The sequence below is a fragment of the Syngnathoides biaculeatus genome, chromosome 5, assembly GCF_019802595.1.
Source record: "Syngnathoides biaculeatus isolate LvHL_M chromosome 5, ASM1980259v1, whole genome shotgun sequence".
In the NCBI taxonomy this organism is placed as follows: Eukaryota; Metazoa; Chordata; class Actinopteri; order Syngnathiformes; family Syngnathidae; genus Syngnathoides; species Syngnathoides biaculeatus.
In genome coordinates, this window is record NC_084644.1 from 13,087,931 (window position 1) to 13,208,729 (window position 120,799).

At 41.3% G+C, this 120,799-nt stretch overlaps 8 protein-coding genes and 1 long non-coding RNA gene across 24 annotated transcripts in view; 5 read left to right on the forward strand and 4 right to left on the reverse strand.

The window, feature by feature from the left end:
• The window catches only part of LOC133501109 (NADH dehydrogenase [ubiquinone] flavoprotein 1, mitochondrial-like), a 7,436-nt gene extending 5,555 nt beyond the window's left edge, over positions 1 to 1,881 (forward strand). For both annotated transcript variants that reach the window (XM_061820567.1, XM_061820566.1), the window contains exons 10-11: positions 974 to 1,119; positions 1,199 to 1,881. In XM_061820567.1, the coding sequence (XP_061676551.1) occupies positions 974 to 1,119; positions 1,199 to 1,294 (242 nt within the window). In that variant the 3' untranslated portion in view covers positions 1,295 to 1,881. The remainder of the gene's footprint in view (positions 1 to 973; positions 1,120 to 1,198) is intronic.
• Positions 1,882 to 1,885: 4 nt separating this feature from the next.
• On the reverse strand, positions 1,886 to 9,493 carry khdc4 (KH domain containing 4, pre-mRNA splicing factor). Of its 6 annotated transcripts, none has more exons than XM_061820562.1 (14): positions 9,325 to 9,492; positions 8,905 to 9,085; positions 8,359 to 8,487; positions 7,900 to 7,979; positions 7,752 to 7,804; positions 7,482 to 7,660; positions 6,794 to 7,005; positions 6,540 to 6,600; positions 6,407 to 6,467; positions 5,153 to 5,484; positions 4,747 to 4,893; positions 4,252 to 4,361; positions 3,085 to 3,167; positions 1,886 to 2,463 (listed from the first exon to the last, which is right to left on the reverse strand). In XM_061820562.1, the coding sequence occupies exons 1-14, from the start codon at positions 9,351 to 9,353 to the stop codon at positions 2,246 to 2,248; spliced, it is 1,875 nt and encodes a 624-aa protein (XP_061676546.1). In that variant the 5' UTR covers positions 9,354 to 9,492; the 3' UTR covers positions 1,886 to 2,245. The 6 variants fall into 6 exon arrangements, 4 of the variants coding, with proteins under 4 accessions (XP_061676546.1, XP_061676545.1, XP_061676548.1 ...); XM_061820561.1 differs by having other exon boundaries at positions 3,085 to 3,170; positions 9,325 to 9,491; XR_009795101.1 differs by having other exon boundaries at positions 2,401 to 2,463; positions 4,252 to 4,333; positions 9,325 to 9,493.
• A 5,529-nt stretch (positions 9,494 to 15,022) lies between these two features.
• Positions 15,023 to 50,827, forward strand: kcnj14 (potassium inwardly rectifying channel subfamily J member 14). 5 transcript variants are annotated; one of them, XM_061821079.1, is made up of 6 exons: positions 39,239 to 39,327; positions 39,988 to 40,182; positions 44,769 to 44,847; positions 45,295 to 48,082; positions 50,149 to 50,466; positions 50,576 to 50,827. In XM_061821079.1, the coding sequence occupies exons 4-6, from the start codon at positions 47,060 to 47,062 to the stop codon at positions 50,798 to 50,800; spliced, it is 1,566 nt and encodes a 521-aa protein (XP_061677063.1). In that variant the 5' UTR covers positions 39,239 to 39,327; positions 39,988 to 40,182; positions 44,769 to 44,847; positions 45,295 to 47,059; the 3' UTR covers positions 50,801 to 50,827. The 5 variants fall into 5 exon arrangements, with proteins under 5 accessions (XP_061677065.1, XP_061677063.1, XP_061677064.1 ...); XM_061821080.1 differs by lacking the exon at positions 39,239 to 39,327 and having other exon boundaries at positions 39,793 to 40,182; positions 45,295 to 46,119; positions 46,454 to 48,082; XM_061821081.1 differs by lacking the exons at positions 39,239 to 39,327; positions 39,988 to 40,182 and adding an exon at positions 15,023 to 15,049.
• Positions 19,934 to 23,205, reverse strand: uts2r3 (urotensin-2 receptor 3). The gene is made up of 2 exons (XM_061821084.1): positions 23,010 to 23,205; positions 19,934 to 21,803 (listed from the first exon to the last, which is right to left on the reverse strand). The coding sequence occupies exon 2, from the start codon at positions 21,729 to 21,731 to the stop codon at positions 20,595 to 20,597; it is 1,137 nt and encodes a 378-aa protein (XP_061677068.1). The 5' UTR covers positions 21,732 to 21,803; positions 23,010 to 23,205; the 3' UTR covers positions 19,934 to 20,594.
• Positions 50,828 to 55,134: 4,307 nt separating the features above from the next.
• Positions 55,135 to 104,395, forward strand: myh14 (myosin, heavy chain 14, non-muscle). Of its 4 annotated transcripts, none has more exons than XM_061821078.1 (44): positions 55,135 to 55,455; positions 63,988 to 64,168; positions 67,305 to 67,511; positions 69,147 to 69,303; positions 71,284 to 71,311; positions 73,238 to 73,352; positions 73,964 to 73,975; positions 76,685 to 76,777; positions 76,854 to 76,917; positions 77,797 to 77,895; positions 78,274 to 78,417; positions 78,494 to 78,708; positions 78,932 to 79,084; positions 79,744 to 79,917; positions 80,131 to 80,304; positions 80,387 to 80,501; positions 82,531 to 82,739; positions 83,749 to 83,870; positions 83,985 to 84,054; positions 84,654 to 84,814; positions 85,578 to 85,686; positions 86,698 to 86,829; positions 86,926 to 87,132; positions 87,259 to 87,396; positions 87,472 to 87,595; positions 88,515 to 88,686; positions 88,770 to 88,982; positions 89,347 to 89,491; positions 90,783 to 90,989; positions 91,079 to 91,183; positions 91,291 to 91,443; positions 93,443 to 93,691; positions 93,768 to 93,881; positions 95,194 to 95,292; positions 95,362 to 95,574; positions 96,458 to 96,619; positions 96,693 to 96,821; positions 97,996 to 98,084; positions 98,166 to 98,289; positions 98,428 to 98,636; positions 98,876 to 98,984; positions 100,178 to 100,350; positions 100,510 to 100,537; positions 101,797 to 101,935. In XM_061821078.1, exons 2-43 carry the CDS (start codon positions 64,001 to 64,003, stop codon positions 100,535 to 100,537), a joined length of 5,883 nt encoding a protein of 1,960 aa, XP_061677062.1. In that variant the 5' UTR covers positions 55,135 to 55,455; positions 63,988 to 64,000; the 3' UTR covers positions 101,797 to 101,935. The 4 variants fall into 4 exon arrangements, with proteins under 4 accessions (XP_061677062.1, XP_061677060.1, XP_061677058.1 ...); XM_061821074.1 differs by having other exon boundaries at positions 55,136 to 55,455; positions 100,510 to 100,533; positions 101,797 to 104,395; XM_061821076.1 differs by lacking the exon at positions 100,510 to 100,537 and having other exon boundaries at positions 101,797 to 104,395.
• LOC133501369 (uncharacterized) lies at positions 86,672 to 87,325 on the reverse strand. The gene is made up of 3 exons (XR_009795164.1): positions 87,192 to 87,325; positions 86,891 to 87,062; positions 86,672 to 86,808 (listed from the first exon to the last, which is right to left on the reverse strand). It is a non-coding gene; the product is annotated as an uncharacterized LOC133501369 (long non-coding RNA).
• Positions 104,396 to 105,984: 1,589 nt separating the features above from the next.
• Positions 105,985 to 111,541, reverse strand: LOC133501464 (uncharacterized). 2 transcript variants are annotated; one of them, XM_061821251.1, is made up of 4 exons: positions 111,266 to 111,541; positions 109,952 to 110,136; positions 108,505 to 108,694; positions 105,985 to 107,682 (listed from the first exon to the last, which is right to left on the reverse strand). In XM_061821251.1, exons 3-4 carry the CDS (start codon positions 108,690 to 108,692, stop codon positions 106,983 to 106,985), a joined length of 888 nt encoding a protein of 295 aa, XP_061677235.1. In that variant the 5' UTR covers positions 108,693 to 108,694; positions 109,952 to 110,136; positions 111,266 to 111,541; the 3' UTR covers positions 105,985 to 106,982. The 2 variants fall into 2 exon arrangements, with proteins under 2 accessions (XP_061677235.1, XP_061677236.1); XM_061821252.1 differs by lacking the exon at positions 111,266 to 111,541 and adding an exon at positions 111,098 to 111,231.
• Positions 111,224 to 114,343, forward strand: si:ch211-120k19.1 (uncharacterized protein LOC563199 homolog). Of its 2 annotated transcripts, none has more exons than XM_061821253.1 (6): positions 111,224 to 111,329; positions 112,192 to 112,246; positions 112,364 to 112,700; positions 113,514 to 113,584; positions 113,656 to 113,685; positions 113,850 to 114,343. In XM_061821253.1, exons 3-6 carry the CDS (start codon positions 112,373 to 112,375, stop codon positions 114,036 to 114,038), a joined length of 618 nt encoding a protein of 205 aa, XP_061677237.1. In that variant the 5' UTR covers positions 111,224 to 111,329; positions 112,192 to 112,246; positions 112,364 to 112,372; the 3' UTR covers positions 114,039 to 114,343. The 2 variants fall into 2 exon arrangements, with proteins under 2 accessions (XP_061677237.1, XP_061677238.1); XM_061821254.1 differs by having other exon boundaries at positions 113,822 to 114,081.
• Positions 114,344 to 114,691: 348 nt separating this feature from the next.
• Positions 114,692 to 120,106, forward strand: rpl18 (ribosomal protein L18). The gene is made up of 7 exons (XM_061821059.1): positions 114,692 to 114,796; positions 115,339 to 115,425; positions 115,945 to 116,052; positions 117,952 to 118,050; positions 118,320 to 118,443; positions 119,503 to 119,572; positions 119,970 to 120,106. Exons 1-7 carry the CDS (start codon positions 114,707 to 114,709, stop codon positions 120,043 to 120,045), a joined length of 654 nt encoding a protein of 217 aa, XP_061677043.1. The 5' UTR covers positions 114,692 to 114,706; the 3' UTR covers positions 120,046 to 120,106.
• Positions 120,107 to 120,799: the final 693 nt, after the last annotated feature.

Consider the following 120,799-nt stretch of genomic DNA (forward strand, 5'->3'; position numbering starts at 1 on the left):
TGCTGTATGCCACAGCTCACACTCAGATGCTCACACGGAGACAAACAGGCCAACTGTGACGTCACTCACTAGGCACACACCCGCATTAATTACACATTACATTACACTTTCAAATTTATTGATAAGGGGCCGGCAGGACGGTGGATCAGCTGGTAAAGCGTTACCCTCAAAGTTCTGAGGTCCCGGGTTCAATCCCAGCCCCACGTTTGTGGAGTTTGCATGTTCTCCCCGTGCCTGCGTGGATCTCCTCACAGGCACTCCAGTTTCCTCCCACATCCCCAAAACATGCAACACTAATTGGACACTCTAAATTGCCCCTAGGTGTGATTGTGAGTGCGACTGTTTGTCTCTATGTGCCCTGCGATTGGCTGGCAACCGTTTCAGGCTGTACCCCGCTTCCTGCCCGTTGACAGCTGGGATAGGCTCCAGCACTCCCCACGACCCTTGTGAGGATAAGCGGCGAAGAAAATGGATGGATGGGTGATAAATGACCCAGAAAACTGATGAATGGATGATTCGGATGATTTGTTTTTTGTTAGCTATCGTCTTTTATTCGCTGAAAATTAACCTATTTGCCGCTTTTGTACTTGGGCCAAAGCTACGTATTACTTTGATGGCCTTGTGGCCAAGGAACTGCCGGTATGGTGAAGTTGATTTTGTCAGGACAAAGCCTTGTCTAATTGTGAAAAACCGCTCTGTCGCCATCTTGTGTCATCTGTAGGTAATTACAAAGCCTTTTTGGTGTTGATGCCAATTGCGGCTATATCACTTTTGCCACCAAAACATAATAAAACAGCATCTTAAAAACATGAAAGAAAAGGGGAACACTTTGAAATTTCTCTATCATAAATACCATTCATATACCATCTTGAAATTAAAAACAAATAGTCTCCATATAAAAATAGAATTATTAGCCATTGAATTTATCTAACAAGTGTATTTCCTTTTTTGATTTTTGTGAGTTGCTCCTCAGGGGTGGACTGGATGAACACAATGATGTGGAGATTTGTAAGAGGGGAGGCAGCAATTTCTGAGATCGACATGATCTGGGAGCTGAGCAAGCAGATAGAGGGACATACCATCTGCGCTCTGGGGGACGGAGCGGCTTGGCCCGTGCAGGTGAGCTCAGTCACGTCACACGAAAAAAGTGAAGCAAGGTGAGGAAGGAAAGGTGGCATCCGCGTTTCATCTTCCGCAGGGGCTGATACGACACTTCCGTCGAGACTTGGAGGCTCGCATCGCTCAGTATAACAGCAGAAACACTCCAAGGCAGACAGACATTGAGATGATCTGAAATCAAATACGGCGATCCCTTGTTTACGGAAGCTTAGTTTCGTTCATGTCTTTAATTTTTGTCTAGTTTATGGAAGGAAAGTCAAACTCAAAATTGGCACACTTGCAAGAAGCTGTTTTAGGCCACAACTCGTTAAGTTATATGAAGACTTAACTAATTTATAATCTCATCCCAAAAATGTGACGCTGCCCGCGAGAGGGTACTTGGGTTTTCATAGACACCGAATTATGGCTTCAGATTAAAACACTTAAATATTTTGATACACTGAAGAGATATAATGTGTGAAAATCATGATGTCCCAAAAATGGGATGCTGCCCACGAATGGGTTAAATTCATTACAGTGCGGAAAATTGATTTGATATAGCAAACCTAATCACAACACAAATGAAAATTTTGATACAAAAATTGACCACATCAATCCTGTATAGATTGATGCTTGCTTTGTTATTTATGACAAATTAGACCTGGAACCATTGTAAAAGCATCACTTTCCAACAGTTTAATTTTGAATAAATCAATCTTTTTCCATCCAATACAAAAAAAAAAGGAAATATGGTTTAATTAAAAAGGAACACAAAGAAAGCCACCAATGCAATTTATGCTGCTTTATTATCAAAAAAAGCAACACTGAAATAACATTTTACAACACATTAGGCCAATACAATCTTTACATAAGAAAAAAGGGCTAAGAAAGGACTATGGATTCAATTCAAGATGCTCATCAGTTTATTTTGTTTTCACAAAGACAATATATTCAGATAATCACTTTTTTTTTCCTTCCATAAATCAACCTGCCATTCCTAATGTGACAACTTAAACATCCACCACATTGCAGTGTCAGTCCTAAAAATGTTCATCTTTACTGTACAGATGTGCAGAAGACACAAATATGCTTACTTGAGATTAAAACCAAAGGTACGAGTCATCTGCGCCGAACTGGTGTGAAACTTTCAGGGTGCCATCCAAAAGGGCATAGACTGCTGTGGCTGCTTTTTAGCCCGAGGGGGCGGCGGGGGCGGGCAGCGGTACCCCTGTATCCAGTCTAAGGAGGTAGAAGGGGAGCCCCCGGGGTTACCTGAGGCTTTGGCGCTCGGGTGGTCTTCCTCTTCGTCGGACGAGTCGCCGGCGTACGCTACCAAGCCCGTTTTTAGCCTTTTGCCTGGAGGCTCTGTTAGAAGGAAAGGGGCAGGACACACATTTGGGAGGGGGGAGGGAGAGAAAGACAAGAAAAAAACAGCAGCAGCACCAACAACAAAAAAACATGGCAGCATTCAACTCAACACAATCCAAATTGGAAGAAACAGATTAGATCGGCGGAGGATGGGAGGGCCATCCCAGAGCCACCAATGGTTGGTGGGGGGGCGTCGAATGAAGCAGCAGGACGGCGTCACGTGACAAGTCGCCATCGACCCCCACCCCCGCCCCCCAGGGACGACATGGAAGAGAGGAAAAACAGAGGAAAAAAAAGAGAAAACACAAAAACAGGAGAGACTCTCGTTAGTGAGGGAGGCCCACGCCGCATTCTGATGATGATGTCAGAACGGGACGAGACACTGGATAAAAGGTTCCACTTCAACTATTAGGAGGTTTTGGGTTTTTTTTTTTTTTTTTTTTTAATTCAGGGCGGACGAATCCTGGAAGGGTCATCAAAAGCATCAAGTCTTTGCCTCAGCGGATCCACTGGAGATATTTTAGTTTAAGTCTACGTAGATTCCTGGGTGGGCAAATTCCACTTTTCCTGATGGTGGATTTGGACACGGGATTTGTCAGTGTGCCGTAATGGACTTACCCACAAGGGCTTGCGGTGGTCTTCTCTCCTCCATCTTGGGTCTCACGCCATTTACAGGTAACAGTGGGGGAGGCATTAGCTGCCTACTGAAGAAGAGAAACACACACAAAAAATAAAATAAAACAGTACATTTGTCAAGTACAGTTCAGTTGTATTTCACTTTAAAATTACACTTTTACAATTACAATTGAATATTTTGAAACCGTTTTTAAATATTTAACTCCATTGCAAAACATTTTAATGGAATCAATATTGAATTACAGTTTTGTATTTTCCTGTATTCAAGCCAAGCGTTGTGTTTATTGTTCGTGAAGAAATTTTTCAAGCGGTATTTAGCGTAAAATGTTTGAGAACCAGAGGCCAACCTTAGTTGTTGGTAACGTTACAAAGAAGAAATTGCACCATTGTTAAAAGTGTGAATGTAATATGAGTAAAGGGAGAACAAAATAATAATAATGAAAAAAAAGGTGTTAAAATACGATTTCATATTTTAGTACAGATTTGATGATACATTAATATGAACGGAACATGTAATGTTAAACAATGGCGATTAAGGGTATTTGTGTTGTAACAAAAGTGGTAATTGTTTAATACGATAACAAAAATAAAAATTAGGGTAACAATTAAAACGAGAGAAATGAAAGCTATTTAGAATGTTAAATTGTACGGTACAAAATCTGTATCTATATCATCACACTAGTCGCATAATTGCCCAATTCATTTTTAACTTAGTGTCACAATATCAATTAAAATGCCAATGTGTGTTGGTAAAGCTTTCATTTTTATTTACGTCTGTATAGCTTGTCACTTATTCAGGTCCTGGTAATCCGAATAGGTTCCATCAAGGCAACTGAACGTTTTTTTGGTTAGACAAAATTTGTTGCATGTTTTGAAGTGACGAAACAAATGAATTAGGGCAATAATGTAGTAAAAGCGTACATTACAGCAGTCCCCCTTTAAACATACACATCTTTGGTGTGAAATGTTTAGTTTAAAAAGTGTTTACAGAACTTTCAATGTGATTACAGTGAGTGTGAGCTATTTCAAGACTTGAACTACAAAACAGAGTATAAAAAAAAATAGAAGCTAATATCTGTACGATTATCTGAAAGAATGATCAAGTATGGCAAGAGCGTAAGAAATGATTTTCAGCAGAGCTCTACGTACCCGTCCCTCTCACACGGCAGGTCGGAGGAACTCGACGTTGGTGGTCCTGCAGTCTCGGGGCTGCCAGCGGAGTAGCCTGCACCTAAATTAGTCATATGAATGGGTCCATGCTATGAGCAGAAAGACACACAGGTGCCGTTAGCAGACGTCCTCGACTTGACTCTACTGGCCACAGTATCAAGTGTCACTTTTTTTCCCCCTCTCGTTATTATCCCTTACCACGTGGTACCAACATTTTCCCACGATTTAAGACACTTTCAGCCCATCAGAGAATTTTTATACATATTTTCTGTTCTTCATGTAATGTAACATGCCATGTTTTTTTAAACCAACATGCATGTAGACGTAAACACTGAGCAAACCTAAGTACTTCTAATTGTTCCTACAGAACAAAGAAAATATATTCTTGTCAGTATTGTTTAATGTTCTCTTTGACTGCCATGTTTATGCTAAGGTTCAAAAAAAGAAAAAACAATAATTCTACATATTACTCACTTGATAGCCAAGGAGACCACTGTCACACTCGTCGGGCACTTCCTCTGTGAAGCGTCTTTTCTGCGCCGGATTGGCCGACATGGATGGTGGAAGCGGAGCTTTGGGCGGCGCCACAGTCGAAGGAACATAGGACATGGGGGGAATAGTCTGCTCAGAGAGAAGAAACACACACACTTGAACAACTTTGGCCACAAACACAAGTCGGTTTCAGTATTCTTGTATATTTGTTCGACCCTTTGGTTTTACATCGTATGTATGATTTGGCTTCGGAATGATTTTCGAGTATTTTAATAGTAACTCCATGCATTTTCTATACCACTTATTCTCATTAACTAAGGCGGCAAACACTTTTTCACACCACTGTATACACACACGCACGCACGCACACGACCTAGCAAATGTGTACCTGGACCACAGAAGCTGGAACAGGAGGAAGGACGGGTGCCGGAAGAGGTGCCGGAACAGGTGTTGGAAGAGGAGCAGTAACAGGAGGCGCTGGACAAAGAGGAGGAGCCAGATTCGGAGGCGGCGGAGGTGGCACGGGAGTAGGTGGGAACTGAGGCAGGGGAACTTTGGGCGGCGCAGGGGGGAGCATGGGAGGGGGCACAGAGAAGGCCATCGGTGGGGGCTGATGCTGAGGCGGGGGCACTGGCATGGGGTAGCCTGGCTGGAAGTCGGCAGGAGGGTAGTATGTGGGTTGCGGGGGCATCCCGTTCACCACTGGGGGTGGGGCAAAGCCTGGAAGGAGAAGAGATTGTCAGAACGTCAGGCTTACTCCAATTTAAATGCGAGGGGCTGTAACTGATGATTTTTTTTATTTTGCATTTTTTTTAATTTCCGTAATTAACGGCCTACAGGGCGCACCTGGTTATAAGCCTGAGTACACAGGGAGTTTAACGCTAGCGTTAGCGCAGCACTAACTTTAATCACCACATAAACCACAGGGTTGAAATCGTGTAAAAAAAAGTTGCAGCTTGTAGGCCGGAAATTACAGTATTTTTTGAATAATAGAAACAGATTTTTAAAAAATTCTATGCCTGTATTGAAAGACTATTTTAAATCGATAGTTCAGAAAATGCACCCTCAAATTGATTAGGATTATGTTTCTGGTTTGGTCCGGAATTTGAGAAAACGGCCAAAATTTGTTTTCCAAAATAAACCAGATATTTGCAAACATCTTATTTTGACCAAACAGAGACTATCAGTCTGTTTTCAAGGTAGACTACAGACATCAGAGAATATTCACTGTTGAGGATCTGAAATTCCGAGGATTTAGAGAACTTCAAGTTAAACAGGGTCTCCAAACAATGAACCGAATATTAAAATAGACGTCGCTAAATTGTCGCTGTACTTCTGATGTAAAACAGCAGTACCTTGACTTACGAGCGCACCAACTTAAGAGGTTTTCTGGCTTACAAGCCACCACGTGATCGGTTACAGTTATCATTCCATTTCCCTCTCACTCCCGTGTGGTCGTATCCCAAAAAACAGAGGCCACAGTAAAAGTAATACATACTTGAAGTTAATGGACACTTAGTTTTGAGTGAGGTTATATAAAATGGGTTTGGGAACTCTTGAGTTTTGAATTGTATCACTTTGGGGGAATTCTACTATGGACATTAAAATGAAGACATCCTTGAATCCCATTTTGTACATGTACCTTGCTGTGATGGCATCACGGAATTCATTTGAGTGAGAAAGCGAGAATACTCTGCGTGGACCTACAGAGAGAAGACAAATTCTCATTGTGCTGATGATGATGACATACAAAGCTGGATGACGGCGGGACTTACAGTCTGAAGCAAGTTTTGACACAATGTTTTTGCTGCTGCGAGACCTTCTGGTTTGGGATGGCTGGAGGGGGACATTGGAAACATGGTAGGCTATAACTACTTGACACCATGACAAACAGAACAGGAATGTGTTACAAATCTTTCACGTATATCCCACACCCTAATTACTGTACATTGTGGTTTGACATTTGTAAATTTTCATAGTCAAACTATGAACTATGTTAAAGGTGGTTCATCATTTGGAGAAAACTCACCTGATGTAGATGTACATGGGCTCAAAGGCCTCTCTACCAGACGTAGGCTCCAGACACCCTGAGCCTTTTCCTCTGAGGAAGACTTTGGCTCCAGTCTCAGCCTGGATGTGCTGGAGGTACGAGCAGCCGGGACCCTCCACCCGCTCTTTGACCACAAAGCCCGGGATGGCGTGCTCCAGGCCCACGAAGATCTTATCTTGAACGTAGTGCATCTGTGAAAATATTCCACAAAGACGATTACAACAACCACTTGTAAAAGCCAATCTTCTTAATACGGTAAGTGAAATCCATTTACATTAGAAACTCAAAATTTATTTTTAAAAAAAAAAAAAAAAAAAAAACATCGGCAAAAATATGACATTATCATCAGCAAATGTCAGCCAAGTAAGCACCTAAAACCTGTGACTCTCAAACTGTTGTACACTGGCTTCCTCTGATGGTATACAAAAAAGAACCCAAAACATTTAAACCTGAAATACAAATAAAGTTATTAAAATGAAACTTGTAGCTATTCATACAGCCAGTTTAGAAAAAAAAAAAAACATAATTGTTATTTTTTTAGTTCTACAGTACTTTATTTTGCAGTGTAAACTTGCATGATGGTTTGAAATACTAAAATGTCACAAAAGCAAAACTAGACTTTGGAGCTTCTTAATGTGTGTTTTACATCTAAAGATGGCCATCTTACTCCTGACTGGAAGTGAGGTTTGTGATGCATCATCGGTGGCAGAGACGATGGAGGTGCTTGCTGATAAACAGTCACTGTGGGCACGCTGGCAGAGGAAAAGGATGAGGACACTGACGACGAGGCGGTGGCTGCTTTCACAACCCCGTTGGTGATGATTTCCTTGATCTTGTTTACAGCCCCTGAAAGGGCAATGAAACGGACCCATCGAAATCGTGAGTCGCTAACAAAAAAAGAAAATGAAAGTCATTACAAGCATGACAGAGTACTGACGGTCCACAAGCTCCCGCGTCTGTCCTTGAACGTGCAGATAAAGAGGACGATCCCTGAGAGGAAAAAGCACAGAGGTTGTGTTAAGCCATAAAAAAAACAAGTACATGAATCATGAGCAACAAAACGGCTCGAGAGAGAAAAGAATCACCCCGGCGCCGCTTTGCCTTTCTCCTCTGCAGTCATGTAGCGTCCTCTGGTGGACACAGCAGCACTGCTCACTTTACTGATCTAGTCACGAAACAAGATCATCACGACTCAAAACCGAGGCACTGACTTACATCTAAAACATAAAGTCACGAAATTGCATCAATTTATTCCCAAGCCTGGTCCCTTCATTTTGTAGGGTTAACTTCAAGCACTGTATCCTTCAGATTTATTTTTTTTAATTTTATTTATAATCAGATTTTAGCTTCTGTTGCCATGTAAATCTAATTGGCCCCTGTGCTCGCAGATTTGACTGAAAATATATCAAAACAATCTTCTTTTCCTTTGGGCTTGTCCCGTTAGGGGTCGGCACAGCGCGTCATCTCAGATGAATGCATATTTGACAGTAAGATTTCAAATTTGGTCTCACAGGGCCAGAGTGCTGCCCCTCATTCGTACTGACCTCATCCTGCGTCTGTCCTCGCGTCAAGAGATTCCGGCACGTGATCGGAACGTCATTGATCTCTACCTCCGCCACCACCAGGTCGTCTTTCGCCTTGGTTGGCACCTGAGGCTTCCCAATACCCATAGCCTGCGAGGAAGGGGGAGTACAGTGATACGGCAAAGATTAGTTTGTGTAAAATCCTGTTAACATCCTAATTTTGACATCGGCGTATCATGCAAATTAGAGCCAATTTCAGACAGCATTAAAAGCTGGATCAAAATTTAGTATTTGGAAAATAATAAAGCTCAGTCTGAATGATAGTTATGAAATGCTCAAGTAAAAATAAAGGTGCAATTAAAATGTCTTGTTTTGATTTCAGATAATCAGTCCCCTTTCATGAAAGACTACAGTAATCAGAATATTTACATAGTTGAGAGGCTTATATTTTGTGGATTTGGAAAGTTTTAATTCAAACAAGGTCTCTAAACGATGAAGCGATGGTTAAAATGTCTAATAATTTGATAACACGTGTAAATGTGTGTCTTTTGCAGTACTGCCGTTTACCTTCTCAGTGGGCCCCGAAGTGCCTATCTGCGAGGGCTTGAGTTTGCCTTTGGACACCAGCATGGCATTAATCTTGGCAGCCACGGCGGCGGCGGCGTCCAGAGCCCCGGTGGGTGCAGCCTCAGCCTCCCCCGGACCCCCGGAGCTGGGACCCGGCTGGTCCCACTTACTAACGCGGCGGCTGGGAAGACAGCAAATGATAAGTACTCGTGAATCGTCAGTGTGTGGATATTATTTGACCTTATTGCCACGAGCATAGTGTTAAATGTGGCTTAAAGAGACGTATGCGTGTGTTCGTTAAAATGTGGCTAACTACAAAGAGCTAATAGGCAACCAGTCCTCCATGATTATATAAACTAGCCAAGTTATGGATGAATGTACAGCGGACGAAGTGTTATTCTCACACGAAGGCTGACTCACCCGCCGTTTTGACTTCCACCAAATGACATATATGTCCTGAAAAGTTCGTCTTTCGCTTTGTGAAAACACACGCCAGTAACCACTTTGCCTATATTTAGCCCACGTATGACACTAGCTTACGCGGCTAAGCTAATCGAATAGCCACTTCCGTCTCCGGTCAGTGGTTTGTTTCAAAGAGTCGCCGTTAGAGAGCGCCAATTGCAAGCTTGTCGTTTTCTGAAATGGTTGCGATGACCCGTTTGAACTTTTGGAGACCCCCCTTGTTCAGCTTGTACGTCACTGATCTAGGTAAATCACCAAAGATGTTCTAAATTAATAATAACTTTTAGACCAATTAAAACAAAAATTGGACAAATGGACCTGAGTCAGGCAGCACGGTCACTCAGCTGGAAAGCGTTGGCCTCACAGTTCTGAGGACCTGGGTTCAATCCCAGCTCACCTTGTGTGGCGTTTGCATGTTCTCCCCATGTCTGTGTGGGTTTTTTCCCGGCACTCTGGTTTCCTCCCACATCCCCAAAACATGCAGCATTAATTGGACACACTAAATTGCCCCTAGGTGTGATTTGTGAGTACGGCTGTTTGTCATGATGTGCCCTGCGACTGGCTGGCAACCAGTCCAGGGTGTACCCTGCCTCCTGCCCGTGGACAGCTCGGATTGGCTCCAGCACTCCCCGCGGCCCCTGTGAGGATAAGCGGCTAAGAAAATGGTTGGATGGATGGATGGATGGATGGATGGACTTGAGTCACTAATAGCGTAGTAGTACACACGGCTGACTTTGATGCGGGCAGTGGCGGATCAATTCCCGCTCAGTGATGGTGTCCATATGTGCCCGGCGACAGGATCCAACACTCCCGTGACCCTTGTGGGGATAAGCGGCTTGGAAAAGGGATGGATGGATAGACACGATGATCTCTGTTTTTTCTGGACAATAGTTTGTAGGCACAGAGACTTTTGAGGCATGTAATGGTCCTTTTCGCCTGTAAGTGTCACTAGAATTTTAATCGTGAGCTGCTCAGGAGTGTTCAAGCCTCAACTTTTAGTCTTTTGTGCGCACTATAGTGAGTTTTCTTCACCCAACCCCAAAATGACTTTAATAACTGTCATTTCGGTAGCTGGTAATGTTAATTTTGTGTTATCTAGTAAATGCCAGAGGCATATGTTGTAAACTCTCATGGAATAAAATTATGTACCTTTGGAGAGACTTTGGAGCGTTTCCCTCCATGCTCACCCATCGCGTTCACATGAGTGAAGTGTCAAAAGGTCAGAGTTCAGGGGGGAACCCTGACGCCTGAATTGGCTCAGACCCTTGTTTACTTGCAAGAAAAGGAAGAGGCTGAAACCCGGGGAGGAGATGGCAGAGGAGAGCAGACGTGTCATATTTACTGTCTTTGCTAGTAAGAGCCCAAGTGTGAACCGTAATACGTATGTCGGTTGATGTAACCTCCGGCCTCTCAGGCGCACAAGCCCAGGCCCCGCCTGATCCCGGCCGCTGACACTGACATGCGAAGTCACCGGACGTGATTGAGAGAAGGGTGCCTCACCTCAGAGTTGCATTGAGTAGGACAAAGAAACACTGTGAGCAGCTGTGGGTTCTGAGTTTGCTGTCAAACCGACAATTACAAGAAGGTCAAGCACGACACATTTGAAAACGCAAGACATTTTCTCATACAAAATGAGGGAAGTGGAAATGAGCTTTTCCAAGGATCGTAATACATTTTAATGTTACAAATTGGTATAGGGTGATGCATTGAATTAAAAGGTTAATTCATTCCTTAGCCACACGTGTATCTCAAATCTATTCTCACCATTGAAATGAAATGTCATTAATCCATTACAGTCCCACAAAAACACTCCCAACAATTTTTTTGTCTAATAACAAATACCATAGAATGTAAGTAATCACCAATACGAAGAATAACAGCCGTACATAGCACGCAAAGAAGAGTTTAACAACCAAGTGACTCATTGTGTGTCTATATGGTGGTGCTCCATTGGTGTTCAAATAGAGCTAAGAACATTGCAACATAGGTGCTGACTTTGTTCACCTGTTCATGGAATTTTGCATTGATATTCGTGTCATAAATAATGTGGTGAGTTAAGTGTCATATCTCAATGAAACCCTGTACTGTATATCAAGTCTTCTTTTTGTGCAATCTTGTAACATCTTAAAGCCAAATAACATTGAAGTGGGTTGTGTCATGAGCAAGGCTTGGGGGCAACTCGTCGGGGCGTGGCCGGGCCGCTGCTCTGGGCAGTGTCATCTCTGACACCTGTCACCGGTCACAGCTGTTTCGCAAGAGGCACTGTGATTAGATAAGGTATTTAACTTGACGTTTTGTCACTAACATTTGCCAGTTCGTTGCTTTGTGTTAGTGGTATGCTTCACCGCATCTCGGGTCACTCCGATACGTAGCTTCATAGTCATTGAACCCTGTTTCTCGTTTTTTGGATCCTGCTTCCTTGGACTGTGTAAATGTGCATCTCTTTCGTTAAGAATAAAATCCACTGAACATTATGCCTTTGCCTGGGAGTCCTGCATTTGGGTCCGCCTCCGGACTGCTGGGATGTTACAGATTGAGGCATTTCATTGTGTGGCAGATGGGAAATTATACACACTTTAGGAGGGTATCAATGGCAGATTTTGCTGGTTTTGCCTTTACACTGTATTTTTCTTCTCTTTTCATTGTCCTCTGTTAACATGCCACAAAATGCCGCAAAAAGCCAAAGAAATATCATTTAGTGTTCACTGAACAGAGCTCTTGTGAGGCACGCTGCTTGTCGACTTGCCAGACACAGGAATATTTTTCCAAAATATTTTGTTAAAATTCCCAATTTTCAGGGGCTTTCAAATCTAGAGGTTTCACGGTAGCCAGTGTGTTTCATATTTAGGATTTGTTCGAACATAAATCGAACCTTTTTTTTATGTGATGTTATGCATAAAGCCATAATAATGTGGAAGCGTATATGCAGGAAACGTGGAAGGCGAAAGAGGGAAAACATATGGAGGGATTGAATGTTTGCAAGCAGAGGAGTGAGTGCTGCGGGAATTTTTTCGTTATATGTCTGCAGAGAATGGGAGCCTCTTACACACCTCACAGCGGGATCTTGGCCGTGGCCGAGTCCTCGTCTCGTCTGCCCAGCGGGGTGCTTTCCTGAGCGGGCTGCCCAGGGGAGGGGCACCTGCGAGCAGGCACGATCACTGGTCAAGAGGAGGGCCCGGCAGGCGGGGTGAAAGGGGCGCTGGGATGGAAAAGATACTTGGTGGTTCCAGGAAACGGACATCTGTTGCATGTATGAAATCCTCAGGTAGACCGGAGCGACGTTCCCACTCGCAGCATTTTGTCCTCACATCTTCCTGGCGAGGAGGTAATGACGCCAGCTTCTATCTCGTGATGAAATCAGAGGCTTCTGTTGTCCTGCAGAACAAGAGTTATGATTGGAGCGGACCGGCTGGTGCTGGCCACTACCAACACACGCAAAGTTTATAGATAGGCCGGCCTGCCAACTGACACAATATTTTCCATCCATTTGGTTGGGTTGGGCAAACAGTGCGTGGTTGAAGTTTATCAAACACTCAGTCATCCCAGCAGTCTCAAGGGAGGATTTTATAATTTGATATGTTGAGTTTTTATAACACGCACATACGTGTTGACAACAACGACATGCCGCCGATTGTCATGGAGGCACATCCTCCATCTTCGCACAAGCAGCATCCTGATACGTATGTTAAAAAAGACTAACAAGTAGAAGCATTCAAAAAAGTACAAAAGTTAAAAAAAAAAATTCTGTCAATTATATTACAACACCCATTTTGATAACTTGGGATGACAGCCAAAAAAAATACTTTCCCTCTTTTATCAACTAACATGTATCGTGATTGCACAGAGAAGAAGAATAAAATATCACGATGCAGTACAAGTCATATGTTTAAGAGCGAGCTAGCACTGGCTTGACTATTATGCTACCTAAACGTGTTCCCATAGCCTCGTAATTAGTGAACTAAGTTAACTTCTTCTTCTTGTCTTTCGGCTTGTCCTATTATGGGTTGCCACAGCGTCTCATCTTTTCCCATCTAAGCCTATCTGTGCATCCTCCTCTCTAACACCCACTGTCCTCACGTCCTCCCTCACAACATCCATCAACCTTCTCTTTGGTCTTCCTCTCGTTCTTTTGCCTGGCAGCTCCATCCTCAGCACCCTTCTACCAATATACTCACTCTCTCGCCTCTGAACATGTCCAAACCTTATGCTCTCTCTAACCTTGTCTCCAAAACATCCAACCTTGGCTTGTCCCTCTCATGAGCTCATTTCTAATCCTATCCCACATGTTCAGTCCAAGCGAGAACCACAGCATCTTCATCTACTTCAAGTTCTGCTTCCTGTTATTTCTTCAGTGCCACCATCTCTAATCCGTACATCATGGCCGGCCTCACCATTGTTTTATAAACTTTGCCCTTCATCCTAGCGGATACTCTTCTGTCACATAGAACAACAGACACTTTCCGCCAACTGTTCCACCCCGCTTGCACCCGTTTCTTCACTTCCTTACCAATGAGCGTTCATCAAAGTGAGCTAAGTTAACCCTAACCCTAAATTAGCTCATAATAACAAATGAAACATTTTACCTTGATGTGTACAGAGAGTGTATGCATGTTCCCATAGCTTAACTAACATAGTGAGCTAAGTAACAAATTTGATAGAATTTGATAATCAGTACGGAGTGCTGGTGCCTGTCTCATCAGGCAGGAGGCAGGGTACCCCCTGAACTGTGTACCAGCCAATCGGAGGACACATAGAGACGGAGGAAACCGGAGTGCCCGGAGAAAACCTACGCGGGCATGGGGAGAACATGCAAACTCCACACAGGCGGGGCCGGGATTTGAACCTCATTCCTCAGAACTGTGAGGCCAACACTCCACAGCTGTTCCACCGTGCCACCATGGTTGAATGTGTTTAAACAAATTACGTTTGGTAACTCACAGCAATAGTGGGAATTTTTTTTCTCCACATATCCTGTTCTGTGTTACAGTATTTGTTATTGAACCACAAACAACATGGCGCAATTGTCGGGGGGGGGGGGGGTCATTACCCTGGCAACTGGAGCTAAATTATAATAACGCAAAGAGCGGAAGCAGGCGAGAAATAAAGGAGGGGCTCTTAACTCTGATCACACCATTCATTGACTGCACTTGTTCATTTTGGCAAGAGAGACTTTCCACACTTTGCTTTTTAGTCACAGGAACATATGAAATTATAAGTGGAGCTATTTTTGAAAAATATATACAGTACCGTATTGGTACAGATTGGCGCCAGCAGGCTGGATCTCACTTCATGCCTTATAATGGGATTTTTCTTGTGAAAAATCATGAGCTACAACATGGCATTTTAGATATGGTGTTACGTCCGCAACGTTATGATGCAAGTTTGCATTGGATTCCAAATTCTAATTACAGCAGAAGTAGTTACCGACTGATACCGATTTTAGGATAGTTCGGTGGTGCAAATTCACTTCCCTGACTCTCATATGAGGGCTTTCACAAAAAGCTGGCGCTTTGTCGACAATACATTCCTTTTCAATGGACAAATGTGCTGAGATAGCCGCAGTTTTGTGCAAAAGCCGCATGGATATTCCATTAAGTCCCCAACAGGAGCACCCCCTGTGGTTGGAGCGTACACAGCTGCGGATAATAAGTGCAGTGGGAGCGTCGCGCGGCAAGATAGCCAGGTAAATGAAAACACATGCACAAAAAGATCTTAGCACTGTAGACGTATCAAGAAATACTCCCGTTCCTACGCTTTTCGAGTGCCTCTCTCCAGGCTTTTCTGTGGGTTTCCTGACTTTCCGATTTCCACCGCGAATGTGCTTACAAGCGCAGCGGCCCAAGCGGCAAGTCTGCCCCCTCCCCTCGTCCCAGTAGCCCCATTCTGTAACGTTCAATTTAATCAAATCACCAAAAAGAAAGTAGGGTAAAAGTGGATATTATGTTGTTGAATGTCATATTATAGTCAATAGAGCTTAATGGTTTTATTGTCTGGTGTGTGTGAGGAAAGGAAAAACACAATGACCCAGATACAGTATGTCACAAGAGAATGAATTGTGACATTGAAATGCTGATGAAATCCAAACGGCAAATAAATCACCAGCCTTGCTTCTGTTTAGTTGCAAACCGAGATATAATATCCAATTTAACTTTGTCTCATATTAGCTATGCACAAAACGGATGACCATCTGCGGACCCATATATTAGACAATGTCATTAAAATCAATTAGTTGATTAATTGTGGGCGGCACGGTGGATTAGCTGGTAAAGCATTGACCTCACAGATCTGAGGACCCGGGATCGATCCCGGCCCCGTCTCTGTGGAGTTTGCATGTTCTCCCCGTGCCTGCGTGGGTTTTCTCGAGGCACTCCGGTTTCCTCCCACATCCCAAAAACATGCTACATTAATTGGATACTCTAAATTGCCCCTAGGTGTGATTGTGAGTGCGGCTGTTTGTCTCGATATGCCCTGCGATTGGCTGGCAACCAGTTTAGGGTGTACACCGCCTCCTGCCCGTTGACAGCTGGGATAGGCTTCTGCACTCTTTGTGACCCTTGTGAGGATAGGTGGCAAAGAAAATGAATGGATGGATGATTAACTGTGAGGAATTGATTGTTGATCAATCATCATGACATGGGTTAGGTAAGCTGTTCTGGTCAGGACCACTTTTGTTTTTTAAATGAATCAGATCATTCTTAGATGAGTTTAAAAAAAAAAAAAAGATTAAACCGGACTGTAAAAATATCCCAAATATTTTATTTTAATTGAAAAATAAGAATGTAAAAATATGTGCAGTTGAAATTAAAATGTAAAGGTTCCAGAATATGAAGAATGTTGATTTTACTCATATTAATGAGTCAATGACCTAATTACAGTATTTAATTAGATAAATAAATAAAAATAATGAAATCATTTAAATTAACCAATTTACTGTAAAAAAATAAATCATTGCAACAAATATTACAGGGATTTGATCATGTGTTGTAAATGCTTGGTGGACTGGCATGAGCGACACTATCTGTTAGATAGATTTATTTTGTGTGGATAAATACGCATTCATTGATAGAATTCACATGTGCTTAATGAGGAAATTTGACCTTTTAATAACTTGTATACAAACCGCTTGGTCTCTGCGCTGTGGAGTCTGCAGCTCGACATGAGGCCTTTTGCGAACCCGCCAAGGAACTGTTTCAAATTGTGAAAAAATGCATTATGTCTGCTTTATATTGCCCAAATTTCCCTTTATGTGGGTAGATTATCAATCAATTTAAGTGCGCATTTTAATATTTTGATTTATTTAGTGGGGATCGCACATTACATGCTTCTCGGAAATATTTTAGACGATCTTCAAAGTAATCACAGCTGATCTGAACGTGACTTGAGTTTGAAAAAAAAAAAAAAGAAACTTTATGGTTTAAGGTTACTTAATATTAGCTTTTGGCTACCACACTATTAAATGTAGACATTTATGGCTTTCATTAGGAATTATGAAGTCTAGAGAAGAAAATAACTGGTCTTGCACTAAATGTCTCTACCAGACTTTAAAGCACTGTCCAACTGTCAGTCATAAAATTGGGCCATGCGGGCACTTTTCAAACACCCACCATGCCTCTGACCAAAGCACCATCCTCCTCTTAGGTTTTTTTTTTTTTGTCCCTTCATCCCATCCTTACTGCGCTCTCTCATAGAACAATATTTGCCCGTGTGCGTCAATGAGCAGCGGGGTTTGCGCCACACTACAGTGCACTCTTTGAGGTAGGCATACATAGAGCTGGTTGCTACAGGGAGATACAGAAACACCAGCCAGCGAATATACACAAGAACAGGGAAGAGCTGACGAACTCGCTGACATGCTGACACATAAACACAAACATCACTCAGATTTTTTTTACAAAATATAGCCAGGTGGCACCGTTTTAAGTATCACTGCCTTCCAAATTCTTTCCCTGCAGAATCCATCCAGCTCCCATCCGTTTGGCATCCATCCATCCATTCATCCATTCCTTTTCTACTGCTTATCCCCCTGGAAAATTATTTCAAAAGTACATCTTGTTCTCAGTTTCACAATAATTTTGTGATCATGTTCATTAAAAAAGCTCTCAACACCTCATGCAGAAAAAATTGGAAACGTGGTTGGATCTAGACAATTGTGGCATTTACGGTCATTGTCCTTTTAGCAATTCTTCCTAGAGGGGGGACACATGTCATACTCGAGGCCCACAACTCAGATTTCACCCTCCACATTTTTGTAGCCTGTGAAAGCTTCCCTCAAATTTCGCTTCCAAACTGTTCAAAAATAACCATAACAAATGATAACCAAATTCACAGATAATTACCGTAGTTTCCGGCCTATAAGCCACGACTTTTATCATACGCTTTCAACCCTGAGGCTTATGTGGTGATGCGGCTAATTTGTGCATTTTTTTTCTAACGGTCGCAAGGGGGCACTTCAGCGGAAAAGGTAAGCGTGAGACCTGGTGGAATATATGTGCCGAGGAAGTAACTTTTACCAGTCCGGCACTGTTAGCGCTGCGCTAGCGTGTTACTACCGTGTCTCAGGGAGTTTTAGCAGTATGTTTTTTTTTTTAAAACCGGCCCTGTTAGCATGGCGGCGCTAGCGCGGCGGTGTTAGTGTTATACTCTCCATGTACCGTCTTTCTTTGTACATATCTCGTGTTTCAATGTTGGTTTCATTGTGGGCACTTACACGGCCGCGGCCTATGTATGTACCAAACGATCTTTCCTTTACAAATGTACTGGGTGAGGCTTATAACCAGGTGCGCTCTGTAGGCCGGGAATTACGGGAGGTCATATTATCACTGGCGGGTGGAATCCTCGTATCTCCCACAACACTACTTTTGAGGGTGGAAAACAGCTCCATTTTGCTTGAATTTCTGAACAGTGCATGATTTAAGATGCTATTACGTTTTACATTGCTATCATTCACCAGAATAAATACAAGGCCTCACCATTGTAATGTTCAAACACTTATTTAATTCATTAAAAGCCGTGCTTTTCTTTTTCCTTTCTGTCATTCCTCTTTAAAACCTTGCTCTGTCCGTCTGAAATTATCAATAAATATGCATTCATAATATAACGAACCACAGTGACAGTAAAAAAAACAAATGAAAAAATTCCGCTGTACAGTAAAACTCTACCTGCATAAAAGGAATAAAGATTCTCCATTCTACTTGAACTAACTGCTGACAGAAAAACGGGGGAAACGGTTAAAAATGGCCAATTTATTATGAATGACATCTGTTACATAATCTTCATACTCTATTTCAAACGTCTAAGGGCCATTAGTGATGTAATAAAAAGAAAAAAAGATGAGCTGACCAGACCATTCACCAACTGTGTAATAAGTGGAAATTCATCTGAACACAAACTTACCTAACACAATGAACCATCACAGTTATACATATATTTTTTAGCAAAACAGACATACTCAAATCTATTTTCTTTTCTTATTCTTTTTTTTGTTTGTTGAAAAAAGCAAACAGACTCCATTATTTAAGCCACATAATGCCTGCCACATTGCTCCCGTGTCATTAATATGAAGTGGAGCGGTATCACACTTCTCAGACAGTTGAAGTATCCAAGAAAGTTCCTAGATTTAATAGCCTTTATATTAATAATCTGTTAGTTTAATAATTTGTACAAGTTGCATACCTTGTGGGAATTCAGAATTGATGATTAACATTGAGTTGGGTAAAAATATGAAGTTGACTATATTTGCATATGTGGGGTATCTGCCCGACAGCAAAGATACGAATCCAGAACATACTTGAAACCAAGATACTTTTAATAAATTATCCTAGATTACATTTTAACTAGGCAAAAAGATGCTGAAAATATCTTTTACAGAAATTTTGTAGATATTCAACTGCAGTTTCAGATATCCAAAATTCACAAGCAGATGTCAGCAACTGAATTTTAGACATCTATCATGAGAAACCCATGGATGGCAAGAGACGTAATTTGTCCAAGGCAAAAAGATGTCGCACATATTCACACAATTCAGTTTTCGTGAGTAAAAACAGACAACCGATATCTTTATTTGTCATTCCAATTAGACAACTATGTTCCTGATATCTGGTGTGAAAAAATACAACTATTTAAAATTGAACAAAGACAATTCAGAGAGACTTTATTCATTTCTATGGTAATGGTAACTCCGCTTGCCAGACATTTATCTTTACATTAGAGGCTGAGGCAATCATAGTCAATATGTCACACATAATGAATATTGGTTCAGTATTGGCTTCTAAACTACTAGAATGCTTTTTGGATAAACCACTTGTATTTAAAGTCGGTGCATGTAATGTCGTGTCCAGTGGTGTTTGTTTTACTACAATAACAGATCAAATTCATTCATTCATCGTCCACTGAAGATGCTGAGGCCTATCCGAACTATCTTCGCACCAAAGATGGGGTACACCCTGAACTGATCGTAACGGATCAAATGACTCGGTGAACTGCAGAAAGCATAGTCTTTATTTGAAACTCTATATTGAGCATTAATATAAACATCAGTCAGTGACAGAATCGAAGCCATGCAGCAGCATTTGCATGTTCAAATCTAGCAATATAAAGTATATTTTAAGTTTAAGAAAAGCAAACAAAAGACTCACTAAAACTGAATTCACAATTCCTCCAAAAAATCCCAGAGATAGAGACCAGTCAACAACTGAAAATTTCTTCCAAAGAAAAAAATACTGGCATTTTTTTTTTCTCAGAAAACGAGCAGAAGTGCATTAATATTTTACTGGAAATGTTTGTGCATGCAAAGTCTTCCTTCTGTAAAGGAACAATCAGAGAAAATGCCATTCTTACGGACATTATTTGGTTCATTTAACTACAATAATCTTAATAATAATAATCTTAACCACTTACCTACAGTGATGCATTTTTACAATATTTTTACCCAGCAGCAGACAAACCCACGAGTTATGCAATACATAGTCATTTGTCATGTCGTTGTTTTTGCACTACTTGAAAAAAAAATGAAAAAAAAATAATTATAGACTGATTAATTGTGAACCATATAGGAAAGTCTTTTACAAAGTGCTGTGATTTGTTTGGTGCAGTTAACAAGCTGAATCATTGGTCTTTGGTGTCTGTTGAAAATAATTAAATAATTTACAGTACCTTTTTTCGTAAGTGTCTATGTGAGAAAACCCATTTCGGAAGGGTCACGTTATTGTGTCAGGTGATACAACGAAAGGTTACTGCAGCGGACTGCTCTTGCGGCAGAGTTGATTCGCTGATGTCAGCGTCTGGCGGTTGGGTCTTCGCTTCCCAGTCAGCAGCGTGTAGAAGAAGGGATTCACACAAGAGTTTCCGTAGGTCAGCCCTGTAAGGATCCGGTTCACCGTCACTTGGGTGCCCACCGGTACAGTCCTCAGCATGTCGGGCTTGTATAAAGGCAAGAGCTGCCAGATCCAGAAAGGGAGGAAGCAAGCCCAAAAGGCCAGGACGATGCCCAAGATGAGGAGTAGGACTTTGGGTTTGGGAGCACGGGCAGGGCAAGCAGTACTCGTGCCCGTACCCCACGGGGCCCGGGTCTGAGACACCCAGTAAAGTCGGCCAAGAGTAGCATAGAGCGCTCCGATAGCCAGGCCTGGACCGAGAATGCTTGTGCAGAAGAGCACGCTCAGATAAGCTTTGGAGCTCTGTTCGTCCCACGCGGGTACACACAGCTGACCCTCCTGGTTTTCCCCATCCTCCAGGTGCAGGGTGATCATCATGGGCAAGCTCAATGCCACCGCCAGCCCCCAAGCCAAGCTCACTCGCAGAAGGCCCGACGAGTTGGTGGAGGAGGTGTGCAGGGGGTGCGCCACGGCGCGGTAGCGGTCCAGACTCATAGCGGTGAGGGTGAAGATGGAGGCATGCATGGTGAGGAGGTCCAGGCTCAAGAGGAGGCGGCAGCCCAGCTCGCCAAAGGCCCAGTTGGAGGCCAGACTGTCGTAGACGATGAAGGGGGCGGTGAACAGGTAAAGCAGGTCGGCTAGAGCCAGGCTCAGGACCTGGAGGTGAAGAGAGGATGAGGAGGAAGAGGAGGAGAGCGGGGAGGAGGAGGGGGAGAGCGAGGAAGAATTGGAAAGGCAGGAGGGTGCAGGTACTCTCATTAAGCAGCATGTTAGTCCGACTCCGCTTCTCCTCCTGCTCCTCCTGCGCCTCAGAAGGAGCCCCAGAGTGTACAGGTTGCCGATGATGCCCAGGAGGGAAAGCAGGGAGAGGAAGGAGCAGAACACAGCAGTGGATGCAAGGCTGGGCGATGGCGATGTGGAGGGAGGTGTGGAAGGGAGAGAAAAGTTTGGAATGATGGGGGAAGGTGGAGGCAAGGAGCGCGACGGGTCCATTTATGAAATTGTTAACTTGTTAGAATCTCGGGAGGAATAGTGCAGGCGGGTGAATGTTATTGAAAGTTGAAGCTGTTTTTGGCAATAGATGCAAATCAGCAGAGACAGATTCAAGGTGATGAAGACACAAATGCATAGCTGTTATTTTCTCGACATTCTGGAGATTTTCATTTGTTTCACAAGAAAAAGAGCAAAAGCATCAGAACGCGTTCAGTGTGACGGAAGGTGATATATGCGTACTTCGTGTGTGAACCTGAAAATTGTCATGTAAACATGCACTAAAAATGAAAACGTCAGCGAAACGTAGATGGTTTATGCGGTATAGCGCAAACCATCCGCGGTTGGCACAGCCTTCCCAGTTTTATGGATTCCCTGGGAGTTAGGCGGAGCGGTCCTGATTTTCATAAATAATTGCATTTTCAGAGTAGGGGGTTCCAATTGAGGCTGTAAATCCAGACAGAAACATTTAAAATTCCTGCCCGTTCTTCAGGTTATCTGTTGGACACCAACAAGATGAAGTGGGACAATTTAGACACCTTAAGCCATCTCGTTCATTGTTCTTTTTCTTTGTGATGTTGTTTGATACTGTGTGCGGTGACATTTATCTCCCCTTGTGCAGTAAAATCAGATGAAATTGACACTTTGGAATTTTACATTTTTAAATCGCGATATGAATTTTGACTTGCTCTGACAGCCGGGCCGTTGAGTTAAAGATTCACGGGAGGCATTCGCGGCAACATCAAAGTATTCGTGGGGTGCCTGATCCCCCGTGCGACACATGGAGACCCGGGCAGCACCAGGGTTAAGAGCCGCTGTTGAACTGTAGAGGAGCAGCCGGTCCCCCCGCTGTGCCGCGTGCCGACACGTTTACCAGGTCGCTTTGAATAGCATCGCTGGCATTAATAATCAGGTTTTCCTGACACAATCCTCGTTGCGACAGATTTCCAAGACTGACGTCTGCTGCAATGTATTCACTTCGATTAGTTTGCTTTAAAGTAGAACTGCGTTTTTTTTTTAATCTGAAGATTGAGATAGAAAACCAAACCGTCACTGAAATGGGACTAGCTTTAGTTGCTAACTAACTCTAGACAAAAATTCGATTTATGGCTTGCAAAAACAAAATAATAGCTTAAACGAGATAGAACCTAATAAATATGTATACGTCGGAAGCTCTCGTCATATATACAGTAGAACAATGTGGTTTGTGTGAACCTAAAGTCTGAATAAAGACCTATTCATACACATCATTTTTATGAAATTTATTTTCCTTAATCTCACCTCAAAGAAGGTGCCGTAGAAACGATATTCCACCAATTCGTCTTGTCAGAAAGTTGACTTTCCATTTTTGAATCCTTCCTGTGTATTGATAAGAGGTCTTAAAATGTCCAGAATTTGTATTTGAGTAGAAAAATAAAAGCTTCAGCCAGATGACGAGATCTAGGGACATTCGACTTCCAAACTTTGCGACGCAAACTCTTCTGTCTTGTCCTGTTTTGCCTGGTGCAGCTCCCTCTCCTCAGCACAGGCTTTGATGTCTCCAACCCCCCGTGCGTGTGTGTACACGCGCATGTGCGAGTGTTGGAGGGAAAAGGGGGTGGGATGCTGAGTTGACAGGCTTATCCTACACAATGATGAATATTCATATAAAGTTATGTGGTCCTAAACTGGATCCAGGTGGTCCTAGCTGTGTGAATTTGAATTCAGAGACAGTTGTATATCCATGGTAATTCAAAATTTCTCACTTCAACGATTAACGTTGTGTTTTGGTATTACCAATCCCTTGAAAAAGACAAAATGTCTTAGATTGCAAACCCCTTTTCATCTAAAAGTAATATTTGAGCTGCTTCAATTCAAGCTGGTTTGAGTCATGACAGGCTTATGACAGTTTTATATTACGCTCACACATTAGTCGCTGTTTTGAAAACGTGCACGTTCTGCGGGAACGTCAGCGAGTTTGGTCATGTTTTGATGGTTTTCTAATGGTTTTGAAACCTTTGAGCTGGGTGTAAATCACACTTCGGACCCCTTGCAAAGAGCTGAAAAAAGATGACTATAAATGGTATCATAATATTGTGTTTTGGCAAATCATCAGTTGAAGTCTTTGACGGCTATATTAGGTCTTTAAAAGTTCCCAATGTGTATGATACTTCAAATAAAAAGGTTTCTAATACATTTTGATGCATTGTCTATAGATAAATATACTAGTTAAATATTTGTACAGGAACTTGAACTTGTTCCATGATGAAGCTTGTAATTCAATTTAACTTTATGTCAAATCAGTTTCCCCCATTGAAATGAATTAAAATGCCATTAATCCATTCCAGACTTTAAAAAAACAGTATGGGGTTTGGTGTTTTTATTAAATAATATATTGTTACTGGTCGGCACGGTGCCTCAGCTGGAAAGGGTTGGCCTCACACTTTTGAGGTACAGGGTATGATCACATATTCGCTTGTGTGGAGTTTACATGTTCTCCCTGTGTCTGCGTGCGTTTTCCCTGGGCACTCTGGTTTCCTCCCACATCCCAAAAATATGCAACGTTAATTGGACACTCTAAATTGCCTCGAGGTGTGATTGTGAGTGCGGCTGTTTCTCTCTATGTGCTCTACGATTGGCCTGCAACCAGTTCAGGGTGCAGCCCGCCTCCTGCCTCTTGACAGCTGGGATCGGCTCCAACACTCCCGCGACCCTCGTGAGGATAAGCGGCTAAGAAAATAGCTGGATAGATGGATATTATTGCTGCATAAATACATCAAGGGTTTCAACACTTGTGTTGGATGTGTGCTTAAGGTCTCCGTGTCAGCTTCTGGATGTAAGTTGTGACCTGCAGCAGTTCCTCGTGAGAGTCCTCATGTTGTATTTGTGTGTCTGACTGTTTATCTCACCCACAAAACGGCATCGGCAACTGTGGTTTACCTTTCCCAAATGTGATGACATTATCCTAGTTTGATTGTTTTTTTTTTCTCAGTTTATTATAGTGGCGATGGATCGGAAGGTTGCTCATAACTCAAATGTTGGCCTGCAACACAAATAAAAAAAAAACAGCTTGTAACTAAAAAAAACTTGTAAGGAGGGACACACTTGCATGCCTATAGAGCTCATACACGTGACATCACCATTTTCACGGCACCATATTGCCGGTTATAAAGAGCTACTCGACATTTTGGGAGACATTGAACCGGAGGAGAATATTTACAATACACAAGACCTGTTGCGCTGTTGGTTGTCACAACAGATGAGACAGATATTCAAACAGATCATTCTACAGAATACCAGCTGAAAAGACCAGAAAATACGATGGATGGTGCGCAACCAAAATACACACACGTCTGTGTAGCGATCGCTTTATTTCAGGTAGGAATTATTCTTCTCCATTTCAAATTATCAAGAAATATTTATCATACCAGGTTGGCTCATTTGTGTATTAAAAAAACAGTCTGTCGAAGAGGGTAACGGAGGTTAAGTGTGGCCGCAATCGCTTCCGTGTACGTTCCGTGGAGATGACTCCGTCCTCTTTTTTTCTTTCAATCATAGTTAATGAATGCCTGTTTGTGTAAAACCATGGGTCATTTATTTAAATCTTGGTATTTGTATTGAATACTAGCTGAAAAGATCGATGGATTCCGGCAAAGGTCAATGTGTGGTCGAACACGCTTCCGCGTTCACGAGCCGTCAACCCGTCACTATGTAGGATTTATTCTTGATTGAGAACAGATCCAGCAACTAAGTATTTGTATGCGTCCAGACTTTTATACGCTTTCAAACCTTTCTGTGTAAATCTCGACGACTTACTCACCAGATACATGTGTATTTCTAGTTTTCCAAGACAAGCGGAAGCCTCCAATTTCTTAGCGAAAACATTGACTTCGGCATTAAATATGGGTCCACTATGCAGAGTTTATTTAATTTTTCCACGTACCTTTGTTTATTTTCACCTTCTAAATGTCTAACGGTATCGGACAAGCTTCTGGGCGTCGTGCTATAAGACGTATTTTTGTGTCGTCTCCAACCGACTTAGCATGGAACAATGCTTTGCTAGACCAGCAATATGGCAAGGTAAACAAAAGTCACGTGATTTTATGACGTAGGTGCACGAGCTCTATGTATAAGTAGAGTTTAAAAATGTTTTTGGATCATCCATTGCATTATTTTCTTTCCCAATCTGTCCCAGAACAGATTGTGTTGGACCTCAGTGGTTCGACTATAATATTTTGCAAATAACTCCCCAATTCCTGATGACATTGAATTTTTTAAGGGTAACCAGAAGTAACTTCACTGTAACTACGTCCTACAAGGTTGAACTTGATTAGCACCAAAGCCACTCCATCACTTTTCCTCCATCCCTTTGTTTGTTAAGATGCAGTCTCATATTAAAGCTGCCCATCTTAATCATTTCAATTTATTGAAGATGTGGCTTTTTCTTGGCTGTTCTGCCTGATGTCTCTTCATCGCCCCACAGATGTTGAGACTCCACTGGTGTGTTGTGTCTACCATTTCGTGATTATTGGATAGTCTGAGAGACATCTGCTTCTGAACTAAACTACGCATCTACCCGTTGGCGATTACCCCGTACTGCTGTAGTGTGGATTTAGACTGACAGTTCTCAGGAGAAAAGATCAGCAGAGATGAGATATTTTCTCGCAATTTGGGAACCGTTATCACATCGAGAAATGCTGACACTCCAGTTACACCAGCAGTTTAAGTTTTGTTTTTTTTAATTGCCTCTGCAATAAATTAACTTATTTGTAATCTCTTTTATTTGGGTTAGGGTTAGGTCGGGTTACATATCTACGCCAATTCCTTTTGGCATCTCTGTTGTCAATTGTCCAGTGGTTATTTTGTAGAGGTTTGTGGTTTGTAAAAATTCAAGATCATCACTAGAGATTCAGCAATTAATGGACAAGTAATTGATGATCAAATTAATCAATAGTTATTACTAAAAATCTAGCCATTATTTAGAGATCTTGTTTAACTTAAAGTTGTCAAAACCCTTGGAATTTCAGCCTCTTAACACGAAATATTAATTATTATATATATATATATATATATATATATAGGGGGGGTTAGAAAATATATATATACTGTATATATATATATTTTTTTTTTCAAATATATTTTTTACTCTGGAAAAGAGTTTATAAAGCTTTGCCTGTTTTTTGACATTATTGACCAAACTAGTAACTGAATCATATTTTTGTTTGGGCATTTTCTGGACTGTCAGTTTTAAATAATGTCCCATTTTTTTTGTTATAGGGGGACAGTATTAAAAAAAAGAAATTTTATACAGTAATTAATCTCTCCAAAAATATTCATCAGATATATCATTTGTCAAATAATTGGTAGTTACAGCCCGAATAATACTTATGTTGTGAGGGCTACAACTTCGTGTTAGCGCTACACTGGAAAGGTGGGGGGGAGAAAATTAAGAGAAAGTACATAGTTGGTATAAAATTATGTAATATTAGTGAAAAAAAGTTAGTTTTTTTAACTTTAGTTACAGGACTATGCTAGCTAATGACAGGAAGTGGCCACTATAGCCTGATCATCTTAGCTGCCTGGGCCTACAAAATTAGCATTGTTCATTGACCAAACGCTTCCTGTATTTGTCAACCTGCTTACTGATCCTTTTATTTTCTCGTCGAAATCAACCATTTCATCTCTTTGAGCTGACTCTGCTACTAAATGAATATGAATGAGTAAATAGCTTATAAATTTATTTGTACATACATACAAATCATCATCATCATCACATTTTGCTTGCACAGAATGAGTGAAAAAAATGAAATATTGAAATATGACATGATGAATAAATGAGAATCTCTACAAGATATAATTTGTTACCGCGTCTTAATTAACTTTGTCATTCATCTTACTCCGGGTTGTCTTGGTGATAGGTTTAGTGTGCATGATGTTAACATCTCTTGATGATGAGCGTTTGATAAATTGTGCTACCTTATTGTGTACGTGTCTGTCCTTCTTTACACGATGTCATGTCAGTAGAACTTCAATGTGTTTTTCCGTTGTTTGCGCTCTCAATTGTTATATATACACTCTGTGTGGAGTTAGCATGTTCTCCCCATGTCTGGGTGGGTTTTTTCCGGGTACTCTGGTTTCCTCCCACATCCCAAAAACACACATTCATTGGAGACTCTACATTGCTGCAAGGTATGATATTGAGTGCGACTGTTGTCTGTCTCCATGTGCCCTGCGATTGGAACTGGCAACCACTTCAGGGTGTACCCCGCCTCCTGCCCGATGGTAGATGGGATAGGCTCCAGCACTCCTGTGACGCTCGTGAGGATAAGATGCTTAGAAAATAGATTGATGGATTACATGAAGTTTGTGTTGCCGGATGGCTGGCTCCCCACGGCACGCATGAACTGGACAGGATCTGTCCATGAGTTCTGGGCCACCCCCAATCCGTCCCTGGCATTCATCGGTGAATAAAATCCACTCTCTGCAGAGCATCAATCTGACCAAACCTGGAAAACAGGTTAGCGAACTTTCTGTGTACGCTGCACTGACAAGCATAACTACGGGATGATCACATAATGGTTTGATGTCAAACTTGCCAAAATTCTATTTTCTCTATATGTCTTCGAACAAGAGTAGACACGGTGGAAGAGGGGAGCCGGCATCAAATTCAACTCAAGGCTCTAGATACACCAGCAGCTTCAAATACCACCTTGCCATTCATCAGTGGTTTTTTAACAGCTGCTTTCTTAATACGATGGATTTGCCTGACAGGAACTTTCCTTAATGTGCCTTTATTGGAACGAACCCATTGCTCTCTGAGTCACAGGCAAGGCATTAACTATTTCTTGTTTTTCATCACGACAAAAATTACTCTTTTCCCCCTTTTTGCAGAGAAACAATGGGTAATGTCATCCTAAATCATTGTCCTTCAATTCAACTGACCCAGGGTACTAATTACCAAACGTGTTTCAAATTTATATCCATAGACAATCCATCCATCCATTATCTTAGCCGCTTATCCTCACAAGGGTCGCAAAGCCTATCCCAGCTGTCAACAGGCAGGAAGCGGGGTACACCCTGAACTGGTCAAGCATAATTTCAAGTACAGAAGACATGATTTTTGTGTGTCTCCTGAAGATTATATTGAGAAATTATCCTGTGGTGTGGTGTGTGATGAGTAATATTTTCCCTCCCCAATCATGACTGAATCATGAAAAAAAAATACAGTCGGTGATTCACATCCACACAGCAGGTGATTGACCCTCTTGCACATAACCAATTTGCGACAACGGAAAAACTGCGACTCCTGGTGTTGTTTTCGGGGAAAAAAAATGTTTTGAGGGACCACATATATTGCATTGGATTTATTTATTTATTTCTCTAATTTAACCACAAGCAACAAGGGAGAAGTGAATTGCTTGGGGCACTGTCACTGTATTTCTTTTAATACGAAAAAGGATTGCTTTGCTTTTTAGTCACAGATACAAATGAAACTATAAATACAGTTTAAGTAAACCACAATATAACCGTAATATCGCTGCAAAATCTGGCTATGACACATCTGGTTTTGGGGAGGAGACTCGGGATTGTCGCAGACAATGTTACGTGTGCGGTGTGATGCGTCATCTTGAGTGCAGCACTTGCGTATAAGAAGCGAGAAGTAATCACATGCTGATTTTATACTTGTCGTAATCGCTAAGTTGGTATGTGTGTACGTTCATTGACGAGAGACAGTATATCATATAAAGTAGGGGTGGCCCGACATTTTTACCCCAAGATCTACTTTTCAAGCAGCCAGTCTCTCGAGAGCTACCGACAGGGTGTGGGGGAAGATGATGATGATGCTCCCAAACTGTTTTAAGGTTAATGTTATGTTGCCTCCTGTATTTAAAATACAGAATTATTATTTTTTTTGTGTGTGCACTGTATCGTCTGTGCTTTCATCCTGGATCAGGCTGTGTAAGGTGGAATTTTAAAATTACACACCATCTCATCCTGCACTTTCTACTTTGGCTTGAGACCACACCTTTCCCACTGGGAAAAGAGAAAATCTCGTCCAGTTTAACCACTTTTGCTTCAATTATTCACACATTCCGACAGTCATAGCATGTTAAAACAAAAGCATTTCTTTTTTAACTTTCTCCATTAATATAAAAAATAAACATAAGCAGCATGTCTAGCTCGTCTTTGCTCTATATTGCCCAGACTGTGTTGCTAACTAAAGCAGCGGTGGTGGACGCCCTCATTATAAAACACATTGATGGGCTATATAAGTACTGTAACATTTGTAATTATGAGTGTAGGTCTTTAAGTGTGTGTGTGTGTGTGTGTGTGTGTGTGTGTGGTGTGTGTGTGTGTGTGTGTGTGTGTAGGGGGTGGTGGTAAGGTAAACTAGGAAAAAGAGAGTGTGACGGAGCAGCAGTCGTTGTTAGAGAAAGTTCCGTGTGCTCCCTAAAAGTAACCAGTGGCTTCTTCTTTTCATTTTTTACAGTACGTATGTGAATTGTGCCATTGGATGTAACAACCAGTCATCCCACACTCATTGAATCACATTGCAAAATCCCACAAACTGAATAGCTGTATGTTATACTTTCAATTTGCATTGGATTTTTTTTTTTTTTGCGCGCAACGCAGAATATATGCGGAGAGACTCCATCACTGGTGGACAATTGCGCACGCGCAATTTAGAGGGAACATTGGCTCATGTCTTTTTTTTTTTTTTTTTTTAGGACGCTGTCCCGGGATCGATGCATTGAGCACCTCTGATCCAAAGAAACATTTTTTTTGTAAAAGGTGATGTTAAATAAGAGTAACTGATGATGTAGTGGTACACACACCTGCCTTTGTTGTGGGCAGCGTGGCATTGATTCCTGCTCAGTGATGGTATCAATATCTGCCCTGCGACTGACTGGTGACCTGTCCAGGGTGCAGTCCATCTTTCACCTAAAGCTAGCTTGGATAAGCCCCAGCTTTCCCGTGACCCTTGTGAGGATAAGCGACTTGCATAATGGATGGATGGATGATGTTAAATAGTGATATGGCCATTTGTATAGTAAAAAAATTACAAATTTTATGACAAAATTAAATCAATATCATTAAAGTGTACAGAAATTGGGATCTAGCTCCCAAAAAGTCGAGAGCAATGGACGCCTAAAAATGCCGAAAAATGCCACCTTGGAAAGCGGCACATGAAGGTCCTTGTCTTCAACATGATTCCTTGGCACCGTGATGCCACAAGATGGGACCAAAGCATTACTTTTAATGTTTTCCAGCGAAGCTTTCCCCAAAATTATGCAAATTTGTGAATCTGTGAGAATCATATGGCAAATATGTGGGGGCAATTCAAAACGTTCTCAGAATAACAAAAATTTCAAGGTTTATATAACATGAATCCTGTGTTATAGTCTTCTAGGAATTTTTGTAAATTTGGGATTGTGGTTTGAGAGACGAGGCATCACAATCCTGACACCTTCAACAGAAAAAGGTCCATGAGCTGTTATGGCAAATTGGTTCAGACAAGCCACTCTTCGTGGGTAGTTCTGTGTGTTTTCTTTTCATGTATTTGGCACACAAGTGAAATGAAAGACTCTCGCCGGAGTCTGCGGAAAAGGTAGACTTACATCCAATCCAAGCGAGTTTTCGTATCACCGCTGTCATTTTACAGCTAATGTATGTACAGTACTTAAACGCTGACCCAAGCTTGAGTTCAAACACACTCGCACGAAGGATTGATATGAGATATGATATTTAATTTATGGAAGAAATTACCTTTTTAAGTCCGATGTCATTATACTCTGTAACATGTGATTGAAGGGTTTGGAATCGTGGGCAAAGCATGTGAGCCAGCCCAAAAACACATAAATGCGTATTTGATTTTTTTTCTTTGTTTCATACATTACGGCCCTCTGACAACTGCATAAAAACTGAAATGGAAAGGAAAAAGGTTTAAAAGTTAGCTCTAATAAGAGGCTTGACTTGTCACCGGATAAACGGGCCTTTCTGGAGTTCTCAAGCGTAGCTCACAGTTGCATGTTATCCGCCCAGTTGTTTTTGGCCCAGCACAGACAGAGCCCACCGCCGTGCTTTGCCAACTCCAAGAGGCCAGATGATTTAGTTGTGACGAGCCAGTAAAATGTGCGTGCGAAGTGAGCTCCTCGTAGGTTGGCTACTTCTTACATGTGCGGGCATGAGCAAGATGGACAGACACAGGCAGTAAAGCGTAGAGGGGATGGGTGGAAGGTGGGGGGGTGGACATACCTATCCCCACAGGGTGTGAGGAATTTGAAAAAAATACCTGCCACCCGCATGACAAAACTGGGGGGGGGCATTGAGATATGAGACGCCAGGGATTCCATCATGCATGCTGACGCAGATGGATATAGCTTATTGAAGTGAAATATAGACAATAAACTAATAAAGGCGCTCCCCTTGGTTTCATACTGACTAAAATGTGAGAAATTAACATAGGGTCTGCTGGGTTTTCCCTTAAAAATATTTCATAAAGCATATATATATATATATATATATATATATATATATAAGGGGCAGTGGATCAGCTGGAGAGTGTTGGCCTCACAGTTTGTGTGGGTTTTCTCCGGGGCACTTTGGTTTCCTCCCACATCCCAAAAACATGCAACTTTAATTGGACACTCTAAATTGGCCAAAGGTGTGATTGTGAGTGCAGCTGTTTGTCTTGATGTGCCCTGTGATTGACTAGCAACCAGTTCAGGGTGTACCCCGCTTCCTGCCCATTGACAGCTGCGATAGGCTCCAGCACTCCCTGGGACCTTTGTGAAGATAAGCGGCTAAGAAAATGAATAGATGGATGGATAAATTCAGGGACGTGGGAGTCAGCACCTTGTGAATGAATGTGAAAGGAAGTATTGTTGAAGTGATTAATCTCAACTGAGAAGATTTTGTATGTTGGAGAGGAGTATTTTTGTAAATCAGAAGATCTCTAAGAAGAAGAATGTTAGAAAACAAGTTTGAAAGTATATTAAAGTGTTTTGTCATTGTAGTTTCTTGTAAATTTACAGTTGAAACTATTAACATGAACAATTATTAACATTTTAAGTGGTTGTCGATTACTCTTTTTTTTTTAAAAAGTTTTTTTTAATCTATTCATGCCAGGGTCTCTCTCAGGGGAGGGGGGTGTTAATAGATATTTCTTATTAATCATGTGGTGTCCCTCTCAGCTCAAGTTTGACTCCCCAAATATAGTTATGTGCCCTGTAAAGGGTTACTTTGAGAACTACTGTTTTTTTTTTACCAGGGCTAGCAACCTATATCCTACCAACTACATGTAGTCCATAAGGACATTTCAGGGTTGTAATATATAATAATGCTCTTTTGTTCAATTGTTGCATCTTACTTTGTATAAGTACTTTAGAAAAACTCAAATGCCCCATGACAAGAAATCTGAATTCCATCTCTGCTTTACAGTTGTATTAACATAGCATAGAAACATAAAAGCAGCACAAAATGAAAATGCTTGACCGACGCACTATTTGTCACGGCACATCCATCTCAGCCCACCCCGACACATTATATAATTGCATTTACCTGAGCTATGGGTTTGTTCTGGTGCTTTGACCCAGTCTCCATGCATTTTCGCGTGTTAATTATTATGCATCACTCTTAAATGTGAAAAATTATAGTGTGGTTATACGTTCACTTCACACTTGCTACTGCAGAAGGTGAAGTACAATTCTCAAGCCCACAAGTGCACTTCAGTATGAATCAAATGGAGGAATTCTTCATTACATTTACTGTATGTGTAAATTTCTTTATACACACACACACACACACACACACACACACACACACATATATATATATATATATTATATATATATATATATATATATATATATATATATATACATTTTTTAAGGCAGTGCAGTTTATCTGGTATGTTTACTATTTAGTTCACCTATAACATCCATTTTTTGCAACCTGAATGATGATATAGTATAATATACATTATATTATTTGGTCTGTTGTTGAGTTTGTAGCCGTGTAATTATACAGTCAATGTTGATATATTCAGCACATCAGGTTTTCGGTTAAAGCACTTAATTTATTTGTTTCTAAGTTATGCAAGTAAAAAGCAACATTGTAGTTACTCAACATTTTACTCAAAATTCCCTTATTTCCTCAAATATTTATTTCCTGTGCATGATATCATTATTGGGCATAATTTCTGAGTTTATTTCTTTACTTATTTATTTATTTGAACGGTCACAATGTCTATACAAAATTCCATTGTGCTTGATAAAACTGCATTTTTCTTTCAGTCTCTTACAAAGTTGAATCGAGGCAACTGGAGTCTTCTGGTTAAGTGAATTTGTTGTGCTTTTTCCTACATTATGAATTTTTTTTTTAGCAATTCTGCTATTAGCCAAACAAAATGGAACTCTCCAAATAGATGTCTCCTTTTTTCCAACTGGGCGGAAAAACAACAACAACATTCATCCAGGCATTATCTGTGCCGTGTATCCTCACAAGGGTCGCGGGAATGCTGGAACCTATCCTAGCTATCTTCGAACAGGAGGCGGGGTACATCCTGAACTGGTCGCCAGCTAATCGCAGGGCACATAGAAACAACTTCAATTTTATAGCAATTCTAAAAAATGTTTTTGTACAATAATGGCCTCCTTGCTGGTTGTTGCCACTCCCATTATGTATAATGTGAGGACTAATTTGGAATCTGATTGGTTAAAGAAACACTCCCATTATTAGTAGTTCAATTTCATTGGACAGCACTACTGATTGTGAAGTTCTTGGTAGATTTGATTGACATGGCAACAGATACATGGTCAAATCTGATTGGACAAAGTTCTTACATTCACATGTACTGAAAATAGTGCAGCCAGAGAGAAAATAAACAAGAGGGTAGACTGTTTAGTCATGGCACAAATATTAGAATATCGGTTGTAAATGTAGGTCAGTGCTTCTGATAGCATTTAGGCCTTTTTGCATATAATTCTAAAATATAGTACAGTATAGCGCTCCTATACAGACATTGTTCCATATGACAGTATTTCCAAGAGTATCTTGAGAAATCGTGAGAGCAATTGTTCCCTCAGATTTACTAGTGCCTCCGGGAGTCCACAAAATATCCAGCGTGTAAAAACAGAGCAGAGCCCGAGACCACACTCACGCCCCCTTAAAAAAACTCCCTTTATTTTTGAGTGTACCTTAGTGTATTTATGCAGCCCACCCAGATGAACGGGCTGTAATGTGTCCAACCAGCGGGGGGGTTCCAACAGGACGAACGCCCCCAACGCGTAAACATGAACGGCTCCCTAACATCTTCCTGGCTGTCCTTGCCTCGCGCGCTCATTTAATTAATTTGCTTGGGAATTTCTCTGCAAACGCTGACAAACGACCGTCCTCACTTGATTAAATGGGCGGACATTTTCTCGTGACAAACGGTCGTTGGATCAGACTGATTCACAACTCGTGATGAGTTATTGATCCCCTCGGGCTGTCCCGTTATGGTTGACCATCAAATTTTCCCAATCCTTTTCCGTTACTAAGTCAGGAGTGCATTGTCGCTGTCTTTCCTCCGAAACAATTTCATTAGTATTTACAATGTGAATTTCTGTATTTGACTGAATTTTCTTGTTAATAGCTACTGTAACATTTAGAAGTGATTTGTAATGTATGTTACTCATAGCCACTTTCATTGTATTTTCCTCTACTGTACGTGCCTCGACTTATTAGTTTCACTTGTTCCGTGACCACATTCAAAACTCACACTTGTATCTCAAATAAACATTTGCTATTGAAATGAATACAAATGACATTAATCGGATCTAGCATCAAAACATTTGAGGGTTTTTTGGGGGAAAAAAATAGCATTTCATATTATTGTACTTTATAAAACTATACAGTACAACTTAACTGAATTTAATGTAAAGAATTTTACAGTTTGTCCATCATGATAATTCAATAGACACTGTGCAGCAAGAGCAATTTGACAAGTGTACTGTACTACCCATTCATTATTTGGGTGTGTTGTTACATTGCATGATAGCTTAGCATTTCGTTCCTGTCCGTCTCTTGTCTTGTCCTCCGCCTGTCTTTCATGAACTGTGATGATAATGATACTTGACGGAAAGTGTCATTTATTGGCTGTCATGGAGGCAATGATTAGCGTCTTACTGTGCTGACAACGGAGCTGAGGCGGATGTTTGTTTCCGCAACTCTGCATCATATTTAGCTGCGTTAACTTTAGCTCGGAGGTCGCTGTGGCAGCACTAAGTTGCATGCAACAAGGTTTCCACTCCTGAACAGCAGAAGGTAGCGAGGTTGGGGTAAATTTGGGACAATTCGTTTTGGCTAGTGGCCCCTAGCATGTTGCTGGAAAACGCACGCGGGTCCAACAGTCCATTGTGACATGGCACATGACCAGAGAGAGCCAATCACAAGCCTTTACTTGAGAAGGAGGAAGCGATAAAGGGGAAAAAAAACGAGCTTTTGGAGTTATCAAATGTCACAAAAATTGTAATCATGGAAATCTATAATTACACATTTTTCCAGTATTATAATGCATTACAATTACATACATTTTTAATTAAATTACGTGAGCTCATGAGATATACAATAAACACCAGTAGTTCCTCCCCAACACGGCCTGTAATAACATGTACGTGAACCTGAAGCAGCCTCAGAACTTTTCACGTAGCTTTTAGCAATTTGATTTAATCAGTACCCAAGATGTAGCTCTCATTTTCAATCTCATTTTCAAAAAGGTTGGCGAGTACAAGCTCACTCCCTCTTGTGTAATATTGCTTAATTGTTGATTTGGGTTAGTTGAATCATTCAATGATGCCAAATAAAGATCAATAATCTGTTGATAAATAGTAATTAAGGAAAAGCATTATGCTAAAAGCTTCAGTGCAAATGTTTTTATCCAATTGTTTGATTAATTGAATTGGAATAACTGTTGGAACAATCAATCCTAAAATTATTCAGTAGTGAGAGGATTATTGCAGAGACAGTTTTGTTGTTGCGCATTCGAAAAGAAATACTTTAGTAAATGTGTTGTTAAATGGGCTTAGATTTTAAAAAAGGTTTAATAAAGGCCACTTTCACTTCGTTTGGATACATTTCATTGTAATTTGCTTTTTCTTTTTATTGCAGGTATAAAAATAAATTAAAATCAAAATTTATTTTTGAAATCTACAAATTTTAAGGCTGTATTGCCAACACTTCTAGTGATTTTTGTTAATTGCGTCGTCTGCATGTGTTGACGCTGCTTGTGTTCAAATGCAAGTTCTTTAAAGGTTAATTACAACCTTGACATTGATGCTGTATTGTGTGTTAAAACTAATCTGGCGGATGTTTCTCATCCAAAGTTCATGTTCATTCCTTCCATTTTCTGAGCCGCTTATCCTCACGAGGGTCGCGGAAGTGCTTTAGTTTCTCCCAGCTATCTTCAGACAGGAGGCAGGGTACACCCTGAACTGGTTGCCAGCCAATTGTAGTATATTAATACGCTACTGTATACACAACTTGTGTATCTCTTTGTTTTATGTTAAGTTTTAAATGGCTTATATCTCAAAAAACCCATGAATTGAGTCACTTGTAACTCAAATTGCCGTCATATTTTCTCAGTGTCAACAACAGTAAATGTAGAATGTAAGACAATCATCTGGGAATGAATAACTGGAATCCCGTTCACCGGTGCCAAAGGTTTTCGACTCTTTACAATACAAGGACAGTGGTTATATAAGTGATTATCGCCACAGTAAATTATGGCCCTGCTTTTTTCCAAATGGCCTTATCTTCTCTGATTTATGTTTTGGACCACTGGAACGGTGTAAATTGCATTGTTTTTTTTTTTTTTCAATACAGAAAGATGGTTTGCGATACGATATGAGTAAATAAAATTTTAAGCTTAGTGACGGAACAAATTAAACAAGTATGCCTGGTGCTACTGTTGAGGAGCAACTGGTTGTGTTGAGTGTGTGAAAAAATGTAAAAAGAGGCAAATTAAGAAGGTTGTAAAATAACTAACAGTTGGTATTAATTTTCACAAATCCACATGTTGCAAGCTACTTTTCCCCCAAGTTATGGCAATAAAAAGTTTCCATCAAGTCAACCATGTATTGTTTCAGGTCCGTGTAGGTTTAAAACACCCCGAGGTGTGAAGTTGTACGTCAAGGCTATCGACACAGCTGCTGATTTCAAATGGGGCTTGTAATCAGCTGCAAAAACCAGGTGTATAGTCTGCTGCTCCAATGGGCTAATTGTCTACTGGGGATCAAAAGTTGTTCTTCCACTGACATGAGGCTTCTTGCTCTGGGACAAAAATTGTTTGAACCTGCCCACTGGTGGCTCGACTAGGTTATTGCATCCAAAAATAATAATGGCGTCATCATGCATGCAGTGAATCACTGATGCAGACTGCCAACACAAAGGTCTCTTCCATGTCTATCCTTACAAATGCGGTCAAAACCTAAGTTTACGTCAGCGTTCCCATTGACTGCTGTGCATCAAATGGATCATTTTATAGCCACAGTATGGAAGTAACCCGTGTATGACTTGAACAGTGGAAATGTTGGCTCAGTGGCGAGCGCTTTAGCTTTGAGAACCGCCGGTGGTTTCATGCCTCATTAGCAGTCGTACGATACAAATGGAAAGTTCTTTCCTAAATGAACACATTTCTCATTGTTTTAGGTCACAGTGTTTTACACACCCAAATGAGGCTCATTAAACCACAAAGTAGACTTATTACGGAGCAACTTCTCAAGTCTGTTCAGGATTCTGGACATGTACAGGCTGATTGAAAAGTAATCTACTTTTGAATACTTCTAATTTATTTGTGGACTATTTTTTTTTTTATAATAAATGAAGATGAGAAGAACGTGCATGCATGGAGTTTTAAGTTTTTTCAGTTTCTCAAGCCACCTGGGAAGCGCATTAACTGATTTCACAAAGAACCCTTGTGGGATGGAAAGCAAAACTTCTCGTATTCACCCTTCAAGTTCATCCAAAGTCGTTGGTTTGGTAGAACGGACTTTCCACGTATCATGGAACATACAGTACACAATAAAATTGGGAAAAATACTACAGCATAGGAAGAAATCAGAAGTATTTTAAGTAGGGAACTACTTTTCAATCACCCTGTAGATAGATACTATAGTGAATTTCTTTCAGCTTATCCCGAGAGGGCTCACCACATATTTGTTTCCATCCATCTATTTTCTATACCACTTATCCCAGCTGTCATTGGACAAGCGGCGGGGTACACCCTGACCTGGTAGGCAGGCAATCGTAGCGTAAATAGAAACAAATAGCCCTTTGCTCTCGCTTAGAAATGTTTTTTAAAGTGTTAGTGCAGTGGTTCTCAAAAAATATCACACCAAGTACAACTTTAATGATTAAGATGAATATACAGTAGTGTACTAAGCTCAAGTGTTCACAATGAAACACTACACTTTAATATAGGGAGTTAAAAAAAAAACATGTGTTTAGTTATTAAGCATCGTTTGAATTTATGTTTTTCACCACTCTTGGGAGTTTGTATGGAAGACTTTTGGAAGCGCTGCCCTAAAAGCTACCAAGCATGGATGCATCCAGTCAGCGTGCAGTCAGCCTTATCCTTCTGGTAAATTTCACGTCATCATCGCCACCAGCATGCGCTCTTACGTGACTCCTCCCGCTGTGGCTACCAGCCTCTAAACCACACCCCCACTGTTTTCCACAGCTCAATCGCACACACACACGCACATTTACGTAATCTAAAATGATACTCTGCCGTGTGTCATATAATCTGCATTGATTGACTTTGTCATCCGCCACAATGAGTTGCATAAAACGCTTTACATTTTTCAAAACGTCGTGCGAGTGACGTACGGCGGCACGTGCTTGTTGCAAGCAGCTGTTTCGCTCCTTGAGCCGTCTGACGCTTATTTCCACATAGGACACATGTTGGCACCACTGCGACGTCTTGACTGAGATTAAATCAGATTAAGAACAAAATGCAAGCAGTTCTGCTCTGTTCTTCTCTGTCTCCCTCGCTCTGGCTCTCCCATACACATGTGCAGTCAGAACTGACAATTAAAATAATCTTTGCAGATATTAACATACTGAGGAAACATGGAAGAAGTTAAATTTGGCCCATTCACCAAATGCAACAAAAAGCAAACAATTCTTTCGTAGTATAAAAATATCTTGGAATGTTAAAATATGCACTTAACATGCAATAGTTTTTATAGTCTTATTACTGACTTCCTCTGCATACAAGATCATATACTATTTGAATTAGGAATGTGTGGCAAGGTCAGTGGCAGCGGCGCGTGCACTCGCCGGGGGCCAGAGCGCCTGGGAGCACGCACGCGAGTGCACGACGACAGCGGACGCGAGCACGCAGCTCAGGCGAGCTCCTGCAGATCATCACCTTTCTCCAAACACTTTCAAATTGGCCAAAAGTACCACAGGAGCTCGGGAAAGGAGACAATCGGTGAGTGAAAGTTCTTTGTCGCTTAAAACGTCGTCAAAATCTACATGAAATTGCACTATTGAGGCATTAGTGATGGTTACTGATACATTAAGATTGTTCATTGGTTAGTCAGCATGCTGTGACGAGAAAATATTTTTTAAATGTAAGGAGTAGGTTTATCCGCAGTTTACTGAAAACAGTACCAGACTGTTCACTTTGACCAACAAGGTTTTTCATTGTTTCATAGTGAAGTTGCTTGTAACATTGAGAAAAAATTAATTCAAGTCTCGTCACCATTTGTCACATTTGTATTCCACTCCTATTGTCCTTTTTTAGCTGGGCAATAAAAGTCGCCAGGTGCTCTTTTTTGAAAAATAATTATGAAAGGGATCTGTAAAGTCACTAAGTCTGGAACACTGAGTTTTCTTTTTTAACCCATTAAATTTTTTTGAATAAGGCAATTTTTTGCCTTATCGAGACAAGTCTTATAACAGGCCACAATCAAGGAAATACCACTTCTTTTTTGTTTATGGTTAAGTGATAACTTGAGGCAGCCATGCTGGGTAAGGAAGGGAAAGGGAAATAACTCCATGCTAACTTTGACCGATGAGTTATCCTCTCCTGATACCAAATTATGGCTTCAGATTAAAACACTTAATTATTTTGATATTCTGAAGGATATGTATAATGCGTGAAAATCATGATGTCCCAAAAAAGGGACGCTGCCCACGAATGGGTTCTCTCTGTTCGCAGTCTTTGCACGTATGCAAAGATGGGCATTCAATGACTAGTACAGTGAAAATATATTTTTTCTTCAACAAGAAAATTCAGCGATAAACTTGAATCAGTTGAAAAATCAATTAATCTTCTAGCTCTACTGTAAGAGTATATTTGATTTTTGAAGTTTCACTTTACCCCCTGATGTAATAAAATGAGCAGTGCTGATTGTATCTTGTCATGTTCCAAATATTTTTCTTAACTGGAGGCCTGCAATATTCTGAGCTCTCACTCAGATTAACATTTGATCATCGTCACACGATGACCTCGGTCTTTGCACGCGCCCCACGGAAGAAAGAAGCGGAGGAGTTTCAATTAGACGGAATGAGATTGGCTGCCAAGAGAATGACACACATATGCTTGTTGTCGCCCATGAAATTAGGATGTGTGTGCATGTAGTGTTTAGCGCTCACATTGTTTCACCCAATAAAACATTCCTTCTCCTCTATCACAAAATGTTGCTGGGGAATGGAACAGCAGTTGCACTTGCTGTTATCGATCAAACTGGCGTAGAACAAAGTGACACTAAATTGTCAGAATGAGATATTTGTTTTAAAGTTTATATCTTCATGAATATTATGTTATCCAGATATCCTTTGTAAAGTTATTTCAAATTCTACGCAAGGGCTACAAAGCAAGCAGCCCTGAGTAAAGAGAGCTATGTCATGACAGTGTTCTCATCTGTGTCCTGGTTTCTAACTACCACCAATCAATAGCAAAGTATCGACGTGCACATATTTGTACCGTGGTGGGTGGGTTTGGTTTGACGTTGTTACATTGGGAGAACATTATTGATGCGGGTACACCTACTAAAAGCATGAAACTTAATACAAGGTGGAAAAAAGAGTGCCAGAAACAGAAAAAAATGCTGTAAACGTAATCACAGAATGAATGTAGCATATTCAGTAGCTCACTACAATTTTATCAATCCCCTGCATCTGTAATAAATCCATCAAAATAATGACAGCTCATCGGGGGGATTTGAAGGCACAAGAAGAAGTCAAGGAGATCATTTATAGTAAGAGAGGAGGCTTACTGGCATTGAAAATTATTACACTGATATGGCATAAAGCTACACAGAGACAATGAAGAATAATTGCTATGGGGAATACTTGCTGGCATATCCCGATTTTCGTGCAAGCGCAAGATTCACTGCAAGTTTTTGCCAATTTGGCAGCCCATTATGCGGCAAACTCGGTGTTATAGCACACACAGGATGTGTTTGAGTGGTGTGACAATTTGGTGGCGAAAAGTCAAGTCAAGTCTAAATTTACACCTGCTTAGACCATGTCTGCATAGTGGCACGAGGTCTGCCGCTGGTCTAACACGATTTTGGTGAATTTGATCAGGGCACAGGCAGTCAGATATTGATAACACTAACCCCAACCCTAAGTCACCAGCAGTTATTACCAGGTCATTCTGCATTTAAAAAGACCATAAAGTGGCTTTCTAACATGGACTTAGTATAAAACGGCCAGTTTCATTTGGAAAAAAAAAATACCTTGGTTTTAAGAATCACTGATTGTGTAGTGGTACACATCCCTGCCATTGGTGCGGGCAGCGTGGGATCAATTCCCACTCAGTGATGGTGTTGATATCTCCAGCGTTCCTGCAACCCTTCTGAGGATAAGCGGCTTGGATAATGACATGACACCTTGGTTTTGACATACGAATGTCCTAAAGGGCCCCTCTGACAGCTATTTCACTTTACGTCTGTTTACAGGTACAAAGCTGGGTATTTTTGTATCCGCTAACCATAAGACCCCCCCCCTCCCCCCCATCGCTCTGATCAGTTGCCTCTGTGTAGTAGACCCATACAGAGCACAAGTTTATGTGCACGCAATACAAAATAAACACCCTCAAGAAGTCAATATTTTTCCTAAATGCTTTGACGCTAATTTTTACTGCTCAAACTATAAAACAACACAGAATAGGCTGAGAAAGGGATTTAGATAGTAAAATACCATTTATTTACAGATGTACAACTAAGAAATACACCGTGAGCAACACTAATCCACCACACAGCTCAACTTGAACATCAGTGTGTCTTTTATTTGATGGCGTTCGTAATTCACTTCATGAACTGCATAATATTTTTTCTCAATCAAACACACTTTCTACAACATTACTGCAACGTGTTCATAGTTTATCCTCATTCATATACAGTACATACTCAGTTTGAGTGTCAGGCGTTTAAACCTATTTGAGGTCCAAGATGGCATTTCTCTCCCTCATAATTGACATGCCCAGCTAAGATTCACCCCCTAATCTTTGTTTTCTACTCAAAAGCTACTGTATGGTGATGTCAAATCCAAAGCAATATAATACTGGCATCTACAGGGATCTGCTTGTCATTACAGCGGTTTGAAAACCTGAATTTCTCAGAAAATACACTTCCACACCTATCCATCCATCCATTTTCTTTCCTGCTTATCCTCACGAGGGTCGCAGGGAGTGCTGGACCTTATCTCAGCAGTCAACGGGCAGGAGGCGGGGTACACCTTGAACTGGTTGCCAGCCAATTGCAGGGCACATCGAGACAAACAGCTGCACTCACAATCTAACCTAGGGGCAATTTAGAGTGTCCAATTAATGTTGGACGTTTTTGGGATGTGGGCAGAAACCCACAAAGGGACGGGGAGAACATGAAAAGCCTCCACAGGTGGGTCCGGGATTGAATCTGGGACCGCAGAACTGTGAGGCCAACGGTTTCCAGCTGATCCACCGTGCCGCCTTTTCCACACCTCCCTGTTGTAATATATACTTGACGAATACAGTCGGTGGCAGTAAACAGTTGGATTCCAGTTGACGACATAAATGCCCATGGCAGTGAACGAGTAATTAAGGACTTGCATGCAAGGATACAGTTTAAAAGCAATCTGAGGGCTGGTCCAAAAAGTGTTTGTCTATTTCTCATTAGGCAAGGTCATACAGTATGTACACATGACCAGGTATTTATTTGCCTCATGCAACTGACACCATCCCAGCCACAGAAATCTTACTTTGTCTCAAAGCAAAGTGATAATCCAATATCCAGACAAAGGTTTGCTTTTTTATCCCTTGCACTAAAACAACATACATTAAGAAACAACAATGAATTCTATTATAATGTACGACACCTTAACTGTTGAATTTCCCTTGTGGGATCCGTCAGTCTCGCTCACACTAGAAAGAAATGTTTGCTCTGGACTGTTGTCACACCTCTCAGCCTTCATCAGTCACTTATTAGAGTGCGAATTGATATTCGTTCAGTGGCGGGTGCCACGAGTGACCCCAGGACGTTCCTTCACGAGCCACTTTACCTCATTAAGATAAAGCAACACATGGCCGATTACAACAAACAACTCTTGCACTTCCATAATCACCTCCTCCAGCTCACTGTCATCGATCACCCGGCGACACTCTTGCGATTCGGTAATGGAAATAGCAGACCAGTGGCGGGCTCAAGTGCAGTGCGGTGCAGCCTTCAAGGTCAGAACTCTCTGATTTGAGTCTTTGGTAGAGAAACTGAGTTATAAGTAAGCCTCATTCATTTATGGCTGCACTACCCTTATAAAAAAAATTATAAAAAAGGTAGATAAGTAGAGGTAGGCCGCCTACTACACTTTGAGAATCACTGGTTTCGATCTGTGGCTTTCTATTCAAAGACCTCAAAAGAAAACCTGTTTTACATACTGAAATAAATTATTTTTCTTTATATACTGGAACCTCAAGATATGCATGATTGCATTGTACATATTCAGATATACACCTTTAATACACATCTGAGTAGTGTAAATGTAGTGTACAATGAATGATGATTTATTATTTTTTTTTTATTATTCTCCCAGGCTCACCGACAGTAACGGACATCTGTGGGATGTAGCGCTGACCATAAAAAAAACCCAACCTCAAATCTCTGCATTCATGGTAGGAGTCTGATCATCTGTTTTTTCAATGATCACGGACTATAAATATGTTGTGGAGTTGTTCAAGGAAAATCTATATTGCGGTCGCCCATCTCGGTAGTCTGCACTTTACAACCGTATTCTATCCAAATCGTGAGTCACATGTCCATTTGGATCTAAGTTTTACTGGAACTCGTGTGTTTTACCAAGCTAGAAAAGGTATGATGGAATGCAATGTTGCCAACTCTTCCCCTCGCTGCAGAGAGCCCGATTACAGCAAATGCCAAGCTCCTTTTTGCAAATTTCTTTCGATTTATATACCATACTGCAGCCGAGCTACTATTATTTTCTATCTACAAATTTTCTATTGACACCTACCTTCAAATTGCTTTTTCTTCAACAGGATAATGCACTACGGGTTACTGTCAATAATCAACATTTTATGTTTCTTGTTTTTTTTTTTTTGAAGGTCTGGCATTGTGTAAGACGAGCGCATCCTTGAGTAAAGCAAGAGAAAAAAGGCGAGCTTCAACAACCCAGAAAAGGGGGAAAAATGCAAATCCAGCGTTCTTTTTTACTTTGATTTTTTTTGTTGTTGTTTTGTTTTGTCTGAAGCAACCGGGCACTCAATTCTTTTATTGAATATGTGTCAGAAGGGAAAGTCAACACACCGACGGAGATGAATCCATATGTCACCTCTCATTTCAGGAGGGATCTTTTTCCCCATTTTTATTTGTTGTAGAACGATGCAGGGAATACAGTACGTGGATGCACCTGTATATGTACAATAATATCAGTAGCTTCTATTAAGGTGTTCAATGTAAGTGTTTGGTTTCATCCAAAGGATTTCATAGTTTTTAAACTTATCAGGACTCGGGAGAGTGATGAGGAAATCACTAAACAAGGTAAATGCTAACTGTACATGTTTTAATTGTCAGATGTTTTAATAATTCCATGTGATTGATGCTTATTTTGAAGTGTTTCCTCATGTACTTAATTTTGCCAGAAATTCTGGTTTTCTGAGCTCAGACTGAACTTCTCAAAGCCACTGACATTTTCTCTGTCACCTGCCCTAAGACACAAAACTCTAACACCATCTTCTTGACTTGACCCCAGAAAACCTGAAGAAGATATCTCAGGTGACCTGTGGACTTACCTTTTTGCATTGCATAAATCTTCCAACGAACATGATTCATGTAGATATTCAAGTACAAAGTAATGAGTTGCTGTTGTTTTTTTCCCCCCTTTTGTATCTGATCAGGCTTCTCGCCATTGACGCTGAGGTTTAATTGAGGTATGTCTAGTTGGGTATCGACACGTTACATGTGATTTCTTGTAATAATCTTCAGTGAATTCACGATGGCAGTCGGGCAGATATCGAGACATTTGAAGACAAAATGGGAAGTTGTTAAAGCTGTAACATGATTGCTAAAGAAGAGATGGCTATCCAACTTCTTTTACTTGGCCCCTTTATGTGACATTGATCTTGACTTCTATAAATAGCTGCCAGTCTTGACAGAACTTAAATGAGCTGAAATTGATTTGTTTGTTGATTTTGTAACATGAGTTGAGTATGTAATGTCTTCAATGTGCTGTTTTTTTTTTTCTTTTGGCATAGCAATACCAAGGGATTATGAATCTGAAGAACTTTCTCGTAAGAACCAGCATGTTTTTTTGGAATTTCTTTTCATTTGCATGTTATCATATCTCCCCCAGTATTTGTCTATTTCCAGAGTTTGCACCGATGTCCAACATGTTCGGATGTATGCATAGCCGCTGTCAAATGCTGCCTAAGATTCCCTTCCGGTTTATTTCTTTAAACTGAGCAATTCCTGCATGTTTTTTCATGCCTGTCGAGGTCAGCCTTTCCTTTCCTCGCACATCAGTCCTTACCTCCAGAATTACGCCGAGTTACCATTACTGTCATTGTTTTGAAGTTTACTTCAATTTCTGGACACGGTTCTTTCAAGAGCACACCTAAGGTTGTACTTTATGAAACCGGTTTTGCCGTGTGATTTGACCATGAAAGGACTTTTCTTGCAAACAACATGGAAAGGACACCCGCAGCATGCAACTGACCCATGACTTTGAAGGGAATTCTCCTATTACCGTTGGACACTATGGATTGTGATTATTTTTTTATTTTAGGATGCACTAAAGACTGACACCATTGTTACTCTATCGCACGACTTGATTGTGTCACGTTGTACAAAAGTGATACTTGAGAGAGCCTGATGGGCGCAGCACGTGTGAAACGGCGCTTCAGTGCTGTGGTGGATGGGCCAGTAGAGGAGGAGGAGGTCATGAGGCTGGCACAGAGTGCAGCAGACACAGCTAAGGCAGGAGGTAGCCCAACTGGTTCCGGAACCCCGAGCAGCCCCTCCCCGACCCACGCCGTCAATGGCATCGCCCTACCTCTCCACAGCGATGCACGGAGGCAGAGTAGCACAGGAGAGTCAGCGGGAGGAGAAGGCGGGGAGAGAATGGGGGCAATGTGCTCAGACCTGAGGAGGGGAAGAGGATGTAGTGAAGGAGGAAGAGGGGAAGGCCGGTCCACCTCAGACCGGGATTCCCTTTCTTCCCTCTCCACTACGCACCGCTGGCGCACCAAGCGTGCAGGCCGCCGGCCCCGAAGGCGCTTTGTGGGCAAGGACGGACGCTGCAACGTTACCTTTGTCAACATGAGCGAAAGGGGCCAGCGGTATCTCAGTGACCTCTTCACCACCTGCGTAGACATCCGTTGGCGCTGGATGCTGGTCATCTTCATGCTCTCCTTTCTTCTGTCCTGGCTGCTCTTTGGATTTGTCTTCTGGCTCATTGCTTCTGCTCACGGGGACCTCTCCATTCGCCTCCTCCCCATCACTGGCCCCTCAAGCGACAGGGAGGAGGCGGGGACGGCGGGGGCGGCGGCGGAGGAGCCGTGCTTCCTCCAAGTGAACAGCTTCATGGCAGCCTTTCTCTTCTCCTTGGAGACGCAGACGTCCATCGGTTACGGATTCCGAAGCGTGACCGAACAATGTCCCCTGGCGGTGGCGGCGGTCGTTTTGCAGTGCATCGTGGGCTGCATTATTGACGCCTTCATCATCGGGGCCGTCATGGCTAAGATCGCCAAGCCCAAGAAGCGCAACGAAACTCTGGTCTTCTCGGAAACAGCCGTAGTGGCCCTCAGGGACGGAAAACTCTGCATGATGTGGAGAGTTGGAAACTTGCGGAAAAGTCACCTGGTGGAGGCGCATGTCCGAGCACAGGTGTTAAAGGTAAGTGAGAGGAGAGCAATAGTGACTGAACAGTGAAGCGCTGCTGTTTACTGGGGAGTGGGACAGTGCCCTGCTCCAAAAACAATAATAATGACTCCCCCCCCCATAAAAAAAAACAAAAAACAAAAGGTGTGTCGATGCCACAAGAAGGCCACAGTGCAGTTTAAACTTCTTGGGTAGTTATTGGGTTGAGTTGACTTAAGAGAGAGGCCCATAAAACACAAACATCTAGCATGTATGCAAACATAAATCCATGTTACATAAAAAGAAAAATCTGTGAATTTCCTTTATTTTTCATTGAGAACCTATCCATTATTTTCTGAAAAACTTGGCTATTCTGTTTTGGGTTTTTTTTTGTCCAGACCAAATCAATAAAAGTATGGCTTTCCTGGAATCTTCTGACATCTGGAGGACAAGAAACTACAGTATGTTGAAGTGAGAAGTGAGTTGAAACACTTCATCTAGTGCTTTGTCACAATCTTGTGACATCTTTAGGCAATTCTAATCTTTCCCAGGGCCGCCTCACTCGAGGAGTTTTGCTGTTCACTGCAGGCCTTGGTCTCTTTCCACTGTAAACAGCATGTTACACTGAAATGTGAATTGGAAGGAAAATGAAGATAAATTCTGTACATGTATTTATCAACTGAAAGCATGGTGGGGTAGTGGTTAGTGTATCTGCCTTATCATCACTAGGTCCTGGTTATGAATTCTATCCTGTAGGTAGTTGACAGGTTATGAATGTGAATTGTCTTTTTTTTCCCTTACATGTCAGCTGGGATAAACTCCAGTTCATCCTCATCCAATGAGGTCAAAATATAGAAAATGGACAAATGGATGGATGTTTTATACATCGTCTACTGGAATGTTAATCATTGTTAGCTGTCTTCTATGGATAGATGATAAATCATTTTTAATACTGCTTAGGATACTCATTTACAACATGTAGCAAGACTCCCCACTTGTTTGATTCATCTAAGGGACTTGCTGCTGTTCTGGTTAGCAACTGTAAACCTGAGTGTAGCAGTTAATGCTAATTCTCTGAGTGGGGGCAACAGTGTATATTTGGTGAAATCATTACAGTTGCAACCCCTTTTTGGGTGTGGGGAATGGAATGTCAGTACACACACAACCAATTACAGGGATGGTCACTACTTTAGGATATAAGAAATTAGTATTTTATCAATTTGTCTCAATCAAATTATAAGTATGTATTGAGAAAAAAACAACCAAGGGTACTTCAGCAACCGACAGAAAAGTTCAGCACAGTTTCAATACATGACTTGGTGCCGTGAGTGATTGCAAGAGATAAATGTGAGGAACAAACAGAGTGCTGGGACCATCTGGCCTGTGGTCTGGAGTTAATGAGAGCTTGTTTGATTCCCCCTCTGGGGGTTAGAAAGATTTATCATGGATTAACTTGCCCACTATTCCTTCCCAATTGTCCTCTGTCAACTCTTTTTTTTTTTTTTTGTCTGTTTGACTCTTTAAGCATTTTTATATTCAAACCAAGCCACGGATTCCTTTTAAAACATTTAAACCTGACTTAACGCAATGTCAGAAGTGTTGTATGCCAGTGGGGGTCCCTCCGCAGAAACTGTGAAGCGAGTAAATGTCATCGCTCAAAGAGAAAAGGGCAGATGGGATTAGGTTTTGGAGGATCAAAGAAATACAATTGTAAATACTGTGAGTGGATATGATTTAGGAGCGAGAGTTCAGTGATGAGGCTTCACAGTATTTGATTATTGCAAATAATAGTGACATGATTGCAAATGTTGGCACAGTAGAAAAGTGGCTAGCATTTTCGCCTCAAAGGGGTTTGAATCCGGTCTTCCAGTGTGAACTTAGCATGTTGAACCTATGCTTGTGTGGATTTCTCCCGGGACTCCATATGCATACTAGTTTGACTAAGAGTCAAAAAGATGTCGTGTGTATAAAATTTGACACACCCCAGGAAAAAAAAAGATTGATTGCTGTTCAAATGTTTATCTTTAACTTCACCAGTTACTATTTTAATCCGTTTTTGATGTAATACCCTTTGTTTTCCTCTATTCCCACCTTCGCAACAGTCCCGGGTGACACCAGAAGGAGAGTTCCTCCCACTGGACAACTTGGACATCAATGTGGGTTTTGACACCGGCACCGACCGGATATTCTTAGTCTCGCCCGTCACAATCGTCCACGAGATCAACGACGAGTCGCCTTTCTTCGAGATGGACCGCAAGACCCTGGAAAACGACACGGAACTGGAAGTGGTGGTGATATTAGAGGGCATGGTAGAGGCCACAGCGATGACCACGCAATGCCGCAGCTCCTATCTGGCTACGGAAATCCAGTGGGGATATCGTTTTGAACCTGTGCTCTTTGAGAAGAACGACTTCTATGAGGTAAGGAAATGTAGTGCCCGATACTCAGCCAATGCCTGTCTAAGGTCCAGATAGACAAAAATAAATGGCCCACATCTCTAAGCCATGTTGTTTTTATTAATTTTTCCAGGTGGACTACTCATACTTCCACCGGACATACGAAATCCCAAACACACCTTTGTGCAGCGCTAAAGAGCTCGCAGAACTTAAATACTTCAAGAGCTCATGCTCATCATTCTGCTATGAGAACGAAGTCGCTCTGCAGCTCATTTCTCCTGAGGAAGCGCCTGACCCGGACCCCAAGTGCCCTGTCGCGTCAAACAGGACACTGTCAGACGACCTCCACTTCAGTTGAGAAACTGATTGGAAGGGAAGGCGAGAAAAAAGCTTTGGAACGGTTCTACACTGACCTTGTTGTGTGATTGGGCCTGGCAATCTTTCAAAATCATTGAAAACTTTATAGTCTGCTAAGTCCCAAACTGGCCCATCACTACCGCAGCACAACAACAGCACCTCACCGTGGCCGTGACGTGCAACTTCACTTCCAGTCGACCACCTCTTTGGAACTTGTAGGCAAGCAATGGTAGTGAATCTTCACAGGTACAGCGCAGGAATGTATCTCAGTATTATGCTGAATTATCATCGTTATTTATATGGTAAGTATGGACAGTGTACTGTGTATTTTGGGAAGGTTGTTTGTGGTTAGAAGATATCAATTACATGGAGAAAACTCGATGAACGAGCAGCCGTTTCGAGCTTTTCCATGTAATTACTGTTTTTTGATTTTGTTTTGTACAATATGCAGAAACGTGACATGATCGTGACATTTGCTTTGTTCTTCATTCTTTCAGCATAATGTACAGTGAAGCCCCGTTTATCTTAGAGTGTGTGTGTGTGTTGTGTGTGTGTGTGTGTGTGTGTGTGTGTGTGTGTGTTTGGGGGGGGTAAAAACGTTTACCACTTTCACATATGCATTAAACACATTTAAATGTACTAAAATGCAGGCATATGTATTAGAACACATTTTTAAAAAGTACTACACTTACCTCCTTCTCAATGTCGCCGTCTAGAAACGAGACTATCATATAACATCACTTTGAGGAAATGAGGACTCAACACACAAACCTTCGAGCTGGTTGTCACTTGTAGTTAGTTTTGAAACTGATTTGTAAAAGAGACTTAGACATTGTATATTTAAACGCCAAAATTTTGAACCAAACACTCTTAATTTTGTGTAAGCTTAGCCTGCTAGCTTATTGCTATCATATAATGTGAATCACCACGGATGGATTCTTGGAAAGTGGCATAGATGTGATGGTAACCCTTAAAATGTGACTGGATTATTGACTGACTAACATAAGCTAAGCAGCAACACGTACATACAATGCATACAACATTGTAATACATTAATACATATATTGGCTCTTCTTAATTTTGCTGCATGTTGTGCTGCTGTAGAATGCGATACTGCAGCAAAGGTGTACCAGTCTAAAATCAGACTTGCCTGTATATTGGAAAAACCCTTTAATTAAAAAAAAGAAAATTGGTTAAAAACCCACAATGTCACGGGGGTTCACTGTATATTTATCTTTTGTTCCTTGTGTATAAAAGCACAATTTTAGTTTTGGGTGGTGAGGGGTATTAACCCTGAAAGTGTCTTGGTTTGTACGGAGGCCTGAAGTATATTCTCCAATTTTGGAGAGGTTGTTAAGTGGACTTGTCCTGATATTTTGACTTGCTTAGAGCACCTTTGAACTGATGTACAAAACCAAATACTATGTGTAAACAAATACATCCACGTTAATCCATCCAACTTATTCATCACTACTTTTAGTTAAATGAAACTCCTCCACTCAGTTCAACATAGTTCCTAGGCATGAAGATGCTGCAAGATGGGGTCAAAGCAATACTTATATGCAGTGGTGCCTTGACATACGATCTTATTTGCTCAGTAACTACGCTCGTAACTCAAACACCCCGGATCACAAGTCTTCTCTCCACATTGAAATCAATTTAAATGGCATTCATTCAACTGAAAAGGAGAACAGTCCTTGTAATGTTTTATGATAAGAAAAAAATTACACTTTATAATCACATAAACAGTAATAACAAAATAAAATAACAGTACAGTGTAATGAATTTAACAGTTTGTGTTTTATGGTTAATTCATGTGCCGCTCCATCTGGTGTGCTGTCTTAAACTACCACAAGGGTGCAGTATAATCCAAACATGAGGATAACCATACGTGAATGAGTGGCCAGCACATCTGCCTCACAGTTTTAAGGCCCAGGGTTCAAATCAGGCCTCCGCTGTGCAGTGCTGATACCTGCATGAGTTTTCTCAGTGCACTCTGGTTTCCTTCGGCATTCCCAAAATATGGATGGTTGATCCAAAGACTAAATTGTCCATAGTTGTTGTTGCATGGTTGTTTGTTTCTATGTGCCCTGTGATCGGCTGGCGACCAGTTCAGGGTGTACCCCACCTCGTGCCCAGTCAGCTATCTCAAGGCACCACTGTATTGTACAGAAAATGGGTGGTTTTTAGTGAAGAAAAAAAATCTACATCAAAGTGTACTGTTTGAGGGGCAACACTGTATTTGTACTACAATAACTGTACTATCTTATTGAATTGTTATAAGTGTCACTTTTTGGGGTTTTACCTGTTAATTGCACAACCTCTGTTATTTTTCTTCTCACTTAAGGAATGCATGAGAGATTAACATGAAGGTCTTGCCTCTGTCCTAACGTGGCTGCGATTATGAAGGTTTTGTAACCTACGTGCTTGAATGTTGTCAATTGTTCTGTCTTCCCGTATACGTACATCCACCCTCAAGTTCTATTTATAGGCTGTGCGGTGGCCCAATTTTCACTATCATAAAATGTAACTCGAACTTAAGAGCACCATCACTTTAGCACTTTTTTCCCCCACAACATTGCAGAAAAATACTGTCCTTTTCTGTTTTTAAATCATGTCACCTCTTCCAGCATAACTTTATGTATTTGAATCAGGGGTGGGCAAAGTCTTTAGCTCAAGTGCTCCACTAGATTTTTTTCCGCGTGTCTGGAGTTTGCATGTTCTCTCCGTGCCTGCGTGAGTTTCCTTCGGGCACTCCGGTTTCCTCCCACATCCAAAAAATATGCAACATTAAGTGGACACTCTAAATTGCCCCTAGGTGTGATTGTGAGTGCGGCTGTTTGTCTCTATGTGCCCTGCGATTGGCTGGCAACCAGTTCAGGGTGCAGTTGGGTGAGGCTCCAGCACTCCCCGCAACTCGTGAGGATAAGTGGCAAAGAAAATGGATGGTTGAATGGATGTTTTAATGTTAAGGGCCAGATGGATGAATAAAGGAGAGCATAATTTGGCCACCCCTGATTCAGACTATTTTATTCCTAAAACTTGCATATTTGCTAATTTGTACTATATGTTGAAAATGTATTTTCATATTGCATTTAGAGATTTCTTGTGACATGCAGTAGTTCCAAATGAAAGTGACTGAGAAAAAAAATAAACCAAGTTTGAGTAGATGTCCCAAGTGACATATGAAATGGATTGATTGTACCTTGATTTATGTAGCTTAACGTGATAAAACGATATTCAACTACAGGTTTCTTACCTAGTTGTCTGTAACTAAAATTAAATTGCTCACTGTCTTTACTTGAGTCAAAATAAAGTCAGTCCTTTAAGCAAAAGTACAGACTCTGAAATGTACTTAAGTACAAAAGTGTTTTGAAAACACGTCTTCCAATGAAGTTGGGATGTGTAAAACGTGATTAAAGACAGAAGACAATTTCCTCATCCTCTTCTACCGATATTGAATTGAATGGACTACAGAAAAATGTTATATTTAATGTTAAAACTGATGAGTTTTTTCCCCCCCACATATCCATTTTCAGCGAGACAGGCTGGACTCTTTTACCTGTAGTCTTTCCATCCAGCCTCTTATAAACTATTTACGATATCCAACACGATTTATCCTCTTCACCCTAACTTCCACTGGATTCATACAGATTTTTTTCTTCAGGAAAAAAAAAAGATACAAATAAACATGTAGGGGAATACTTGCAACCAAAGTTTTTGTCATGATTTTAGTTCAAGTCCATTGTAGTCACTCATAATTTTGCCGGAGAAAAGTATCTTGGCGAGTATGTGCCTATTAAACGAAAATTCTGAAGTTTTGACACGGTGGGGAGTAGAAAGGACATATATCTGTGTTCAAAGTCAAAATTCGTCACAAAAGTAAATACTTGCGTCAGGTACAGATATCTGAATCCAGTAAAAATAACGACTACTCAGTTCTCATGGGGGTAAGTCACTACACCAAGTGATTCGACTTCAAGTCTGCACTGGGTGGCTGAGCTTACTCGCGTGTGCCCGGAGTCAGATCTCGCGCATTTGAATCCGCGTTCAGCGGTCACTAAACCGATCCCGGATCAGTGTCGCCTTCTCCGCAGCGGCGTCGTTGCAAACAAAGGGCGCGCAAATCTCCGTACTGTTGCGCGAGGCTGACGCACAGGCACCTGCTGCGGCTCTCCGACTGGCCGCCTCGCACGTCGACTCGCGCTTTAGCACCGCCCCGCGCCTGTCATCATTGGTCAGCGGCGTCACGGCTTTGACGCCATTCGTCACCGCTTCCGTGTCGTGCCAGTCAAGGGGCGGACGGCTGTTGCCGAGCCTTTAGGGTGGGTTCGCGGCGCCCTTTGTTGCTTCCCATTGGTGCGTGACCGCGACTGGGCCCGAATATTCGCTCCTGATTGGAGTTCGGACAGGAAGCGCGGCTCCGGGGTTGAAGCTAAACCCCGTGCCCTGACTCCTCTCTCACTCTCTGCCCACTTTATTCCCAAGCAGGATTTGTGTGTGCGGTGAATGTGCGGCTGCACTTGGGCTCGAACGGTGGGATGATACAAGACTCCTCTGCGGTAGGCTACACACCTATCAGAGAGCAAAATAGCCGGTCGACACCCTCAAGGCGCTCCTCCGCACACATTTAACCACTGGGAGCGGAACGTGAAGGTAAGAGCTTTGGAATTGGAGGGTAATTGAAATAAAAAAAAGAAGGAGCCGGCGTGAGAGCCCTTGAACCCCTCCTATTTTTGCGTTGTAGCCGGCTAACGCTAGTTGAGTCTCCCGGGTGGCGTAAGAATGAACGTTGATGGTGCGGCGTTCACGGGGCTTTTTTACCTTTGTTAAAAGACGTGCCTCGAAATGGCTTTTTACAAAGGGAAAAGCCGCCCGGCCGACTATGACCATTTTATTACGCATTGCAACCGTTGTGACCGGTAGCTAATTTGGTGTGCTGTTCACGTTTCACAGCGAAGGGTGGTTAAAAAAAAAAAATAAAAGTGTTTGATATTCTGTCAAATTTGGCTTTCACATGTCAGTAACAAAAGGGCCGTGATCCTTGGTCGTCCTTGTGATCGATCACTGAGGTGTGGTTTTGAGTGGGGGGTCATTTTCAAGGGTCTCCTATCACCGCCGCAAAGGTGTGGTGTCTGTCATTATAATATAATAGCTTCATTAAAACACTTGCCTTGCTCATAAAAAAATGTCTCATCATGCACCGTAAAGCCAGGAGGAGAAAGGCGTGTCCGGCAGCAATCTTTTACTAATTAAAATGTAATTTCCCCCCAGATGGGATGGAGAAAGTGTCTGTCTGTCTGGCAGGCTGTCTGTCTTTATAAAATGAAAAAAAAAAAAAATAAGATTTAGACCCCCAAATTAAATAGATAAAAATGGTTTAGTCTTTTCTTCCCAAAGTAATTTGAATGTGCCAAGTGTCAGCCAAGCACAAGATATGTGGTACTTTTCAGAACATACAATATACTACAAAGACCGTAGACCACTGTTACTTCCTTTCTGTTCTGTCAATTTATTGTACTCCTTTCTGACAATGGTATCTTCCTGTCTCCCCCCCCCCTCGTCCTTCATTCCTTCCTCTCACGTTCAGAGAGAGGATTTGAACCCACAACCTATAACTTTAAGGCAGATCTGCTAACCAGTCTCAATTTCCAATGCATTCCATCATTGATTCTTTTCACTTTTCCTCTTTCCATTTGTTTCTTCCCACGTCTGTCTGTCTGTCCCTACGTCCGTCCCTCCCTCCTTGTCTGTTTGTCTGGCTGTTAAAAAACAACAAAAAAAATGTGGCCCCCTTCCCTAATGGATGACCTCAGTTTAGGTTTTTGTTGAGCTACAGCATTCAGGATGTTGCTATGGAGTGCAGCTGTTTGCTTCTGTGTGTGCGTGTGTGTGTGTGCAGGAACAGGACTAACAAGATGGAATTGTGTACAAATGAGTCCACATCTCCCACGCTTGCGTGGCTCACAAGAGGTTGCACATATCACAAAGGATTTATGATGACAGCTTTATGGAAATGGCAGCATTCCATCACATGATTTTCACATTGTTTGGGACTTCTGAGGAGTCTAATAGGGTCACAAAATTGACCGGGGCTGATTATTACCATGACTCAGCCAGTAGTTTCGCTGCTGTCATCCATTCCAAAAACATTGTACTTTTGAATATATACGCCGCAGAGTCAATAACAACAAAGCGGTAATATATATACAAAAAAAAATAAATAAAAATTGGATATTGTACGTTGCATGTCAGTTGAGTTCATCTCATTATATTTTAATGTAGAGCTGGTGATTTTTGCACAGCAGGTGTTTTTTTTTTAATAAGTGTGAAACAGCAGGTATTTGTTTTTAGTAATTGTAGTGCATGCTTGAAGATGTTAAATTAAGATAAAGAGTTGTAGAAGTAAGTGCCAAAGTTAATTAACATATTATTTTCATACAGTGGAAAGAATATATGCCTGGGAGTATTGCTATATTTCCTGTCATCACAATCATATTTGTGTGATTCTTAGTTATTTGAAGGTGAATCCTTCCCAAATGTAGAATGGAAATTATTAATCACAGGCCAATAAGCTTTTCCATTGAGTGTTGGCATTAAGGTGCAGGTGTTTATAAATTATAAAATGAATCTCGTATTTAAATAGACAATGTGTGTATTTTTTGTTGCTGTGTGCTTTGTTTTACAGTTAACTCCAACTGAGGTGTCAATAAGTAGTTGAAATGACTCTCAGGGAGAGCAGAATAGCATACATCAAATGCTTGCTGCAAGAATATAGGTGTGGTAAGGGCGCTTTTACAAGGGAGGAACTTGCATACATGGTATGCGCCCTTTCGCGACATTACTCATTTCTCGTCTATGATAATGTTTTTACAATTGTGAGATGCCATCATCAAAATCACAATTGCATTTCAAATAATCGGCTCGCCGTACTTCATTGTCCCAAAGAAAAACTTGCAGACAGGGTCGAAATAGAGATTAGAAGCAGTTCATCCATCCATCCATCCATCCATTTTCTTAGCCGCTTATCCTCACAAGGGTCGCAGGGTGTGCTGGAACCTATCCCAGGTTTCAACGGCCAGGAGGCAGGGTACACCCTGAACTGATTGCCAGCCAATCGCAGGGCACATCAAGACAAACAGCCGCACTCACAATCACACCCAGGGGCAATTTAGAGTGTCCAATTAATGTTGAATGTTTTTGGGATATGGGAGGAAACCGGAGTGGCCAGAGAAAACCCATGCAGTCACGGGGAGAACATGGAAACGCCACACAGGGAGGGCTGGGATTGAACCCGAGTCCTCAGAACTGTGAGGCCAACACTTTCCAGCTCCACTGTGGCGCCCAGAAGCAGTTCATATTTTGTAAAAAAAAACAAAAAACAGTTTCAGGAGAGGTAAACCACCTGGATATCAAAACTTTATGTGGGAATTCATAGGGTTGAACAGAAATAAATCAGGAATGTACAAAACTGAAGGTTTGCTCTTACCATGGAGCTGTAGATGGTAAACATATTTTAGTATAAACCTGACTTAAAATAACCAAATTCCATGTGAGCACTGTGGTAACTTCAGTGCCCCAATTTAAGACAAGATTTTCAAGTTCTGAATTTAAAACGAGCTTCAGATACGCCATCGCTCAACTTGTTGTTGCGAATAGGTTTACCGGTTTCAAGGTATGCCAGGGTTTTAAAAAAGTGAGTTTAAAATCTTTTTGTCAGTCGTATGATTTTTTTTTATTTTAGTATTTCTACATGAGCAAAGTGACACGACATAGTTGGTGGGAGCAGTCGACGAGCCCTGCAAATTTACTCCCACTTGAAAATGACAGCGCTTTTGGTAATCATTCATGTACTTACTGCTTGGATAATTGAAGGATATGGTGAAGGTGCTTGCAAAAAAATTGCTGCTTCAGGAGGCAGCAGTTCAAGTACGGCACCGCAAAAATGATGAAGCTATTCAACGCAGCATTAATTTAGAATGATAATGCTGTCTTTAAATGGACTTTTGAAACCAGCTTGTGCATCTACAGTCAGTGAAAAAAACTCAGCTATATTACTTCATAGAGCAGAGAAGTAGCAAAATCTTCTGAGAAACATTTCTACTTATGTATTTCACTTTCATTTTATTTACAAAACTTTGATCATTTTCTTTTATGTTTAAGTTGGTGAGGGATAAAATAGATTGCTTTACCGGGAAAAAAAACGTTATTTACCCAAATATATAAAAACAGCACATTTTAGAGCTGTAGATGACACGCTGTGGCAACCCCGAGCGGGACAACCCGAAATAAAGAAAGAATAGCAATAACATGATACAGTACTGTCAACCTGCAATATTTTTCTTAAAATTTCATCACACAGTCAGAAGCTCGATACCAGCCCATGGCTAGTTCCGACTTTCAGCTTGTCCCATCAGGGTCCCCAAAGCGAAGCACTTGCATGAGTTGCTTGGCACAGTTTTTATGTCGGAAAAAAAATAGGGGCTGAAACTCAAATCTGACTGCTCCACAAAAGGCAAGCAGCATGTACCGCTGTATGATCAATACATGTCACTTGAGTAGAATGAAAGAAAATTGAAGCAAATATGGTACTGTAATCCATCCTTCCCTTGTTTTTTTTTTCTGACGACAAACGGTTCAATAAAGTACATCAATCTCACAGACCAACAATCATCCAATGATGGAGGTGGGCAGTGGGAGGTTGGGGAGTGGCTGATGGACACTCCAGAAGTTATTTGCCTAAGGCTCATTAACACATTAGTTAAATATTCATACATATATGGCTTGTGACTGGTTCAGATTATAGTCAACCTTTCACCCGAAGTCAATTGGAAAAGGCTCCGGCGACCCTAACCAGGATAAGCGGTCTTGAAAATGGATAGATGCATGGAGAGAGATTTTAAAACTGCTTTTATGCCATAGCACATATGTCAACTTATAAAAATATGTCTTTGTGGCGATAGGCTCCAGCCCTCCCACGACCCTTGTGAGGATAATCAGCTAAGAAAATGGATGGATGGATTTAAAAATAAAAACACCGGTTATTTCACTGCCACTGACAGACTTGCTGCCTGGGTGGTGGTAGCTCTATTGTTTATTCCACACCCAGTCTTATTGTAACAGGTATGGTAGTGGGAGGGTTATAAACACTGCCTCGTCATCAACAAACATTGCAGGAAAAAAAGAAGCTTGAGTAAGACGCAGGACACGCACGTCAGGAATCAGGCCGGATGGCATACCTGCCGTGGCTCAGGAACATGTTCCCAGAGACGGTTCTCTGTCTCTCACACACACATAGACAACAATGTCTAGGGCGGCTCCATAGTCTGCATGCATTTTGTTTTTATCAGCATTCACGGATAATTAGCGAAAAGAATGCATTTTCATAGAAGCTTGCTGTATAAATGTAGGACTTGGTCCACATAACAGATAACAGTAGTGTGTGTGTTTCTTTCGGCTTGTCCCTTTCAGGGTCACCACAGCATGTCATCTCAGATGAACACATATATATGTTTGGCACAATTTTTACGCCGGATGCCCTTCCTGACACAACCCTTCTCAGGGAGTGGAGGCCCCAGTGGGATACGAACCCACAACCCCTGGTTTACCAAACCAGTGCGCTAACCACTGAGCTACGGGGCCTCTAACAGATAGCAGTAGCTTGCTGTTATTTAAATATGACTGGATTTTGGAGTACCCTACACTACTTCATGATGTAATTTATTCGAAAGTCTCATGACTGTGCACAAAACATGTCATCATACTTAATGAGTCAAGTAACTCAATTATCACAGGAGTCAGTGTTCATTTATGCACAATCAGTGAAGTAGCTTACTTTAAAATAACTTGGCACGTCAACAAGTATCTTGTGCGGTGGAACTAGCAAAAGAAAACACGTTTTTGCTTGGGTCAAACTTATTGTGTTACGTTAAGTTAGGCGACTAGCGAGCTTGAATTACAAGACGTCACGTAAATTACGTTTTTGAGACGTGAGCAAAAAGTGACATACAAGGTCTAGCAGCCTTGGTAGCAGACTTAACAACAGGCAGCAGATTACCTAGTCGTGCATGAACAATTATTCAAAACAGATATATCAAAAAGAGGCCAAGTGCTTGCATCACACCATTTATTGCCACTCCGAGTTGTAGTTTACTGTAAAACTAAACAAAACAATGTACATCATCTTGTGCAAGCATATATTCATTATCTACAAAATACATCTAATATTACTAGTGCTCAGACTCGCACCCTAAGTCCCTATTCGCTATTTTTATTGACAGTAACAAATGACGAGCGAATCATGATTGAATTGTTACTACTTGTAGTATTCTGAAATCATGGTAAAAAAAAACTTCCTATTGAACTGGTAAGAGAGTATAATGACTTGTTTTGACTGCTACACTTTAGCTGTTATTTTTTCGTACAGAAAGGTTTTTCTTCTCACTTTAAAATGCCTTACTTTAACCAGAATCCCTCACCAAACGTTGGCATTTCCATTCATTTCAATGGGGAAAGATCATTTGAGATGAGATCATTTCGTCACATGCATTTTATTGGATAGCGACCAAATGATCATTAAGATACAATTAAAAAGCAGTTTTTGAAAGATAATTTTTTTTGTTATAGTTAGCTCAAAAAAAACGAACATTTTTTTGTCATGTTTCAACTAAAAACACTACATTTTCAGTGGTAGCCTAACTTAACATTTTTTTTTGCAATCCAAGGAAAAAAAAAGATTGTGATACTTGTTGTCACAAATCAAGGTACAATGGTACGTGGTCCTTACTGAACAGTGAGCAATTTACTGTATAACCTTAGGCAAGCAAACAAAAGCCATGAATTGATTATCTACATGTAATGTAGGTATTGTAAATGTGTGACATAGTGTATCATACAAAATTCATGAAATAATAATAATAATGCAAATTATACTGTATTAATGACGCACATCGTTGACCAAGTGGTGAATGGTCATTTGGGTCGTATAAATGGTACAGTAGCCAGCCCACATAAAACCTCGCCAGTTATTGAGGCCGCATTGGGAAGTTTTCGAGTGACTGGTTCTCACCGAACGACGACGTTGTCAGAACACGTCTCAAATCCTCCCATTGTATCGCCACACTCTTCATCTTTTACAGAATACCAACCCGGATTACTTTCTGCTTTTTGCGGAGCAAGCCTGCTCGTAAGAGAAAAGATGAAGTCCATTTTTATTTGCTTTGCCTTGCGTCTCTGCTATCCCACATTTTCCTTTTATCGACTGGCTGTCCCTTCCCCTCCTCCTCAACTGTCATGTCAGTTCACTCAACCCTTCCTCCATCCATGTCTTTGCCTTGATTTCTGTCTTCCAATTAGGCCGTCGCTGGTTTTTCCTTACTATATTGCATGTGGCACGAATACTTCTTGCCTACTACTGCCCTTCTTTATGGCTGGTTTAACACTACACAGCTCGAGTGACACAATTGTCCCAATGTTATTTGTCTTCCAAGTGGCGTGTTTCGTAATGTTACCTTAAAAAAATATATCTGCTGTTGCTTGGTCAGGCGGCACGGTGGATCAGGTGGAAAGCATTGGCCTCACAGTTCTGAGGTCCCGGGTTCGATCCCAGACCCGCCTGTGTGGTGTTTGCATGCTCTCCCCGTGCCTGCGTCGGTTTTCTCCGGGCACTCCGGTTTCCTCCCACATCCCAAAAACATGCAACATTAATTGGGCATTCTAAATTGCCCCTAGGTGTGATTATGAGTGTGGCTGTTTGTCTCCATGTGCCCTGTTATTGGCTGGCAACCACTTCAGGATGTACCCCCCTCCTGCTTGTTGACAGCTGGGATATGCTCCAGCACTCCCGCGACCCTCGGATAAGCGGCTAAGAAGATAGATTGATAGATATTGCTGGATCAGTACTGTGCCATAAGAGATACGTTTTTCCGATAATTAATGATAATGATATTCTATACCACCCCAGTGGTAAATACAAGACAGCACACTGATCTCACGGTTAACAGATCTACCTCACAGCTGTGAAGTTCAGGCTCTGAACCTCATGTGTGAAGTTTACATGTTCTCACTGTGATCTCCAGCTTCCTCCCACATTCCCAAAAGATGCATGTTCGATTCATCTACGACTATAAATTTCTAATAGCAATGAATGCATATGAATACAGGTATTTGTTTGTCTCTGTGCCAAGTGATTGGCTGGTCACCAGTCCACAGTATATGGTGCCTAAAGTTTGCTGAAATATTTGCCAGGTCATATGTGAACCTAATGAGGACAAGTGTTTTGGAAACTGCATAATTAGCAACAAGTAAAAATATTTTCAGATGGTCAGGAGGAAAGAGTCAGCCCAGGCCAGCTCAACAATTTGATACTTAAAAATGTAAATTGTTTTTGTTGTTTTTATAGTTGTCACAACCCAATGTTGACACTTGTTTTCACATATTGTGGTGGGAAGCTCTTTGTTTCAAGTGTTCAGTCAGTTTAAACTCAACAATATAAGAATGACATGTTCATAGGCGGCGGCACGGTGGCTCGGCTGGTAAAGCGTTGGCCTCACAGTTCTGAGGTCCCGGGTTCAATCCGGACCCGCCTGCGTGGGTTTCCTCTGGGCACTCCGGTTTCCTCCCACATCCCAAAAACATGCTACATTAATTGGACACTTTAAATTGCCCCTAGGTGTGATTGTGAGTGCGGCTGTTTGTCTCCATGTGCCCCGCGATTGGCTGGCAACCAGTTCAGGGTGTACCCCGCCTCCTGCCCGTTGACAGCTGGGACAGGCTCCAGCAGTCCCCGTGACCCTCGTGAGGATAAGCGGCGAAGAAAATGGATGGATGGATGTTCAAAGGCTGAATAAAAGCGTTATTGTCACTAAAGGAGATTTGGTTCAGTACTTTGTGTTTGTACTTCAAATACAGTCAACATCACTCATTTGAATTTTTTGGTTTTGTAATTCCAAATCATATACAATGGGCTGGTGACCAACCCAAGGTGAACTGTCTCGCTCATCCAAAGCAATCTAAGAGCAAGGAAATTCAGATTCTCAGATTTCTGAGAATAAATTAACGCAATTTCGTGGGAAAAATATCAGAATTTAGGTTGTAAAAGTAGGTCAAACGCTTCTGATGGCCCTGACCCCTCACCACTGGCTATTGTAATCGTCTCAATTTTTTTTCACTGTCCACTTCCTCTCACAGTGCCAGCAGTATCATGTCCAGGCCAATAGGAGGCGGTGCGAACGATGTCACGCGCTTCCTCACTTCGGGGGTGGTTCCAAATTCCCCCACCACCAACGCGCCCATGTTCTCTGCCGCCAGCCAGGCCGACTGGGCGGCCAAACGCCTGGTATGGGTGCCATCAGAGAAACATGGCTTTGAGGTGAGTGGCTGTTAGGAAAAAAAAAAAGAGGTTTTTTTTTTTTTTTTTTTTTTGCTATTGTTACTAATTGGTCTGGAAATAATTAATTTATGTAGCAATCTCTGTATGGCAATGACAATTGAATGCTTTTCTATTAGATCGTTGGATGATACGATAAACCAGTTTATCCATCTATTGGCACTCATACAATAGAATAAATAATGGACCAATGTGTTTACATCAGTTTTGTGTTCATTTACACAGGCCCAGATATCACACTAAGTCCAATTTGTGAGTAAATTCAGACAATAATATCATTTCACAATATGTTGGTCCATTGTAAAAAAAACAATTTTGGAGATTGGTAAATACAGTATGAGTCACTCACATTTGATGCACGCCTTCCCGCCCGCACGCCACCGCAATCGCAAATCTGCACAGTAGAGCACGAAAAATCACGTGCGTAAAATTTGCTACAAGTTGAAACTAAATCTTTTGCTTGAAAGTAAATATTTTGGGGGGAATCTGGGCACCCCTGAGTTACATTGAAAACATTTCTGGGATATAACACAGGTAGTGTTCCGGTAATAACTATAATAAGTATGAGATTGTGATTTACTTTGAGTTAATCTAAATTCTAAAGTTAGACTACCCTGTCCATATATCTAAATGCGGACGGTCATTTTCCCACGTGGTACTGCGTTATCTTGAAGTTGAAAACTTCTCCCCTCTCCATGCTTTAGGAAGCTATAGATCATCTACTGCTAGCTTTCATCAATGTATTAACAATAGATAGTGCCATAAATTACGCGAAATTATAACAATGCATCATGATTAAATGAAACATATATGAATATTTAGTTTTGAAATTGAATGTCTATCGACCTCTTTAAAAATGTCTGTCTGTCTGTGCAGGTTCAATAAATTATGATTATGGTATTAGGGAACAACTACATAATCAGGTATAACAACTCAGTAAGTTATTTTAAGGTCACAGCCGCAACTTTATATCTGCGGGCATGACTGACCACACCTGTACATTTTTGAAATGTGAGTGACTGCAGTGTAATCAATGAAAATCAGATACATATTTGACAACTGTAAAAAATGTTACCAAGAATATTTTTTTATCAAATTTCCATGAAAGCAGTCGGTACTGCAATTTGCATAATAATGAGTAATTCGTCTCGTGTGCCAACTCTCGCCTGAAGTCAGCTGAGATCGGCTCCAGCACACCTGCAACCATAGTGAGGATAAGCGGTCCGCAAAACGTGTGGCTAGATGGATAGGTGTGAAAAAGGCGGCGGAATGGTTTTGTTGAGTGGCAGTGGGCACAGTACTGAGGGTGTACTTGCCTGTTTTTATGTAGTAAATGAATAAGTCGTCATCGATGTGCAGTTTTCATGTTTGGCTCGCATATTTTGTCATCTGTAGTTCCATCAATTAAAAATGCCAGCTTGTCACATTCCAGGTGCCAACCAAATGAATCTTTATTCTCTGGTGAGGTATTATCCCTGTGCATGCACTTTTAGGGTGGGGCACATCGAAGAAGTGGGACTGAGGCGCGAAGTGTCTGTATGCGTCTTGTGCCTATTGTCCTTTTTACAACTGTATAATAAAGGACATGGCCTGGAGGAGTAATTAGATCACCAGGTTTTTGCTGTAATATAAATTAGTTCCACTTTAGTTAAAGTTGTCACATTATTAGTGATTGGTGATATTTGCAGGATGCAACATCAATTTGATATGCTCCCTGTTTTCAGCCAAACTTGTTTCATAGTAAACTATGAATAGAACAATGGTCTCCCTTCACATTCCCAACAGCACAGGCGCTGACTTCATTTTACAGTCACGACAATAATGGCACTGATGAACAAATGCACACACTCACATTTTTGATTGTACTTTCATATTCTCAGCATGTAGTTCCTCGGGGTGAAGAATGTATGATACAGTGCGACATACCAAGAGAGAACCTTTTCTTGCATATCTGTCACATCTGTTATTACAATTTACGCCAACGATGAATTTGATGTTGGACTACGCGGTAATAGAGCTTACACAACCGAAGAATAATTTGCTGTATGAAAATCCTATGTTGTAATTATGTATGTATGATGCTTTTCCAAGAAACTTACCAGACGCATATGCCTACATGAAAGAATTTGCCTTCCAGTCAGTAGAGATTACAGAAAGTACATCGTGCGGGAACCACGTTGAAAAAAAATACATATATAATCTTTTTAATAAAGGTTGCAAGAATAAAGTTGTTACAAAAATGTCATAGTGTTAAGAATAACGTGGTCATGGGGTAAAAAAAATTTCTTTTTAACATTTGGGACAGAAGGGATTTGATGAAGCCAGAATGAAACTTAGTGTTAAAAAGAACGACGCTGAGTTGAGTTGTAGTAATACAAGAATGAGATCCTAATACAAGAAAAACTTAATGCTATGTTAGGAAAATAATATGGTGTTACCAGAAAAAACGTGGGAATGCTAAGTGAAGAAGGTAGTAATGTTTTGATTATTTTCATGTTACAAATAAAATATTTTCAATTTGACGACAAGAAAATGAGAATGTTACGAGAGCAATTTTTTTGTGTTGCAAGAATAGTCACAATACATCGAAGATTATTTAATGTTTAAAAAGTTAATCATGTTACAAGAAGAATAGTCTGAATTTTATGAGAAAATGTATTATTTGAGATGCATTTTTTTATTTTTAATGTAGAAAAAAGTGGTAGCAATAGAAGTTTATTAATAAACAAATTTTATGAAAAGTACAGGAAACAGTCATAATGTTCTGGGAATGAAGTTGTAATTTTATCACAAAAAATGTCAGAATACCACATTAATAAAGTGAGAGTTTACAAGAATAAATGTGTGATACTACATGGAAGAAAAGGATAATGTTACAAAAGATGAGCTAAAGATTCATTATGTTGTAACATAGGGATAACATTACACAAATGTTCATTTTATCAGAAAAGAATTGTTTCTAAAAACAAAAGTCCTAATGCCATGAAGAAATGTGATAATAATATTCATGATTATTTTGTTTGATAGTAAAATCATGATTAGAGCATATCTGTTTTGAAGTGGGTGGCTTTGCTTTGAAGAAAAATTCTCAACTTGCTTTTGGTCTCCCTTTGGACAGTCGGCCAGCATCAAGCAAGAGCGCGGTGACGAGGTGGAGGTTGAGCTCAGTGACACCCAGAAGCTTCTGACGCTGTCCAGGGAGGAAGTGCAACGGATGAACCCACCGCGCTTCAGCAAAGTGGAGGACATGGCCGACCTTACTTGCCTCAATGAAGCCTCGGTGCTACACAACCTGAGGGAGAGATACTACTCAGGCTTGATCTATGTGAGTGCACCCAAAACCCATTACAAAGCTTACAGTGCTGTAAAAATGATTCCTGTATTTTTTGCAGATCACACACACAGGTTTCAAATCACCAAACCAAATTTACATCACCCGGAGACAACCCGAGGAAATATAAAATGCAGTTTACAAATGACAATTCAATTTATCAAGGTACAAAAAAAAATTTCTGACCCTTTGTGGGAATGCAATTGCCCCGTGAACCTAATAATGTGTTGTACCACCCTTGGCAGCAATAGCTGAAATCAGGCATTTTATGATTTGAAACCTTTGTGTGTGATAGATGTGCAAAAAAACTGACATCAAGAGGGGCCCAAATACATTTTCACAGCACTGTATGCACTCCAGGAACAAATGTAAGTTTTGTAAAACCTTTTATTTAACCAATGTGGGATCTAGCTAGGACATTCTTTATTCCCAGGGTCTACATTGTGCTTGGATGGTTTTTTTTATAATTAAAATGTTTTAGTTTATCAAAGAAAATCAGTCACAATATTATGAGAAAAGGATCATAAGGTTTTGGGACCACAGCAACTGGGATGGATCTTAAATACGATTGAAATGCAGGGAAATCTGCAGTAACCCTTAAAAAGATTGTTCTTGTTCGAAAACCCTCAATTTTTGTTGAATTCAAACGATTGTGCAAGAATGAGTCGGCCAAAATTTACCCACAGAGACTCATTGAGATTCAAGACTCATTGCAAGTTATTAAAAAACATTTGATATTCAATGATCCATCCAGTTATTATGTTTTTGGGCACCTTTATTTTTTCCACATAGGGCCAAGTAACTTTGAATAGTACCCCCCAACGCCTAACTTAATTTTCAGTTCAGTTGGCTTATATTTGTGTTCCATTACATTTGTTTCATAATCTCAAACATTTTTTCTGGTCTCACAACTGAACAAACGTTCCAACATACATGTTCTAAAAGCCTCCAGTAAGCTGTTGTGCCATATTTCCTTGTGTAATCACTTCATGTAGGTGTAAAGGAAACACTAATAATGTGCAAAAATGTATATTGTCAACACAAGAGTGTAGAAAGAAGTTTATTGGCATCTGAAGTGTAGGTGATATGGGATGATCCTTTCTGATATGTCAAATATTGAACAGTGCAAATCAATGTAATGGGCCCTGCAGGAAGAAAGAACTGTCAAGTACCGTATAGGCAATTAGTTTAGCTGCCTCCATGCATCAACAGAATGAATGACGGCTGAGTGAGTCCTCCTTGACTGTCAAGCTAAAAAGATGTAGATCAATTGTGGGATGCATCCAGTCTCAAGTGATCGATTGAGTGTTTTAATGAAAGATGCTAGGCCCATGTGGGTGCTAAATTCCAACCTACGTAATCATTTTGTGAATGCTGCTGACCTGTCTTATTGTATTGTCTCCACAAATAGCACCGCTGCTATTGCACTCCGGTCGTTTCCACTGAAGCAATTCATGCATATTTTTTTTCGGTATTTCTGCCAGTTCTGCCTCAAGTATCGGCATCAATAACTAATTTATACATAATGTGAAAAATGTCACTCACCCAAACTCAAGTCATACCTGGCTTCTTAAAGGCAGATGCTATGTCCCGCAAGATAGCTATGTTTCCATGTTTCCTTTATTGCAGACATATTCAGGCCTCTTCTGCGTGGTGGTGAACCCTTACAAGAACCTGCCCATCTACACAGAGTCCATAGTTGAGATGTATCGGGGAAAAAAGCGACACGAGATGCCTCCGCACATTTATGCCATATCTGAGGCGGCCTATCGAAGCATGCTGCAAGGTACTTTGCGCTCCTGTCTTTAAGCGTTAACCAAACATCTACTGTCAGCTTGGCTCGTTGGAATGTGGGGCTGAATCTCGTGTGTGATCTTTGGTCATGTAGCCGCACCGCGAGCGCTTTTCCAAGGTGTGGTATTCCTGTCACTTATCATTGTTGTCTAAAGTGGACATAAATTAGTTGATTGATTGTATTTTTCAGAAAGAAAGCACCAAGGAGGGGCATATCTATGCTAGGCACATTACTACTCTATTAAGTCAGTGATTCCTTTGTAATTGGAAAAATTTTGAAATGGCAAAATTACACTCTACTTAACAGATGTAAAGAGACTTGAAATAAAAATGTACATACACTGAAATGTATGAAACATTTCAAGCAACAGATACTTCACCACAAACAGTGTATCAACACATGTAGACAAACAATATAACAATACTGAGACAAATTTTCTTTATCCTCTGTGAAAAATCACCAATATTACTGCACTTTACTGTGTCACTTAACATAGTTGTAAAACCTTTCTTTGTCGAGCTGAATGCCTACATTAACACTGTGACCCCCTCCCCCCGCACCCCCTTGACAAAGTCATGCACATCGGATCACAAGGAACCACAATTAATCAATCAGAATGCACAAACTGTTTTAATTCTTTATATTCTATTTAATTTTGATATAGCTAAGTTATTATGAAGTACAATATCTACACTCCTATTTACCAATAAAAAACATTATAAAAATGTTGCTATTTTGCGGGACTGGAATGGATTAATTGCTTTTCCATTCATTTCAATAGGGAAAGATGATTTGAGATACAAATGTTTTGATTCTCGGGCATATTAATGGAACTAATTTCACTCATATCTCAAGGAACCACTGTACTGTTGTATTTATTCATATTGGAGATTTTTTTTAAACGCCAGAATCTTGTGGCTTTAAAGTTCCTCCATGTCACTGCTGACCATGTTTTTTTTTCACCCATTACAAGTCCCCAAGATTTCAATCAATCAACTTTGAGTTTTACTCTATTTACCAGTACATCTTTTCTACTTTTTAAGTTTGAAAAAAGCAACAAGTCTATTTTGACAGATGAGTGGAAAGTACAGATGTTCTTCATAGTAGGAGGTAAATCTGAAAAGTCCTCCAAAGAAAAAATACCCAAGTAAAGGACAGGTACCTGAAAAATATACTTAAAAACATTCTTCTTTGTTACTTCCCTTCCTTGGAAATCAGGTAAGAAAGTATTTTAATCCTTCACTCCCAGTCGTCAATGTGAATATGGATATTTGAATGCGACAGCCATCAATTGCGGTAAATTAGTGAAAGCAGGTGGATTGAGCAATATCTCTACCCCAGGGTGTCTTCCCGAGATAACAGAATGGGGCAGATCAGATTCTGGGTCTGTGTTAGCCACCACCCTCAGGGTTGGCTGCAGGCATGTTGCTGCGGCAACAGAACCAGTAGGACCAGTATGAAGTCTTCCCGCTGGAACACGTGAGAAATGTTTTAAAAAGTGGTTACAAGTAGCCCAGCTCCCCAAGAAACTAAATCTCCAACTGAGAAAGTGAGCCCAGGACCTCTTTTGTGGCTCTAATTAAGCATGCACAGGCTAGGATGCATGGTGACAGAGGTAAGTGAGCCCAGGACCTCTTTTGTGGCCCTAATTAAGCATGCACAGGCTAGAACGCATGGTGACAGAGGTAAGCGGCACAACACTTGGCCGGGATGAATCACTTCGCACTTCTATAATGCACGTAGTCCATCAATCATGAGGTGTGAAGCTGGAGAGGAGGTGACAATTTGGCATCATGTCATGAGTCAGATGTAGCCGATTTGGATCTTGAGTGGTAACCTTGCCTTAATTTGTTGCGTGACCAAACTCGTAAGTCATTCAACTCATACTATATGTCAAATAAGACGGGTAGATGACTAAATGGGTCTCACATTTTTAAAACTTTTTTTTTTTTTTTTTTTGTCTTCGCACAGACCGGGAAGATCAGTCAATCCTATGCACGTGAGTAGTCTACAGCTGCTGCATTTGATTTGCCTTGAGGAAACTCAGGTGTGCATCCATGTCAGGCATTAGTTATGGTGCATATATGGTTTTCAAGTAAATGTGATTTTTCCCCAAAAAATTATTCTATTGGACAATTTTCATTTTGCAGTATTTGAAACATGGATGCTCACACCTGTCAACCTCTCAATATCCATCCATTTTCTACATCCTTTGTTGAGCCAGTGTAACAGTTTGAGCGCTCCCCCGTGCTGAAAAGTCCCCTTGTGATTAATGCGCATGCGTTACTAACAGAGGAACTCTGGGTACGTAGTAGACGGTCACTCGGAACCGCTCTCATAGTTCCCCTTCTTCAACATAGAGCGAGCTAACATACATACATATCCTAACCGTAACCCTAACCTAACCTGAAAACAAAGTATACGCATATCTGTACGTTCGCTGTGTTCGTCTTTCTGAGACGTCCATAGCGAACATGAACACTCGGCGACAAGTTGTCGAATGGCACACGTTGAAGGATAGATGCGGATGTTTCAGACTGGGTGGAAGTTTACAAAATATACACGCATGCTCATTAATCACAAGAAGATTTTTCAGCATCGGGAGCGCTCAGACCATCACACCGGGTGAGCTTACCGATGTATGATAATAATTAATATGTCCCGATTTGAGCACTTGACTTTTCAACTCCTAGGTATGGTTGAAAAAGATTCATTTATTAATTTAAATTTTCTTAGTTTTCAAAGCAACAACAAAATTCTAGGGTACAAATAGAACATCAATGTGACTCTGCGTCTGCAGCCAGCCACAGTCCTCCTTGGGGTGGGTGGCACCTCCCGAAAAACATCACTCCCTAGAGCTTGTTTGGAGGGAGAAGGAAATAGCCAAAAGCTTTTCACATTTGAAAGACAACACAAAGTGAGATGTGGAAACATTTTGCTTGCACTCCAGATAGTCACGGCGAGCTGAAAACAAATAAAAAAGTCAGCAAAGCCTGAAGGAGTAATATACAGTGGGGCCAAACAGCCCACTCAAAGGCATCACGAAAAGAGCTGAGTTACTATGACACATCTAAACAACTTGTCTTCAAATAGTGATAGTAATTCTATGAAATATGAATAATTTTTCTAAATGTGTTTGAATGGGAATTACAGTATTTTGTGATCAGCTAATTGGTGTCCCACTGACTGGTTGTAATTAATGTTTGTAAATGAGGACTGCGCCACTATACAGCTAGGCGTATTAGTCCATCATACATTTAATTAAGGCACAAACGTTTCCGAAACAATGTACCGTATTTTCTCCACTATAACGCGCACCTAAGAGTCTTTAATTTTCTCAAAAGCTGGCAGTGCGCCTTATAATCAGGTGCGCTTTATATATGGAGTAATATTGAGACTTTAGCGCAGCCCATCTAATGGATGCATAACATAACCCCAGACTCTCCTTCACAGTCTATTCTATGCACCTTATAATGCGGTGCGCCTTATATATGAAAAAAGTTTTAAAATAGGTCAGTCATTGAAGGTGCGCCTTATAACACTGTGCGTCTTATAGTCTGGAATATACGGTACTGTAAATGCAGTGTCACTATGTAACAAATCACGATATGCGTGTGTTTGTGTGTGTGTGTAAGAAATGAAATTTTATACATATATATTTTTTTTAATGCAAAGTCAAGTTATTCAATGCAGGCTTAAACAAATTTGAAAGATAGGGGGGAAATGGATACAACGATATAGTCTGCTCATGGTCATTGTGAATCTGTAAATTAGTTTTTTAAGAGTCTTAAATTTGGCCTCTTATTGCACCCTTTGACTATGTGATTAAATTTTCCCCCTGTAAAAATCTTTCCATTTGTTGAATGTAAAGTGGTGTTGAAAGATTGGGCTACATTCTCTCGTAATTGTTGCTAATATGTTTCAGCGGCGAGTCCGGCGCGGGCAAAACGGAAAACACAAAGAAAGTCATTCAGTATCTGGCTCATGTCGCTTCTTCTCACAAGGGTGCTACTCCGAATAGGAACAAAGAAGCTTTACAGGTATGTTGCAGGTTTGTGTACTATTTCAGTGATGATGGATGCCTCTGCTAAAAAAAATACTGGTGGCTCATGCTATGCAATATGATAATGCTTACAAATGCGTTTCTTTTCTCTCGTTCTGAAATATGAGCATATGCTATTCACTCTTAAGCATTCTCTTCACCAACCTGTCATGACTGGAAAGTGGCAGATTGGATTATATCTCTGTGTGTTGAGACTCCGTTACCTACTCCTGCTTTTTTTCTGCATCTTCTTTCATGCTCAATTTTCCCCTTCTCCTCTTTTCCTACTCTCTCTCTCGCTGCATGCTCAGATGGACGGCTCTCGCTCCTTAACCAGGGGCACCACTTTGGTTAATAAGGTGAGTAAGTTGCTTCCTTTGCACTGTCACGCCCTGTGCTTTTTCGACCTTCTTCCAACAAAGCTGCCAACAGTTATTCTCACGACGCAACAGTGACTCATTCCTGTCGTGTTTGCATGTAACAGCCAAAGTCTTCAGTTTTTCTTTCATATAATTTCTCTTGTCTTTTTTTTTTGTCCCATCTGTTTGTCCCATCTATGTGTTCACCTGCCTAACCCCCATCACGCCACTTTTCTGCACAATTCATCAGATTATGCAATATGTGAGTATCCATACATTTTGGAGGGGTTGTTTGGGAGGGTGGTGGCATGGCACATTGTACTTAGATTAATGTAAAATGGTTGTACTGCTTATGTAACTGTAATAACTGCATACCTAAAGGTAAGTATAGGAGACTGGCTTTAAGGGGGGTACACGACACACGTTTGGAAACAAGATTGTGATTGCAAATGCTTCTCCCTGTCATATTTTATTCTGGTGAAAGACTTGTGAGACACATTATACAAACACTCAACACAACCGGTTGCTCTTCTATGTGTGGCAACAACATGACCTCCAGAGAGTTTCATAATTTGTTATCTTTCCATTTCACATCACAATCCTGGCCCTACAGAACTCGGTGTTGAGCACACACACAAGGATTTGGCAGCAGAAATGTTGAGCTGGTTTCCACGGAATGCTACTTGAGCATTTATTCGGTATTCTTGTTATCCAGCTTTGTACTCTCTTTGTCCCTGCAAGTGAGCACACTTTTAGAATGACTTTGTCTTATTCATGTTTTTTCCCACTCCTGTATGATATTTCTTCACTCTTGTAAGACACATTTTGCATGCTAGCTGGACAACTACATCTTATTATTAATGTGAGGCAAAACTGGAAAAGTTGACATTGTGTGCTACAAGTACTAACAGTAAAGAGCTAGATGTGAACTAGAATAATTTTGTCACTTCTAGTACTAGTAGCATGCAGGTGTTAACACAGTTTTACTTCATTTATAATGTGGAGTTGTCCGACTAGTTTGCCAAGTGAGGACAAAGAGCGCACTCGTACATGAACCTTAATTTGAATATCAAGGGTACTAAATAAGTGCTTCAAATAGCTTTCCATAAACAAATCACTCTTAACTAGGCTTTACATGATCAGGGTTTTTGGGGCCGATCACTGATCAGCGAGTTTAAAAAAAAAAAAAAACAATCACCAATCCGATCACAAGATGGATGTGTTATTTATATGTCCTATTGATTTACTGTATATACCTTAATTTCCGGCCTACAAGCCACGACTTTTTTCACACGCTTTCTACCCTGCGGTTTATGCAGTGATGTGGCGCTACCGTTAGCGCACCTGGTCATTATCGTCGGTACAGAGAAAGACTTTAACGCTACCGCCACGCTAATGCTAGCGTTAAACTCTTTCTGTGTACCGAGGCCTGTAACCAAGTGCATTCTGTAGGCCGAGAATTAGGGAACATGTTTACCTAATTGCTAAAAAAAAAATAGATATTTACAATAAATAATGTCTTTGTTCATCTATTTATGCCAGTGAGGCATAGTGACAGAACAAAGTAATGGTCTTCTATTAGGTGGCAGTAAGTACATACAGTAGTTAATGTGTACTTTTTATGACATTTTTGTTTGTTGGTGTGCCATGAGATTTTTCAACTGTGAAGTATGTGCCTTGGCTCCAAAAAAGTTGGAATTCGCTGCTGTGGTCAATATCATGTGTTCAACTGGACGTCAGCATGTTTACAACACAACCACGAGCATTAGCACTAGCTTGCTAGGCTACATAATAATTTGTTACCTGCTTGCGTGCCGTATCGCATTAAGTACGCTGTAGAACGTTGGCCTGGGATTCAAATCCCGGTCCTGTCTGTGGAGTTTGCGTGTTCTCCCCATGCCTGTGTGGGTTTTCTTCAGGCTCTTCAGTTTCCTCCCACACAGACATGCATTAATTGGAGACTCTAAATTGCCCCTAGGTGTGACTGTGAGTGCAACTGTTGTTTGTCTCTCATGTGCCCTGCGATTGGCTGGCAACCAGTTCAGGCTGTACCCTGCATCCTGCCCGATGACACCAGGGATTGCCTGCAGCACTCCCGCGACCCTTGTGAGGCTAGGCGGCTCAGAAAATGGTCAGATGGATGGATGATAACTGAGTTGCAGCAGTCTGATTTCATGTCAATGAAAATCCAAGAAAAATATTAAATTTAATGGTCCTATCATTGACCTGTAAGGTCACCCTGAATCACAAAATCTTAAAGCTTTTTTCCCAAAACAACAAACAATGGATTATGAACTCATAATCTCCTTGGCAGAGGTAAGAAATATACTGACTGATTATACAGTAAGTGAAATGCAGCATGGCTGTTTATGTACTGTACAGGCTTAAAATGGCTTTTTGCTTTTTGTCGCGTGTGCATTTTAGTGTTATTATCAAGATGACTAACACGGCCGGATGGCTGATGGCGCTGCGATAAGCTTTCCTACGCGGGGACTTGTGCTCGTTGTTTTTGCATCGTCACTTGCTGCTACACTAGCACTGCAAAATATCTATACGGTATATACAGTTTAGTGATGTATTGCAGCAGCCTAGACTGAGCCAATATGAGCTGAAGCTGCTTCTGTTTGCCCTCCAACAGTGGTTCTCAACTCCCTCCCAAGCCAATCTATCCAGTCGTTGCCTCATGAAAGCCCACTGTTCTGACAAGTGTTGAGAACCATTGTTTTGTGTGTTGAGTGTGTGTGTGCGCGCGCGCTGTGGCGGAGGCTTTTTTTGGCCATCCTTTGTGTCATTGCTCTTGAAAGATGACTTTTAGATATTTTTAAACCCTTAGATCCATTGTTACTCCAGAAAATAATGGGGATGTATTCTTCCCAGTTGTATGATGTGTGAAGTAAATCTGTGTGTGTGTGTGTGTGTGTGTGTGTGTGTGTGTGTGTGTGTGTGTGTGTGTGTGTGTGTGTGCGTCCAGGGTGAGCTGGAGAGACAGCTGCTGCAAGCCAACCCCATACTGGAGGCCTTCGGCAATGCAAAAACTACCAAGAATGACAATTCCTCAAGATTTGTAAGCACTTAAAAAAGACAAGAGTTTTATAGTCATTGATCTGAGTTTCTTTTTTCTAAACCTTTTCTTTCCTCAGGGTAAATTCATCCGAATTAATTTTGATGTGGCGGGGTACATCGTCGGTGCCAACATTGAGACCTGTATCCTTTTCACATGAGAGCAGTTGGGAGGCTTACGATAAGTGCATTACTACCTTGATTTATGAGTCCCCTAATTTATGGGTTTTCCCAGTTACGAGCCATTCCTTTCTAGATTAGCAAAATTTGGATTAGAAGTGAGTTTCAGATATGCTTTCGCTTGAATGAAATGAAAAAAAAAAGATTGACTAAGGCTGTGGTTCTTAGCTGCTGTCACCTTTGGACCCATATTTTCCTATTGTTGCAAAGGTATGACCTACTTTAAGAGTCATAAAAAGTCTTTCTTGCTTTAAAAAAAGCAAATATATATATATATATATATATATATATATATATATATATATATATATATATATATATATATATATTGTTTTTTTACTTTATAAGGCTATTTGAAATGAGGATCCTGTACCTCAAAAAGCATAATAGAATATTGGTAGCTATGAGGTCTGCCAACCAGAGGTTCAGCTCTACTGTATTAATATTTATACAGAATTAATTATTGTATACAGTGAGCCCCCACATACTCACGGTTTGACACAAGCCCTTCTGATATTTTTATGCTTTTTTTTTTCAAATTAAAAAAAAAGTTATTTTTTTTCTTTTTGTTAGGTGAGTCAACCCTGAAAACATTTATTTGGGATTTATCTCTGCTTGTTCAAGATTTTTGGGGGGTTTACAATCCAATTATGATGGGCATCAATACTCGGCGGGTCCTTATCTCCCCCCCACGGTACCCATAAGTCAAGGTTGAGGCTGATTTACGGTTCTGATTTCCTTTCTGGTTTTGGGGCTTTGTGTAAAAGAGGCTATATTCGTCACTTCTTCCTTCCCTGCTTACATGATATCAGCGTGTGAATATCCTTGACTCATAAACTCAAGACCTCCTGGAAAAGTCCCGGGCCACCCGTCAGGCCAAAGATGAGAGGACATTCCACATCTTTTACCAGATGTTGCATGGAGCTTCTGAAGCAACTAAATGTGGGGGCAAGCTCTACTATTTCTATTGTGATGAAAAAAAAACATAAAAGTAAAGATATTCTGGTGTTAGTAATGTTTCGGACTCAATGTTGAGCCCTGTATTTGGTACCTATGCCTTCAGTCTCATAGATAATATATTTTAAATTACATCAGACAGCTGATTCTAAAGCTCGTGTGGTGATTATATTGACATGGCAACAGAGGCTGAAATCTATATCTAATGTTCACATGTACTAGAAGCAATCCAGGAAAGAAAAACACGACAAATCCAATTTCATGGAACACATTTAACAATTTATGTTGTAAATGTTGTGCAATGCTTCTGACTCACCACTGGTTCAACTTACTATATCTCAACCCGTTTTTTTTCGTCCACAGCGGATCTACTTTTGGGAACGGCCGACGAATACCGCTTTCTCAGTGGGGGTACCATAACAGTTCCTGGTCAGAGTGATGCAGAGAACTTCACCCAGACGATGGACTCCATGGCCATAATGGGCTTCAACCCAGATGAGCTGATGTGTAAGTTGAGCTTTATGCAAGTCGTTTATCTGCTTTGAATGAGCTTGTCTGAACTTTGGTTCATTCTTCTTCTCAGCCATGCTGAGGGTGATCTCCGCTGTGCTCCAGTTTGGGAACATTTCTTTTACAAAGGAGAAGAACCACGATCAGGCATCCATGCCCGACAACACGGCGGCTCAGAAACTGTGCCACCTGCTGGGCATCAATGTGCTGGAGTTTACCCGTGCCATCCTCACTCCGAGAATCAAAGTTGGTCGGGAGTACGTGCAGAAGGCCCAAACAAAAGAACAGGTAAGACGACAGTTCACCAAGACATCTTCTTCCTGGTGGTGAAAAGTAAAATATTCGCTGATGGCTAAAAATTGTGATTCTGCTTTGCATAATAGCTGTTAGTGAGTACACTTGTGCTTGTTCTTTTACAAACATTCTGAATTGGCCTCTACAGACTTTAGAAAGGCTAAATTGAGCACATTTTGAATATCCCCACCCCATTCTTGTTTTTTTTCCCCTCCAGGCTGACTTTGCCGTGGAGGCCCTGGCCAAGGCCACATACGAGCGCCTGTTCAGGTGGCTAGTGCACAGGATCAACAGAGCTCTGGACCGTAGACAGAGGCAAGGAGCCTCTTTCATCGGCATCCTAGACATCGCTGGATTCGAGATCTTCCAGGTGGGTTTTTATGTACTGCAGGGGATATTAAATTATACACAACAGGTCCAGTTTAGGATCTTTACATTGTCTTTTATAAAGTTTGTATACTGTACAGTGATGTTTTTCTTTATTAAAAACACATCCCACAAAAATGCTTTTGGAGGGACTGGAACAGATTAGTACCATTTCAATTAATTTCAATGGGGGACATTGATTTGAAATCTGTAACATACAATTACAAACTTCATCACAGAACACTTTAAACCAACAACAACAATTTATACCTGACTCAAGTAAGAATCATTGTATATTGGTGTTAATTTTTGGAATTCCGGTGTGGTGAAAAAACAAGAAATAGTGTATTATAAGCTTCCTATGGTTGCCTCAATTACAAACATCCACTCGCTCCACCCAAAAGCTGGGCTAAGTGAACCATATGATTGGCTCACTCTTATCACAAGGAAGAACTTCGAATGCATTACTGGATTGGTCTGCTCTGTTTGTGCTCTGTGCGTATAAACACTACCGGAATGATCAGAAAAGCTGCTCAGGTTGAGATAAGTCCTCCAAAGGCTGCGTCATTTAAGTACAAGTACTTTTATCTCAATGGCGGTTGCGTAAATGGAAGGTTATATTTTGTCTTTAAAGGATCCCATGACACTTTGTCTCCTCTGCAGCTTAACTCCTTTGAGCAGCTGTGCATCAACTACACCAACGAGAAGCTGCAGCAGCTCTTCAACCACACCATGTTCATCCTGGAGCAGGAGGAGTACCAGCGGGAGGGCATCGAGTGGAACTTCATCGACTTTGGCCTCGACTTGCAGCCGTGCATTGATCTCATTGAAAGGCCGGTATGTACACCTTGATGGGAACAAACGGGATCCATTGCATTGATTCAGATGTTGGATATAAGGTGTTGTATTCATCTTTCCATAATTTAAAACCGTTCCTAGGTCTGTGCAGGGTCTTCAGAAATACAGTTACTTGCATACAAGTCACTAAAAAGTAAATTTTCCACATCATGCCCCCTTGAACATAATTTGGGGTGGTCTTGTCTTGGCTAGGCTAACCCACCTGGTGTGTTGGCCCTGCTGGACGAAGAGTGCTGGTTCCCTCGAGCTACAGACCAATCATTTGTTGAAAAGCTGACGAGTCAGCAAGGCAGCCATCCCAAATTCTTCAAATCCAAGCAACCGCGTGGCGAGGCCGACTTTTCCATTATCCACTATGCTGGCAAGGTGTCCATCAACATCAAAAAAGAAAAGGTCACAACGACGGAACTGCGTCTTAGCTCTTTTTTTCTTGATTATGCACCATCAGGTTGACTACAAGGCCAATGACTGGTTGGTGAAGAACATGGATCCCCTGAACGACAACGTGGCATCTCTTCTTCACCAGTCGTCCGACCATTTTGTCTCTGAGCTGTGGAAGGAGGGTGAGATCAATGCCCTCATGTCTTTTTCATGCATTCACCCTGTGTTAATAAACAATAATATATGTATCCTTTTCTCCTCAAAGCCCTCAGATATAACCAGCAGAGCTAAATTAACTATTTTCTCAGGTTTTTTTTGTCATGAACCATACGTTCAACTGTCCTCCTCTTTTCTGCTGTGTTGATGCAATATCTTTCCGGATTCTTTATTCACCCCTTGTTTGGACTTCTCTTTCCTTCTTTGCTTTCCTGCATCCCTCCTCAGATATTCAAACTCTACCTCGTGTCTACTTCTTTGACTCCTATACCACACTGCAGGCAAATGGCTCCGACAGTAGGTTTCTCTGCACCACTGTTTGTGTCCTGCATGAACCCCTCCCCTCTACTCATGTTGTTTCTGTCTGCCCTTGTCTCGTTCTTGTGTCAGTAGTGTATTAGAGCTGCTTTTAGCTGACGTGCCTATGTGATGTACCGTTTACCATAATTAAGGAAGCAACTCAGCTCCATTTTGTGTGAGGATAGCAGCATGCTAGTCGTCACTGTACACATCAAACCAACATTCGGGATCATGCCTAATGAAGCTGCAGTTACAACACAGACCAGAGAAAACGTCATTGTGATCCTGAATGAGATGCAAAATATTGGCGTGCTAACATTTAAACTATATGCTAATCTCAGCCATTATGTTTTTCTTCATTTGGCACCATTGTTTAAAACCAGTAATGTGTAGAAAACGAGCATCTTTTTCAGTCAGATCACATCTACAAATAGTACTGGCTGTAAAGCAATATTTCTGCATCTCCATATTTACTGTATTTCTTCAAATGGTGGCCCCCACTGTATTATACACCAATGTATTTCATCTACAAAAGCCTCTCTAAAATATATACCTCCTACACATCAGGAAAAACGTTCATTGACTGCATTGCGAAAATGGTCAACTGCTGAAGCCATTTGATTGCTGTTGCTAACCAAAACCACAGCACCTACGAAAGCAGAAGAATTCATGTGCAAATGAGTTCCCTATGATGATTTTAAGTTTTGTGACAGTAGTGCTGTCCTGTTTGTCAATGTATATGCTTTTCATAGTCATATTTATAATGGGTTAAAGTCCTCTTACATTTCACAGTAATTGTAATCCAGTAATTCCTTGCATGAGACGAGAGTCCTGCAGCAAATAGCGAAAAACCTAGAGTAGTTGACGTCCTCCCAAAAAAATTTATAGAATTTTCCTGTATTAATAGTTGACACTGGAAACATCCCAAAAGCTAGGATCCCAAAACAGTTGGCTGTAAAAAAACAAAAAAGAAGAATTTTTAATCTGAATTTGAAAACACTCACACTCGGAGCTGGCGTCACCTCTGTTAGCAACTCATTCCAGTCCATTGTCACTTTGAATTCTGGCTACTGACCCCTGAGATTGCCTCATAGTCAGCACTGTAAATGAAAAATTATTTTCAATTGTGTTACCTGGTTAAATTACAAAGCTGTTGAATATTATCTCAAACTCATAACAGTTTTACCCTTATAAATAAATTGCTTACAGATGGTTTGATTTCAGGGGAAAATAAAGCATTCCAATTACACATGTACATGCCCATGCTCGGATGCATCTCCTTAACTTCCACTAACAACCCAGGCTAAACTTACTCCTCCCCCAACATACAAAGGTTGTCAGTCAAGATATACAGTATCTCATCAGCATACATCCATGACATCAATTACTGTACAGTACTACTATTGTATTTAAAGAGGGCTTTGGCCTCATATTGTGGCATCTTTGAGCATTTCAGGGGGAAAAAAAGCACAAAATACGCAATTTAATTTTTTCAGTGCATACTATGGGATATGTTCCATCGGAAAAACATGAATAGGTTCATTTGCGAAGTTCGAATACACTATTCCCTGGCCACTATTTGTGGGAAATGCTGTGTCTGTACATTTAATAACACACTTTTTAGAGTGCTTGGTAACAGGTTATAAATCATCGTCAGCATGAAAAATGTCTTAAGTCTTCTCTCTTTCCATCCAGTGGACCGCATTATATGTCTGGACCAGGTCTCGTCATCGGGTGAGAACAGCGGGACTCTAGCGTTCGGCTCATCGGGACTGAAGACCAAGAAGGGAATGTTCAGGACCGTGGGCCAGCTCTACAAAGAGTCTCTGTCTAAGCTGATGGCCACGTTGAGGAACACCAATCCCAATTTTCTACGCTGCATCATTCCCAACCACGAGAAGAGGGTGAGACAGCACAAAAATTATAACATCTAGTATCCCCTCACCCAAAGAAAAAAAAAAAAAAACTTATAGCAGCCTCTTGCAAAGGATCGATGTTTGTCAATCTGATACAGCCATTCATGTACCGCTTATCCTCACTGTAGCCTGTCCCAGCTATTTTCAGGCTAGATCCTGAACCGCTCCCCAGCCAATCACGGGGCACAGATAAACAAAACTTAGATTCACACATACAGGCAATTTAGAGTCTTCATTTAATCTTCCGCGCATGTTTTTTGGATGTGTGAGTAAACCGGAGTACCTGGTGAAAACCTTTGCAGGCACAAGGACAACATGTGAACTGCACACATGGGGGGGCCAGGATTTGAACCGTGGTCTTTGGAACTGTGAGGCAGATGTGCTAACCAGTCGTCTGCCGTGTGACCATTATAATTCGTACACTAGTAAAAAAAAATGGTAAATAAGGGTGTCGTGATCCATGCATTACAGAGAGTGTTACAAATTGCAGTGATTAAAAAAAGAGAAGGTTTCAATTTTTTATTATTGGAGTCATGAAACAGTTCTATCACCAACAAAAAAACAATTTTGTTATGATTGATCAATTAATCTTTTAATGCATTAATTCAAATCTTACTATACTAAATAAAATACAAGAGTGGCATACTGAAATAAAAAAAAAAAACATTATTTTGGTTTATATAAATTACATTCCATTTTCATTTTAAGAAATCCCAGTTTTTATATTATGATTTACAGTTCAATCTTACATTGCTAAAAAATGAACTTTGTCAGTAGCAAAGCTATGAAAAAAATAACAGAATTTTGTCATCAATCCATTGATGATTTTTTTTTTTACAATGAAACATTATTGATTGATTCCTCAACAACATTCCGATTGCTGATCCTCCACTTCATTTTTAAATCTGCCATTCACAGGTGTTAAACTATTTTACCGAAACATACAATGAAAACATTGAACTTATATTTTCTTACCGGCTTCTCTTGTCCTTTTTAGGCTGGCAAACTTGAACCGCAATTAGTTTTGGACCAGCTGAGATGCAACGGGGTCCTGGAAGGCATCCGTATCTGCCGACAAGGCTTCCCGAATCGCATTCCGTTCCAGGAGTTCAGACAGAGGTAAGTGTGGTCATATTAGTTGTTAATACAGTATTTGTATATCAGCAACTTGTCTCTCATACACATGCAGCTTACATCTGCTTAACCACACACTAACTCAAATGTATCCTGTAGGTATGAGATTCTGACTCCTAATGCTATTCCTCGCACCTTCATGGACGGAAAACAGGCGTCAGAACTCATGGTAGGTAGTAGTTTTTCCACCAGTAGTGGGTGTTTTTTTGTGCTATCCAGACCTTCAACTCTTTTTTTAATCCACATTTTAACCCATTCATGGGCAGGGTGGTAATTTTTTGCCTTATTGAGATAAAGGTCTCCTAACAGGCCACGATCAAGGAAATAACACTTCTTTTTCATTTATGGTTAAATTATATGATAATTTTACTAGTTTATAATCTCAACCCAAAAATCTTATGCTGCCCGCAAGAGGGTACTTGGGTTTTCTTAGTAGAGCGTCCCAAAAAGCAGAATCAGATTAAAACACTTAAATATTTTGATATACTGAATGATGTAATGCGTGAAAATCATGATCAATCAATCAATACGATACAAAATTTCATTGAAACATCCCACCCCACATGCATGTACATCAGATGGAGCAGTTTGGAATTTATTTATCAAAAGAGATGGTGAAACAAACAAAAAAAATCTACATCCTACTCACCTGAGATGCTTTTTATTAAATGTACTAATGTAAGCAGATCCCTTTTATGATTCATGTGTACCAGATACATACTGTCAGTATTCCAGATGGTGATTTTAACTTCTATTTTTCCTGCTCAGATCAAAGCTTTGGACCTCGATCCCAATCTTTTCCGTGTGGGTCAAAGCAAAGTATTCTTCAGAGCCGGCGTGCTGGCTCACCTGGAGGAGGAGCGAGACTTAAAGATCACCGACACCATCATTCGCTTCCAGAGTGCGGCTAGGGGTTACCTCGCACGCAAGTAAGGAAAAACATCAATGGTTTCATCACAGGTCACGTAATAGTCGTGGTGAGACCGCATACATGTACAGTTTAATTGCTAGGGGTGGAACGGTATGCCACTAATTATGGTTTGGAGCGTACCTTGGTTTTATGATGATTCTTCATTCGGGTCACAGAAACAGTATTGAAACAAAATGGTAAACAATGCTTTGCAACGGTGCACGTTGCTCAATTTTACTCCCCTTATTGCTTGATTTCCAACTGACTGGTGACTGTTGGCTTATTAGACAAAGGATTAGCCTGACAGTTCAAGTTGAAAAATATTATAAAGGAGAACTGTGACGTACAAAGCCGACGGGAATATTTGAACTTCTTGACAATCCTCATCAGTGACGTGGGAAGCAGATAATCCTGGACAGGAATTTGGCGTATGGCCTTTGGAATGCTACGAATGACATGAATAATGGAGTAAGGGGGATAATTAGGAACCATCAAACAGGAAAATTCAGTTCATTCACATTGCCAGTAATCTGGAAGAATATTTGAACGAGCATGTCACTCCATTTCTGAGCGAGCATTGAGTTCATTTATGAAGAATAAGTCATCCTAACTCAAATCTAAAAATATTCAGCGTTCATTTTATATTTGAAATTTTTGTTAAATCTAAACACGACTATTTTATGTGTGTGTGGGAGGGGGGTGGGGGTGCTAAAACTTTTATTTTACAATCTTTATCTGCTTGTTGCCAAATGTGTTGACGTGTAATTTTGCTCTCCTCTCAGAGCATTTACAAAGAAACAGCAGCAGCTAAGCGCTCTCAGGGTGATGCAGAGGAACTGTCATGCTTACCTCATACTCAAGAACTGGCAGTGGTGGCGGCTTTTCACAAAGGTACAAATAATGGATAGTTTTTAATCTCTATAGTTATCACTAAATTTTGAGCACCTTGACGGTAGCTTTGATGCAGCACTCCCTTAGTTACTGTTTGTTTCATAGTTTTTTCATTGTTTTTGTGTGTGTGTGTGCTGGGGGTGGGGGGTTTCGTTTGTTTTTTACATTTATGGCCTGGAAGTGATTCCTGTAATTATAACTTACTATTGTTTTGCAAAGGTTATTGATAGATGAAGACAACTTCTGACTTGGTTAAAAATTTGGTTTACTTTGACACCGTTGGTTGGAAGGAACTCCAAAAAAAACTGCTGACAGCAATACGAGCACTTGCTCTAGTTTAATGAAAAAAATACATTGTCTTTACAAGGATAGTCATAATTTTTAAAGACTTCACTAAGATCCCAGATGTCACTCACAAGCCCACACCCCTTAAAGGCAGACATCCAATTCAGTACATTAATATTATAGCATGTGCAGTAATTATACTATAGAATATTGGTCTCTTTTAATTATCTTTTTATACAATTACATACTAAATTTTACATTTAAAAATTAAAATGTAAAAATTAAAAGTTATAAATAATAAATTAAAATCAAAACTACTAATAATTATCAAGAAATAATTATAAAATTAAAAACTAAATTTGGGGGGAATAGAGGAAAATTTGGGAAAAAAAATATGTACAATGTGCATTTGTTGGAAAAAACAATTTGGAAAAGGGTTTTACATACAAGTAACTAGATCATATAACAAATTAATTACACACGTCAAAAAATAAGGATTTTCTACTTATTACTATAAGTTGCCAGTATAGATAGAGGAGCAAAAATACAGAATTTGTAGAAAATAAACAATAATTGTCTGACCATTTAAGTGAAATTGGATAATTTCCCATGGGACACTAAATGTTACACAACACACTCATCTGCTGTGGCACATAAAAGTCCCAAGTCGGTCCTAAAAGTTCATGAAGTTGAAAATGAACCTGACTCTTGATGTGTACTTGGCAGGTGAAGCCGCTGCTACAGGTGACCCGGCAAGATGAGGAGATCCAAATCAGAGAGTCAGAGTTGGTGAAGGTCAAAGAAAGACTTACCCGAATGGAGCAGGAATTCACCGACCTGGACAAGAAACACATTCAGGTGAGTAAACCTCAACTTGATTGTTGTCTTTGATCACAGCCTCCTCACAAACATCACTCACTCAGGTCACTATCTCCCCTCTTCTTCATCTACTAGCTGGTAGAAGAGAAGGCAGTGTTGGCTGACCAACTGCAAGCCGAAGCAGAGCTCTTTGCAGAAGCCGAAGAGATGCGGTCCAGACTGGCCAGTCGCAAGCAGGAGCTAGAAGATGTGCTCACTGAGCTGGAGAGCCGCTTGGAGGAGGAGGAAGAGAGGGGGGTGCAGATGAGCAATGAGAAGAAGAAAATGCAGCAGAATATTCAGGTGTGAAAGGCCAAAAAATTGCAACACATTTTCAATTCATTGTAGGCCGAAGACGTTACAATGTATTCTTCTGAGTGCGTCTTGAATTAAAAACAGGGGTTACTGGGGCTCTTTTTCTCCTTCTAGGACCTGGAGGAGCAGCTAGAAGAGGAAGAAGGTGCCAGACAGCGCCTTCTGCTAGAGAAGGTTTCCTTGGAGACAAAAGTCAAAAGTCTAGAGAGTGACCTCCTAGGTGCAGGGGAGCAGAGAGATCGCCTTGGCAAGGTTGGCGTTGTATGGAAAGCTTGCTGTCCGTTCAAACATTTGTGCCGATCCTGTCGATTGTGTGGTGTTGTGCAGGAGAAGAAGCTTCTGGAGGAGCGTCTGAGCGAGGTGACAGACCACCTTACCGAAGAGGAGGAGAAGAGCAAAAGCTTGAACAAACTAAAGAACAAACAGGAAGCCATTATCGCCGACCTTGAAGGTGAAACTTGTGTACATGTGTTATGTAGAGCAGTGAGTGGTCCCCTAGCTTTTTTCCGCCATGGATCGTTTCTGCAAGTCCACCAACAATTGGTCGATGTATGAGGGGTGGGGTAGTGGAGGGAATGGAGTTTCCCGTTTGGAAGATAATTGTGTGTGAGGGGAGGCGGGGGCGGGGGCGTCATGCGTCATCTCCCCGACGACATGTCATCGGGTGGGGTAGGGGTTGCCACTTCTCCCACTCTGCAAGGAAAAGAAAACATTTTTGTTTGTTTGGATCAATGATGTCCTATCTATCTATCTATCTATCTATCTATCTATCTATCTATCTATCTATCTATCTATCTATCTATCTATCTATCTATCTATCTATCTATCTATCTATCTATATCTATCTATCTATCTATCTATCTATCTATCTATCTATCTATCGCTGTCTCTTTCTGTCTCTGTCCATCAATTAATAACTGGGGCCTTTAGTTTCATGAGTAGTGCAAGTCAGTGTAGTGCTTGGCTGAGTTCTGCGAGGATGATAAAAGAAAGATGGCCTCCTATACAGGGATGCCCTTGTTCTCGACCACAATCCGTTCCAGAAAATGGTTTGAAAAGTGAATTGTTCAAAACCCGAATCAATGTTTCCTATTACAATGTATGGAAAAATGATGTGTTAAAAATTGGGCTTTTTAAAGCATTTTTTTGTTTTTCCTGATAATAAACTTCATAGTATACTTTAAATACTTTATATAATAAAATAATTTAATAAATGTAGTTATTTTTTGCTTAAATGTATGCTTTAGTAGTAGAGTACTCTAGGCTGGGAGTGCATTGGTGTATCTATAGCAAAGCCCATGTATTATCTGACATGCAATTCCAGCTGTCTTTTATTAGAATGCCGTGTGATGTGCATCTGTATGGTTCAGATCGTCTGAAGCGTGAGGAGCAAGGGCGTTTGGAGCAGGAGAAGTGGAAGAGGAAGATGGAGACCGAGGCAATCGAGGCGCAAGAGCAGTTGTCTGACCTGGGTCTCGTATCTGGCGAGCTTAAGGGGAGTCTGTCCCAGAAGGAAAAAGAAATAACAACTCTGCAGAATCGGTGAGGAACAATAAAAATACGGCAATGGAGAAAAAAAATGCCAAAGTAGATTCTCAGTCACTTGATGACTTTCTGTGGGAAAGGTTGGAGGAGGAGAGTACACGGCGTACAGAAGCTCAGAGGTCGCTGAGGGAGGCCATGTCGCAAGTGTCTGAGCTCAAAGAGGAAGTGGAGAACGAGCGAGGCATGCGAGAGAGGGCGGAGAAGCAGAGGCGAGACCTTGGGGAGGAGCTAGAGGCTTTGAGGACGGAGCTGGAGGACACCCTTGACACCACCGCTGCACAGCAGGAGCTCAGGTGATGTGCAACAGAGCAATAACAGAACAGCAGACCCCAGTGACTTAAGAGGACGATAAAATGCAACTAAATCACTCAACTGCGCGGGAGCCTGCTAATTTAAGGCTCTCTTAAAATATTGTGCTAAATCCAAAATTGAAAAATCAAGACAGTGTGCAAAGGGGATCGATATTGCTAACGCTATGTGTTCAAATGGAGGCTTTGCTTAGATGGGTGAAAAAGTCAAGAATGATTATTACTAGGTCAGAATGAGATAAGACTGAAGATCAGAAAAGATCTATGATGTTTATCATATCAGTCATCAGGTTTGCTAAGAAGAGGCACATATACAAACATAAATGGAAACCTTTTGCTCTTTGTGCAGGTCTCGTCGGGAGGCTGAGGTAAACGACCTCCAGCGTTGCATTGAAGATGAGACACGTCGACACGAAGTCCAGTTGTCGGAGCTAAGAGTCAAGCACAGCGCTGCCATAGACAACCTTCAAGAGCAGCTGGACAACAGCAAGAGGGTAGGAAAAAGAAACAGCCCATGAGATGCATGCATATACAGTGAGCCCCAGTTTATCGTGGGGAAGTCCAGACCCATCTGCTGTATAGAAACCATGTCTTTTTTTTTTCACCTCAGACATTCTTTAAAGATATTTAAACTTAGTAAAACACACATCTTAAGTCGTCCTTAGTGTCCTTAGTGTCTGTAATCACTTTCATTACACACTGAGGGAACAAAGATTTTCTGATATATGAGACAAAGGGTTTGGTTCAAGATGTTGATATGACACTCACCAGTTCTATAAAACAAGATATAATAGAGAATTAAACAGAAAGCTGGTGGAAAGACTAAACAAGACACCAAAATAATTGTGTGGTACAGTAAACTTGTTGCATATGTCTGGCTGGAATTGTGTTATCGCAAAGATTAGACAACTTTAAATAGCAGGGAAATTAGCATGTGTTTGTTGAGAAAAATACTGAAATATGTGATAACGCTAGATAGCTACACAAGCACAGACATCAGAAACCCTAAATGAATGAGTACACCACTGGCACTTTAAGAAACTTTGAGAAAATGTACCCATAAATGTAATCATAAATAAATAAAAAATAAAGTGCATTAGTATAATAAATAATTTGGGGGAAATTGCATCATTTCAGTAGCAGTAGTGAAAGGATATTCAAAAAGTCCATGCAAGAGAAGACATTGGGTTGCAAATGCATCCACATTCCAAATTTGATCCGATTAATACATTAAAATAACATATTGAAGCCAAAGTTAATTAAAAAATCACAAAGTAATGATTATATTGTGAAATTGAACATTATATTGTGAAATTGAATGACATACAAAATTATTTTTTCATAATATATTGCAATAAAGGTCCCCCGGTATTATTATTGACGTAATTTAAATTATTCGGAATGTAAATTTCTACAACTTGGCAGTTCTCATAGTATTTTCTTTCTGGGTTTCGCCTTTTGGCCAATAATTTTCATTTCAGCACATTACTAAAAAAATACTCATATTCTCTGTGCTCTGTGGTAACAACCATTTTGACTGGTTTAGTTGAGACCTTCTCAGCCTCTTCTTGCTCTTCTTCTATTACAAAGTATGTCTTCCAGGAGACCTCAGTGCTGCCTGCCATGTTGCAGAACAACTTGGGACTACACTAAAGACACATTTGGCCATGCCTGTAACATGTAAAATTGTTGCCTGAAAATGATACATTGAAAGCTAGAAAAACGAACCACCATAAAGCAGAGGCTCAATCTACACACAATGTTGACATCATTGTTGTCGTTTAGGCGCGTCAATCTTTAGAGAAGACCAGATTGGTCCTTGAGGAAGAGAAGCAGAGCTTGAGCATGGAGCTGAAGAGCCTCCAGGCTAGCCGTACAGAAAGCGACCGAGGACGTAAAAGGGCTGAAAATCAGCTGCAGGAGGTCACTGTCCGCCTCAGTCAGGCCGAACAAGAGAAAGAGGAGAGAGAGGAGCGAGTGCAGAAGCTGCAGGTGGGAAAAGACGGAGCTTTCATTCAAGTCACCTCTGTACAATACTTAGTGGGACATCAAATATTTTAATTCCTTCTGTCTTCTTCCAGAATGAAATAGAGTCTCTTTCCAGCAATTTGTCCTCCTTTGACAGCAAATCCCTACGCCTATCTAAAGAAGTGAGTAGTCTCGAGAGCCAGCTACGTGACTTGCAGGTAAGATACACATTTTTACTGGAGGACATATTATTTCCCCCCCCCCCACACCACCCCACCCTACACACACACAAAACCTACCCAATCTTTTCAAATCCACCCTCCAGGAATCCCTACAAGAGGAGACCCGTCAGAAGTTGGCTTTAGCCGCCAGGGTTCGAGCGCTGGAAGATGAGAGGAATGGGTTGATGGAGAGGCTGGAGGAAGAAGAAGAGAAATCCAGGGAGTTGACCCGGCAGATCCAGACTCACAGTCAGCAGGTAGGCCACGCCCACCAGACACTTGGACCCGTTAGCTCAGATCTAAACTGATCCTCAGGCATCAAATTGGGCTCTTGAAGCAGTTTTCCTGCTATGGACACAAACAACCAAACAACCATTTACACTCACATTCTCACCTACGGGCAATTTCGAGTCTTCACTTAACCTACGCTGCATGTTTTGGGGATCTGGCGGGAAATCAGAGTACCTGGAGAAAACGCACACGAGGATGAGAGAACATGCAAACTCCACACAGGTAGGGCTGGGATTTGAACCCCCGGTCCTTAGAACTGTGAGCCAATAACCATTTGGTCACCGGGCCACTGTTCTTTGACCGATGAGTAAAATTTGTTGTGTGACCAAACTTGTAACTTGACTTACTTGTGTTTTAAATGAATTTTCTCTTTTGAAATGAATTGCAATGCAATTGACCCCCATTTTTAAGTGTTAAATAAAAAATAAAAAAGCACCGTATTTTGATGATTATAGCTTACAGCTAATAAAACACCAAAATTAATCTCAAGAAATCTAAAAAAAATCAATATTTTAATAGATGCTGTAAATGAGGTAGGAATTGGGCTTCTGATTCTGCACCCCGCCCCCCTGTATGTAATAATTCATTAATAATAATACAATACAATACAATAATACAAATTTCACATTTTGTATTAAACTTTTGTATGATATTTAAATTCACAAAGATGCTCATATTTTCTTCTGTGAACTAGGGGTTGAGACGATTTGGTGACGAGTCAATTAGTGAACTAAGCAACAAGTCAACTTTAATATTCTGCATCGACATTTACCGCTTGAAGTCCGTGAATCCTTAATCACGTTGTTTTTGCTTCTTGTCTTCTAATCGACCAAGTTGCAGTGGAGTTTGGACTCGCTCGTCTGCTGTCACTGAGCTATAATGCTCTTTGGAACAGCACAGACTCCGACCAGCATGGCAGTGAAGTCTCCATATGTCTATGCTGGTCAAACACTATGATAATAAAAGACCTGTGGATTAGAATAGCTCTCAATTTACCAGTCGATCTACATCCCTACCCTCACCTGTGAGCATGAGCTGTGGGTCGTGACCGAAAGAACAAGATCCCGCATACGAGCAGCCGAAATGAGTTTCCTCCGCAGGGTGTCCGGGTTCTCCCTTAGAGATAGGGTGAGAAGCTCGGTCATCCGGGAGGGGCTCAGTGTCGAGCCGCTACTCCTCCGCATTGAGAGGTGTCAGATGAGGTGGCTGGGGCATCTGATTCGGATGCCTCTCGGACGCCTCCCTGGTGAGGTGTTCCGGGCATGTCCCACTGGAAAGAGACCCCGAGGACGACCCAGGACTCGCTGGAGAGACTATGTGTCTCGGCTGGCTTGGGAAGACCTCGGGATCCCTCCAGAAGAGTTGGAAGAAGTGGCTGGGGAAAGAGAATTCTGGGTATCCCTGCTCAAACTACTTCCTCTGCGACCCAGCCTGGAAAAGCGGTAGATAATGGTTGGTTGGTTGGTTGGTTGGATGGATGGATGGATGGATGGATGGATGGATACAATAGTTGGTTGGATGGATGGATGGATGGATGATGGATGGATGGATGGATGGATTACAATAGTTGGTTGGATGGATGGATGGATGGATGGATGGATGGATGGATGGATGGATGGATGGATGGATGGATGGATGGATGGATGGATGGATGGATGGATGGATGGATGGATGGATTACAATAGCGGTTAGTCTTACTAGCATCTGCTCTTCCAACGTCATCAAATAATTCACGTTGACTCTTTTATACACGTTATACGCAAACTCTTTTGTCGTCATTCAAACACTTGTTGATACACTTTGTCAGTTTTAACAATTTGCGACTGTACAGTTCTGTGAAAAAATTACTTTACCGTGACCTTAGAAAAACATCTAATGACCCTGATTAGATTCTTATAATTGATTCAATTAGATAGTTCGTTTTTAATTTCTGACACTTGCACTTCCTTTGCTGTGACTAAAAAGCTGGCGGACATGCGCAAGCAGTCGGAGGAGGTGAACACGGCGGTGGAGACAGGCGAGGAGGCCCGCAGGAAGCTGCAGAGAGAGCTTGACGCTACTGTCCAGAGGGAGAAACAGCGGGAGGAGGAGAAGGAGCGTGTGGAGAGGCAGCGGGAGCGCCTCAGAGAGGAGATTGAAGACATGACTCTGGCCCTGCAGCGAGAGAGGCAAAACTGCACGGCTCTTGAAAAGAGACAAAAGAAGTTTGACCAGGTCAGAGCAGACTCCCGAAATACCCACACAGATGCCATTCTAGATCCAGTACTGAACTTTCCCTCCTTCCCCTCAGTGTTTGGCTGAGGAGAAGGCAGTGAGCACTCGTCTGGCTGAGGAGAAGGACCGAGCGGAAGCTGACAGTCGAGAGAAAGAGACGCGCTATCTTGCCTTGTCCAGAGCTCTACAGGTACTTTTATTATGTCTGGTATGAATAGCTCAAATAAGGTTATTACATAGCATATCAATTATGTTGAAGTCATGACTTTATATGCAAACTTGTACACAGCTGGAAAGGTTGAAGTACCTCAAAAGGCAAATCAAAGACAGATCGTCTATAACTAGAGAAAGTTCAGCTCTGTTGCTTCGTTCAGTATTCAGTAACCAGGACTCCAAAAGCGCACTACACAATGTAGTGAACATTCTCGTGATTTGCTGTAGATGTAGCTCAGACTACAATGGGAAATGTATGCAGAAATTTTAAAAACTCAAAAGAGCTCACAGTTTTTCCTCCCATTCTTCTTGTTACTCCCAGTTTAAGTTGTACTGTATATCATTTCGTCTAATAGAAGTCCACTAACCTAATGGTAACACATAATGGGAAACAGTATTGACACGCTAATGATAATCATAAAACTTTAAATAACTGCCACTTTAACACACAGAGGAACAGGATACAACAATTCCCACAGGGATGTATTCTTCCTGCTCTGTGAGAAACGGCAAAACGCTAGTAACATAATACGTACTGTCAAGCGCACATTTTCTAAGGAAAAGATGTGGAGTAGTGTTTCCAACTACTGTAATAACTAACACATTCCTGTAGATGGCAGTATTCCATCACTTTGGATTTGAAATCATTCTATTCCTGCATATTGCAGGTCACACTGGAATACCATAATTTCCGGCCTATAAGACACAACTTTTTTCACACGATTTCAACCCTGCGGCTTATGTGCTAATGGGGCTAATTTTTCCATTTTTTTTTTGTAACGGCCGCAAGGCGGCGCTCGAGCGGAAAAGGTAAGAGTGAGACCGGTGGAATATATGTGCCGAGGAAGTAACTTTTACCGGTCCGGCCCTGTTAGCGCTGCGCGAGCGTGTTACTGCCGTGTCTCAGTGATATTTACCAGTATGTTTTTTTTTAACCAGTACTGTTAACGCGGCGCCGCTAGTGTTAGTTTTAGCACGGAGGCGCTAGCGATAAACCCTCTGTGTACCGTCTTTCTTTGTAAATATCTCGTATTTCAATGTCGGTTTCAATGTGGGCACTTGCGGCTTTTACACAGCTGCGGCCTATGTATGTACCAAATGGTATTTCCTTTACAAATGTACTGGGTGAGGCTTATAACCAGGTGCGCTCTGTAGGCCGGGAATTATATATTATATATATGATATATTACTATATCACACAATTGTATGAAAATTCCTGCAATTATTAGGATATCTCTTAGGCCTAAACTCTACTGCATTGTGATGACCATGACCCATGTTTTGTGTAGGAGGCCCAGGACCAGAGGGACGACCTGGACAGGTCGAACAAGCAGCTTCGCCTTGAAATGGAACAGCTAGTCAACCAGCAAGATGATGTGGGCAAGAACGTAAGGCTTCACTTTCTTTATTCTCCATTTGTCTGAGCCATCAATGACGACCTCTTTTCCGGCATCCAGGTCCACGAGCTGGAGAGGAACCGCAGGGCTCTTGAGGCGGAAGCCGAAAGACTGCGTTCTCAGACACTGGAGCTCGAGGAGGAACTGACGGAGGCAGAAAACTCAAGGCTGAGGCTTGAAGTCACCCTGCAGGCACTCAAGGCTCAGTTTGAGAGGGAGATCAGCAGCAGTGAGGAGAAGGGCGAGGAAAAGAGGAGGGCGCTCAGCAAGCAGGTAGGGATGGCAAGCAAAGAGCAAAAACTGTCTATTGTGTTAATACAGTATAAATGCAAAGTATATGTGCAACCTACTTTCACATTCAGCAACAGCAGTCAATAGTACTTCTTCCTGATTCTGGTAAATGGCGAAAGGTACCATGACAAAACGCTCATAGGAACTTCAAATATCTATTATGTTTTTTTGTCATTTTGTTTTTTAATACACGATGTTACCGTAGTGCCACTAAAAGATAATATTCAACGTTCAGGTTTTGTTCATGCTTCCAAATATCTATCCATCCATTCTCTCCACCACTTGTCCAGTTTAGAGTTCCAGGATACTTAAGCCTTTGGGAAACAGGTGGACTACACCCTTAACTCGTTGCCAGCCAGTCACAGGGCACACATAGAGACAGACGACAACCATTCAAACTCACGTTTACACCTTTACTGAATGGGAACGGAACCCGTGTTCCCCGCAACAAAGTCAGACAAATGTACCAGTACACTGTCAGTCAATCGCATTTATATAGATACATTTTTAAAAGTGTACATCTGCCTCATAGTTCCTAAATCTAATTGGATTAAAAATGATTGAAAATTCGGGTCCTACTTATGTCCACTGGGGTTGCCATCCTCATTGATTGTGAATGCCCACAAAAGGTAGGACCTGACCTGGTGACTGACATGGGTGTTAATGAATGAGAGTGTAATGTTGGTTGACTGGTAACTGCCTAACCCGTTATTCAGACAGTTTTGAGTGAGTTGTGGCAGTTTTCCTTGGACCATTTTTGTAAATGAGTTATCCCACCAAAAATTGAAATTGGATGGGTTTTTTTCAGGGCCGTATGATCAGTCCGGGCTCCTAGATTTGACCAGGTCTTCCCTTGTTTTGCCAGGTACGTGAGCTGGAGATCCAGCTGGAGGAAGAGCGCAGCCAACGCTCGCAGGCCGTCCTGACCAAGAAGCAACTCGAAGCCGAGCTACAGGATTCTGAAGCTCAGGTGGAAACGTCCAGCCGCAGCAAGGAGGAGGCTGTCAAGCATCTGCGGAAGCTGCAGGTACGATCGCACACACCAAAGCCGCCTCCGGCCAACATGCAGGTGGTAATAAAAATCTTTGTGTTTATCCTAGAGTCAACTCAAAGAGGCACTTCGAGAGTTGGATGAGGCCAAGATTACTCGAGACGAGGTTATCACACAGTCCAAAGACAACGATAAGAAAATCCAAACCCTGGAGGCAGAAGTCCTGCAGCTTACTGAGGTAAGTGATATATTTAGAAATAATTCTTTACTGTGTTGTAAAAGCTTCTGGGCCAGTGATTCCAAACCAATGTGCCGTGGCCATTAATCCACCATGAGAGCTCTTCTGGTCTGCTGTGGGAAATGATCAAATTTCCCTCACTTCGTCAAAATTATATTTATTTACAGCAAATAATGTATCTCTGCCCATTTATCTACGGTAGTGGCATATGCAGACAGACAGAACAAATAAATGCTCTTCTATTCGATGACAGAAAGTCAATTACCGTATTTTCCCCACTCTACGGCGCACCGCATTATAAGGCGCATCTTTAATGATTGGTCTATTTTAAAACATTTTTTCATATATAAGGCGGACCGCATTATTAGGTGCTTAGAATAGATGCTACAGATGTTATTCATCCATTAGATGGAGCTGCACAAAAGGCTCAATATTGATCCATATATGAGGCGCATTGGATTATAAGGCGCACCGTCGGCTTTTAAGAAAATCTGAGATGACACGCTGTGGCCATCCCTAACGGGACAAGCTGAAAGAAAGTAGTAGATGTGCCTTATAGTGCGGAAAATACGGTAATTGACTTAAGTATCCTTTTTTGTGACCTTTTTGGTAGTTAGTGTGCTGTGAAAGTTTTCAAATGTAAGATATGTGCCTTGGCTCAATAAAGGTCGGGAATCACTAATCTTGGCCAATGGTTCCCAAACCTTTTTTTCAGCGCCCCCCCATTTTGGATTTGAAATTATTTTCAGCACACTCCACACATGCACACACATATTTCAATAAATATGCATAAGCTTATCTTACAAACATTCCTTGAGAATCATCATGGACATGAATGACAAACATAACTGCAATAATCTCTGCAGTGGTCACTTGTACAGTTGAAAAAGTACACTGGTGAGTTTACCAAGCCATCAAAAATAAACAAAAACCTGAACATTTTATTTCTGCTAAAATTCAACATCTTGAATCCCTCCGGTCATTTCAGTTGCCGGTGTGGGCTTGTGTGCTCAGTCGTAAAATTAGCTTCACCTGCTGGGTGTACATTAATAATGGAAAGCGTTCATGGTACCCCCGTGCCCCCTGTGTCATAACGTTGGACCCCCCTAGAGATGTTTCCCCCCTAGTTTGAAAACCACTGTTCTAGGCTAAAAATATCCTTTTGTGCGTGCAGGAGCTGGCGGTATCTGACCGGCAGAGAAGACAGGCTCAGCAGGAGAGAGACGAAATGGCCGACGACATCGTCAACAACAGCTCTGGAAAGTCTGTATCGCTTTGTGCTCTCGATGTGTGACATAAAGCTGATGTCTGATGTTTGTTATTTGATACGATTTGTTTGTTTAGGACAGCGCTATTTGAAGAGAAACGCCGGTTAGAGATGCGAGTGAGCCAGCTGGAGGAGGAGCTAGAGGAGGAGCAGACCAATGCTGAGCTTATTTCAGAGAGACAGAGAAAGATGGCTTTGCAGGTACAGCAGATGCGGTTCCACACATGCACGCACCTTTCAGCTCTCTTCTAGATACAGGGGTAGAATTGTATCAACTGTATTGGGTGTGTGCTAATTGTCTTTATTAAAATCGAGTCACAAAACATTCCCGTTATTCAGGTGGACACGCTGACGGTGCAGCTCCAGGGCGAGAGGACCCTGGCCCAGAAGGCTGAGGTAGCACGCGAGCAGCTGGAGCGGCACAACAAGGACATGAAGACGCGGTTGGAGGAGCTGGAGGGAACGGTCAGGGGGAAACATCGGCTCAGTGTCGCCGCCCTGGAGGCCAAGATAGAATCAATGGAGGAGCAGCTGGAACAAGAGAGACAGTGAGAGAAGAAACTTTTTTCATTGACATCCTTATTTTTGTAGGTGTCTTTTTTTTCTAAATGTAGCGTTGTTTTGGAAATACATATATTAATATTGAACCCCAGTCCTCAGACTTGTGAAGCCAAAGCTCTAAACAGTACCGCCCTTGTAAATAAATAAATATTGTATTTATATGTATTGTATTTATATTGTAGCATGCATTGATATTACAATAAATACATTTGTTTTTTTCTCTTAGGGAGCGTGCCATTGCCAACAAACTGGTGAGAAAGACTGAGAAGAAATTGAAGGAGGTTATGATGCAGGCAGAAGACGAGAGGAGGCATGCTGACCAGTACAGAGACCAGGTAAGCAGCAGACGTGGAACCCCGGTTGGGCCGTGATGCACTACAATTAATACTTTTGTAAGTCCCGAAGTCATTTCATTGAAGAGAAATCACGTAGCAGTACACACACCCAATGTTCCCTCTAAGATGCACAATTGCACATTTGCGCACTTGTCGCACACACTCAGCGCAGAGTAAAACAGATCCAGCGCAGTGAACTACAGCCTGACGTGTTTTTTTAACACTGGCAGCACACTGCCGCTCACAAAGAGCTGCTGCTCGGCCACACCAGGCCACACACACTACTTCCTTGTTTACCTGACACCGCCCCCCTCCGTTTTAAAGGGGTACACTCATAATTACAAACACCCGGGTATGTGAATAATAGAAGAAAAAGTGGTGAAACTGGATGACATTTTCTCTTTTTTTTTTTTTGGAGTAAAAATGGTCTGGTCTAAAGCCAAAGTAGAAAGTACGGGATGAGATGGTGTATAATGTTAAAATTTCAACTTGGCACAGCCTGATCAAGGATGAAAGCACAGACGATACATTGCCCAAAAAGCTAATTCTGTATTTTAAATATAGGAGGCAAGATAACATTAACCCTAAAACTGTTTGGGAGCATCATTCAGCTTTCACCATGCATTGCGAAAGATATTCTGCAAGCAATAATTGAGTTTTACACCAAGAAAAACAGACGGGGACATCATTGTGGGTTAAAAAAAAATGAAACAAAGAAGCGACATTTCATATTTATAGTTCATAGCTGGCTTGGTATATATTTGTATTGTAATGTATTTTTTTGTTTGTTGACACTTTCAGTGTAGGTTATCAAAAACACAAAATTGTTCTTAAAGATGTTCTGATGGGAATGTAATCGGAACCTTTTAATGAGCTGTGTAACTTCAATGGATGACACTGATTGACCACAGTGCATACGTCTGATGTTGCTCACAGTGGTCAAAGGGGGCGCTCACGGGCTTAGTGTGTTTGCTCAGACACATCAAAAATTAGAGGGACCCACCTGTGTTTGTTGTGAAAATGGAGCCTGAGAAAGTCCAAATAGGAACTAATCCTTGATGTTCGCCAATGGCCATCTGAATGATAATGCCTTTTCGCTCTGCATTTCTCCACGTCACATAAAAATGAGAAAATAAAAATGGAGTTGGCCCACTCTCGTTCTCAATATCTCATTTGTGATCTATCTGGTGAAGCTGGATAAGTCCATGGTGCGCCTGAGGCAGCTGAAGCGTCAGCTGGAGGAGGTGGAGGAGGAGAACTCGCGCTCCAACGCGCAGAAGAGGAAGCTGCAGCGAGAACTGGAGGAGCTGACGGAAAACAGCCAAAGCAGGATGCGCGAGATCACCAGCCTGCGCAACCAGCTCAGGTACGCGTGCGGTTTGCTTCCGCTGTGTGTGTGCATGTATTAACAACACCATTTAAGTTGACCATTGACCTTAATTTCTCTTTTGCCTTGCTGTTTTTCATTGCATCCATTTGTGTTCATCTAACACTGTCCATCTGTCCACGTCACACCAACATTCAGCGTCCCTGAATGGAGACCAGAGCAGTAGGTCATTGTGTTTTTTGTTTTATGTTTGTTTTGTTTTCTCTGTCCATGACTGTAAATGCACTGTGGGGATTAACCAAAGACAAAATATGTCGAAAACCTGGTTTTTACAGCTGATAGATTAAAGAGGTTGTAGTCGTTGGCATCCCACTGGTATAAAAGTACTGGATTTACAGTTGTTTGTTGTGTGTACGAAACAATCTATGGGATTATAACAGTACCATAATTCTTGTTCTACAGAGTGCAACTGGTTATAAACCTCACCCAGTAAATTTGTAAAGGAAATACCATTTGGTACATACATAGGCCACAGCCGTGTAAAAGCCACAAGTGCCGACATTGAAACACGATATATTTACAAAGAAAGACGGTACACAGAGTTTAACGCTAGTGCCGCGCAAACAGGGCCGTTAAAAAAAAAAAAAACATACTGGTAAAACATACTGGTAAAAATCACAGAGACACGCCAGTAACACACTACTAGCACAGCGCTAACAGGGCCGGACCGGTATAAGTCAGTTCCTCGGCACATATATTCGGTCTCTCTCTTACCTTTTCCGCTCAAGTGCCCCATGGGGCCATTAGAAAAAAATGCACAAATTAGCCGCATCACCGCATAAACCGCAGGGTTTAAAGCATGTGAAAAAAGTTGCGGTTTATAAACCGGAAATTACGGTATATGCAATTGGCTGGCAACCCGTTCAGGGTGTATCCCGTCTGCCGCCCAAAGATAGCTGCGATAGGCTCCCGGACACCTGGGACCCTTTTGAGCATGAGCTCAAAATGGATGGCTAATTACTTAACCGATGATTTAATTCAGTCATGTTGTCAAGTCCTGTTTTTATAAACTACAATATTATCAAGGAGAGGACTTTTAAGATTAGTGACATTTCCATTCATTTCGATGGTGAAAGGTGATTTGAGATAAAACTTGAGTTAGTGCAGTCACGGAACAAATTCACCTTTTTATTTTTATTATTTCAGGGGGATTTCAACAGAATAGCTACCAGGAATTTTATTACTTGAGTGGTATTACTTCAGCAGTTGGGGTCTTCTTGAGTCCTCTTACTTTAATTTGTAATACATTCAGATGAATATCCAATACATAACCAGTGGGATGCATCACAGTTATCTGGTATCATGCATTTCTAGCTCATTATTAAGACCAAATGCTATCAATTGGCCCTCGAGATGTTATCGTTAGATGATATCTACTGCATGCAGTCTGTAATTCCGTATTAACAGCGTTGTGTTGGCGTGCAGGCGTGCCCCATTGCCGCTGGCGATGCGCGGGCGCCGGGCTCTGGTGGACGACTACTCGTTGGAAAACTCGGATTCGGAGGAGCCGCCCGCCTCGCCCACGCCCTCCTTGGGACTCCCGCGAACGCCCACGCCGTCCTCGGACCACAGCCTGGACCCTAATCCGCCCCCGTACAGCGTCAACAACCTACACCAATGATGTACCACACACAAACGCACGCGTACGAACACAGACACACACACACGAAACACGAGTTTATTATATAATCTAGGAATTGCCCGAGGATGTTGCTTTTTTTCCCCCTCAACAAATGCGGACAAAAGGGATTTTACTGAATGTTTTTTTTTTACCTTTAAATGACTTTATGATGCAGTTTCATGTGAAGTAATGGGTTTAAATTAGCTGCACATTTCAAAGGCGCAGAAAACGCTTTGGGTCACATTTGGTCCTCAAGCCATGTTTACAGCCAGACATCAAGGGTGGGCAACCTCAGGAGCCAGAGTCAAACTATAAAGAAAAAAAAAATCCTATACACTGTTTTCCTCAAATACACAGATAGGAATGAGTTATATCCGGTCAGCCCTTTTGGGTGCTTTTGCTAACCAAAACAGCAGCACTTACAGTGCATCAAAACGGGGATTCTTACCACGTCTTAAACGCTGCACAATGTTAATTGTGTTGCGACTGAGGCCATTTGTCTGCCATTGCTAACCAAAACAGCAGCACTTACATATACATGAACAGATGCCATCTTCCGTTTTAGTAAATCAATACCTACGGCCACTGTGGTATGCAGTCCCTCCACAATGTTGTTTGCGTCACCCTAACAGATGCCTCCCCCCCATCTCCTGGCCAAAATTTTCCACATATTTAATCGTCTTGGGACTTTTATGAGGATTTAAATTTGCTCCGGTGGGATTACATATGGCCCAAGAGCCACAGGTTTCTCACCACCGGATTGTTAAATTTGCTGCAGAATGACAAATTAGACAATCTATATGCATAAGCCAGATATTTGGCCTGATCCTCTTTTGAAAGCAAACGCAATTGGATCCCTTGAGCTCGTGTCATGTGACTTTTTACAGGCGCCATTTTAATGACTGCACTCTTCGCTGACATGTAAACAAACAAAAAAAAAAAAGGAAATTAGCCAGCTGTCTTCTCCCGAACGTGTTGTCCAATAATTCCGTAGGTAGTGTAATTTATTCAACTACAAAAAAAATAAAAAATTATTGGGTCATGGAATTTATATAATTTATATCAAGCTGAATATGCCCATGCTTGTTTATACTGGATAAACAATAATGTCTGATTGAATGGGTAGACTTCTTTCTACTGTAACCCTTTCTTTTCATCCAAAGCAAAACACCTTTTTTTAGACCAATGAAGACGTTTAAATTTGTTGGCCGTCTTGCACAACTTAGTCTTAATATTCTTTTTTTTTTAAATACATATTAATTGTAAATGAAAGGACGGACGGATGAAAAAAAGGGTCTAAAACATAAAATAGAGTAGATTGCCATCATCCTGCATCGCTTTTAGATGACTTCCCTCCCCTAGATAGTACAAATATTGTAGGTTTAGATTAAGGCAATATGTAACTAAAGTAGGAAGTAAAGTCTTATTATTATCCTGGCCGTTAACCAAAAGTTGTTTTTTTTTTCCTTTTCACATTCCTTTCCAAGATATTTAACTGGAAATTTTGACTAATGCATTCATGTGCTCAGTGGTGACATTTCGGCCCGGATTTACACTGCATGGTTCAACTGGCACAATCGGAATGTACATTTAAAAGGAAATCTTTTGATCGTAATGATAAATATTAAGATATGCGCGGCGTTTTGATTATTCAAATACACCCATCTGAGACGCATACACTCCCCCCGACTGCTCAAACAACAAGTAAACATGTCGAAAAAAGGATCAATTGAGGAAGCGCGGCGCCATCTTGTGGCATCCTAATGTGTTGTAGAAAAACAACAACAACTAAGAAATTATGAAAAGCAGAATTTTTGATAGACATGGATTCACTGTATGATTGTTTACTTCCATGTTGTTTTATGCTTGTGGACTTATTTCCAAGTTGGGTATATAGGCTGTATCTCACTTTGTTTACATGGAAATTGACAGTCCAAAAATAAAACGAAAAAAGGGCTTGAGACATAAAATGGGAATTGTCCACTTGCTGTGCAAATCCAGCCTTTGACAAACATGAAGACCTCTTCTGCTGAACCAAACTCCTCACATGGCTTCTTAACTAGAAGCTAAATCCAGCCCCAGTTCGTTTTGTGCAGGAAACCCAAAAAGAGAAGTCTGCCTTTTGTGTAAATTCAAGTCTAAAATAATGCAAACTAGCAGAATCGTGAATTTCTAAATGAGCTCCTGTGGATTTTTGCTCCTTCGTAACGTCCGCAAGCTTCATTTTGAAATAAGCTAGGCTAGCTTCGACTTCCGGCGCGAGAGGCTTGAAAATGCAAGGAAGTGCTTTTTTGACCGTGCTAAAATGTTGCTGGATTTCTTGTGAATATTTCTACTGTTTGGATAAACTACAGTATATACAGTACACTGGCCCTTCTTTATGTTTACCAAAATGAACGAGTCACTGGAAGAAAAGTTGGCATTTGAATCAGTGTTGACGTAACTGCTCCCTACTACCGTGCTAAGTTAACACGAGCTGACACCTTCGACGCAAATCACAGCTACCAGACAACTTCGATCACTTTTTAAACCAACCAGTGCATTCTTACATTTTTTTTGCCTTTATACACCACCGCGCTGGATTGGATGTGTAGAATTTCATTAGTATTATAGTATTTCATCCATTTCGTGGGTATTGTCAGGGACGCTTTTGAAATAATTGTAAATATAACTGAAAATCCTTTGTGGTCAATGAGTTGCTGCTTATTTGTGGCTCTTGATGCCTTCACTTTTGTCTATGGGGAGTGAAAAGGATGCTCTACTGGGTTGAGATCACAATAAGTACATTGTTGAATGATAAATATCACGTTCAATTACATATTGGCAGTTTTATTTCAAATTTATTGTGGTGTACAGTATGAAGCAACATATTTAAACGGGTTTTATGCTAAGTGCTAAGCTAACATTAGCAATAAAGACTTCACAATTGACAGCTACCAGATAACTAAAATAACTTGCTTTTAAACAATGAATGACTTTTTATGATATTTGTCTTTTTATGGTTAATAGAGTGGCAACAAAACAAAATGTTTTAAAATAAGAGGTTTCTCCAAGTATACAACAGTTAGCCTTTTGACATTTAGCTTTGAGAAGCATACTCAAGTTGGGTTGTGGTCAGGGGACTGAAGCAGTCCTTGAATCATATTAATTTATTTGCCTTCAAAAAGTTCTACCGGTAGCTCTTATTGTTGTGGTGGTGTATAAAGACAAAAAGATCAAAACTTGTCAGTCCAAATACTCGTGGACCGAACTGTTCAAAACACCAATGACATTATTTTTTTATTTGCTTTTGTTTCTGCAGTGTGCAAATGACCTTTTGTGTTTTTACGACATTGTTGTGTAATGGCTGCACTTTGCACACAAGCGGTGGGTATACCTACTTGTCCATATCATCATCATCTACTGCACATGAAAATGTGCGCATTCAAAACCACAAAAAGGTGATTTCATAAACACAACAAAGCTTTGTTCATCTGTAGCAAGCTGCTGCTTCTCAAAGGTGTTTTTTTTTTTTTGCTTCTTTTCTGTCTCCCATGGTTCGCTCATGGCTACTGTGCAACTTGAAACATTGCTGTTTTATTGTTTGTTGTTTTTATTTGTTAACAATGCTGTATTATAAATATCCGTTCGGGGTCCACTTTAATATATGTTGTTGGTTTTCACTTTTCTGCGTAAGCGTGTTTTATTTCACTCACTCACAAAAAGAAACGTTCATGTTCATGTGCGGTCAGGTAGTTCCTCTTTTTTTTTGTATTTGTGCAGAACAAACATAATAATTTGTCATTTTGTAGTTGACACGTGAAAATAGACATTGTCACCATTATTATTTCGTCATACTATGAATGTTTGACAATATACAGAATGAGATCCAGTTGCATCAAAATTGAGAACTTAATCTATTTACAATATTTCAAAAGTATTCTGCTTGAAAACTTGATTTGATCTCCCCCCCCCCCCCCCCGGCTGCATGATTCGTAATCGGTTATGCGCGCATAAATTCCCCTGTGAATTGGAATTGAAAATATCCATAATGCCTTCTGATTAGCACAATATGTTACCAAAAACCTACCAAAGACAATAATAGACAATGTATTTACATATATCTGGATAAATTCCTTATAGACATGTATTTAACTTTTGCAGCACCTTTCATGGCACCAGTGAATGAATGAAAGTGTGAATGGTGAACGTAAGGAAGGATCTGTGAAGTACTGATAGTGTAGATCACTGGTGTCAAACTCAAAGCCCGGGGGCCAGATCCGGCGCGCCACACGCGCGAAGGCAAATTATTGGTGTCAAAATCCAGGATTCTTGTGAAAATATATTCCAACATTTAAAATCATCATATATCAAATGATAATGTTGAGATATCAGCGTTTTTGTGTTACCTAACGTGAACAATGGTTGAATAACCCATCACGCTTGATTTCTGATTCCAAAACTACGTCATAAATTTCATGTATGAATATGATGAGGCAATTTAGGATTTCTATAGTTTCACAGTTGTTAACGGCCCTCTGAGGGAAATCGTAACTACAATGTGGCCCGCGACAAAAATGAGTTTGACACCACTGGTATAGATAAAGCAGGATATAAGTGCAGTCCATTTGCCATTTTAGTACACTAATCCCTAATAATTCATTTTTCGTACCGCTGATCCTCACATGGGTCGCGGGAGTGCTGGAGCCTATCCCAGCTATGTTCGGGCGAGCGGCGGGGTACACTCTGAACTGGTCGCCAACCAATCGCAGGACACCTTTGGGCAATTGACAGTTTTCAATTAACCCACAAAAAAATAAAAAACAAGAAATTTGAAGTTTGGCATGCTGTACGTGTTTTGGATTTTATATTAATACTCATTTTTAGTGCAATACATTTCCTTGCCAATTAGCATTCATATTTATAACTTACTGTACATGTACAAAAAAAATACTTAAGTTAATTCAAGGTACCACTGTACAGTACATTTTAATACATAATAAACATTCATTCATTGTGCGAAAACGTCTTGGTACCAAAGTGTGTTGAAAGAAGTGCATGAGGGTGACTCGACGTCCATGAGGATGTCTGTGAACATCAGGTGGTCCTCGAGGGGCGGCGTCACAATTTGGCGCAGCGAGGCGTCATGGGGTGGGGCCCAAAAAGACTGAGCCACACCCCCGGACGACATCATCTTGTGCTGGCAAGTAGACAGCGCGGGAAGTGGGTCGGTCTCTGTGCGAAACCGGTTTATGATTGGGCCATCGTCGCCGTAGCGACCGCATCCGCGATTCCTCTCTCCACTTTCGGGAAAGCCGTCCCTGTGACGTTGGGTCTCTTCGTCCTCCGAGAACAGATCCATAATGTCCGCCCAGTCGCTCTCGGTGACGTCGGCCAAGTTGTTCGAGTCGGCAGAGCCTTCGGCAAACAATTGCATGGGGTCAAAGGACAACGGCGAAAACGGTGGAGTTAAGGAGCGAGGGATGGGCATGGCGTCTTCATCTTGGTGCGTATGTAACACTTCATCAATGGGACACGATAAGGACATGTCATTTATTCTCTTTGTCCTGCTTTGAACTTCTTGGTTGTCACTTTGGCCTTTACATCCGTCCGGATGGTCACGCGACTGCTCAGGTGTCGAGGACTCCGCCTCCTGTATGTAGAGAGCGGACGCGAGTCGACGATTGGCTGCCTCAATGTCGGCAAACTTCCTGTTGGCGTGAGAAAGAGAAGTCAAAACCTTCCAATTGAAGGTGCGTCCCAACTCGTTACCTAATGCATCATCCACTCACCAAAATAGTGCCTCATAAAGGGAATAAACACATCAATTATCCATTTTCTTTGCCGCTTTTCCTCACAAGGGTCACGAGGCGTGCTGGAGCCTATCCCAGCTGTCGACGGGCAGGAGGCGGGTACACCGATTGCAGGGCACATGGAGACAAACAGCCACACTCACAATCACACCTAGGGGCAATTTAGAGTGTCCAATTAATGTTGCATGTTTTTGGGATGTGGGAGGAAACCGGAGTGCCCGGAGGAAACCCACGCAGGCATGGGGGGAACATGCAAACTCCACACAGGTGGGTCGGGGATCAAACCCAGGACCTCAGAACTGTGAAGCCAACGCTTTCCAGCTGATAGCTTTCGTATTAAAGTATGGCAATTTGGAATACAGTAATCCCTCGTTTTTCGCGGTTAATTGGTACCAGACCCACCCGTGAAAAGTGAAAAACCATGAAGTAGGGATAAATGGCTTTTTTTTTTTTCCCTTCATAGGTCCTTGTCGTCTTCCTGGGGATGTCGCATTATGTCGTAGCGCCGGGGATAGCGCATTAGATCCGGCTTTTTATTTTTTTTTGGGGGGGGGGGGCAGAAATCCGTCATGCACTGAATCCGCGAAGAAGATTACTGTATTGTTAAATGCATTTGTTACATAAAAAAGCCTGATCTGTCATTACCCCATTACCCCAAATTGATATTAATTGATATTCTGCCGTCAAACCAAGTAAGTAAAGCGGCCCCCGTCTACACACCTCTGTATCATGTTGTGCAGGAAGCGTCGGTGGTTGACCTGCCGCTTGGAGGGACGGTTCTTGCGGGGCTTCTGGAGGGTCCTCATCATGTGACCCGCCGCCGACGTCACAAACGTGTACAGGTCCCGACCCCAGGGCACCCCCGGCTCCAGCCCGGGCTCCGGCGTCACCGAGACGGACGGTTGCATGCCTCGGGCAACAAACATGAGGAGACGATGCACTTTTGAGAATGATTGCGCTTTGCGACATATCAGAGCCGTCCAGTGTGTTTTCTTTAAACCTAACATACTCAAGAAGATGAAAAAAATAGAAGGAAAATGAGGTAGCACGGTGGGTCAGCTGGTAAAGCGTTGGCCTCTCAGTTCTGAGGACCCAGGTTGAATCCCAGACCCGCCTGTGTGCCATTTGCATGTTCTCCCCGTCCCTGCGTGGGTTTCCTCTGGGCACTCCGGTTTCCTCCCACATCCCAAAAACATGCAATATTAACTGGACACTCTAAATTGCCCCTTGGTGTGATTGTGAGTGCGGCTGTTTGTCTCGATGTGCTCCGCGATCGGCTGGCAACCAGTTCAGCGTGTACCCCGCCTCCTGCCCGTTGAAATCTGGGTTAGGCTCCACCACTCCCTGCGACCCTCGTGAGGATAAGCGGCAAATGAAATGGAAGGAAAATGATGAATGGCATGCATTTGTGACACATTCAAAAAAATAACACTCTATAAGTCAAGATTTGCCAGTTAAACATTTAAAAATGTAAAAGAAAAAAAAACTCAACTTTTGACATTTTTTTAAATAATCAAACAACCATATCTTCTTACATTCAACTTTTGAAAAACATTTTCAATAAAAAGCAGTGACATATTGTAGCTATCAATTATTTTTTTATTTTAAAGTTAAAAAATAGATCTGATTTTTTCAATAAACGGTTTGAATATTTTGAAAAATTTTGAAATTGATCTGGTGAAATCTGGTTGTTTTAGTCGGGATTGTGGTAAAATGAATCTACATGCACCTACATTTGAAAAAAAAAAAATAATTCTTGAATTAAATGGCCTAAATTGCCAAGAACGGTTTTCTATCCCCACTCTGTCTACTGCTTATTTTTTAATTGTAACTTAATCTAATTTTTAAGCAGGAAATGACTAAATTATTGTTACGATAATCAGGATGTAAGCAATCGGTCCTTCCTCCACCTGCACCTACTCCCCATAAAAAAAAACAAAAACACAATCAACCGTAGAACAAGAGTAGATAGGGAAATTTTTTTAAATTGTAAATAATCTTTAGAAATTGTGTAAATTGACATTATTTTTGCAGTTTGTGTTGTTAAAATAAAACAAAAGCGATTCCGTTTTTCTCCACATCTGTGAATTTCAATGAATCCCCATCAAATGCTCAAATTTCAAATAAAATTGGAATTTTCCTGCCTAAAAGAGATCAAAATCCACACCTGTTCAGTTTGCAGTTTCAGCTCCCTCCAAACGAGCGACGAGGTCTGAAGTCGTCTGCGAACGTGAGCGCGAGTGTGCGCTTGCTGAGTCAACTGACATCGCTTCAAATGTCCCACTTTTGGTTTTTTTTCTGCTCTTTGCCACCCATCCACCCACACGAGCATCCCGAATGGAATTCCACTAGCTGAGAATCAAAAAAAAGAAAAAAAAAAGCAAGACGGGCAATTATCGATCAATGGCCACGCGCGCGCCATTGTGCGGCGCACAAAAGGCCGCTTGCCTTGAAAACTGGGGCGCGGTCCTTAATTGTGACGCTTGAGCCGTGGCCCTCGTTAGCAAATTCTCGAAGGGAAGAGCCAAAGTGGTTGCTAGTGCCTTTAATTGACCCGTCCCACAAGCGCAAAACACCTTCCAAGCGGTGACTTTGACATATCTATGGCAGCGGCAGAAGCGGGTGGGACAATAAATGCAGCGAAACGTGGGGGTGCACTGGGTGTCGTGGCTGTTGTACTTTGGCTTGACTTGGAGGCCTTCGTAGATGACGTTGAAGGAATTATGAGCATTTCCAAATAATAATCAGCGTTACCACGAAACCTTCAGGCGTCTGCTAGAAATGAAAGCCTACTAGAACAGCTTTATCTGGGGTTAACAGAGGCATGTGAAGCGGTGGCAGGTCTTTTGGTCTCAATTCACAAAAGCCTGGCATTTGGACAAGGGTGTGTAGACTTTTTTTTTTATATTCACTGCATGTCTTATTTATGTTGCGCCCTCATCTTGAAAAAAGCAACAAGCCTATTTTGACGACAGGCAATATAATAAGCTCGTATTTGTACTTTATTACTTCCCGCTGCTGGTAAGCTACGAACACGGAATGGGGACTAATTTGCAAATTGCCTACAGAGTGCACCTGATCAGCCTCACCAAGTACATTTGTAAAGGAAATGCCATTTGGTACATACATAAAAGCCGCAAGTGCCCACATTGAAACCCACATTAAAACACAAGATATTTACAAAGAAAAACTGCACAGAGAATTTTGCGCTAGCGCCACCACGGTAATGCTAACGCTAGCACTGTGCTAACAGGGCCTGAAGTAGGTCAGATGTGTCCTTGAGTGATATCTGCATCTCTGTACGTAGGCTAACCTTGCTGAACTGCATACTGGACACTTTGTAATCATTCATTGCCAACTAGAACCGGATGAGACAGCAACTGTTTGTCTAAGTGGAAAGCCCCCGATGTCATGCCACAGGTTTGATACCACCTATGGTCCGCCCTTCTGACAAGATAAAGGATGTGTGCTCTCTCTCTACCTTCGCACTTGTGATCTGCTCTCTACAGCCATTGTCTGTACCTCATAAGTGCCCGGAATATTCTGTAAGTAAAAAAACTATGAAGAAAATGTTCATTGTCTGTAGCCTTTTTTTTGGATAACCAACATTCTCACTATCCAAAATCAAACGAACACGTGGAGGAAAAAAGCGTTCAACAGGCCATTTAAAAAAAAAACAAAAAACATACTGGTAATAATCACTGAGACACGACAGTAACACGCTGGCGCGGCGCTAACAGGGCCGGACCGGTAAAAGTCACTTCCTCTGCACATATATTCCACCGGTCTCACGCTTACCTTTTCCCGTCGAGTGCCCCCTTGCGGCCGTTAGAAAAAATGCACAAATTAACCGCATCACCGCATAAGCCGCAGAGTTGAAAGCGTGTGAAAAAAGTTACGTTTTATAGGCCGGAAATTACAGTAGTCCCGCTCACTCGAGCCATTCACGATGTCTTTTTCTGACCCCCCCCCCCACCCTACAGCTCGCTGTTTTTCTACATCTTTGGTGATAATGTGCTTATTTTAGTTTTTCATCACACGGCATGACTACAAATTTGTATGCAATGTTGGGAAAAATAGACTCCACATGACACCTCTTCTAAGTTCTGACTGGCTGATGTTCTATTTTTAGCACCACACATGAGCTTGTGAGACTTGCGCAGGGAGCTAACATTTCTGTCTTAGCAACAGTTCTGTGCTTTACTGTAACACAACGTAGAAAATACAGCAGTTGTGAAGCTTTAATTCACACCACTTTGTTACACGAATTAATGTTAAGCTGGCTGTGTGTTTTTTTATTTTAAAAATCCGATTCTTACAGCAGGCCGATAAAACAGCTTATCATCGGGATGAACTTTGACACAGTGAGAAGGGCCTCAAAGATTGATTTCAAATCCTCCTCGTCAGGGAGAACAGTCGGCGCCTCTCTCGGAGGAAGTTGGAAGAGGAATCACGTTAGGAGGTGAGACAGCAACCATTGTGGAATTTAGACCTGATTTGAAAGTCTGCCATCAATCAGTTGTGTTCCAAAGTCATCACAAACAATCGTCTTAATTGTTTTTATTTCTATTTTTTAAAGATATCCACTATGAGCAGGGTTGGGGCCGCGTTCAGGGCCCACCCGTACATCAGCAACGTGGTGGGCTACACAGCGCTGTTCGCTTCAGCCGACCTCTTCCAACAGCGCGTGCTGGGGCGGCGAGACGCGTCGCGGGCCCCCGCCGCCGCCCCCGTGGACTGGCGCCAGACGGCCCGAGTGGCCACCGTGGGCTTCTGTTTCCACGCCAACTTCAACTACCAGTGGCTGCGCTGGCTGGAGAGGGTGCTGCCGGGGGGCGGGGTCAGGGCCGTGACGGGCAAGGTGGTGCTGGACCAGCTGGTGGGGGCACCGCTCACCATCACTGCCTTTTATATTGGTGAGTTGTTCCATGAATGTGTTCCTTTATGCCATATTTTTGATGCACTTGTGCTGCTCCACTTGCTTTGTGTTTATTTATTTATTTTACTAAGAAACACTTCTTTTACATTACATTGAGCAACATTCCGATCACGAGTTGAATCTTTTTTAAATATATTATAGCTTGCGTGATTTATATGTTTTTAGTTTGTTACAAAACCCGTTTCCTTGGATACAGTCACATGACAATGTTTCACCAATCCAGGGGAACAACTAGTGGCATTTGACTCCCATTTGCCCAATAGAATGAAGTCAGCCAGTCACATGACATATAGTTTCAGCAGTCTCACACAGAAGCAAAAGTTTACAAGAGGAGCTCATTTTGATCAAACCTGGTAAAAACATCCATCCATCCATTTTCTTCACTGCTTATCCTCACAAAGGTCGCAGGAGTGCTGGAGCCTATCTCAGCTGTCAACAGGCAGGAGGCGGGGTACATCCTGAACTGGTCGCCAGCCAATCACAGGGCACATAGAGACAAACAGCCGCACGCGCAATCACACCGAGGGGCAATTTAGAGTGTCCAGTTAACGTTGCGTGTTTTTGGGATGTGGGAGGAAACCGGAGTGCCCAGAGGAAACCCACGCAGGGACGGGGAGAACATGCAAATGGCACACAGGCGGGTCTGGGATTCAACCCGGGACCTCAGAACTGTGAGGCCAACGTTTTACGAGCTGATCCACCGTGCCGCCCATCTTGCATTTTATTTAACTAAATTTGACAGTTTTAATCATGATGATTTTGTCAATCATGTGGCGATTCTCCTTTTCAGGTTTGAGTTTACTAGAAAACAATGATGATCTGCTCGCAGACTGGAAGGAAAAATTCTGGCCATCTTACAAGGTGCCCTTTCAAACATTGCCTTTATTGTTCCGTTAAGTATTGAACGCACGGTGTTACTTGTGTCTTCTCAGACTGGCGTGGTGTTCTGGTCAACAATGCAGGTGAGATGAGTTCCTCGCTATCCTGGAAAGTGAGCTTTACAGCAATATCGTAACATGATCTGTGGATCCCTCTCCCCCTTTTTTATATTTTAAAATTTTCCTCCCCCTCTCCGCCGCATCGTCGTCATCATCTGAGGCTGTGAACTTCTCCCTGGTCCCCCCAGTGGCTCGGACCGTGTTCCTCGGAGGCGTCGCGCTCGTTTTCACCATTTACTTGTGTCATCTCAGGGAGCAGAAGGGCCGCAAACTTGAATGAACTTCAAACAGCATTTGTACTCAGTGATCATGCAACTACTGTACTTTTTTTTTTTTTTTTGCTAATGATTTCTAATTCTAATTTACAAGGATATTAATGTGTTTGTCATAACACAGTATGTGATTAAAGCTAAAATGTCTTGGGTGAGGATTATTTTCCATTTTTGTCTTAAAGAAGCAACTGTATACAAATAAGCATCACAATAACGCGAGTAACATTCTAATATTATCTATATTAATTTTAAAAAATAATGTGTATGGTGTGGTTGACCTTCACTGTGTTTAGCTTTTGTTTTGATTTAGCGCTGCAGAAATAAAATTGACTTAATATGAGTAGGTGTAATTTAAGAGGTTGTTGCCAATAATAACTGTTTGATGTAAAAGCTAAAAATGTTTACATGTGTCTTTATTTTAACATTTATAGAAATGAAGCGTGGAGAAACTACTGAATGAACTATGAACTGTGTATTATAGTATAATAGCATGTTATATAAATAATGAAGTTTTTGCAATGCATCGTTTTAGACTGTGTGTATTATTTGGTGTTTGGTTTTTTAAGTTAATCATCTATAATGTTTCATTATTACTAATAACTCATTTACTCGAGTGATGATCACGTTTGAAATTCGTAATAAGATTTCATTCCAGAATGTAGTCGTTGGGACGTAAATACAGTGGGTGCTTGGATTCTTCCTGACGCTAGAGGAGCCCTTTCAAACACCATCCAGTTTTTCCCGTGCAGGCCCGCCGGAAGCTGTTCGCGTCTATGACCAATCAGAGACGCGAGATTTCAGTGCAGTGTTTATCGCGAGACTTCCTTTCTTCCTTTTCCCTTTCCCCCACCGTGTCCAAGATGGTAGGTAGCGCAAGTTCAGCTTTCACGATACGCTAGTTTGACTATCCACGTTCATCTTCTAAATCACTACCACGTATCCTCTTAAGAGTAACACTTATCGTATGTGGGCATGGTTTCCTGTGCAATGTAACCGGTATTTCGTGCTATACGACCCAGTGAATTATAGACCAATGGAATGTTATTGCAGATAGCCAAAGTTCTGGCATGACGTTGCACACAAAAAACGTTTACAAATTGCTCCAAATGTGAAATAATGGAGCCAGAAATGAACGTTATCATGACGATCGGTCAGTTATAGTAACATCTGGTTGTGCTGTTAAAATGTTGACGTCGTGCTAACTAGCCGCTAGCATTTCAGAGTCAACGTGTAAAGCGGCCGGCTCAACACAAATGTGCGGTTCGTGTGAAATGCTAAAATTATGTTACAGTTGAAGGGGTAGGTGTTGAATAATTGGTCCGGTCAGTGCCTAATACGTTTAAATGAAAAGCGATGTCATGAAAGAATGAATATTATGATAATCGATGGGTGTTTCTGCTAATAGGGAGTTGACATCAGACATAACAAAGACCGCAAGGTGCACAGAAAAGAGCCAAAGAGCCAGGATATCTATCTGAGGCTCCTGGTCAAGGTAAGTAGTTTCACGTCCATCTTTCGTACATCAATGTGTACACTGAGTGCTTGTTCATTGTAGGGAAGATGTTCCTGAAAATCTGGGATCTAGATGTATTCTTACATATCACTCATGTTTTATTGATGTCGTCAAATGTGACAATTGTCGAACAACACTTAACTACAAAAAAAAAAACTATACAGTCCTCCAAATAAAAGGCAAAGTTTGCTTGCACCAAGCTGTTTATCACTCTTAGTTGACGTTAATGGCAAGACTGACTCATAAAACAAAAGTGATTCAAACAATGTATACATTAAAATGTTAAAGCAAACCATGCTTTTGTTTTCATGGCATATAAACAGTCGGAGGTTGAATTTTGTAGTTGTTCTAGGGCACACTGAGCGGCACGGCCGAAATCAACCGAGCCCTTGTGCATGAACCCTATAAACATTTACTTTCATACATTGTCTGAATGTAATATTAGATGATGTAATTCACATAGAATAATGTTTCTTCTCTAAATCATGTTTTGCATAGCTCTACAGGTTCCTGGCCCGCCGCACCAATGCTCCTTTCAACAGGGTTGTCCTGAAGAGGCTCTTCATGAGCAGGAGCAACAGGCCTCCCATTTCCCTGTCTAACCTGGTCAGTTTCCCTACTGCACGTTTTCTTGTCTTGGACCAAGTATCAAATTTTTCATCAATTCATTTAATTCCTTGAATCTTAAAAGGGATTAAAAATTTATTTTAAAAAAAGAGTATACAGGGATAAAAATTTGCCACAGATTCGCGGAATTCTGAGTTTTTTCAGCTGAAAATGTCACTTTTGTGAAACGTGTAAATCCGTTGAGAAAATTGGGGTGGGGAGGGGGTGTGCGGCTTGACCCAGGGTGAGGCTCTGATCAAGACCGGCCGCCAGCATCTATCGGCAACGCTCGGCGTAAAATTAGTCACAGCTGTGATAGGGAAGAACGGCAATGGTATCTGTTTGCATTAAATTTGGTGTTTATAATAACGACAGCATTCCGATTTCCGGGAGCATTTTGTGGTATTTTCACTCTGACGTTAACATTTCATAGAGAAGCAATTTGTTTGCTACGGTATAGTTATAACTTAGAGACATACATACGCATATGTTATCAAGCTGTCTGCACGTTTGCAAGTATGGCAAAAGTCTTGGAGCGAAAAGATGAAGATTGTGCCAGGCAAAATGATAAAAACCATGGGGTAAAAAATTGTTTCAGATGGGCATGGCTTGAAAAAAAGTGTAACCGTGGAGATAGGAAGGAAAACTGTATCAACATGTCTAACCGAATGCATGCAAAAAGTGGACGTTCCCGGCAAAGTGCTGTGCACTCTGTGTTGCGATATGATCAATTATGGAAGTCGAGGAGCAAAAAATATCAAGGAGCATATTTCTGAATTATAACTTGTAAGTGCAGTAGCCTATTTGATATAAATTTTACTGTCTGCATTTTTATGTCTGAAGTTTGGCAAAATTATTTTGGTGGTTTGGACTCACATTTTAACTTTTCAAAATGTTATGATCGCCCTGTATTTACACTGTTAGATGCAACCAGATTTAAGTGTTTTCTAAAAAAAAAAAAAAAAAGGTGACGTATAATAAACTTTGTAATAGACATTACAAATGCGATTTTTTGATTTTTTTTTTTTTTTTTTTTTTTTTTTTTTTTGCGTATCCCTCAAAAATTCAAAGGATGAAATTTTTTCTGTACCATGTTACACAAGCAAAAGAGGAGCTGGAAAATGTTGACCGCTTGCCTGTGCTCATGCACATTACTGTGATGATTGATTAAATGCGCTCACAGCTGATCACCGCGATGGACCTGAAATTTGTGATCGCTCACCACAATCATAGCATTGCCCTACTTGTCAATAAGCCACACACCCCTAGAGAGAGATTGCAGTCATTAATCTATACACAGGTAATCAATCCTTGCGGTAGTAAGACTTTTTTCCTTTTCACGTTTTTCTGCAATGCTGTGACCAGTTTATTGATGTGCTGCCAGCGCATGTCAAATACTCATATACATACTCATACAAAACTACTTTGCTTTCAAGTTGAAGTGCTTGGAATTTTGTAGTTTTACATTAAAATATCAGTCTCAATTGATTTTGAGAACTTGGAGAAAAGACGGTTTTCCTACTCATGCCGTTCTAAAATGGTTAAGAGGCCTAATGAATAAAAGCTTTGTGGAACTGATTTGCAAAACACTTGAAAATGGAGCTTGACCCAGGAAATAGTGTATAGGAGACATTCAAGGTTACAAAACTAGTTTGCTTGGTGTAAGTATATGTGGTCACGTGGTGCAAAATTAACTATTTTTCCATGTTGTGGTCTTATATTTATGGCATACAATTACTGTTCATACAAATATTGCAGGTGTTATTTACTTGGTGGTTGAGTATGACGACATCTTCCATTCATTGGACAACTGTGTAAAGGTTTTGAATTATCGACTTAACGTTGTTGATTGTCAAGTCAAAGATGTTAATTATTCCTGCACTGAATTTGCTTCCCCAGATCCGCAAGATGAAGTTGGCCGGCCGTGAAAACAAAATTGCTGTCGTCGTGGGAACAATCACGGATGACGTCAGGATCCAGAATGTGCCCAAGCTTAATGTTAGTCATCCTCACTTTTGCACTACCTTCCAAGAATGTCCACTTCTTGGGCTTTCTGTGATTCTTCCGGTCTCTGTATTGCTGTTGCAACCTGTTGAAGACACTAAGATCACTGCGAGGTCTCAAGACAGGATGTGGTGGCTGTCGAACTGTTATCAGCAGATGGCAACAGAGATGCTTAGAGACCCAAGAGTCACAGAAAGATGTCAAATCTGTCGTGTAAGTCTTTGCTGGGCACCTCGCTGACTTGTGATGTCGGACTTGTCAAGGTGTGCGCGCTCAGGATAACTGATGGTGCCCGCCGCAGGATCCTAAAGACCGGAGGCCAAGTGATGACTTTTGACCAGTTGGCTATGAAAGCACCTAAAGGACAAAACACAGTCCTGCTGTCTGGTAAGTGCAACGCAATACATTCATCTGTCGCAGGATAGTAATTAAAAAAAAAAGTGAACGTTAAAGGCAATAGTCGCTACAGTACTTCTATGGTTAAGTGTCTTTGTACTTTATACACCCTACTAGTGTTTCAGTATCTCGTGGATGTTTGCCATTGATTCCCAAGACTGCACTATAGCAGATAGTGACACATTGCATTTTTTAATATGTGGTGAAAGGGGTCGGTGCATTTTGGTTTTTCACAGTTGTATAAATTTTCCGTGTCCAAATGTCGAGCAGGGCTGACAAGTTGTTATATGCCAGTCTTCCCTTTGTGTTGGTTGGATGTGCGCCGCTATCGCTCAATATCCAGATATGGATGTTCTTTTCCATAGCATGACTGATGAAACATTAACCTGTAAACTGTTGGCACCATGCTTTCTTCAAGTTGGTACCGGGCCAATACTGAAGGTTGAAAAACTGCTTTGTGGTTGATTTGATTTTACACTTTGTCAAAATCCTATTGATATAGCAAAATGCTGGCAATATTTGAATCTAGCCTCATTTCATGTCTTCACCCTTGCCCCATTGCGTATCTGCACAAAGAAATGCCCCCAACTCACTCAAATGTAAAGAACCAGAAAGACATTGGCTTGTAATGTTAGTGTGTGTGTGTGTTGACTGGGAAAGGCAGGGTGCGACTCGTTCCATACTAAATGCACTGGAACCAAATCTTGGTGTGTGTCTTGAGATTTAATTATTTCTACAGAGGTAGGTTAGTTGCTCTTCTTTGACGCAGATATGGCATTCCAGAGTAGTGGACCCCAAATACAAAATGCTCTTGATTTTGCTGACTGTACTTTTTGGGAGTCACCAAAAGGTCAGCGTGTTATGTGCGATGGAACAAAATTACCATTGAGACAACAACATAGTAAAGTCCTGAACAGTGTAATATTTTGAGTGGCTGTATTTAATTTCTTTTTTTTTATGTTGCTCAGTTTTTTTATTAGTGTATTTAACTCAAAAGTTGAGATTAATCCCCTCCCTCCCTCCCACCCCACCCACCTGTTTGTTTTTCAGGTCCTCGCAAGGCCAGAGAGGTGTACAGGCACTTTGGAAAAGCTCCAGGAACTCCTCACAGCCACGCCAAGTATGTGATCACTTCAACCATTCTTGTACAATTGTACATGTAGATGGGTCTACTTTTGTTTTGAAATTACTCTGAACGTTTCAAAAATATGGTTCTAAAGCTAACAGAAGGCCTTAAATTGTCTGGAGGTGTGAATGGGAACGTCAATAGTTTGTCAGTATGTGGCCTACGATTGGGTGGCAACCAGCCTCTTGTCTGAAGTCCGCTGGGAAAGGCTCACACTTCACCTCCAACACTAAAATCTTATATTGGAGGGGGGCGTTGATGCCTGGCTCAAGGGCACTTTGACACTAGTCCAAAAGCTGACAAGTTCCAATTTTACATTTGCCCGTTGTGAGAGTTGTACGCTGAGCCTCTGTTTCCAAAGCCTCCTGCTAACCTATATTGTCTTTTGCAGGCCCTACATTCGTTCCAAGGGCAGGAAGTTCGAGAAAGCTCGTGGTCGCAGAGCCAGCCGCGGCTACAAGAACTAATTTCTCTCTTTGTTTACCATTCAATCTGATTCAAATAAAAGACTGGCTAAACAAAATATCACATCCCGTTTTGTGTTTTATTCACCCCTAATATCGTTTCTCAAAGCTATTTATTGTACGGGACTTATTGGAACTCGACCAAGTGTGTAATATATTCCATTTAGCAACTTTGCTAGTTCGGCGTAAACGCCTAGTTCTAATTCAGTGTTCGCAAAGCCGACAATGTATCACATGACCGACGCATTGCACGTACAGCCCCTGTGCTTCACTTGACACATGGCGAGGGTAAAAATTGTTGGTGCGTGTAGAAAACCAGAGAGATAATCTCTTGTGATTGGTCCATTGGTGTCATGTGCTGTGATGACACTCAGCCTTCCCCCTTGGTTCGACATACGACCTATGGCGCTACCCCCTGGATTGATTTTGTAGCAGAATTAAACGTGCCGTCTGGACATTTAGCTCCATTTGTTATAGCAGACAGTGTTCCATGGTCGCCATTGTTGCTTTGTTTTTTTTTTTTTTTTTTTTTTTTGTTATGGAAAGGAAAGACAGCTATGGGAACTGGCCCAAAAATGCAGAGGAAACTTCACTGTGGTGTCCTACGAAATTGATAGGTTTCCAATGATATCACCACAGTCCTCCGACCAATCCACTGATCTAAAATAAAGACTGGATAGTGCGTACATATCTAGCGGTATGTCGATTGGTTGAAGCCAGCCATCTTAGTACTCCCCAAACGTGTGGAGGACATGGT

Bases quoted from the DNA above. Each gene is read 5' to 3' on its own strand.
- khdc4 (XM_061820561.1), bottom strand. From the start codon at position 9,353: ATGTCATTTGGTGGAAGTCAAAACGGCGG. The intron at 7,805-7,899 runs GTGATTCTTTTC...TTTTCCTCTCAG, and splicing joins AAAGGCAAAGCGGCGCCGGG to GGATCGTCCTCTTTATCTGC. The intron at 7,006-7,481 runs GTAAGATGGCCA...ATATTTTCACAG, and splicing joins AACCTCACTTCCAGTCAGGA to ATGCACTACGTTCAAGATAA.
- kcnj14 (XM_061821081.1), top strand. From the start codon at position 47,060: ATGGGCGCAGCACGTGTGAAACGGCGCTTCAGTGCTGTGGTGGATGGG. The intron at 48,083-50,148 runs GTAAGTGAGAGG...CCTTCGCAACAG, and splicing joins TCCGAGCACAGGTGTTAAAG to TCCCGGGTGACACCAGAAGG. The intron at 50,467-50,575 runs GTAAGGAAATGT...TAATTTTTCCAG, and splicing joins AGAAGAACGACTTCTATGAG to GTGGACTACTCATACTTCCA.
- si:ch211-120k19.1 (XM_061821253.1), top strand. From the start codon at position 112,373: ATGAGCAGGGTTGGGGCCGCGTTCAGGGCCCACCCGTACATCAGCAAC. The intron at 112,701-113,513 runs GTGAGTTGTTCC...TCTCCTTTTCAG, and splicing joins CATCACTGCCTTTTATATTG to GTTTGAGTTTACTAGAAAAC. The intron at 113,686-113,849 runs GTGAGATGAGTT...TGGTCCCCCCAG, and splicing joins TGTTCTGGTCAACAATGCAG to TGGCTCGGACCGTGTTCCTC.
- LOC133501464 (XM_061821251.1), bottom strand. From the start codon at position 108,692: ATGCAACCGTCCGTCTCGGTGACGCCGGAGCCCGGGCTGGAGCCGGGG. The intron at 107,683-108,504 runs GTGTGTAGACGG...TCACGCCAACAG, and splicing joins CTGCACAACATGATACAGAG to GAAGTTTGCCGACATTGAGG.
- uts2r3 (XM_061821084.1), bottom strand. From the start codon at position 21,731: ATGGACCCGTCGCGCTCCTTGCCTCCACCTTCCCCCATCATTCCAAAC.
- rpl18 (XM_061821059.1), top strand. From the start codon at position 114,707: ATGACCAATCAGAGACGCGAGATTTCAGTGCAGTGTTTATCGCGAGAC. The intron at 118,051-118,319 runs GTTAGTCATCCT...GGACTTGTCAAG, and splicing joins AGAATGTGCCCAAGCTTAAT to GTGTGCGCGCTCAGGATAAC. The intron at 118,444-119,502 runs GTAAGTGCAACG...TTTGTTTTTCAG, and splicing joins AAACACAGTCCTGCTGTCTG to GTCCTCGCAAGGCCAGAGAG.
- myh14 (XM_061821074.1), top strand. From the start codon at position 64,001: ATGTCCAGGCCAATAGGAGGCGGTGCGAACGATGTCACGCGCTTCCTC. The intron at 76,778-76,853 runs GTAAGCACTTAA...TTCTTTCCTCAG, and splicing joins ATGACAATTCCTCAAGATTT to GGTAAATTCATCCGAATTAA. The intron at 78,418-78,493 runs GTAAGTTGAGCT...TCTTCTTCTCAG, and splicing joins CAACCCAGATGAGCTGATGT to CCATGCTGAGGGTGATCTCC.